The 144179-nt window shown below is 49.7% G+C and overlaps 2 protein-coding genes across 3 annotated transcripts; one reads left to right on the top strand and one right to left on the bottom strand.

The window, feature by feature from the left end:
- Nucleotides 1–44868: 44868 nt before the first annotated feature.
- Nucleotides 44869–111742, bottom strand: LOC142250445 (sphingolipid delta(4)-desaturase/C4-monooxygenase DES2-like). 2 transcript variants are annotated; one of them, XM_075322625.1, is made up of 4 exons: nucleotides 111722–111742; nucleotides 81173–81270; nucleotides 57654–58396; nucleotides 44869–45571 (listed from the first exon to the last, which is right to left on the bottom strand). In XM_075322625.1, exons 2-4 carry the CDS (start codon nucleotides 81252–81254, stop codon nucleotides 45428–45430), a joined length of 969 nt encoding a protein of 322 aa, XP_075178740.1. In that variant the 5' UTR covers nucleotides 81255–81270; nucleotides 111722–111742; the 3' UTR covers nucleotides 44869–45427. The 2 variants fall into 2 exon arrangements, with proteins under 2 accessions (XP_075178740.1, XP_075178738.1); XM_075322623.1 differs by lacking the exon at nucleotides 111722–111742 and adding an exon at nucleotides 81778–81886.
- Nucleotides 111743–112108: 366 nt separating this feature from the next.
- On the top strand, nucleotides 112109–132214 carry TBCB (tubulin folding cofactor B). The gene is made up of 6 exons (XM_075322622.1): nucleotides 112109–112288; nucleotides 120713–120856; nucleotides 120944–121040; nucleotides 122821–123012; nucleotides 130804–130876; nucleotides 131184–132214. The coding sequence occupies exons 1-6, from the start codon at nucleotides 112172–112174 to the stop codon at nucleotides 131299–131301; spliced, it is 741 nt and encodes a 246-aa protein (XP_075178737.1). The 5' UTR covers nucleotides 112109–112171; the 3' UTR covers nucleotides 131302–132214.
- Nucleotides 132215–144179: the final 11965 nt, after the last annotated feature.

Below are 144179 nucleotides of genomic sequence, written 5' to 3'. Positions count from 1 at the left end.
ACTTTTATGGGGGGTGGGCTCCTGCTCCCAGGTTTCTTTTGCCAGGTCCAACAATCCCCGGGGATGTCGCCCGTATAACAATTCAAAAGGCGAAAACCCCGTGGATGCCTGTGGCACCTCTCGTATGGCAAACATCAAATAGGGAAGCATCATATCCCAGTCTTTCCCGTCTTTGGAAATCACCCTTTTGAGCATGGTTTTCAGGGTTTTATTGAATCGTTCCACTAAACCATCCGTCTGAGGATGATACACAGACGTACGCAACTGCTTGATCTGGAGTAGCCGGCATAGCTCTTTGGTCACTTTAGACATGAATGGGGTCCCCTGATCCGTAAGGATCTCCTTGGGCAACCCCACCCGGCAGAACACAGCAAACAACTCCCGAGCTATAAGCTTGGCTGCAGTATGTCTGAGAGGTATCGCCTCTGGATACCGGGTGGCATAGTCAACGATCACTAGGATATGCTGGTGCCCTCGAGCAGACTTTACGAGGGGCCCCACCAGATCCATCCCTATCCGTTCAAAAGGGACTTCTATAATGGGTAACGGTACCAACGGACTGCGAAAGTGGGTCAGGGGTGCGGTAAGCTGACACTCCGGGCAGGTTTCGCAGAACCGTTTTACCTCCCCAAAGACCCCGGGCCAATAGAACCTTTGCAATATTCGCTCCTGCGTTTTCTTGACCCCTAGGTGACCACTCATCAGGTGTTTATGAGCCAAGTCGAGGACCCGCCGGCGATACGGCTGGGGCACCACCAACTGCTCTACCCCTACGCCCCGTATTTCATCTACCCGGTAGAGTAAATCCTGCTTAAGAGCGAAATGGGGGTATCTTACCTGGGCACCAGGCAGCTGTGCCACCCCGTCAACTACTGTCACCCGACTCCGGGCATGTATTAATGTAGGGTCCTGGAGTTGGGCTGTCCCAAACGTATCCGGGGACGCCTCCAACTCCGGGATGGGCTCGACCGTCTCAGCCTCTCCTGCCAATACCTCTAGGGGCGACCTATCAGGTTCACATCCTGTCCCTATCATGGGGACCCCTATGGCAGGCGTCCCGGATTCAGGATTGTAGGGCTCAGGTCCCGGACTGACCAATATCTGAGGGGACTTAGGAGGTCCCTTCCATAAAGTCCAAAAATAGGGCAGATCCCTTCCTAGGATCACATCATAGGGAAGAGTATTAATAAGTCCCACCTCATGTTGCACCTGACCGCAAGGTGCTGTGATGGTGACTATCCCCGTGGGATAGTCTCGGCGGTCCCCATGTATGCAAACCACCCCCACGGTACGTCCTGTGGCCTTTACTTTAGCCCTTAGGGTTGATCGCACAAGGGTCACTAAGCTTCCGGAATCCAACAAGCCTGTAACCGGACATCCATTCACCTGAATTTGGCACAAGTGGGGCTCAGTCTCTGGGTAGACCAGGTCAGCGGTACACACCACCTGAGCATACATTGAACCCCGCCGGGTAACCCCACAATCCATGGGCTCCGTGGTGAGTGGACACTGGGCTTCCATATGTCCCACCCGCTGGCACCGCCAACATCTAATAGGGAAGGACACCCCCTTGATGAGTTGTCGTTTAGGGTACATAGTTTTCCGGACCTCAGGGACGGAGGGTGCGGCTTCAGACGGGACGGTAGCGGACTCCCGCACCGGTGTCAGCGGTGGGTCCTTGGCCCTAGGCTTGGAGGGGCCGGACCGACGGGCGGTACGCAAAGTCTCAGTGTCCCGTATCAAGTCCTGCGTAGCCACATGCCGCTCTACCAGGGACACTAATTGGTCCAGGGTACTCGGGTCACCCTGTCCGACCCACCGTTGAATGGTGACGGGTAAAGTGCGCACAAAACGATCCACTACTACCCTTTCCACCATTTGCGCCGGGCTCAGAGTGTCAGGCTGCAACCACTTTTTTACAAGATGTAACAAGTCATAGGCCTGGGAGCGTACGGGTTTGGCTTCCTCAAAGAACCACTGATTTACCCGCTGAGCCCGTACATAGTTATTCACCCCCAACCGAGCCAGTATTTCGGCTTTCAGGGTCACATAGTCAATGGCGTCCTCGGTACAGAGGTCCAGGTATGCTTTTTGGGGTTCCCCCGTCAGATAGGGTGACAATACCTCAGCCCACTGCGGGGTCGGCAGCTTTTCCCGTTCGGCCACCCGTTCAAACACCGCCAGGAACGCTTCCACATCATCACCCGGGGTCATCTTTTGCAACGCTTGTCTCACCGCTTTCCGGACGCTGCCGTCGTCACCCGGTCCCGGGGTTGTTGCTGCCGGTCCGGCACGGATCGACTTGGCCAGGAGAACCATCTGTTCTTGGTGCCTTTTTTCCTGCAATTGCAAGGCTTGCTGCTGACGTGCATTGGCCTGCTCCATCTGTTCTTGGAATTTTTTTTCCTGCACTTGCAAGGATTGGAGCAGGTGTGCATTGGTCTGTTGCTGCTGTGCATTAGCCTGTTGCTGCTGTGCATTAGCCTGTTGCTGCTGTGCATTAGCCTGAGCCAAATGCTTTATTATGTCCTCCATGGCGTCGCCGGGTTTGGGCTGTAGTATAGCCGCTCGAATCCAGGACATGCGCAGCTGGGTCACCAGGGATGAATGCTACACCTCACCGGCTGTCATGCCCGCCGATTCTCCACCATATGTGAGGTAGCGTCGTCGGCTGCGCTGCAGAAGACACGGGATCCAGGCACCAAGGTTCACAGCACACGGTTTATTCCAAAGAAAAAGTCCACAATAGTACATATGTGCCTTTCCGGCAGAGAACTCAGGGAGATGTGATCACTCCCTCACACCCGGCACACCTGCCCTCCTTCCTGTTTCCATTTAACCCTTCCTTAAGCCTGTAGGGAAACAGCATTAACCCTGTAGTGGATTTACTTCCTATCATGGAGTGAGCACAACCGGGGCGAGACATACCGGCCGTCATAGATAACCCCGGTCACAGTCTCACAGTATGATGATAATGTTTTTTAATAATGTGCTTTTTTTACAGGCCCTGGCCCCGAACTGGACCCAAACTGTAATATGAGCTTCTCAGGAAAGCTCGTGTTCGGGATCCTGTTCACGATCACTATGTGGTCGGTACAAACCCCGAACCTTACAGTTCGGGATTGCCCATCACTATTCGTCTGTCTCTCACAGCCGGATCCTCGCTCCTGCTGATAATTGATCATGTGTGGCTATGCTATAATGCAGTGACTTTCTGTAATGTTATTGCAGAATAGGGGCCGGACCTCCGCAACGATCAAAGTCTAAAGCAGGCTTTACACACAGCGATATCGCTAGCGATGTCGCTGGTGAAAACACCCGCCTCCGTTAGTTGTGCGTCACAGGCAAATTGCTGTACGTGGCGCACAACATCGCTAACACCCGTCACACGGACTTACCTGCCTAGCGACGTCGCTGTGGCCGGTGAACCGCCTCCTTTCTAAGGGGGCGGTTCGTTCGGCATCACAGCGGCGTCACTAAGCGGCCGCCCAATAGAAGCGGAGGTGCGGAGATGAGCGGGTGGAATATCCCGCCCACCTCCTTCCTTCCTCATTGCGGGCGGCTGCAGGTGCGGTGATGTTTCTTGTTCCTGCGGTGTCACACGTAGCGATGTGTGCTGCCGCAGGAACGACAAACAACCTGCGTACTGCAACAGCAGCGATAATCGGGATTAGAACGACGTGTCAACGATCAATGATTAGGTGAGTAATTTTGATCGTTAACAGTCGTTCGTGCGTTTCACACGCAACGACGTCACTAACGAGGCCGGATGTGTGTCACGAATTCCGTGACCCCCAACGACATCTCGTTAGCGATATCGTTGTTTTGTGTAAAGCCCGCTTAACCCCTTAACGACCGCGGGCAGTAAAATTACGTCCTAAATGACATAATGTTACTGCCCGCGGTCCTCCGGCGGCAGCATGCTGCGATCGGCGCACATCTCAGCTGATTTTCACAGCTGAGATGTGTGCCTGCTAGGCACGAGCAGAATCGTTATCTGCTCGTGCCGATTAACCCCTTATATGGCGCTGTCAATACATGACAGCGCCATTATAAGCGCGATTGCGGTAAGCATTTACTTACCACCCGAAACCGGAAGTCACGTGACGCGATCACGTGACTCCCGATAGTTGTCATGGTAGCACAGGGTCATGTGATGACTCCTGTACTACACATGACTTGGTTTCACTTTCGCTGTGCCCGGGACACAGCAAAAGAGAAAGACAGCGTATCTGCTGTTTACAGCCTTGTGGCTGTGATCAGCAGATACTGCAGAGCGATCGGAATGCTGATCGCAATAGCCCCCTAGGGGGACTAGTAAAATAAAAAAAAAAAGTTAAAAAATAAGTTTTAAAAAATTAAAAAAAAACAAAAAAACCTAAAAGTTCAAATCACCCCCCATTCGCCCCATTGAAAATTAAAGGGTTAAAAAAATAAAAAATATACACACATTTGGTATCGCCGCGTTCAGAAACGCCCGATCTATCAAAATATAAAATCAATTAATCTGATCAGTAAACGGCGTAGCGGCAAAAAAATTCCAAACGCCAAAACGACGTTTTTTTGTCGCCACAACTTTTGCGCAAAATGCAATAAGAGGCGATCAAAACGTAGCATCTGCGCAAAAATGGTACCGTTAAAAACGTCAGCTCGAGACGCAAAAAATAAGCCGTCATTGAGCCTAAGATCCCGAAAAATGAGAACGCTACGGGTCACGGAATATGGCGTAAAACGTGCGCCACTTTTTTCGGACAAACTTCCGATTTTTTTTTAACCCCTTATATAAAAGTAAACCTATACATGTTTGGTGTCTACGAACTCGCACTGACCTGAGGCATCACACCCACACATCAGTTTTACCATATAGTGAACACAGTGAATAAAATATCTCAAAAACCATAGTGCTATCGCACTTTTTTTGCAATTTTTCAGCATTTGGAATTTTTTTGCCATTTTCTAGTACACAATATGGTAAAACTGATGGTTTCATTTAAAAGTACAGCTCGTTCCGCAAAAAATGAGCCCTCACATGACCATATTGACTGAAAAATAAAAAAGTTACGTCTCTCAGAAAAAGAATGGCGAAAAAAAAAAACGGAAAGCGAAAAATCGGCCGGTCGTGAAAGGGTTAAAGGCGGCCCTGAAGCTGCTAAAGGTGATAATCTTCAGATTTATGGCACTGATACTGGGTATTGAACAGAAAGTGGAGAAACCATGATCTTCAATAATAGTCACCATACAGGAGAACAAGAACCTAATGCCTGTAGGTTTTCAAAAAATCAGTATTTTACGCATAATGCAATTCCACCATTGTTTTTTTTCATATTTATATTTTTCCAGCATTCATGATTCAATGCAATTATGGCTATACCATGCTTCTAGAGTTATTTTTATATTTTAGTGGCTGAAAAATTAAATACTTTGTAAAAAAAAATGTTTTTTGAGGGGGGGTTTGTACCTCTATTTTTCTGAGAACTGTAAAGTTTTTTTATTTTTCCACTAATGGACCCATATGATGGCTTTTTTTTTTTTCATTGTGAGCTGATGTTTTTATTGATACCATTTTGAGGTTCCTATAATATTTTGCCCACTTTTTATTGCATTTTTGGCGGGCTGGGAAGGTCCAGTGATCAACGTCTTTGCCATGAGGGTTGATTAATTTTATATTTTCATTTTTTATTCCTTTTTCTTTGTTTTTTTTACTTGGAAAAGGAGATAATATTTTTTAAATTAATACTTATACCAGTTTTATTACTATTGAGGACTAGAACTTGTGATCATTATTTCTTCATACTGCAATACTACATATATACTGATCTACAGTGTGTCCACCCATATCCTGTCCACCGCCATTAGCTTGAGAACGGCGGCAGCTATAGGCATAGAAGTGGTGTCTAGGTATAGTAAAGTAGCCATGCGCTATGCAATGAAACCACCTATAGCGCCACCTGGTGGAAAACAACGGAGTTAGCATTTTTATCTCGAAAACGGAACGAGATAGAGAAAAAAAGTGAATTACAAAGTTGTAGGGCATCATCAATTCAATACGAATCGACACCTTGCATTCAGAAATGCTATGATATGAAATTAATGACCCCCAAAAAACATTGAATACTGGTCACGCATATGGCGCTCATTTAACTTTGATGCTCATAGTGGCTATCGTCAGCTGCAATGCACATCTGGCCTCTGCACAGCATACTGTATCTTGCTGCACGTTGTGCAATATGGTAGGTGACACGTTTGCACAAGCATCTGTGATACGTCGTCGTAGGTCCTGCAATGTTGGTGGAGGGGTCGCATACACCTGCTGTTTGATGTGACCTCACAGAAAGAAGTCCAATGGGGTCTGGTCAGGTGAGCGTGGAGGCCACTCCATGCAGCCACCATACCCAATGACTTGTAGGAAGGTCTCCATGAGGTATCGCTTCACGTCTGCAGCCTTGTGAGTTTTACACGTTCTAATCATAGCATTTCTGTATGCAAGGTGTCGATTCATATTGAATTGATGATGCCCTACAACTTTGTAATTCACTTTTTTCTCTATCTCGTTCCATTTTCGAGATAAAAATGCTAACTCCATTGTTTTCCACCAGGTGGCGCTATAGGGGGTTTCATTGCATATCGATGGCTGTTTTACTATACCTAGACACCACTTCTATGCCTATAGCTGCCGCTGTTCTCAAGTTAATGGCGGTGGACAGGATATGGGTGGACACACTGTATATTGTGAAATTGCTAATCTCCTATGACTCCCTCTCATGGATGCTGAAACGGCTGCTCCACAAAACAGTGCCGTTTAGGCTATGTGCACAGCGCATCTATTGGACACCTGCTAAGCTGATTAATTTTCCCAGGCGCAGCTACGGTCGTTTCATGAAGAGGCATCATCAGTCGTTTTGCCGACATTCTTGTGGTGGCTTTGTCACCAACGTCTCCTACTGTATACAATGAAGTATAGAGCGGGCAGCCTCTGAGTGGTAGGCATCCAAAGAATTCACGTTTTCCGAAGCCTTAAACAGAATTTGTCTGCTGGTTTTTGCTACCTCATATAATAGCACCATGTAGGCAAAGAGACCCTGAATCCAATGGTGTATCATTTAGTTTAGTGGGTGCAGTGGTTCTCACACAATCAGAGTTTTTAGATTTAGCAATGCAGCAGAGCTGAGAAAGCTTCACACTCCCACACTAGGCTCTGTATGTACAATGTCTAGACAGTGAGCTGCTAATCACAGCAAGGGCGTGGCAGACTAGGTGACCTAGTCCATAAATAATAATCAACTAAAGCTAAAACAAACATTACAAGTAAACAATAACACAGTGGGATAAGAGACACGTCACTGAAATCTGTGTGTTACCCCCTACAACATGCTGTTTTCAGATTACATAGCAAAAACCTGCTGACAGATTCCGTTTAAGGCTAAGTTCACATTTCCGCTAAAATGTATCAGTCACAATCCGCTGCTCTTGTAAACAACGGAATCCGTTTAGCGGATTCCGTTGCTCCCATAGACTTGTATGAGCAGCGGATTGTAACTAATGATGCTGCATTGCACCCTCCGCCCGACTGATCAGTCGTGGAACGACTGACAGCCGGGCGGGAGGAACGCAGCATGTAACGTTTTTTGAGCAGCGAGATCCGTCGGATTTCGCTGCGCATGCTCTCTGGCTCCCTGCACACGTCACCAGCTTTGATTGGTTACCCCATATTTACCCTGGTTACAGTGCAAGGAGCCAGCGCTAAGCGGAGTAGGCCCGTAACCAAGGTAAATATCGGGTAACCAAGGTAAACATCGGGTGCTTTGCTACCCGATATTTAGTCTGGTTACGTGTGCAGGGAGGCCGACACTTCCCCGCTCGGCCCCGCCCCCTCCCGCACATGTGTGTACACACACTCACTCACACACACATACACTCACCTGTCCCCAGCCATGCAGACCGCAGCACTGCCACTGACATCCTCAGCGCCTGGCCCCGCCCCCTGCTTGGCTCCGCCCCCTCCCGCACTTTGCATGTGCACACACATACATACATACATACATACATACATACATACATACATGCGCACACACACACACACATACACTCACCTGTCCCCAGCCATGCAGACCGCAGCACTGCCACTGACATCCTCAGCGCCTGGCCCCGCCCCCCGCTCGGCTCCGCCCCCTCCCGCATTCAGCATGTGTATACACACACACACACACACACACACACACAGAGACACACACACACACTCACCTGTCCTGCAGTCCCTGCGGCACTGACGTCCTCAGTGCCACGGCCCCGCTCAGCTCCCCCCCCCTGAACTCCGCCCCACGCACACAACGGAATCCGACAAAGAATTCTGTTCTTTGTCATCCGTTGTACAGCGTTGAACAGCGCATCAGTCACATGCGTCAAGCGACGCATGTGACTGATACAAAACAACGGAAATGTGAACTTAGCCTAAGCAGTTAAAATAAGTGATATAAGATGGAAAATGTGTAGTGCAGTGTCATTTTTATATTGATATGCATTATGTTCATTTTATGTGGTGCTTTTTCAGGCAAATTCTACGCTGAAACTGCGTGAAAAAGATATATTTGCACTTACCCTTAAATGTCCCTATAGATTGACAGTGGCATTTTTTTGGTTAAAGAGAAGTAAGAAGCCGACTTCGGCCCCTGCTGTGAGAGGCAGGTGCCCTCTGTATTCCACAGTTGGCACCTGCTATATATAGAGTAGGCTCAGCTCCTGAGCCCGTACCACACACACAGCTGATATAGGACATACCAATATATTCTTTGTCATGTAGGGGTTAATACTTTTGCAATAAATCCCTTATATAACACCTGCATTTGGGTGAGTCACTCATGGTAATAGAAATATTCAGACTAAGGTTTGTTATCACTGCTATTACTAAGGGCACAACAACAAGTACTTGTCAAACATGGAGAATACAAGCTGCTTGTGAGGACTTCATTACACTTCCTGGGCTGCGAGCCAAAGCTATTGCATAGTGAAAAGGTTTCACCCAGGGAGGACAGGTATTTCTTATTCTGTGGGTGTATGGCTTATACATTATCAACCTTTAAAGGGATTGTTCTCAAGATTAATCTTCAGGAGCACATCGCTCCCCTGCCTCACGGTTTTCTGCTTGTCAAGGGGTAGCGCAATCCTAAAAATTGACTGTTTGCGCTGATGGCATAGTTGCGCTCTGGCCCGTTGTGTGCTCTTCTCCATGCTACAAATAGTGGTAGCTTCACCTCTGTAGCATCGGAGAACTGGAGTTTCCCAGATCCATATTCAACACAATATTCACTGTTCATTGGGGCATTTTTAGATTTATACTTTCTATTCTTTCAGGAAGAGTTTACAGCAGTTTCATTATCATCAGAGGCAGGATTACAAAGACGGGTAACATCTCGAAACACAGCTGATAACACAGGATCCGGTAATCCCTATAGGCGATGTCATAGCTCCCTCTGCTCTTCCTTCCTTCACAATGACTGTTGCACATGCTCATTAGATGCTTCAATACAAAAGATAGGGTCAGAGTCAGTCTATTGCTGCTAATGTACGTGTGAATTTCCTGAAACAGCAGAAAGTTAGATTAGCCAGTGTGAAAATTGCAACATTTCTATTTTATATTTGTAATAAAGATTGCAATATGTGAAAAAAAACCACTGCCAAAAATTATACATTGAGCACAAAAACTTGATTGAAAGGGAACTTGTCACGTAAAAAAATGCTAACCTGCAGATATGGCGTTAATGTGCAGGTTAATATCATTCTGAACCTGCCCGGGGCCTGCACATTAAACCTTGCTGCCTGGAGGAAATTAACTTTATTCCTCCAGGCAGCGTTCCAGCTTCAGTCACAGGGGTGGCACCATCACAGGTTCAGCCACCGCTCTGTGTATGGAGAGCAGCAGCTGTAATCGCCGCCTGCACTGATTGACAGCCACTCAGCATTAGAGGAAGCTGTCGTTAAGTGCAGAGTTGTTACAGCCGCCGCTATCCATACACAGAGCGGGGACTGAACCCACGCCGGTGCCGCCCCCATGACTGAAACCGGAATGCTGCAGGGAGGACTAAAGTTAATTTATTCCTGGCAGCGGGGTTTAATGTGCAGGCACCGGGCAAGTTCAGAATGATACTAACCTGCAGATTAACCCCATATCTGCAGTTTAATAGCATTTTTCCTTCAGTTTTCCCTTATTTGATGCATATTCTATTGCTAGAAACTAATAATGTCAGAGAAATAGTCTTCATGTTAATCTTCATCTAGGAGGTGGTTGTGTTGCCCCCACTCCTACTGAGTTTAGGCTGTTTTATGTGTATTATGCAAAGTGTGTTTTATGTGGACTGTGCTACTGCGGAAGGATGCGGTTCCCCGATGTAGCAGAGCCAACACTGTGCAGCAGCCGGCACTGCCTAGCGCTGAGGCCTGGTAAAGTCAATTGTAAGTATATTATGCTGTAGCTGTAATAACTGTGTATATGGTAATATGAAGTGGGACCTGTTATGTGCTATTAATATGTTAACAGTGTAATGTAGGGTATAAGAATGATACGTAGATAGACTTTGATAGTGAGTAGATGTAGCAGTGAAGCAAGGTTCCCAAGGAACAAATGTGGGAGGAGTGACAGGTGGCGAGTTGGATAAAAAGATGGGTCTCTAGGGAGTCAGTTCTGCATTGGGGTTTTCGGAGTAAAAACATGACCTTGTAACTTGGGTCCGTTGGGGAACCCGAAAGTATCCTCTAAGGGTGTGGAGCTTACGGCTCACCTTGGGACGGGCTTAGAAGACTCCAGGGACTAGACAGATGTCCAGAATAAGAGTACCTTGGGATGGGCCTAAGGAAGTCGAGAGGCTAAAAGCTGTCCGAGACAGTGAGAGGACTACAGATAGCCATGGAGAGAAGAACAAGGGAGAAGCAGAGGCATAGGCCCAGCAGCTGGAGGACTAGGTCCCAGTCTGCGGGATAGCCCAGACAGAGTACCTGGTGAAACAGCGGCAGCAGAACCGTATAAGAGTGGCCATCTCTGTCGTGAAGGTGGAAGAAGTAATAAGCCATTTGACGTGCCCGCACCGGGCCTGGGGGTTACTCATTACCGGTCCGCGGTTCTGTTTCTGGGACGCTGCGGTGGCGGAGGCCCGGCTCCGTGACCCCGGCCGTGTCACTCAAATAAAAATGGCTTATGTTGATGGTGGGTATTATTTACTGGAGAGATGTCGTCAACTCCACCTGTGGTATGCGGCAAGATAGGTGCCGCTGCTGCCATTCGGTCCTCCCTGGGGTCGGTGGTGATGCAGCAGAGATGGAATAGCACTCCACAGGTAGAGCTGGGCCCCAGGGCTGTTGGGAGTAGTAGTTTATGATGGCGAGGTGCAGGGTCGGCAGTGCAGGGAATAACCGAACGACACAGGGATGCAGTCACAAAGTTTTTACTCACAGTCAGAGTTCCAGGTTAGCACGTCCAGACAAATGCTGCTTTTGGAGTGCCGGGACCCGCTGTGATGGGCTCCAGCCAATCCCGGATAGTTCGGAGGCACAACCCGTTACACCCTTCTGTGTCCCTTTCCTGGTCGTCTTCCTGCGCTGACCTCTCCCGCCTGTCCCGCGCCTGCACACACTGAGCCTCAAGCCGGTGTCCACGGACCCTGTAGGGTGGCTTGAAGCTCTATCCCTTTTGCCTTATGTGGTCACCTTTTCACTGGTTGTGTGTGGATTTGGCTTCAGCACTTGAAGTAACATCAGCCTCCGGTTAGCTAGCTGAGTCTTGAAGTTCTCCACCAGTTGAGAGGCTGGTCCCCTTCTGTGGCCAAGTCCCTCCATTCCGGTATGTCGTATGTGGAACAAGGCCACGGTAGTAAGTCGCTTCCCGTGGGCCCTGGGATCCTTTCTGTTGTGTGCCTGGGCCGCAGCAGCTCCAGAGCACAGGTCTTGTCTCCTTCTTGACTCTCCGACTTTCTACAGGCTGCTCCCACTAACTAGACTCCACCCTCTAGCCTGACCTCGGACTGATACTAGGCCCTTACCATGGTTAGATGGTGTGTTGCTGAGTGAGAGTCTCTGTGTTTTGTGTATACCGGTTTGTGACCCCCTCCTTACCCGGGAATGAGATACTACACCTCTGGCTGAGATGCAATAACTCTGTAGCGACTGAAGCCTCAGGGGCGCCACACATTTATGTCGTGGGCGGGGAGGACGCCGTCGCTGCTGCACTCTCGCTAACGCTTGGGTCCGGCGCCGCTGCGGCTGCTGCTGCTCGGTGGCTCGAGCGGTGGGCCGGATCCGGGGACTCGAGCGGCGCTCCTCACCCGTGAGTGAAAGGGGTGGTTGGGTTGGGGGATTTAGTCCGTGACGCCACCCACGGGTCATGGTGAAGATAGGCACCACCGCTGCTGATGACAGGGATCCCGGGAGCGATGGTAAGGAGCAGCTGGGATGTTGTTTTCCCCCTCCGTGGGTAGGGGTCGGTGGTCCCGGGGCATGGTGATGTGACGGGGAGGCAGGGTTGGCGAGGTGCAGGGTTGCAGGGACAGCGCGGCGTGGAATAATCACACAGATAATCAGATGAAGGTCACGGTTCATTAAAGTCATTCAATCAAACTGCTGAGGGTCCCAACGGGGGACAACTGCTTGCAACGGCCGACCGCTGCCATTGCTGCTCACTTTCGTACTCCTCACCCGGCTCCAGGTGCAGAAGCACGGGTTCCAGCCCCTCCAGCGCACGGCAGGCGCGACGAGGAAGAGCTGTCCGGTATCCATTATTTCCGCTCCGAGGGATGTAAGTGGCCTCCATGTCATACAGGCCGAAGACTCCCTCCTCCTCCGAGACAGGCTCCATGTCAGCCCCCGAGCCGCTGTTCTCTGACTCCAGGGAACCACTGGTGGGACTTGGCAGGCCGGTAACGGTTTCCAGCTGAGCCCAGACTCGTGGCTCTTCAGTGGCAAGTAACCCGTCATCGGCTGGGGTGGGGAGGTCTGCTACCGGTTCGTCTATGTTACCCGCTCCAGCGGTTGATGGGATGGCTTTCTCTCGGGCCTCCGGGCCCTGGCGGGGCAACACGGACTCTGCCACCTCCATCGGGGACGGTGATCTGGGTGGGATCGTATGGGCGGTCAGCACAGGCGATGGGTCGGGCCCTGCTGGGGTCAGGGGTAGACCGGATCTTTCAGCCGCAGCGGCCGGTCCTCTAGGGACGCAAGGGTGTGGGTCTCTCACCAGCTCCTCTAGCATGGTCTCTATTTCATGCGCCCGCACGACCGCGGCCAGCTCCTCCATCTCAGCGGTCCAGCGATCGAGCAGGTCCCGTACTTGGACCCGGTTACGGCAGCACAACAGCATCACTTGGGTGTTCAGCCAAGCCGCCGTCCCGGGGGCAGGCTCCGGAGATTCAGGCCTCTCTGATGGTGCGGACATGTTGCAAGCTGCTTCCAGGAACCGGTTATGTTTGCAGAGTCCTGGCGTCCCCGCTTTTATAGCCTCGACTACATCAGGCAGACACACTCTCGCGCCCCCTTGGTACTCTTGAGCACTTCCGTTTGTTGGGGGCGGGGCTTCGCTTTCGCGCCTTCCGTGCTTGGAGAAGATGCTCGAGCGGGAGATTTTCGCGCCAAGATGGCGGCGCTTCAAAATTTTCAGCCGGACACCGCCGGCGGAGATTACAAGGCGCACTTCTACTGGTAAGTAGAGGGGTTCAATCCTGTTCGTGACGCCAAGTTGTCGCGGGCGGGGAGGACGCCGTCGCTGCTGAGCTCTCGCTAATGCTCGGGTCCGGCGCTGCTGCGGCTGCTGCTGCTGCTCGGTGGCTCGAGCGGTGGCCGGATCCAGGGACTCGAGCGGCGCTCCTCGCCCGTGAGTGAAAGGGGTGGTTGGTTTGGGGGATTTAGTCCGTGACGCCACCCACGGGTTGTGGTGAAGATAGGCACCACCGCTGCTGATGACGGGGATCCCGGGAGCGATGGTAAGGAGCAGCTGGGATGTTGTTTTCCCCCTCCGTGGGTAGGGGTCGGTGGTCCCGGAGCCCGGTGATGTTGTGACGGGGAGGCAGGGTTGGCGAGATGCAGGTTTTCAGGGACAGCGCGGCGCGGTGCCGGATGACACGGGTGTACTCACTCAGCAAGAAAGGTACAAAGTCCTCGGTAAACCAAACGGCTGGATGGACGGGTCCCGCAGCCGGCTGCAGTGTTTCTCCCCGGACAGGTGATGGCGGCTGTCTTTCCCTGCACCTTGATGTTCTTCTTCTGACTACTATGGATTCCCTTGGGTCTCTAGCCTTAGGCGGTAGCTGTATACCCTCACGGTGTGGGCTGTTGCCTTCAATCGGGACTTTTGCTGTTGTGAAACCCCTGGGGTTCCAGTCACATTTGGATCTGACTATTGACGGCGGCTCCTAGCCTGGTCGGGGTCCGATGGCCCTGCCTGTGTGTGTTGGCTTCACTTCGCTCCCCGGTCGGTACCGGCGGGCCGTCACCCGACCCCGGTCCTACGGTTCCGCGTTGCTCCACCACTCCTGCAGACGGCCACCACCGTCTGCCAACCTTGATGTCAGTGCCTGGGCCACAAACCCAGACACCCAAGTGCTTACTCCTCACTCCTCAAACTCCAACACTAAAACTGTCACTTTTCGCACCTCCAGGCCTGTGAACTCCTTGGTGGGTGGGGCCAACCGCTTGGCTCCGCCCCACCTGGTGTGGACATCAGACACTGGAGGGAGGCAACAAGGATTTTTGTTTGGCTGGTGTCCCTGTGTAATGGGGGTGGGGGGTGTTTGTATGTTATTTGTGGCGACCTGACTAGGCCAGGGCGCCACATTTACAGTTATTTTGCCAAGAGTTCTCCAGTGTACTGTGTCTATCTACTACTTCTACGATGGTGACCGGCTTTGGGGTGAATGACACTGTCCTGAAGAGTACAGTAAATGTCGCATACACTCCCTGAAGTGGTCTACAAGCACTGGCTGTCTTGGGCAAAGAAGAGCAGAGCCCTTATGGCCTGGCTTCCACACCTTCCTTCAGTGACATACAAACTGCTTGGTAAGGGTACTTTCACACCTCCGGTTTTTCTTCTGCGGCACAATCCGGCACTTTGCATGAAAATCGCAACCGTTTTTTTTTGCTGCCGGTTGCGATTTTCCTGCATAGACTTTAATTAGTGCCGCATTGTGCTGCATGGCCTTGCGTTCCATCCGGTTTTTGCCGCATGCGGCAGATTTAGCCGATGCGGCGGCCGGATGGAACGTTGCCTGGCACGTTTTTTCGTGCGGCAAAAAAAACCGCATCGCGCCGCATTCGGCCGATGCGGCGCATCTCTCAATGCATGCCTATGGCGGCCGGATGCGGCGCGATGCGGCAAATACCGCATCCGGCCGCCGCATGCGGTTTTTGCCACTGCGCATGCTCAGTAGCATGCCGCAGGCGGCAAAAACCGGGCGGGCCGCATGGGAAAAACTTATGCAAAGGATGCGGTGTTTTCACCGCATCCGTTGCATAGCTTGCACAGCCGGATTGAGCCGCAGGGCTCAAGCCGGATGTGTGAAAGTAGCCTAATTACCCACAATTTTAGATGAGGGTGTATATACTTGTTTTAGACAATAAACAGACCTTCTATTGTAGCTGAGAAAACAGGAGTTGGAATTTCTCCTGCTTTCTTCCTATTTGATGCATTATCGTTATTTGCCATGGGTTTTCTTTTTTTGTGTGTAAATAACGCTGGTTCCAGGTTGGCTGCGTTCCTTATTTTTATAGGTAGTGTAGATATGGGCAGGGATCTCCGGCTGCTAGGAAACATACGCGGAAAAATGAGCATCGAGTCCTATCTCAGCTGGTTACCGGTATGGGTTAGTTAAATGGAAAGATGGTGACATTATTTTAATCTCTGCTGTGGGTTTCCCCAAGTGGTATAAATCAGGGTAGAGGTACACAGGCCACTGCCCAAGGTGTCATATTCTATGCAGTAGCCAAATTGTATGTTCTTTCCTTATACCATTATCAAATAATGAGTTTGTCATCATCTGCTGCACTCTGCATAGGCAGGAACGTGAATGACAAAACAGTATTGAATCGTCCACTGTATGTGACGCCCTGGGCAAGCCAGGGGTCACAGGTCACAACAACACACACACCCCACATTCCCTGCAGGTACACCAGCTAAGGCCTCTGCCACACTCACGTGTAAAAAACGTACGTTTGGTGTAGTCCGTTTTTTGTGTCCGTGTTCCGTATTTGCAGTCCGTTTTTCCCCTCCGTGTGGTGTCCGTATGCATATCGTGTGTCATACGTGTGTACGTGTGTGCGTTTTCCTGTGCGTGAAATACGTCAGTGTGTGTTCCGTGTGCAGTCCGTTTTTTGTGCGTGTTTCACATGTTTCACACATTGAGATAATGGTGATTACTTGGAATTAAATGACACATAGGTGTATGTGATTAGGACATAAATATAAGTTAACTATAAACTGTTTCCTGCTTGTATTATGCCTTGGAGCACCTATGTGTTGAGACAAAATAGTGGCAATGCCATTATCCACGGAGGCCTTAGTGTTTTTATGTTGGATTATATCTCGTCGTTTTGGCGTTAGACGGCACATGTTGCATTATGATAATGTAAGAAGAACCAGATTGTGGGTGCATCCACTAATGATGATGCGGCCTATGCATGGTCATTTCCATACTTTATTTTTTGAGTTAAGGAATTTCCCAGATAAGTTTTTTTCATACTGCCGGTTGTCAGTTGAGAGTTTTGATTACTTACTAAATATTTTACGACCTCATTTGCAACATCAGGACACTTGGATGCGGCTTTCCATTTCCCCAGAGGAGAGATTTATGGTGACTCTGAGGTAATATATTTGTTATTTTTGTAATTTGTGTAAATGTGTTATTTTTCACAGTGAAATGTGTAATTGATCTTTATTGATGTAATCTCATTTTTGATTCAATGTTTGTGTTTTCTTATGATTGTTTTAATTTAAAAAAACATAGTGTTAATTGTAAATCATTGTTTGTCTTGTTTTCATAGATTCTTGGCGACTGGTCAATCTTTTAGTGCTTTACATTTTGATTTTTTGTTGGGGCGATCAACCATTGCCGTTATAGTACGTCACACATGCGACATGATATGGCAACATTTAAAAGAACAAATGATGCCTCAGCCAAACAGAGAAGATTGGTTGAAAATCTCTAAGGGCTTCAAGGACTCTGTTGACTTTCCTAACTGCATAGGAGCTTTGGATGGCAAGCATTTCAGAGTAAAAAAGCCACCAAACTCTGGGTCACGTTATTTCAATTTTCATAAGTTTTTTTCCGTTGTTATTTTGGCATTGGTTGACACAGAATACCGATTTATTTATGCAGACATTGGGGCCTATGGTAGTGCCTCAGATGCCCGTATTTTCCGTTCATCAAGATTAGCCCAACGCCTGCAAGAAAATTCATTATTGATCCCCCCTCCAGTTGCCCTACCTGGTACATCTGGACCGTTGGCACCATATGTGATGGTAGCAGATGCAGGATTTGCATTATCCAAACATGTTATGCGACCATATCCAAGGAGATCCATTGATGACAGGAAACAGTACTTTAATAATCGGCTAACTAAAGCAAGACGTTATGTGGAGTGTGCATTTGGTATTTTAGCTAACAAATGGCGCATTTATCAGACAACGATTCAGTTGCAGCCAACCTTTGTCACATCTGTACTCAAGGCTACCATAGTGCTTCACAATTACTGTCGGATACATGAAGGAGGAACTTATGTGGATGATGAATTTCAGATAAACCATGTTGTTAATCCCACAGGTGAACCTATGTCTCATAATTCCGTGACATCTGGTTTACAAATTAGAAATTTATTTACTGATTACTTTAATTGTTTTGATGATACTAATAATAGTGATGATTGTTAAGATTGTGATGGTTTTGTGTTGATAAAAATATAATTTTTTTTTAATTATAGGAACTTGGTTAAATTTTCTCAACATCTAAGAGCTTAAATCAAACTAGTATTAAAGGGCAAATGCGTTAATCATAAACTGACATTTCTGTTAGCAACATGGTTTTCTGAATGTTGTATGTATGTGTATGTACATTTCTGTGTTACTATCATGTGTTAGGAAACTTATTTTAAACTTACAACATTAATAATGTTAATCGTCTATTGAAAAAATGCTATATTATTAATAAATATCAATAATAAACATGTTTCTTTTCTTCAAAAACATAATTTTTTATTAAGAATAAGCATATTAATCCATAAAGTAAGGATGTTAGTTTTTCACATCCACATTAAAAATGTACATATTGTTCATCTTGTGTTAAATTTTTCTAAATGTAAATTTTTATGGTCTTCTTCATAACATACAAAATATACTTTACATACAAGAGTAATTGTAAAGAAAATGTGTGCATTGCTTACAATGTTGAAAAATGTCGGCCAATAAAGTTGCTATCATGTTGGACATTCTCATAGACCAAAAAATTGTAAACTGTGTTTTCAGAATATTAGAAATAATGTAACCATCAAATTGGTTGGGTAAAAATGTGATAATAAATTTCCAAAAATAAAGGCCATAAAACATATATGTGATCCGTCACTAAGTATAATCACACATGTTTTTAAAATCTTTTCAACTTTGAGTTAGCACATTTTTGGAAATCCCTCTTTTTTAACATTTTGACACATTCATCAGATTTGTGGTTTGATTGTTAAGATTAACAAAAATGTGCATCACAAGTCAACAAGATCTTCTAGTGAAGTAACCTGAGTGTTGCTGAGTATGTTGTTTTGTGTGGCCTCAGAAATGGTATTTTCAGGAATGGAAACAGTTGTTTGCTGAACAACATTCCTATTACTAGCTACAGTAGTGTGTGGAACAGTCTGTTGCATGCTGGTTTGTCCCAACACATTGCCTGTGGTTGAGTACACCTGTGGATCTACATGGGTAATTGGGTATTGTGTGTGTGTATGTTGTTGACCTTGAGGATAGTTGACTGATGTTTGTAAGTGTGGTGTAGGTAACATAGTTGAGATTGGATAATGAGGCATCATGAATGATTGTGGGTATGTTGAACCTGGAAACAAATTAGGTAAACCACCAATATTTGTGGGTTGAGTAAAGTAACTAGTAGTTTGAGTTGGTTGTAAATTCATATAGTTCATGGGTTGCTGAGAGGTAGCACTTTGTACTGTGCTTAAGGCACCAGTATTGGTTGCAACATACCCTTGTCTAATTGGTGTTGGGAATAACGTACTTGAAGCAATTGAAGGTTGTCCAGATTGTTGTAATAGTGGATTATTTACTATTACAGTTGCCATTGTTGTTTGTGTTGAAATTGTATTTTGATTGTCTGTTGTGTTTGGGACTGTATGTTGTTGCATAATGGTACGCCAATTTTCTATGGCCTCATACACTCTCACTGGTTCCTGTTCTGCCTGACTAGCTGCCAGTAGGGTCAGCATAGCAGCTCTTACACGTTCCTGCCTATCTGAAGGTATTTTGGTTAAGCTAGTTGATAAAGAGCGACAAAAACGCTCGGCATCTGTTTCTGGAATTAAAGTGTTCATTATGTGAATAATGCGTGTGTCAATTATTTCCGGTAAGGATCTCATTTCCTCAGGTCTGCGGATTCTTCTTGCACGTAGAGGTTGTGGTGCAAAACGTGGAAGTACATTTGTTTGTGTTGCTTGTGTAGCTGGTGTGGTTGTTTGTTGCGTTGAAGAGCCTTGGGTGTTGGTTTGTGCACTCTCTGTCCCACCCTCATGTGATTCAGTTGCTGCATCTTGTTGAGTCTCAGGAATTTCAATGTCTTCTCTGCCAGGTTCTTGTTCTGATGCTGAGGTGGCTGTAGCAGAGGGACCTGCTGTTGGTTCATCATCTGATTCGTCAAGATTATCCTCCGTTCTATAAGAAATTAAAAAACATATTACAATCTTAACATTTATCTTTGTCCAATTATCTTCAGGGTTTTTTTTTTTTTCTGAAAAAAAAAAACTTACTGTGTAACTTCTAAGATGGGTGCTAGGAAGCTTATTTGTTCATAGTAGACATATCTGCGTTTGCGGCCTTGGCTGGATGAGGATGGCATAGGGTTGTACTCCCTTCGGTACTGATCACGGGCTGAACGCCAACGCCTTTTTACCAAGTCAACTGTGGAAAATTTACAAATATGTCACTTGCAACATTCTCCATAATTCTGCACACATTAATTTAAATAATGTTTGCGAAATTTAATATACAATTTAACACAATTATGTTGGTCAAATACTTAGGATGAAATATAATTTATTTAGATATTCATCATTCAAAAACATGTTTAGACATTCACACATAACCAAATAATATTTCTGAATAATTATATTTTAAGTAATTGTCATCTATATTTAAATTATAATTTGGTGTTTTTGCAATGACATTTGGCTATAAATTACTCGAAATATTATTTGATACATGTAGGTAATGATATTGACATGTCATTTTAAACAATTTTATTTTAAAAAAAAAACAAAAAAAACATTTTCAAGTGTGATACTAAATTTAGACTAATACAACAGGGAATTTTAAAAAACATGACAGTTTAATCAGTTAATTAAGTAAATTCATGAAGAATTCCAAGTCAGATTACAAATTTAAGTATACTTCGATTTTTGACAATGATGAAAGTTTGGTGATACTATGAAAAAAGTGTACAGGAACTCAATATATTGAGTAGTACATAGACCAATTCTTCTCATAGGAATTTACACTAAAAGACAACATAACTATGCCAAAACAATCACAGTTTGAAAGTATGAACAAATCCAAATATAGATATTAAATAAATAACTATAAAAAAATACAACAACTTACCATATTTAGCACGCTTTGCAGGAGAACATCTAGACCATGCATTATTGGGGTACACTTCCTCAGCTACTTGATTCCAATGGCGATCAACTGTCAGTCGGTCATGGTAACCATCTACACGTGTATCCCATAATGGTGGGTGAGTCTCGACAGCTGTTATAAGTTTCTCCGTGTCCACCCGTGGTGCCATTATTATATTTCGAAGACGAAAGTTTGCTCAAAATAGATCTTGCAATACACAGAACTACAACTTCTTGCTTGCTCACTCCTTCTGCAAATGCACAGTTAGTTTTGTGCAAAAAAATATGTTAGCTACGCCACCTGAAAGTATTTCAGAGTGTAACAAACTTTCTAATTAAAACACGGACACGGACCACACGGATAGCATACGGAGGCCATCCGTATCACGTACGTGTAAACACGGACCCATAGGATTTAATGGATCCGTGAGGACGTGATGCCGGTGGAAAACGGACATGTCAGCGCTTTTTCGACACGCACAAACGTACGCACGGAACGGACACACGCTCCGTGCGCAAACACTGACGTGAGGCTTTTTAGATTAAAAATAGTATGTCAACATCAGCACGTGTCTCCGGTACGTGCAAAAAATGCCAAAAACGTACCGGAGGCACGGATGTGTGGCGCAGGCCTCAGGCGGCTTTCACACTACGTTTTTTTAACATGCGTCAGGAACGTTTTTTTGCTGCAAAAGCGGATCCTGCTTTTACAGCAAAAAACGCATGCAAACGCATCTGTTATTTTGCAGGATCCTGTCACTGGATGTTTAGGGGCGGGCATTGGAGTCATGTGATCGGGAGTGAGGGGAACTAAACGTGCCAGACTGGGAGCCGGCTTCTGACAGCTGCAGACGCTCGTAACCAAGGTAAACATCGGGCTTGGATACCCGATATTTATCTTGGTTACGAGTGTCTGCAGCTGCTAGGAGCAGGGCTGTCTGCACACGTAACCAACGTAAACATCGGGTAACTAAGAGAAGTGGTTACCCGATATTCACCTTGGTTACGAGTGTCCGCAGCTCTCAGGTGGGGGAGAGGGAGGGGGAGAGGAAAGGGGAAAGACAGAGATAGAGAGAGAGAGGGAGGGGGAGAGAGGAGGAGAGAGAGACAGATCACACGAGACTGGTTCTGGGCATGCTCAGTAGAGCAAGCAGGATCCTGTCTATCAGCATGCCAGCGTTCACCTGCGTTTGCGTGCTGTTTAGTCAGGATCCAGCAATTTGCAGTATTTGGACGCAGCTCAAAAACGCTACAAGTAGCGTTTTTGAAAGATGTTAAAAAACTGCAAGTCGCTGGATCCTCACTATAACGCACGCAAAGGCAGGTGAACGCATGTTAACGCGAGTCCATTGCAAATGCATTGAAATGAAAACGCATTTGCACTGGATCCGTTTTTCCGCTAAAAAAACGTTATGGACGGATGTTAAATAAACGTAGTGTGAAACCAGCCTTACCAGAAATCCTTGTTGCCTTCCTCCAGGGGCTAGTGTCCACACCAGGGGGTGGAGCCAGGCGGTTGGTGTCCACCCACCAAGGAGTTCACAGCCCTGGAGGCAGGAAGAAGCAGGCAGATAGAGTGTGGAGTTTGAAGAGAATGGAAGTCTAGCTGAGGGCTAGAGAGGAGTTCAGCCAGGGTGGAGGAAGTGGAAGGAAGTGAAGTGTAGTGGAGCTGAAGAAGAAAGCTGAAGTGACAGAGAAGTGAAAGTAGAGAAAGTGCAAAGTGGCAGTTTAGTACAGCCTGAAGTGGTCTGAGGCTGTGTGCCTGGACAGAGACAGCAAGGTCAGCAGACGGCGGAGATTGTCTGGAGTGGGACTGTTTGGAGGTTCCTGGAAGGACCGCGGACGGGTGGTGACCCGGCGGTCTGGAGCAGCGTGCAAAGGACAGTCAGCACCAGGGCAGGGGCCTCTCGGACCCCGGCAAGGCTAGGAGTCGCCAAATTTGCCGAATCCGTCAGTGAAGGGGACGTAGATCCCCCAACAACCAAGTCCCGATTGAAGGCAACAGCTCAACCATTACAGGGGAGACACCGCCACCGCCAAGGCACCAGTTTCCCCAGGGCCAGCGCCTGCGGGCAAAGTGTGGAGCTCCTCCGGCCCAGATTGTAGTCGGGGAGCGGGTAACCGGTGGGAATCCATCGCTACCAATAGACGTAACATAGGTGCAGGGAAGAGAGTGACCATCACCGCCAACTGCCGGGAACCGCAGCACCGTGAACCGTCCGAGGGACCCGTCCAACCAGCCGTTTGTTTACCGAGAACTGTGTCGTGGTTACTGGCTGAGTGAGTACCTCCGTGCCGCAAGGCACAGCGCTGCCCCCGCGTCCCTGCGCCCACCAGGCTCTGCATCTCCCATCTCATCACCGGGCCCCGGGATCACCAACCCCTACCCACGGAGGGGCAACACAACAACTAGCTGCTCCCCCACTATCACTCCCGGGATCCCCACATCGAGCAGCGGTGGTGAAATCACCACAACCGTGGGTGGCGTCACGGACAATAAACAATCCCCACACCCAAACACCCCCTTTCACTCACGAGCGAGGAGGGCCGCTCGAGAACCCCCCGGGATCCGGCCCACAGCTCGAGCCACCACTGAGCAGCGGCGGCCGCCGGACCCGAGCAGAAGGGGTGTGCTGACACCCTCCTCCCCGCCCGCAACATGTACATGTGCTGCACTGCGCTCTAATCTCTCCTGCAGCTCTCTGACGCTCTTCTTTCACATGTAATTTTGTAAGAGATGAGACAGGGACCTGCTGCGAGAGCTATCCCAAATTCAAAAAAGTGTCCCCTGTAAAAAATCATTAAAAAAAACAAAAACACTTTCGTTATAAATTTTACTTTTTTATACATTTTCTTCAAGTGTTAGGGCTAGGTTGGATGGGTGAGGGTTGAGTTAATAAATCAAACAGAACACCATCAGGGGGCAGAGGTTTCGGTCACTCCAGCAGCCTCTGCCCCCTCCCTGAAGTAAAACGTCATTGATGATGTGATTTTTGGGCTGGGCTAGTCCCTGCTCTACTGAACATGTGTTGGTTGGCATATGCACAATGACAGTGCACTTGTTCGACAAGCGCTGATCAGAAGTAACAAGCCAGTAAAAGAGAGAGAGCACTGTCAGTGTGCACTGTAAGTAGAATAGCCAGCGTGTAGCAAAATCAGAGACCAGTGCTGCCCCCACAAGGGGCGATTCCTTAAGATAGATAATATTTATTCCAGGCTTAAGTCCCAGTCACACTAAACAACTTACCAGCGATCCCAACAACGATACAACCTGATAGGGATCGCTGGTAAGTTGCTAGGAAGTCGCTGGTGAGATGTCACACTTAGGCGGGCTTTGCACGTTGCGACATCGCAAGCCGATGCTGCGATGTCGCACGCGATAGTCCCCGCCCCCGTCGCAGGTACGATATCGTGTGATAGCTGGCGTAGCGAAAATTATCGCTACGCCAGCTTCATATGCACTCACCTGCCCTGCGACCGTCGCTCTGGCTGGCGACCCGCCTCCTTCCTAAGGGGGCGGGTCGTGCGGCGTCATAGCGACGTCACACGGCAGGCGGCCAATAGCGGCGGAGGGGCGGAGATGAGCAGGATGTAAACATCCCGCCCACCTCCTTCCTTCCGCATAGCCGCCGGCGGCAGATAAGGAGATGTTCCTCGCTCCTGCGACTTCATACACAGCGATGTGTGCTGCCGCAGGAACGAGGAACAACATCGTACCTGTCGCGGCACCGGCATTATGGAAATGTCGGTGAATGCAACGATGATACGATAACGACGTTTTTGCGCTCGTTAATCGTATCATCTAGCATTTACACAGTACGATGTCGCAAGTGACGCCGGATGTGCGTCACTTTCGATTTGACCCCACCGACATCGCACGTGCGATGTCGCAACGTGCAAAGCCGCCCTCGCTGTGTATGAAGCCGCAGGAGCGAGGAACATCTCCTTACCTGCCGCCGGCGGCTATGCGGAAGGACGGAGGTGGGCGGGATGTTTACATCCTGCTCATCTCCGCCCCTCCGCCGCTATTGGCCGCCTGCCGTGTGACGTCGCTATGACACCGCACGACCCGCCCCCCTAGGAAGGAGGCGGGTCGCCGGCCAGAGCAACAGTCGCAGGGCAGGTGAGTGCATGTGAAGCTGGCGTAGCGATAATTTTCGCTACGCCAGCTATCACACGATATCGTACCTGCGACGGGGCGGGGACTATCGCGTGCGACATCGCAGCAAAGCCCGCCTAAGCGATTCTCCTGCGATCCCACCAGCAACCTGACCTGGCAGGGATCTCTGGAGCGTCGTGGAAGCATGCTGCGCTTGGTAACTAAGGTAAATATCGGGTAACCAACCCGATATTTACCTTGGTTACCAGCGCACACCGCTTAGCGCTGGCTCCCTGCACACCTAGCCACAGTACACATTGGATTAATTACCCGATGTGTACTCCAGCTACATGTGCAGAGAGCAGGGAGCCGTGCACACTGCTTAGCGCTGGCTCCCTGCTCTCCTAGCTACAGAACACATAGGCTTAATTACCTGATGTGTACTGCAGCTACATGTGCACAGAGCAGGAGCCGGCACTGACAGCTGAGAGCGGCGGACGCTGGTAACGAAGGTAAATATCGGGTAACCAAGGTAAGGACTTCTTGGTTACCCGATGTTTACCGTGGTTACCAGCGTCCGCAGAAGCCGGCTCCTGCGGCCTGCACATTCAGTTGTTGCTCTGTCGCTGTCACACACAGCGATGTGTGCTTCACAGCAGGGGAGCAACAGCTAAATAATGGCCCAGGACATTCAGCAACAACCAACGACCTCACAGCAGGGGCCGAGTTGTTGCTGGATGTCATGTCGCGGGCGGAAGAGGGGACGCTGCGCTCTCCCACTGCTCGGGTCCGGCTGCTGCTGCTGCTCGGCGGTGGCTCGAGCGGTGGGCCGGATCCCGGGGACTCGAGCGCGTTCCTCGCCCGTGAGTGAAAGGGGGGATGGTTTTGGGGGAATTATTGTCCGTGACGCCACCCACGGTTGTGGTGAGATTGGTGACACCACCGCTGCTCTGGACGGGGATCCCGGGAGCGATGACAGGCAGCAGCCTGGATGTTAGTTCTCCCCTCCGTGGGTAGGGGGTTGGTTGTCCCGGGGCCTGGTGATGGGGTAGGGATGGATGGCAGGCGGGTTACGGGGCCTGGCGAGGTGCAGGGTCGCGGGGGCAGCGCTGTGCCGCACGGCACGGTGGTACTCACTCAGCCCAATGATGTACACAGAGTCTCTGATGAAACAAACGGCTGGATGGACGGGTCCCACAGACGGCTGCGGTGTTGTGTTTCCCGGCAGGTTGGTGGTGACTGCCTTTCCCTCCACCGGTGTAGTGTAACGGTTCCAATGGGTTCCCACCGGTAACCTGCTCCCCAGCTTTGAAGATTGCCGAAGGAGCCCCTTTTGCCTGCAGGCTCTGGCCCTGGGAACTGTATCCTTGGCGGTGACTGTGTTTCCCTCTCTCGATTGGACTGTTGCCTTCTGTTGGGACTTGGCTGCTGGGAAACCCAGGAGGTTCCCTTCGCTAACGGATTTGGCAAATTCACGGCGACTCCTAGCCTTGGCGGGGTCCGTAAGCCCCTGCCGGATGGTGCTGGCTTCTCTTTGCGTACCGGTCCGGTACCGCTGGGCCACCGCCCGTCCACGGTCCTTACGGTTGGCTCCGATAGGCCTCTCCTGCAGACGGTCACCACCGTCTGCCAACCTTGCTGTTCCGTCTGGGCCACACACCCGGACCAACTTCAGTCTGCTCTACTGCCACTTTCCTTGCTTCCACTCTCACTTCCCAAACTAATCTCTCAACTACTCCTTTTCCCGCCTCCAGGACTGTGAACTCCTCGGTGGGCGTGACCAACCGCCTGGCCCACCCCCTAGTGTGAACATCAGCCCCTGGAGGGAGACAACAAGGATTTTTGTCTGACTTCAGTGTGCCTGACCGGGAGTGTGGGTTGTGTTGGTGTAGTACCTGTGACGACCTGGCTTGTCCAGGGCGCCACATTCCCCCTTAGTAAAATGCAGACCGTCCGCGGGCTGCCCGTCCATCACCGGTTTTATTTTCACGAACTGGAAAAATATGAAAACGGTAAAACAGGTTACATTTATAATAACATCTTCCCACATCGGGAGGTACTCTTACTTAAACGTTAATAACGGTTACAGCTTCCACTCTCTCCCACCCAAGCAACCTGGCCCTGATGCTGCCCCTAAGCAAACGGGCAGCACCCCTTGACCCCAGTCCAGCAAAAGTTGCCCGAGCGGGTTCTGTCCTTTTCAGGGGACCCACGTCCATGGGGATCCCCTGAAACCCCCAGAGGATTGCCACCGGTTCCGGTGGTGGCTGGGCCCCAGCCTGCTCCACTGCGGGCCCTTCCTCCAATCTGCCTCTCCGGAGGCGGTAACGGTGAAAGCCACAAACATAATTATTTACAAGCCACAAGTTTGTGGTTGCCCTGCAAGTTCTCGGGCTTGTCCGTAAGGAGTCCCTTACGCAAAACTTGTAAACCAGTCCCCACGGGGACAACGGTGGCGGCAACGACCGGTTTCAATCACGGTTGAATCAGGTGAACTTCTCGGTAATCATTCTTATCATTCAAACTTTCAAAACTTTTAAAACGGTACTTTTAACACACGATGCCCCCCTTTACAGAGGAGTCTCCCGGTACCTAAGTGGGGGTCTACCTAGGTTGGGACGGGTGGACCTTCGGGGTCCGGTATCAGTGGTGACAGGCAATGGGGCAGGGGGAACAACTAGTTCCTCCTCCCCTCTATCATGTGGGGCAGGCGGAGGCATAGGAGAGCTGGGTACAGGTTCATCCCTGGGCACTGGTTCGTGGTCGATCACTTCTATTACTCTCTCATCCACGGGTTGTGGGAACAGTATCACTGGAAGAATCACCGCGCCGTTCTGCGTAGGCCAGTCTGCCGGAAAATCACCCATCGTGGTATGGATTACCTCTTTTTCTCTCTCCACCGGTCTGGGAACTGGAGCTTCAGCTGCTACCCTCAATGCTGGTGGGCATTTCTTTAGATGATCTCGGGAAACCGTGGCTAAGGTTCCTCCTTGGTCACGGCTGATCTGGTAAGCCTTCCCGTCTCCCCATTCTGTGGGCTGTATTACATATGGGGCTCGTTCTCATTGATCATCCAGCTTGTGGGTCCTCCTTTTTCGTTTCAGTACTACATCTCCAGGCTGGAAGGGACCACCAGACGCCTTCTTGTTTAAACACTGCTGTCCCCGACTCCGACACAAGTTCCTTTCAACATATTCCTGAACCTGGCGGTACTGCGCCCTCCGCTGCGTGTCCCAGTCAGCTGTTGAGGGGAGTGCTTCCGGGGCTTCCAACCCCATTTCTAGATCCACTGGTAGCCGGCCGGGGCGAGCCCTCATTAGGTATGCTGGAGTGCATTTCGTCGAGCTGGAAGGGATGTTGTTATACATCGACCAAGTCGGGTAGCTTCTCCGGCCACAGGTTCCGCTCTTCCAGCGGCAACGTCTTAAGGAGGTTCAGGACCAGGTGGTTCATCTTTTCGCACATGCCGTTGGTTTGGGCATGGTAAGGTGTGGTCCGGATTTTCTTACAGCCGTACAACTGGCAGAACTCTTGGAAAACCTCTGCTTTGAAGGCCAGGCCTTGGTCAGTAAGCACCTTCTCAGGGTACCCATGTGGTCGGCAGAAATAAGCCTGGAACACTCTAGCGGCAGTACGGCCAGTCAGGTCTTTAACTGGGACAACCACCATGAACCTCGAATAGTGGTCTACAATGGTTAGAGCGTAGGTGTATCCACTTCGGCTGGGGGTGAGCTTTATATGGTCAAGGGCAACCAGCTCCAGCAGTTGATGCGTAATAATCGGGTGTAGGGGTGCCTTCTGGCTGGCCTCATCCTTCCTTCTCAACATGCAAGGGCCACATTCTCGGCACCAGGCCTCCACAGATTCCCGCATTCCACTCCAGTAGAACCGCTCTCTCAACAACATCTCCAACTTCTTCCACCCGAAGTGCCCATGGTATGCTTGCAGGACTGTGGGCACATTAGCCTGGGGAATCACCAGCTGGCGGATCTTCTCGTGCATTTTTGGATTAATCAGCTCACGATACAACTTCCCCTGGTGGAGATACAGCCGGGTCCGTTCTCGCCACAGACGTTGGGCTTCGGCAGGGTACGGCAGGGTCTATCCCAGCAGAGCCCTGTTCTACCAGGGTCTTAACCAGGCGGACGGCCGGTGCCTGATCCTGAGCTTCCTGCCACTCCTGGCTGGGCAGCGGGTCCAAATTCAGCCGCTGTTGGTGGACATACACCTTCTCAGTTAACGGCCGGTGAAATGCAGGCAACTCGATCTCCTCGAGGTCATCGTCCTCTGGCCCCTCTTCCGACAGGTGGGGCATCCGGGAGAGCGCATCGGCATTGACGTTGGTACGGCCGGCCCGGTACTTGATGGTGAAGTCATAGTTGGCTAACCTGGCCACCCACCGCTGCTCCAACGCACCCAGCTTGGCCGTGTCTAGATGGGTCAGCGGATTATTGTCCGTATACGCGGTGAACTTGGCTGCTGCCAGGTAATGACGGAACCGCTCGGTGATAGCCCACACCAGGGCCAAGAGCTCAAGCTTGAAGGAGTCGTAGTTCTGGGGGTTTCTCTCAGTCGGTCGGAGTTTTCGACTAGCATAAGCTATCACCTTCTCCTTTCCGTCCTGGACCTGGGATAGAACAGCCCCCAAGCCCACATTACTGGCGTCAGTGTAATGGACAAATGGGCGGCTGTAATCAGGGTACGCTAGGATTTTCTCCCCGGTCAGGGCCGTCTTCAGCTGACGGAAGGACTCCTCATGCTTCTCTTCCCACACCAATGGGGCTCCTAGGGGCCTACCACCCTTGGTCTGTCCCACGAGGAGGTCTTGCATGGGGGCAGCCATCTTCGTGTACCCTTTAATGAAGCGAACGTAATATCCCACTAGGCCCAGAAACTGCCTCACCTCCCTCACCGTGGTCGGTCTTGGCCAGTCCTGGATGGCGGTGATCTTCTCGGGGTCAGGGGTGACACCTTCTGCACCAACCACATGCCCTAGGAACTGCACTCTGGGTTTCAGCAGGTGACACTTCGAGGGCTTCAGCTTCATCCCATATTTAGCAAGGGATGTGAACACCTCGGCTAGGTGCTCCAGGTGGGCCTCATACGTCACGGTCACTTGCCAGTACCCACTGGTGAGATCCAGGGTGGAAAAATAATTAGCGGTTCTCAGCGCAGCCAGGGACTCTTCAATGCGGGACAGAGGGTAAGCGTCTTTGTGTGTTATCTGGTTAATTTTTCGGTAATCCACACACATCCGCATGGTGCCATCCTTTTTCTTAACCAGTACCAACGGGGCGGCCCAGGGACTACAGCTGTCCCTAATAACCCCTGCCTCAACATGTCCTTAGCACATTGGTAGTGTGCAGGGGGAATAGGCCTGCACCTCTCTTTAATAGGGGGATACTCACCGGTGGGGATGTGATGTTGGATCCCTTTAATCTGCCCAAAATCTAGGGGATGCTTGCTAAAGACTCGCTCGTACTCCCGTACCACCCGGTATACCCCTTCTTTGTGATGTGTAGGGGTATCATCAGTGCCTACGTGTAGCTCTCGATACCACTCGTCTAACTCCCCTTGGGAGGGGTGAGTGCTGGCAGTAGGTGGTGAGGTTGGGGGAACGGCCTCATGGATGGTGTGGGGATCCAGAGTGAACAACTTGGCAAGGGTAGCGTACCGGGGAAGCCTGACTTCTTCTTCCCCACAGTTCAGCACCCTCACGGGCACTCTCCCCTTCTTTACGTCTACCACCTTTCAGGCGGCCATTACTGTGGGCCAGTGTTCAGAGGGCATGGGTTCTATCATAGCGGGGTAGTCACGCCCCTGGGGCCCTACTGCTGCTCTACACCAAATCATCATCTCGCTCCTGGGAGGCACAATCAAAGGGGCAACATCCATCACTCTCACTCCACCAATCTCTCCTCCTGTCGAGTTCACATGTTGGCGGTACATCAGGGCCCGGATCTCACGCTGCACAGCTCTCTGTCGGCTTCCCGCCGCCGTGGCGGCCAGCTGCTGCAGTAGGGTCAGCACGTCACTCATACAGTGCTCCATCACGTTAGTCCCTAACACTACCTTCGGGTTATGATCACTGGGCTCATTCATTATCACAATCATACCCTGGTGTTGCAGTTCAGCTCGCCCCACAGTCATCGCCACTTGTTTGTATCCCACTTGGGTCAATGGGAGTCCATCAGCAGCAATCAGTGTCATACTGGCGTCTGGGGGAGCCAGTTCGTCTTTTCCCGAGTAACGTTAATACAGTGTGTATGGTATGGTGGTTACCTGTGATCCAGTGTCCAGGAGAGCCATCAGCGGGATACCGTCCACTGCCACGGGGATGATGGGTCCGGCTCCGATGTACCGGTCCCGCCAGTCTGGGGGGCCATGGGGTTCTACTCCTGAGGATTGGCCCGTGGCCCCAGGGGTTTGCTCGTTTAACGGGCACCGTCGAGAGTAGTGGCCGGGCTTGCTGCACCTGTAACAAATACCGTGGATCATTGGCCCTTCTCCGCTGCATCCAGGGAACGTCCTCGGGGCTGTCAGCAAGCTGCATCTTCACTGGGGGCTGGGACCTGGTCGGAGGCTGGAGTGCGGCAAGAATTTTGGCGAGGTCCCCATCCATGCGGCGGACTTGGGCAGCCATCTTGCTCTTGTTCTTCCATCATGCCACTTGGGGTTGCTGGTCCTGGAGGTGTTGGGAGGACAGGGGCCACCACGACGGGGGCCGTCTCAGCTGGCCATGGGGCTGTCTTAGGGACTTCTGCTGCTGGGGGCTGCAGGGCTTTAATGGCCCGTTCCTTTAACACGGCAAAGCAGACATCAGGGTGTTCCAAGGCCCAGAGCCGAAGTTGCTTACGGTCCTCCGAGGACCTCATCCCTTGGACGAACTGTTCCACCAGCATTTTGTTGCTGTCCGCATCGTTGATGGGGTCTACCCGCTTCAGTGTGCGAAGGGCGGTTTGTAGACGCAAGGCGTAGTCCCGAATGCTATCTGCAGGCCGTTGCCGGCATTGGTAAAATTGCATCCGCAGTTCGGCTTCGGTACGGGTCTCAAAGGCAGTCTGTAACTTCTCAAAGATGGTGGCTACAGAGAACCGGTCCCCCTCGGCCCAGGTCTCCGCCTCCTGCTCAGCCGCGCCGGTTAGCTGCCCCAGCACTACCGCTGCACGTTGCTTATCGGTTAGGGGGTACAACTCTAGCAGCGGGCTAATCTTCTTCCGGAAGACCTGCAACGCATCAGGTTTCCCATCGTACTGCGGCAGCCAGGTAGCTCCGGGCACATAGGGCAAGGAGAACGGCATCACCTGGGCGAGCGCTGGGGCCACAGCACCTCCCGCCAGCGCGGCCGGGACCTGGGCAGGCCCATTCCCATCTACGGGTGCCACCGCGGCTGCGTCCGCCGCTCCTCCAGCAGCTCCGTCGGGCGCAGACATCTTGGTTCCGTCCCCCTTAGTCTTTTTCCGGCTCCTCCTCTACAGGGGCGGGGTTTTGGCCTTCGCGCCTCCACTACTCGAGGAGATGCTCGAGCGGGAATCCTTCGCGCCAAAGATGGCGGGTTCTCAAATTTTCCGGCCGGACGCCTCCGGCGGTAACAAGGCGCACCTCTACCAAACGGCAGAGCGGTAGGATCCTGTTCGTGACGCCAAGTTGTCGCGGGCAGAGGAGGGGACGCTGCGCTCTCCCACTGCTCGGGTCCGGCTGCTGCTCGGCGGTGGCTCGAGCGGTGGGCCGGATCCCGGGGACTCGAGCGGCGTTCCTCGCCCGTGAGTGAAAGGGGGGATGGTTTTGGGGGAATTATTGTCCGTGACGCCACCCACGGTTGTGGTGAGATTGGTGACACCACCGCTGCTCTGGACGGGGATCCCGGGAATGATGACAGGGAGCAGCTAGGATGTTGTTTTCTCCCCTCCGTGGGTAGGGGGGTTGGTTGTCCCGGGGCCCGGTGATGGGGTAGGGATAGATGGCAGGCGGGTTATGGGGCCTGGCGAGGTGCAGGGTCGCGGGGGCAGCGCTGTGCCGCACGGCACGGTGGTACTCACTCAGCCCAATGATGTACACAGACTCTCTGATGAAACAAACGGCTGGATGGACGGGTCCCACAGACGGCTGCGGTGTTGTGTCTCCCGGCAGGTTGGTGGTGACTGCCTTTCCCTGCACCGGTGTAGTGTAACGGTTCCAATGGGTTCCCACCGGTAACCCGCTCCCCAGCTTTGAAGATTGCCGAAGGAGCCCCTTTTGCCCGCAGGCTCTGGCCCTGGGAACTTTAGCCTTGGCGGTGACTGTGTTTCCCTCTGTCGGTTGGACTGTTGCCTTCTGTCGGGACTTGGCTGCTGGGAAACCCAGGAGGTTCCCTTCGCTAACGGATTTGGCAAATTCACGGCGACTCCTAACCTTGCCGGGGTCCGTAAGCCCCTGCCGGATGGTGCTGGCTTCTCTTTGTGTGACGCCCTGGGCAAGCCATGGGTCACAGGTCACAACACCACACACACCCCACATTCCCTGCAGGAACACCAAGGTCAGAACACAAATCCTTGTTGCCTTCCTCCAGGGGCTGATGTCCACACCAGGGGGTGGGCCAGGCGGTTGGCTCCACCCACCGAGGAGTACACAGCCCTGGAGGCGGGAAAACCAGGCAGTTAGCTCAGAGAAGAGATGAGATGAGTTTGAGAGTTTGAAGTGTGAGGAGTAAACAGTGGAGTTGTAGTGAGAGAAGGAAGAAGTGAAAAGAGAAAAGTGACAGCAAGAAGCCTGAAGTTGGTCCGGGTGTGTGCCCCGGACTGAGACAGCAAGGTTGGCAGACGGCGGTGACCGTCTGCAGGAGAGATTGCTCGGAGGTTGCCGAAAGGACCGTGGACGGGTGGTGACCCGGCGGTACCGGAGCGGTATACAAAGAACAGTCAGCACCAGGGCAGGGGCCTTTCGGATCCCGGCAAGGCTAGGAGTCGCCATAATTTGCCAAATCCGTCAGTGAAGGGGACCACTGGGTCTCCCAACAACCAAGTCCCGATTGAAGGCAACAGTCCGACCGTTAAGGGGAGACACCGCCACCGCCAAGGCACCAGTTTCCCAGGGCCAGCGCCTGCGGGCAAGAGAGGGGCTCCTCCGGCTCATATCCAGGTCGGGGAGCGGGTTACCGGTGGGAATCCATCGCTACCAAAGGACTATACATAGGTGCAGGGAAGAGACCGTCACCGCTAACTGCAGGGAACATCAGCACCGTAGCCGTCCGAGGGACCCGTCCAACCAGCCGTTTGTTTACCGAGAACTTTGTCATCATCCTTTGGCTGAGTGAGTACCTCCGTGCCGTGCGGCACAGCGCTGCCCCTGCGCCTCTGCACCTCCACAGGCCCCATAACCCGCCTGTCCACCATCCCAACCCCATCACTGGGCTCCGGGACCACCAAACCCCCTACCCACGGAGGGGCAAATCAACAACTGGCTGCTCCATACCACCACTCCCGGGCTCCCCAGACAGAGCAGCGGTGGTGTCCACACAATCACCACAACCGTGGGTGGCGTCACGGACAATAAACTATCTCAACCACCAAACCCCTTTCACTCACGGGCGAGGAGTGCCGCTCGAGTCCCCGGGATCCGGCCCATCGCTCGAGCCACCGAGCAGCAGCAGGCCGCAGCAGCCGCGGCAACCGGACCCGAGCAGTGGGAGAGCGCAGCGTCCCCTCCTCTGCCCGCGACAACTTGGCGTCACGAACAGGATCTTACCGCTCTGCCGTTGGGTAGAGGTGCGCCTTGTGACCGCCGGAGGTGTCCGGCCGGAAAATTTCAGAAGCCGCCATCTTTGGTGCGAAGAGTTCCCGCTCGAGCGTCTTCTCGAGTAGCAGAGGTGCAAAGGCCAAAACCCCGCCCCGATAGAGGGGGGGCCAGAAAGAGGCTAAGGGGGACGAAATGGCGACTGGACGCATGTAGCCGCGGCTATAAAAGCAGAGACGCCAGGACTCTGCAGCCATCTTGTTCCTGGAAGAAGCCGCCAGCAGCATGTGGATGCCGTCCCGAAGCACCGTAGCCCCCGCGCCGGGAACCGCGGCGTGGGTGGCGATCCGGACCGCGCAGCTCTACCAAAGGCTGCAGGTTAAGATGCAGCTCCTCATGGAGGAGTGGGAGACCGACATGGCGGATGTCATAGCGACCGTGCGGAGACGCGAGGAGGAAGCTGAGGAAGGGAGGGTGAGTGACCCACGCCCCGATGCCCTTGAAGGGCCGGTCATCGCGGCTGCGAGACCCGGTCTAAACCCTCTCGCCCTGTTACCTCCCTCGCCACCCGTCTCGGAAGCCGTGACCCCGCCACTAGGCCCGCTGCCACCGCAACCGGTAGCGATACCCAGCATGCCCGCCCCGGCGGGCCGACCTGTAGCCGGAGCCTGTAGCAAACCGGAGGTGCTGCCCTGGAAGGCCCCGAAGTCTGAACCGGAGGCATCCCCTGAGAAGTCCCCCGAGCCGGAGCTGATCACCCGTTCCGTGCCGAAGGCCCAACCGCAGAAAGCCCCTGTGCCCATCCCCCACACCTCGGCTGAGGTTGCGCCGGGTTGCCGCTGCAAGGCGGCGTCCAAGGCCAAGAAGTCGCGGGACCTGCCGCCCAGATCCCTAACAGTGGGCAGCGTCCAAAATGTCCCGCGGGGCCCGACCCGTGCGCCGGAGCTCGCAGCAGCGCCGTACTGGGACAGGGAGCCGGTACCATTGGGCCTGGAGATTGAAGAGAGGGAAAGGAAGAAGGCGGAGTTGGTGGCCCGTGCAATCCGGGAAAAAGAGAACCTCCGTCAGGCAACTTTCCGTGTCCGGGGCCCGTTGTATGAAGGGCAGGTGAGGCGGTTTGATGTCCGCCGGGGCTATGGATTCATTTATGAACCGGCCCTGGAGGCCGAAGTGTTTATAGCTCGGCGGGATGTGAATGATCACCTGCCAGAGGAGCACCCTGGTCGGAACTTGATGCCGGGCGACTTGGTCCAGTACACTCGGCACTGTGGGGAGAGGGGGTGGTTCGCACTGGATGCCAAGTTAAGGGGCAGCCAAGAGTCCCGTGTGAGCGCCGAGCCCCCTCCCTCAAGTGATGCTGAGGACTCCGAGTGATGGCAGCGGAGTACCGTTGCACCGTCCCCGTTGGGACCAGAAAGTCTGTGTGTTTAAAAGTTTAAAAGTTTGCAAATGAAAATGATAAGAAAATGGAACCGAACAGTTACCTGATTGTCCTACCGTGATTTGGAAAACCGGCCGTTGCCGGCACCGTTGTTCCCGTGGGGACCGTTTGCAAATTGTTTGGCATAAGGAACTCCTTATGGACAAGCCCGTGAACTTGCAGGGCAACCACAGACGTTAGTGGCTTGTAAATAAGTTGTGTTACCGTTTCCGCAATTGCCGCCTCCGGAGAGGCAGGTTGGAGGGAGGGCCCGCAGTAGAGCAGGCTGGGGCCCAGCCACCACAGGAACCGGTGGCTACCCTCTGGAGGGGAAGGACAAATCCCGCTCGGGTAACTTGGTGCAGGACTGGGGTCAAGGGGTGCTGCCTGTTTCTTAGGGGCAGCATCAGGGCCAGGTTGCTTGGGTGGGTGAGAGCGGAGACCATAACCGTTAACCGTTTAAAACCGTAACGTTTAAGCAATGTGCCTCCCGCTGTGGGATGATGTTAGTATACCTGTATATATGTTACCGTTTTTACCTTTCAAAAAAAAAAGGAAAATAAAACCGGTGTTGGACGGGCAGCCCGAGGACGGTCTGCGTTTTGCTAAGGGGGAATGTGACGCCCTGGGCAAGCCAGGGGTCACAGGTCACAACACCACACACACCCCACATTCCCTGCAGGAACACCAAGGTCAGAACACAAATCCTTGTTGCCTTCCTCCAGGGGCTGATGTCCACACCAGGGGGTGGGCCAGGCGGTTGGCTCCACCCACCGAGGAGTACACAGCCCTGGAGGCGGGAAAACCAGGCAGTTAGCTCAGAGAAGAGATGAGATGAGTTTGAGAGTTTGAAGTGTGAGGAGTAAACAGTGGAGTTGTAGTGAGAGAAGGAAGAAGTGAAAAGAGAAAAGTGGCAGCAAGAAGCCTGAAGTTGGTCCGGGTGTGTGCCCCGGACTGAGACAGCAAGGTTGGCAGACGGCGGTGACCGTCTGCAGGAGAGATTGCTCGGAGGTTGCCGAAAGGACCGTGGACGGGTGGTGACCCGGCGGTACCGGAGCGGTATACAAAGAACAGTCAGCACCAGGGCAAGGGCCTTTCGGATCCCGGCAAGGCTAGGAGTCGCCATAATTTGCCAAATCCGTCAGTGAAGGGGACCACTGGGTCTCCCAACAACCAAGTCCCGATTGAAGGCAACAGTCCGACCGTTAAGGGGAGACACCGCCACCGCCAAGGCACCAGTTTCCCAGGGCCAGCGCCTGCGGGCAAGAGAGGGGCTCCTCCGGCTCATATCCAGGTCGGGGAGCGGGTTACCGGTGGGAATCCATCTCTACCAAAGGACTATACATAGGTGCAGGGAAGAGACCGTCACCGCTAAATGCAGGGAACATCAGCACCGTAGCCGTCCGAGGGACCCGTCCAACCAGCCGCTTGTTTACTGAGAACTTTGTCATCCTCCTTTGGCTGAGTGAGTACCTCCGTGCCGTGCGGCACAGCGCTGCCCCTGCGCCTCTGCACCTCCACAGGCCCCGTAACCCGCCTGTCCACCATCCCAACCCCATCACTGGGCCCCGGGACCACCAAACCCCCTACCCACGGAGGGGCAAATCAACAACTGGCTGCTCCATACCACCACTCCCGGGCTCCCCAGACAGAGCAGCGGTGGTGTCCACACAATCACCACAACCGTGGGTGGCGTCACGGACAATAAACTATCCCAACCACCAAACCCCTTTCACTCACGGGCGAGGAGCGCCGCTCGAGTCCCCGGGCTCCGGCCCATCGCTCGAGCCACCGAGCAGCAGCAGGCCGCAGCAGCGGCAGCCAGACCCGAGCAGTGGGAGAGCGCAGCGTCCCCTCCTCCGCCCGCAACATTTGCATACCGGTCCGGTACCGCCGGGCCACCGCCCGTCCACGGTCCTTACGGTTGGCTCCGATAGGCCTCTCCTGCAGACGGTCACCACCGTCTGCCAACCTTGCTGTTCTGTCCGGGCCACACACCCGGACCAACTTCAGTCTGCTCTACTGCCACTTTCCTTCCTTCCACTCTCACTTCCCAAACTAATCTCTCAACTACTCCTTCTTTTCCCGCCTGGACTGTGAACTCCTCGGTGGGCGGGACCAACCGCCTGGCCCACCCCCTGGTGTGAACATCAGGCCCTGGAGGGAGGCAACAAGGGTTTTTGTCTGACTTCGGTGTGCCTGACCGGGAGTGTGGGGTGTGTTGGTGTAGTACCTGTGACGACCTGTCTTGTCCAGGGCGCCACATGTCACACACAGCAACATCGCTAGCAAGTCGTGCCTCAGCAGCTATGTTGCTAGCGATGTTGCTTAGTGTGACGGTACCTTTAGTGAAGAGTCTGCTTGTATAACTTTTAAGAGGTGTGTGACCACGGCCCCACCCCATTAGGCTGCGTGCCCATAATCAGGGTTCACAGAGTTTTGGACGTAGTGTGTTTCACTGCGTCCAAAATGCAGCGTTGTACAGTACAAGCACAGTGGATAGGATTTCTAGAAATCCCATGCCCACTGTGCTTATTTTTCCCGCAACGAAAACTGACCTGCAGTGCATCTTCCCAAGCCGCAGCATGTCAATTCTTGGCTGCAGAGATGCAGGGAGAACACAGCGAGAGACCGCAACTACCCGAGCCCAGGTCATGAGCACAAGCAGCTGCGGTCTCCTGTGGAGGAGGCTCGTGGCCCCGCAGGTAAGGACCCGCCGTGTCCAGGATGCAGCGGGCCCTGATTGAGTACACATAACCTTAAGCTTTGCTAAGTTTTTGAAAAAGTTGCCCAGGCTTGCTTAAAAATCCAGAAGTAAAAAAAAGTTTTGAGCATCTTCAGTTTTCCAAAAATTTTGTCAGTCAGTGAATACAAATCTCCTTGTTTACATGGAAAAATTGAAAACTAAGTATCTCACAGCTCAGGGTTTACAGTAAGATTTCTCCATCCAGAGTTCTGGATGTTTAGTTCAAGCTAGATATATGGGAGCTCATAAGTCTAAGGGGAACTTTGCACGCTGCGACATCGCTAGCCGATTGTAGCGATGCCGAGCGCGATAGTCCCCGCCCCCGTCGCAGATGCGATATCTTGTGATAGCTGCCGTAGCGAACATTATCGCTTCAGCAGCTTCACACAGACTTACCTGCCCTGCGATGTCGCTCTGGCCGGCGACCCGCCTCCTTCCTAAGGGGGTGGGTCGTGCGGCGTCACAGCGACGTCACACGGCAGGAGGCCAATAGAAGTGGAGGGGCGGAGATGAGCGGGATGTAACATCCCGCCCACCTCTTTCCTTCCTCATTGCAGGCGGGACGCAGGTAAGGAGATGTTCCTCGCTCCTGCGGCTTCATACACAGCGATATGTGCTGCCGCAGGAACGAGGAACAACATCGTACCTGTCGCTGCAGCGAAATTATGGAAATGACCGACACTACACAAATCACCGATTTTCGACGCTTTTGCGATCGTTTATCGGTGCTTCTAGGCTTTACACGTTGCGACGTCGTTACCGGCGCCGGATGTGCGTCATTTTTTATTTGACCCCGACGAGATTGCAGTAGCGATGTCGCAACGTGAAAAGTATCCCTAAGGCCCTGATTCATAAATTGCTTACATAAAGAAACTGGAGTGAAAAGCTTTGAAAAGTTGCAAAATTTTGGCACAATGCGAGGCTGTAAAAAATTTGCCAGCTTCTGGCGCCTTCACATCATTTTTGCCCAGCTTCGACAAAATGGGTGACGGTAGGGTGGGACGGTACGTGGTGACCCCCGATCGTCATAAATTTGACCCAACTTGAGTAAGATTTGTGGAGAACAAGGAGGTGAACACGCTTCACACCTTGAATCAGGCGGAGTGAATCAAAGCCTTCGTCTATAGAGGTTTTCGGTCTAATTAAAGGGAACCTGTCACCAGTTTTTTACCGTATAAGCTGCGGCCACCACCAGTGGGCTCTTATATACAGCATTCTAACATGCTGTATATAAGAGCCCAGACCGCTGTGTAGAAAATAAAAAACACTTTATAATACTCACCTAAACCGGTCGCTGCGGTGGATGTGCCTCAGATGGGCGTCTTCGTCCTCCGGTGCCAGTGCCACCTCTTTCGGCCATCTTCATCCTCCTTCTGAAGCCGCAGTGCATGACCCGTTACGTCATACACACTCGCCGGTCCCGCGCATGCGCACTACAATACTTTGATCTGCCCTGCTCAGGACCTGAATGCCGGCGAGTGTGTAAGACGACGGATGCGTCATGCACCACGTCTTCAGAAGGACGACAGAGGCGGCGACAAAGATGGCCCAAAGACGTGGTGTCGGTACCGGAGGACGAAGATGCACATCTGAGCCACATCCACCGCAGAGACCGGTTTAGGTGAGTATTATAAAGTGTTTTTTATGTTCTACGCAGCGACCTGGGCTTTTACAGTATGTTTGAATGCTGTATATAAGAGCCCACTGGTGGTGGCCGCAGCTTATAAGCCCCAAATCTGGTGACAGTTTTCCTTTAAGAGCTTGGAATATGAGTTTCCACTCAGCTTGGATATTCTAAAAAGTTTTAATAAAAGTCTTCGGCAAATAATGATATAATTACTACCGATCTGTCAGAGGGTGAGCACAATATGGTTCATGTTCGTAAACTCTTATGACGTGCCGTTTCCTAGTGATAGGCGTGTAATGACAAATCAGACTTTTGTAGTCAGAAGCCGCCCGGCACCTACCTATGTTTATCAACCTCTTTAATAGAGGTTTTTCAGGATACAAGAACTATCTATTAAAATTTTATAGGTCAGGCAATAAGGATGATGCAATTAAACCTATTTTATGGCCAAAAAAAAGTGATAAATGAAATATTTAAATAAAAAAAGTTTAAACCCTGTCCATGTGTTGCCAACAGAATGACATAATTTGCACCAAACCTTTAGTTTTCTCAGTTCAACTCTGCCAATGTAAAGTGATATAATTAGAAATGTGATGCAAATTACAATTACTCATGTTATTACACTTTTTGATGTTAGGAACATGAGATCATTGTAGGAAATGATGCTCTTTATTGTTGAAATTCTGTGCAAATTCCGACTTGTTTTATATGGTAATTAGGACACATCCCAATGTCATTAAACAGCAGGGGACCGATGTGTCAAATGTTGTCGACATTGGTGTAAAATTCTGCACCAATTACTGCTTTTTAGGCATATTAAAAATGGTTGCATCATAAATATTTCATTTATTAAGACGGCTAATATCGGTCGTGGATAAGCGACACATTAAAGGGATTTTCCGTTTTCAGAAAACCTCTTTTTCCCGGTTGCAGTTTTAAAAAAAAAGAAAGAAAAAGAAGCAAACTGTGCTTTGCTCACAGTCCCCAGGTCCAGTGCGGAGTCTCTGCTGCTGCTCCAAATGTTTGCAGCGCTACGTCATGTGGACAGAGCTGCAGCCAAGCGGTAAGCTCAGCAGCTCATCTAGTCAATGTGGGCAGAGCCACTAAGTTCACCGATAGATCAACAGCGCTGCAGCCAAACATCAGAGCTGCAGTCAGTAACAGATACAGAGACTTATGCGGGTGTCACACGGTACGATATATCGGGCGATATGTCGACGGGGTCACGTCGTTAGTAACGCACATTCGGCAACATTTGATATATCGTAGCGTGTGACAGCTACGAGCGACGATGAACATGCAGAAATACTCACCTTATTGTTGCTCGTTGACACGTCGCACATTTTCAAAAAGTCGTTTCTTCTTCTGTGCGCCGGAACGATGAACACAGCTTACCTGCGTCCCGCTGGCAATGAGGAAGGAAGGAGGTGGGCGGGATGTTTACGTCCCACTCATCTCCGCCCTTCCTCTGTTATTGGCCGGCCGCTGTGTGACGTCACTGTGATGCTGAACGTCCCTCCCCCTTCAGGAAGAGGATGTTCGCCGCCCACAGAGAGGTCGTCCGTGAGGTAAGTGCGTGTGACAGGGGGTTAACGACTTTGTGCGCCACGGGCAACAAAATGCCCGTGACGCACAAACGACGGGGGTGGGTGCTATCGCTCATGCGATCGCCCGATATATCGTACCGTGTGACGCCCGCATAAAGGGTGCTTTACACGCTGCGATATCGCTAACGATATATCGTCGCGGTCACATCGTTAGTGACGCACATTCGGCGTCGTTAGCGACATCGCAGCGTTTGACAGCTAGGAGCGACGATCAACGATCGCAAAAACGTCAAAAAACGTTGATCGTTGACACGTCGCTCCTTTTCATAATATCGTTGGTGGTGCATGCCGCTGGTTGTTCGTCATTCCTGCGGCATCACACATCACTATGTGTGACACCGCAGGAACGACGAACATCTCTTTACCTGCGTCCACCAGCAATGAGGAAGGAAGGAGGTGGGTGGGATATTCCGCCCGCTCATCTCTGCCCCTCCGCTTCCATTGGACGGCTGCCGTGTGACGTCACTGTGACGCCGCATAAACCGCCCCCTTAGAAAGGAGGCGGTTCGCTGGCCACAGCGATGTCGCAGGGATGGTAAGTCCGTGTGACGCGTGTAAGCGATGTTGTGCACCACGGGCAGTGATTTGCCCGTAACACACAACTGACTGGGGCGGGTACATATGTGTGACACCGCAGAAATGATGAACTTCTCCTTACCGGCCGCTCATCTCCGCCCCTCCTCTGCTATTGGGCGGCCGCTTAGTGACGCCGCTGTGACGCCGGATGCACCTCCCCCTTGAAGGAGGGATTGTTCGGCGGTCACAGCGACATCGCTGAACAGGTGAGTGCGTGTGACGCTGCTGTAGCGATAATGTTCGCTACGGCAGCGATCACCAAATGTCGCATGAACGACGGGGGTGGGTGCTGTCGCGCACGACATCGCTAGCTATCGCTAGTGATGTCCCAGCGTGTAAAGTAAAGTAACCCTTTAGTAATGGTCCTAAGGAGGTTGGATATATTTGTTTATTTTTTTGTTTTGTTTTTTTCTTTGTTTAAAACTAATTGTATTGGAAAAGAGGTGTTTTCCGAGACCAGAAAACCCCTCTAAAACCACATAACAGTGCCAGTTAGTAGTGCTCACACAGTAAATGTCACAAGGAGGTTTTTACAAACATTGCATGTCAGCATCAGGATCTGAAGAGCCTACAGATTCTGGAACTCTGCCTGCTAACTTTTCTGATGTCTCTGATCAGCACAGGCAGACTCGGGTGTCAAGCCACAGACTTGTAGTTCATAGGCAGGCTAGCAAGAGTTAAGGGTGCTTTACACGCTGCGACATCGCTAGCGATTGCTAGCGATGTCGCAAGCGATAGCACCCGCCCCCGTCGTTCGTGCGACATGTGGTGATCGCTGCCGTAGTGAACAATATCGCTATGGCAGCATCACACGCACATACCTGTTCAGCGATGTTGCTGTGACGGCCGAACAATCCCTCCTTCAAGGGGGAGGTGCGTTCGGCGTCACAGCGACGTCACGGCGGCGTCACAAAATTGCCGCCCAATAGAAGAGGAGGGGAGATGAGCGGCCGGAACATGCCGCCCACCTCCTTCCTTCCTTCCTCCTTTACAGTGGACGCCGGTAGGATGATGTTCGTCATTCCTGCGGTGTCACACACAGCGATGTGTGGTGCCGCAGGAACGACGAACAACCTGAGGAATGACACACCAACGTCATTATGATTTGGAGCAACGTGTCAACGATCAACGATTTTTACCGTTTTTGCGATCGTTGATCGTCGCTCCTAGCTGTCACACGCTGCGATGTCGCTAACGACGCCGGATGTGCGTCACAAACACTGTGACCCCGACGATATATTGTTAGCGATGTCGCAGCGTGTAAAGCACCCTTTAATCTCTGCTGGGCTGCTTGTTAGTCTCCTTTAGTCACATGCTATAGGGGAGCCAGTCACACTCCCCTCCTATATAAGCTGACTGGACACTTTCATTAGTGCCAGCTATAGCTTCTCTATACTGGTCTGGTGAGGTGTTATGATCCAGGCTTACTGGTCATTGTAGTACTTCATTACTATGAGCGGTTGTGGTGTTAACCCTTGTTCTCCTTTAGCTCCTGCCTTACTTCTCTTGCTTTTCTCCTTAGTTTCTTACTATTTTTTCCTGTGAGTCTACAGTGTGTCTGAGTTTTATTTTTTCCCTGTCTGTCTTAATCTGTGTTGCCATCATACTCCTGCTCCTTCCTTCCCTGGGTGAGGGGAAACAGACTGGCTCTGGTAAGGAAAATAGCCACAGGACTCAGCCATCTCCACCATTAGGGGTAATCCGGAGGATAGGGATAGCCTAAGGTCCTCTAGCGTGAGAGAACGTATAAGAGCACCTTGTCCCTCGCAATCCTATAGTCACATGATGACAGTAAAGCCACACAATATGTAATGCATTCAGTATTGGCAATACTGTACTTTCTTCAATAGTAGTGTCTCACAAAGTAATCATAGTCCGAGATCCCAACATAAGGCTTTTCTAATGGACCCTCACGAGTCAGAACATTGTATACCTCACACTTACCAACCGTGGTTAAAATCCATGCTACCATTACAAATTAAGATATGCACAAAAAAGAATCAATTATGCAGAACCAGAGATTACTGCAGCCTCAGGAAAGCTTGGACATAGTAGAGCAATATAGTCATGTGCTGCAGGAGTGCAATATTGTGATACATAGCAGTGCCCATGGTGGCGTTACCTTGCACAATATTCAGCATGCAGCAGTAACGTCTTCCCAACCATTAGCTCCAGCTTCCCTAGTGATCAGCCCACACAAGTAGAAATTCATTGCGGTCAGATTCATGGTCTTTCTTGATATTAGTAGCAAATTTTAATTTCACATTAAAAAAATATCAACTTATCAGTAACCAAATGCCAACACTACACCACATTCAGTGCATCATCACATCATGATACGGGGTAGTCACAACTTTCTCCCTTACGTCAGTGCTAGAACTTACTGCACCAGTTGGCCACAAGAAAATCAAGGCAGACATATTCTGGAGTGATGGTTGTCCTAAACGATCCGGCCACAGTGGACGTCCATAATCTTCAGACTCGGTTTACAAAAATTCTGCCTGTCCTATAATCCTAGAAGAAGTTATCAGGGGCACAGTAAACACGTTGAATACTAATTTATTATCTTTCGGGAGATTCCTTCATGGCCTCCTCAATTAGATGGGAAATTATAAAAAGTGGTGACATTTGTAGTGAGGGAAGGAGGCTCAGAAAGGGGAAAACACCAAGTCCTACGTCCTCAGGTTGGTTTGTTTCACTGGAACACTTTACATTTATAAAAAATAATTGAATACACACACATATTTGCATTGACAAAGAAATAAATTAATGAATCATCTTTTGAGTTTCAGTCCTTTTTGGCCAGCTCACATTCTCTCTTCACCCGGGAGAAAGGTCCAAGTTCCTTGCAGAAAATGAAATCCCAAAGGACTCGTCCCCATGATGTATGGTAAGGCAGGTTGTCGTAGTATTCAGCGGCAATCCTACGGACCTGTCATGGTGAAGAAAATAAAAACATGCATTTATATACAAAAAGATGATGGCAAAAGGACAAAAATGAAGAACTAATTTATCTAGAATATATAAAAAAACATTTGGAAAAATGTATGATGCCTACAGTGAAACATGGTGGAGGCAGTTTCCTTATGTAGGGCTGCATAAGAGCTGCTGGTGTCAGGGAGCTACATTTCCGTGATGGTATTGTCACGATTCTCTGTGGAGAGCATGTCACAGACATGGAGATGCTCTGCAGCGCTTACAGATCTGACAGTGTGTCTATTCCCTGTGCAGAGCATCTTGCCTTTGGATATGCTCTGCAGTCCTTACAGATCTGACAGTGTGACCATTCCTTGTGCAGAGCATCTTGCCTTTGGAGATGCTCTGCGGCACCTACAGATCTGACAGTGCGTCCATTCCTTGTGCAGAGCATCTTGCCCTTGGAGATGCTCTTCGGCGCCATCCTTGATAATGAACTAACAGTTTGGTCACTATACTGGAGTCCAGGTTGGTTCTGGGAGGTGCTGGTTACTCAGCTGTTCCATCTTCCGGGTAATTACTCAGGCTTCTTTACTGAGCATGCTCCCCCAGAACTCTGCCAGTTGTGTTCTCTGGCTCTGCTGTATTGCTGTAGTTTGTGTGTCTGCTAGTATTCTGATCTTGGTATTCTGACCCCGGACTGTTATTGGACTTCCTTCTGGACCGTTATCTGACTATGTCTTTGCTTGCTCCCTTTTACTACTACGTGCTCTTCTGGTATTGTGACCCTTGGATTGTGTCCTGACTAGGTCTCGGTTTACCCCTTATGATTACACATGACCTCCTGTTACCAGACCCCAGCTCTCCTGACTACCTTTCCGTTCATGCGACCCTGTAAGGTAGTGACAAGTGTTACAGGTATCATTCACAGATACTGAAAGAGAAGATACTACTATTACTCCATGCTCATGGTAGACGTGCACTTTACCAAGATGACAATGATCCAAAACACACATCTGTTGCATTTCTAAAGAAGAACAGGATGAAAGTGATTCAGTGGCCAAGTGTCTCCTGATCTGTACCCAACCGAGCACCTATAGGGAAGTCTGAAGAGACGAATACTTGGAGCTGTCCTTAAAAATCATGGTGATCATACAAAATACTAGATGTGGTAATTTTTGATGTGGGGACTGTATTCATTTTTGCATCAACTAATTTGAGTAAAACTGAAAATTTTGGAATGAAAGTTATATTATTAATCTTAGTTTCATGTTATGGGTTAAAAAAATGTTGGAAATTGTTCTCGTGAATAAAATCTTACTTTTCAAAGGGGGTGTACTCATTTACGCTGAGCACTAATTATATATATATATATATATATTATATATATATATACACACACATATATATATATATATATATATATATATATATATCCATCCACTGTATGTGAGAGCTATAATCTCGTCAAGGTAATCTCATTGTATTGGGAACCTAACCTCAAATGCCACTCTGCGATTATAAATCGGCGTGTCTGAGCAGATAGGTTCCTGGCTAAATAAGATGGGGGACACACCTTGACTATAGGGTGGGGTGCTTGGTCTGAATAATGCATTACAACTAGATCAGAGATCACCTTATCGAGGTATCAGGGTCACATAGATTTGCCAATACATAAACTAAAGCGGGCTTTACACACTGCGATATCGGTCCCGATATTGCTAGTGTGGGTACCCGCCCCCATCTGTTGCGCGACACGGGCAAATCGCTGCCCGTGCCGCACAACATCGCCCAGACCCGTCACACATACTTACCTGCCCGGCGACGTTGCAGTGACCGGCGAACCGCCTCCTTTCTAAGACTGAGACTGAGCAGCCGCCCAATAGCAGCGGAGGGGCGGAGCTAAGCGGGACGTAACATCCCGCCCACCTCCTTCCTTCCGCATAGCGGCCGGGAGGCAGGTAAGGAGAGCTTCCTCGTTCCTGCGGTGTCACACTGAGCGATGTGTGCTGCCGCAGGAACAAGGAACAACCTCGTTACTGCTGCAGTAACGATTTTTGAGAATGGACCCCCATGTCACCGATGAGCGATTTTGCACGTTTTTGCAACGATGCAAAATCGCTCATCGGTGTCACATGCAACGGCATCGCTAATGCGGCCGGATGTGCGTCACCAATGCCGTGACCCCAACGAGTTCGCATTAGCGATGTCGTAGCGTGTAAAGCCCCCTTAAGAGTCTCTCTTTACAAATATTTGTAGAGCAGTAATGCAATGCCCATGTCCTTTGACTCATATTCACATTAGGTATGTATTTATTCCCTTTTTTCTCGTATTCTTACAGCAGTAATGCAATGTCAACGTATCCTTATATTACTGAGTGACACTGGATATGCTTTTATAGTTATGTTGGTTTTTTCGGTTGGCACCTGTTCAAACTTATTGAAGTTGCTGGTCAGTTTTCTGATATAATTAAAATGATTACAGCCATAGAGTGAGATATCTCATGAGTCTACTTGTATTCAGTCTCCACTTGCTCCGCTCTGTCTGGCAGCTACAAGTGGATAAATGTAAAATTTCTGAAAAGATTCACAGACCTAAGATCTATGGAATAAACCGCCCCTCTCCATAAACTCTCCCACCCTGCCTCTCTGTATAATATCCTCCCGATAGACAAACTGCCCTCTGCATAATACACCCTCTCACTGCCTCTTTGTACAATATCTTCCCCACACACTGTCCCTCTTTGTAAAACACCACCACAATGCCTCTCTGTACAATATCCCCTAATACACTGACGCTCTGCATAATACAGCTAGACACTGCTCCTCCGTATAATACACCCCCACACTTCCCCTCTGTATAATATACCACCACACACACTGCCCTTCTGTACAATATCCTCCCACACACACTGTCCCTCTGCATAATATACCCGACACTGCCCCTCTATATAATACACCCCAACACTGCCCCTCCGTTTAATACACCCCCACAGTGCCCCTCTGTATAATACACCCACACGCACTTCCTCTCTGTACAATATCCCCTCACACATGGTCCCTCTGCATAATACACCCCCACACTGTTTCTCTGTACAATACCCCACACACACTGTCCCTCTGCATAATACACCCTGACACTTCCCCTCTGTATAATATTCACCACACACTGCCTCTCTGTATAATATCCCCCTACACACTGACCCTCTATATAATATCCCCCACACTGACTGCCCCTCTTTATAATACACCCCCACACTGCCTCTCTTTACAATATACCTCCCAAAACATTGTTCCTATACATAATACACCCTGATACTGCCCCTCTGTATGATACACCCCCACAATGCCCCTATGTATAAAACAATCCCACACTGCTCCTCTGTATACTATCCCCCACACACACTACTCCTAGCAATATGTACCGCCGTGCCCAATTTCCCCTATTGCCCTATAATGTGCCCTTTTAGTAACATTTTGCCCTCTTCCCTTCCGTCTCCTCACCTCTCCTCCAGAGTAAATTTTGGGACATATAATATTCAGCTCCTCCATGGAGCGCATCCCATTCCTCGCCACTTCTGCATGGCCTGCAGCAGTGTGATGAGGTCGCAATGTGATGACCTCATCACACCGCTGCACATTGGGTGAGGATGACGAGCACTGCTCTGCCCTGGGCACCACCACATGGCTTATTTGCATGTGATATGCCTGAAGCTCATTGTATGCAAATTATCCATGTGATGGTGAGTACCCACCCAGCATAAAGTGGCCGAAGCTGTCAGCTTCTGACGTCACTGATGATGTCAGACACAGCTGGCCCCCTCTGCTATGGACACTTTATGCTAGGTCAGCTTAGTAATTACACTGGGCTGGGGCCGAAGTCCCTCTCTTCACCAGGTCCCATAGAACATTAAGGGCAGTAATGCCCTGATGGCGGCCCTGCTATGTACTGTGTAAAGGCCGTGTCTAGTTGCTCTTTTTATGAGGTAAAACATTTCCCTAACTGTTTTTGAAAAAAAAAATACTCAAAGAAGGAATTATTTGCATTTCTGTGCTGTCTGTATACTCTTTTGCGTCCTACCCGGCTCAGGAGATGTGGTATGATCAGACCATGTTCCTGTACGGTCAGACACAGCCATTACACAGTACACAGCAGGGACACATATATAAGATTATCTCAGCACAGAAACATTTTTATAAAAAACATCCAATTGTGGAAATTATTATTATTTCAAGATCTATTGGTTAAAATGAACTTTGTTCATGGGAAAACCCCTTTAAGCATGAAGACAGTAGGGGTAAGAATTTGCAGAATGAGGATAGTTTAGTAGCAGAAGAAGATTGCATCATGCCTTAACTCAAGGTGACTGCGTTTATGATGCACTTAGGTAATGTGTTACCAAAACGATCAATTACTTGCTGACAGCAGAGTCCGATCGACCGGTCCTACCTGAAAGCTTAGCTGAACTTTGGATCTCCGAGCGGCGGCGGCTGTCCCTGTCACGGTGAGAGTGGAGAGGCCATCATTGATTTGACGCCACCATCTGGTCTCCACGGTCTCCCTGACTGTCTGCCCTCCCTCAGCTCCAGGCGCACACCTCCATCATGACATAGCGTACATGTTTTATTATGAGCACGGTAATATTTATCAGGTTCTGGCGCTGTAATTTACATGATAACCATAGCCAGGTTTGGGCTAAAATAGGCAGAGTATTAATTATATTTTGCAGTACATGTGTTATTCACCCCGATCCTCTAGACCAGGGATGGCGAACCTATGGCACGCGTGCCAGACTGGGCACGCAGAGCCCTTTGTGTTGGCACGCGCGCTGTCGCCACACTGAGCCACTTTGAACTGCCGATGTGATTGCGCCGCCAGTTCAAAGTGGTGTTTAGCAGAGGAGACATTTCTCCTCCCTCTGACACGCCTCCTCTCCTGGGCCGCAGGCCTGTTGCCTAGGAGATGGAGGAGCATCAGTAGGCGGCGCCGGCACCTTGTGGCGGGTGCTAGAAGGTGAGGTTTTTTTTTTTTTTTTTTTTAAGCTGTGTGCGGCTGTGGCAAGGTGTGGGGGGACAGAGCCAGCACGGGGCAAACATGGGAGCACGGGGCAAACATAGCACGGGGCATACAGAGCACGGGGCATATAAACAGAGCACGGGCAAACATGGAGAGCACGGTGCATACAGACAGAGCACGGGACAGACAGAGCACGGGGCATACAGAGCATGGGACAAACATGGAGAGCACGAGGCAAACAGAGCACGGGACATACAGAGCACGGGGCATACAAACAGAGCAAGGGGAAAAAAAAAAGGCAAACAAACAGCACGGGGCAAACAAACAGAGCACGGGGCAAACAAACAGAGCACGGGGCAAACATGGAGAGCATGGGGCAAACATGGCTGCAAGGATGGGGAAAACGTGCAAAGATGGAGAGAAACGTGCAAATATGGGGGAAACGTGCAAAGAGGGAGAGAAACATGCAAAGATGGGGGAAACATGGCTGCAAGGATGGGGGAAACATGGCTGCAAGGATGGGGGAAACATGACTGCAAGGCTGGGGGGAAACATGACTGTAAGGATGGGGGGAAACATGACTGCAAGGATGGGGGGAAACATGACTGCAAGGATGGGGGGAAACATGACTGCAAGGATGGGGGGAAACATGCAAGGATGGGGGAAAACATGCCAAGATGGGGGAAAACATGCCAGGATGGGGTACATTTAGAAGGAAGGGGAACATGCCAGGAAGGGGTACATTTACCAGTATGGGGGATACATTTACCAGAAATGGGGGGAAACATAAAAGGATGGGGGGAAACATGCCAGGATAGGGGGAACATGAACATGCCAGGATGAGGAAAAATGCCAGGATGGGGAACATTTAACAGGAAAGGGGACATTTACCAGGATAAGGGAACATGACTGGATGAGGTACATTTACCAGGATGGGGTCATTTAAATGCATGGGGGGGAACATGCCAGGATGGGATACATTTACCAGGAATGGGGTACATTTACCAGGATAGGGAATATGCTGGGATGGGGTACATTTACCAGGATGGGGTCATGATGTGGACAAATATACCAGAATGTAGGAAATATATATCAGGATGGAGGACATGTTTACCAGGAAGTGGCCCAGGAAGGGGGACAGAACTACAGAATGAAAGGGGAGGGGAGCAACTCCTACATCTTTATGGGATTTCAAGATGTTCAGACTTTGAAATGTAGATGTGGATTACAGGGTGACATCTGATTGCATTCCATGCTACAATCTCTGTCTAATATGCTGCAATTTATTCCAGAAAGATCAACTGCTGTGTCTGGAAAGGGCAGGGGCTCAGCTTCAATGTGTGGTAAGCATGCATGAGCATGATGCCCCCTGCTGAAGAGAAGACGGCAAAAGTAAGGTTAAAATCAATTATTTACATAATAGGATTGGCTGGCACTTCGGGAAAAAAAATGGATTTAGGGCTACAGTTTGGGCACTCGGCCTGTAAAAGGTTCACCATGACTGCTCTAGACTGACTAGTCTCTAATGTGTATATGTAACGCCCGTGGCTGATGTAGGGGCAGAGAGCTGGATTAGTGGACGCACTGGACCACAGGGGGGGCCCAAGTTTACCTTTTAGTGGGAGAAGCTTAAGTAAGCGCCTACCGCGAGGCGGACACCAGGTACCACCCCCAGGGCAGTGACCGGGACTGTGGCAGCTAACCCCAGGACAGGCGATGGACTTTTTATGGACACAGATGCAGGCACATATAAGTGGGATGACCAAAGTAGACATGTTGCGGGCGGGGAGGGAGCCGTCGCTGCTGCGCTCTCGCTGGCGCTCGGGTCCGGCGCTGCTGCTGCTCGGTGGCTCGAGCGGTGGGCCGGATCCGGGGACTCGAGCGGCGCTCCTCGCCCGTGAGTGAAAGGGGTGGTTTGGTTTGGGGATTTGGTCCGTGACGCCACCCACGGTTTGTGGTGAAGGTGGGCACCACCGCTGCTGGTGACGGGGATCCCGGGAGCGTTGTTAGGGAGCAGCTGAGATGTTTTCCCCCTCCGTGGGCAGGGGGTTGGTGGTCCCGAGGCCCGGTTGAGGTGACGGGGAAGCAGGGCTGGAAAGGTGCAGGGTCGCTTGGACTGCGCAGCGCGGTGCCAGTCGGCACGGTAGTACTCACTCAGCCACAAATGGATGCACAGTCTCTGGTAAAACAAACGGCTGGATGGACGGGTCCCGCAGCCGGCTGCTGTGGCTTCTCCCGGACTGTTGGTGGTGGCTGCCTTTCCCTGCTTCTTTTGTGTATGCTCGGTCCCGATGGCTTCCCACCGGTAACCCGCTCCCCAGCGTGGATATGTGCCGGAGGAGCCCTTTTGCCCGCAGGCTCTGGCCCTGGGAACTCTAGCTGTGGCGGTAGCTGTATTTCTCTTGTGTTGTTTGGACGGTTGTCTTCAATCGGGTCTTGGCTGTTTGGAAACCTCTGGGGTTCCGGTCACTAACGGATTTGACCTGTTTAACGGCGACTCCAAGCCTGGTCGGGGTCCGCAGGCCCTGCCGGTTTGTGCTGGCTTCACTTCGCTCCCCGGTTCGGTACCGGCGGGCCACCGCCCGTTCCCGGTCCTACGGTTCCGCGTTGATCTGCCTCTCCTGCAGACGGCCACCACCGTCTGCCAACCTTGCTCTCGGTACCCGGGCCACGTACCCGGACACAGTCAGTTTGCTCCTCCACTACTACTTCACTCCTCTCCTGACTCCTACTCACTTCTGACTGACTTCCTTTTCCCGCCTCCAGGACTGTGAACTCCTCAGTGGGTGGGGCCAACCGCCTGGCTCCACCCCACCTGGTGTGGACATCAGCCCCTGGAGGGAGGCAACAAGGATTTGTGTCAGACTGATGTGCCTATCTCGGGGTGGGGGTGTTGTGCTGTAGTACCTGTGACGACCTGGCTAGTCCAGGGCGCCACACACAGACAGGCGGATACGGACAGGCATGGTGGGCACAGCAGGGACAGATAGGTTTGGGAAGGCAGGTACAGGGTGACGGACACAGGGAGAACAGGACAAGAGCAAAGGAACCTGACAACTAGCTAGTAGACTGGTAGCCAAACTAACTAAGGATGTTGCACAGGCACCTCACCTAATGGGAGTGTGCCTTAAATACACAGTGCCTCTCAGCTATAGGCTGAGGGGCATTTCCTGGAAATAGCACACTGCCTCTTTAAGAGGAGGGTGCACATGCCCTAATCACTCTCCCAGGAGACCTGAGCTGCGTGCACAGGCCCCAAGAGGGGAAGGAGGCAGCAGCAGCAGACATGGATGGCTGGAAGTGTGCGGGGACACGCGACCAGGCTGAGGGCGGTAAGTCGAAGTCCCTGCAAGGACACCAGCGTTACAGTACTCCCTTTATATGCCCCCTCTGCTCCAGGCCTGAAGGAGATTTCTTCTCCAGCAACTGGGATCCCCTGTGGGAGAGAAGGGAACCAGCCACCTCCAACGTCCTGGACTTTCTTGAAGCCTTAGATGAACCGGGTTGTGTTACCACAGCTGCGTCTTCCTTCCTGCATTTACGTCAAGGTGCACAGACTGTCGGACAATATGCGGGTGAACGGGGAAGAGAAAAGCCATTGGGGTCTAGCCTCTTGGTCTACACATGTGAGACGCATAGTCTTTCTCAAGGAAGCTTTTTTCTGGTATGCCGCGGCATTTCAGAGTAAATCACACACGGCAGCAATAACGCAAGCGATGTCTTATTTATTATGCCTTTGGTTGACAGGTTACATTTAACCCTTGAAGAAAAAACAAAAAGCCAGCACTAAATGTGCACTTCAGCACTAAACATTCCAAACTGTACTTATTATAAAAATTTTGAGATTTTTGGCAAAAAATTGCAATTTCTTGAGCTGCCTCGCCACGTCACGGCAAATCTCATTTGAGGCAGTCCTACACTAAAATATTTTTATAAAATGTGCCATACGGCCTCACATATGAATAGTAGAACTGCTCTTAGCAGTTCTACTATTCATATGTGAGGCCGTATGGCACATTTTATAAAAATATTTTAGTGTAGGACTGCCTCAAATGAGATTTGCCGTGACGTGGCGAGGCAGCTCAAGAAATTGCAATTTTTTGCCAAAAATCTCAAAATTTTTATAATAAGTACAGTTTGGAATGTTTAGTGCTGAAGTGCACATTTGGTGCTAGCTTTTTGTTTTTTCTCCATTGAATTGGTCGGTGGTTGACCTCCACCTTGCTATGCACCCCAATTTGGGATGTATTCCATCTGTCTAGATTTTGGCGGTTGGTGACTGTTCACATTAAGTCATCAGGCTTTGTCCACAGGCTATTTACTTCATGCAGCATTTGCTTGGACCTGTCCCGCCCACAGCCATGACTCAGTCATGGGTACGGGATTGAAATAGACCAGGTGAGTGCTGCTAAGAGCAGTTCTACTATTCATATGTGAGGCCGTATGGCACATTTTATAAAAATATTTTAGTGTAGGACTGCCTCAAATGAGATTTGCCGTGACGTGGCGAGGCAGCTCAAGAAATTGCAATTTTTTGCCAAAAATCTCAAAATTTTTATAATAAGTACAGTTTGGAATGTTTAGTGCTGAAGTGCACATTTGGTGCTAGCTTTTTGTTTTTTCTCCATTGAATTGGTCGGTGGTTGACCTCCACCTTGCTATGCACCCCAATTTGGGATGTATTCCATCTGTCTAGATTTTGGCGGTTGGTGACTGTTCACATTAAGTCATCAGGCTTTGTCCACAGGCTATTTACTTCATGCAGCATTTGCTTGGACCTGTCCCGCCCACAGCCATGACTCAGTCATGGGTACGGGATTGAAATAGACCAGGTGAGTGCTGCTAAGAGCAGTTCTACTATTCATATGTGAGGCCGTATGGCACATTTTATAAAAATATTTTAGTGTAGGACTGCCTCAAATGAGATTTGCCGTGACGTGGCGAGGCAGCTCAAGAAATTGCAATTTTTTGCCAAAAAATCTCAAAATTTTTATAATAAGTACAGTTTGGAATGTTTAGTGCTGTAGTGCACATTTGGTGCTGGCTTTTTGTTTTTTCTACATTTAACCCTTGTCTGGTACCATAGGGTCAATGTGACCCCATACAACTAGTGATTTTTTTTTCATGGTAACAAACAAGGGTTAATATACCTATTAATTTAAAGGGAATCTGTCACCAGGATTGGCCACCTAATCTGAGAGCAGCATAATGTAGCGACAGAGACTCTGATTCCAGCGATGTGTCACTTACTGGGCTGCTTAGTGTAGTTTTGATAAAATAACTGTTTAATCAGCAGTAGATTATCATTACAGGACTACTTGGCGTGCTGCAGGTAGTCCAGCATATTCATGAGCTCTGTATAACTGCTAGATCTGCAGTAGAGAAAACAGTGATTTTATCAAAAGGACAGCAAACAGCTCAATAAGTGACACGTCGCTGGAATCAGGGTCTCTGTCTCTACATTATGTTGCTCTCAGATGGGAGAGCAAGAACCTGGTGACAGATTCCCTTTAAAATATACATTTCTGAATAATGTATTTGGATCCATTTGTCCCAAACCCTATTTTAATGATGCCCAGCTCACGCCATTATACATCGAGGCACAGCTAGATGGAACTCTGGCTTGGCTGGAGTACTTACATACAGAAGTATTGCAGCAATCAGAAGGAGAACAGGGGTCCTGAGTACTCCGTTTGGACACAGTGGCATTAGGTCATGCATGATGGTATTAACGCCTTCACTCCCCTAGACAATGAATGAAGTACTGAAATAGCAGTAGCTGCCTTAAATACAATTCCAGCAATACCTTTACACGGCCAGTCTGTTCCTGCATAGCTGAGAAATCAGTGTTTGAACTTATATACAAATATAACTGAAGAACTATTTGTCAATCTGAAGCCTCCGTCACTCCAGCTCTATTCCCCGCCCAGTGCCGCCTCCTCCTCCTTCTTGACTGACTGCTCCTTTACCTAAAGTCACACAGTATCGAGGCTGTCAGTCAAGCAGGAGGAGGCAGCACTGGGTAGGGAATAGAGCTGGAGTGACAGAGGCTTCAGCTCTACCATATCCATTTACATATCAATTCAAACGCTGCTTTCTCAGTAATGGAGGAGCGGACAGGCCATGTAAAGGTATTGCTGGACTTGTCTTTGAAAGAGCTACATTCTCATATATATTATTTGGGGTGTGAAATCTTACAGACAGAAAGTGGAGAGTGGAATAAGTCTCGCAAGAAGAAAGGATTGAGCATGCCGGATTTCAGCACTACAAATCCTTCTTTATTCTGATATCAGGGAAAACGTCGTTGTAGTCTCTACACATAAGGACTCTTTCACACGTCCCTGTCTCCGGTACGTGTTTGGTCCGTTTCCTCACATACCGGAGACACGTAGACCCATTTAAATCAATGGGTGTGTGCTCACGTGCGTATTCTGCTATGGACCGTGTGTACGTGTGGAGCATATGTGTGCCCGTGTGCTCCACACGTGAACATGTCCGTTTTTCTTTTTTTCTCCGGCTTCACGGGTGTCACACGGAACGCAAACGGACCACACGGATGTGTTCCGTGTGACATGCGCCGGAGAAAACACACATGTCTGAGAAAATAATAAAAAAAAACTTTACTCATCTTCTCCAGCTCTCCTGTCTCTGCCGCTGCTGTCACTTGCTTCCGACCGCTGCTCATTATGCTCATTGCATATTCACTTCACTGCGGCCGGAAGCAGCAGTAGCGGGGAGTCTACAGGACCGGAGACCGAAGATCAGCACCACGGACAGCGAAGCCAGGGACAGGTGAGTAGAAAGTTCCCGTTCTCCATGTGTTATCACGGATAACACACGGAGAACATACGTGTGCCGTAAACACCACTCACGGAGGGCAAAACGAACCTTTGACACGTCCGTGAAAAACGTGCGTGGTTTTTCACGGACGTGTGAAAGAGGCCTTAGGTGGAGAGCTGGTTCTGTCGATATTTGATGGTTTGGGCCACCTTGCTCCAATGTGTATTGACACCTCTAGTATAAGAAGACAATATGAAGCTCTACAGCTCTACAGCTACTGTACGTGATGGTTGTGTTCTTACCTCTGGAAGCTTGCTGCCCGGTATACTCGGAAAGTCATGATGTTCCATGTGGTAGCCAACATTGAAGGTTAGCAGGTTAAGTGGTCCGTAGTAAGAATAGGTTTCATAACCCTTTAAAAACATGTAGTGTTCAGCAATAAAATGTCCAGATATTGGATGAAAACCCATGGACAGAATGGATCCACCTAGTAAGTACACAACTGGCTTCAGACCCCACAAGGAATATATCGCCAAGTCAAAGGAGAACTGAACAATTGCATTAATAACTTCCATGTGTGTGATAGGTTTCGGATTGATGTATAGTGGGCGCAGGACATAGAGGAGAGGTTGTAAGATGATCCAAATTATCTTGCGTGTAGGGGTACAGAAAAAGTTCCCCTCAAAATCTGTTGGGATGTCCACGTCCAGGCCATCTCCCCCGAGATACCGGTGGTGGTCAATGTGATATTTCTTGAAAGATGTTGAGTAAGGCATTGCGATTGGGAGGTTGGCAAACATTCCGAAAAATCGATTCCATCGTGCTGACTTGTTACCAAAAGCAACATTGTGAGAAATGTCATGGATGGCGAGAGTCAATGAGTGATTGATAACCCCTCCGAATGCATAAGACCAGAAGAAGAGCCACTTCCAAGAGAGATCACGGACGAGATAACAGCAGACAATCTGAACAAGTACCATGCAGGAGACAGTCCATTTAAGCTGTGGGTCTGGTCCCATCAAATTCTTGATCTGTGGGTATTTAGCTGAATAAAAAAAAAATATTTTGTTAGAAGTGATACTGAATTGGGAATTCAGAGGGTAAACCTAGAGCCAAATACTAACGATCTTACACAAAACCAGACATCAGCCAATACTTAGGTCTATATCATAATGGAGAGAATCGAGTAACCAAACACTTCCACCATCTTTATCAGGCCTCATGCATCAGTGTTTTTCACAGATAGAACCCGTTACTGGAGATGAGAGGACCCGTGGAAGTTCGGTTCAACTGGTTCAGGCAGACTTTAGATAGAGTTCGGTTTGGGATCTGGACTTGACCTGAACTCCAATGGGAATCACCAAATTGGGCAGTTCGGGCGTCGGCCCACATGCAACCAGCAATAAATAGAAGACTTCTGTGGGGAAGGTCACGCTGTTACCCCCAGTGCGAGACGTCCAAACACTGCAAGCGGCTCGCACTGGGTTGAGCACCAAGCGTACCCGAGCACAGCCATGCTCGCTCAAGTGGTCAGCATACGTAAAGTACCCGAAAACCCAAAATCTGTTTTTCTGGGTGTGTGTTTGGAATGAACACTGAACTTCAGGTTCCCTCATCTCTACCCGTAACCCTTTTTTATGGGGCTGTTCACATGTCTGTGGTTTTTTTTTTGTTTTATTTCAAAATCAGGTGACATATTTATTGGTTTAAACCAATGAATCTGTAACAAAACTTTCAGAATATGGATGCCATGATGATTGCTGTCCGTTTTTACTACGTTTGTGTAGAAACGCCTTTTTTTGGATATGTGAAAAATGGATGAAATGCTGATGATGTGTTATCGCGTATTTGATGTCTGTATTGTGCATTTGATGTCTATATTATTTATTTGGAACAAATTAGGCCAGACTTGTCACTCGAAGCAAATATCAAAAAAAAAAAAAAAAGCGAAAAGAAGACCAGCAACCCTTTGGCCTGACACTATCAAGATAATGGTGGAGAAGACCCGGGTAGACCTATCTAGGCCATACAACATTGATCTTTCTACAGAGTGTTAATCCATCAAGTCACTATGGCTCAAGAATGAGCTGAAGGCCTTTTAATTTTTAATAATTGAGTACTTGATGTCTGTATTGTGTATTTGTTGTCTGTATTGGGTATTTGATGTCTATATTGTGTATTGGATGTCCGTATTGTGTATTTGTCTGTATATTGAACTTGCTGCGTGTATTATGTATAGTGTTTTTGTTGTCTGTATTGTGTATTTTATGTCAGTAGTGAGTGTCATGGGGTCCTTCTCCGATATCACACAATCAACAGAGCGGGAGATGGGTGAACAATCCAGAGATCCTTTATTCCATGCAAATCAGAAGATATATAAAATAATCCACCATACAGAGGGTAAAATAGTCCAGGAAGATGGATACAATCCAGTAAGCGATAAATGTCAAGGTCTCACTGGGGAGCTGCACCATCTCCAACAGAGGATGAATCTTCCTGCTCCTCTCTTGAAGTTCTCAGACAGACTGAATAATCTCCCAGGTAAACAGAGAGTTTGGTGGATCCCAGGGCCCCCCTCCCCCTGATTTAGGGACAAAAGCCCGGCAGGGGGTGATTAGCCTGCAAACAGAACAATGTACACAGAATGGACAGAGCACCATGCCTAAAATATGAACCTACACAAAATTATACATAACCCCCCACATTCCACCATCACAGTGAGTATTTAATGTCTGAATTGTGTGTTTGTTGTGTATCTGGGGTATGTATTGTGTATTTGTTGTGTGTATTTGTGTAGATCAGTGATGTTGAAAGCTATGCCATCTGCAATGTATTTTGCCATCAGGGACACCTGGCAATACTGCACAGTGCCACTGTTGGCAGCAGGACGTTGTGTGATGAAGCAGTTTGTATTGACAACATACAACTCTGATTCAGTGTGGCTCCTTCACAGAAGCCACATTACTGAACGGGAAAAAGGCCTGGCAATCTACTTCTGTATTTTGCCAAGAGAACCTGATAGAGAGTGCAACGAAAGGATTTTGATACAGTGCTGGAACACGCACCCGTAGGTCAGAAGGCACTAACAAGCTGCGGGAGAAGAACTGATGGTTGACCTGAGTATGATCAAGTCTCATGATCATGACGTGCCAGGATCAAAGCTGCAAGGACGTCTTGGTGCAGATATCGCTTGGTCGAAAGAGAAGGTCAAAAGTTGCAGAGATATCATAAAGTTCAGAACTTGGAATGTATGAACTATGAACCAAGGGAAAGTCAACAACATCATCAAAGCCAAAATAGACAAAATAGGACTCGACTTACTCAGAATTAGTCAACTAAGATGGACTCAACCTGGACATTTCCAGTCAAACAAATATTGGGTCTACTATTCTGGCAATGATAACTGAAGGAGAAACGGTGTCGCTTTAATTCTCAACCAAAAATTGCCCTAAAGTACAATACAGTCAGTGATAGAGTCATCTTGATACGACTACAAGAAGTGCAAATCCATGTCACAGTTATACAAGTCTACTCACCAACAACAGATGCCGAGGAGGATGATGTTGAACTATTCTACTATCACGTTCAAGAAGAAATCGACAAGATGCAAAAGGGTGCTTTACACGCTGCGACATCGCTAATGATATATAGTCGGGGTCACGTCGTTAATGACGCACATCCAGCGCCGTTAGCGACATCGCAGCGTGTGAAACCAAGGAGCAACGATCAACGAGCGCAAAAACGTGAAAAATCATTGCTCGTTGACACGTCGCTCCTTTTCCAAATATCGTTGCTGCTGCAGGTACGATGTTGTTCGTCGTTCCTGCGGCACCACACATCGCTGGAACATCGCTGACACTGCAGGAATGACGAACATCTCTTTACCTGCATCCACCGGCAATGCGGAAGGAAGGAGGTGGGCAGAATGTTCCGGCCACTCATCTCCGCCCCTCCTCTGCTATTGGACGGCTGCCATGTAACATCGCTGTGACGCTACACGAACCTCCCCCTTAGAAAGGAGGCGGATCGCCGGCCAGAGTGACGTTGCAGGGAAAGTAAGTCCGTGTAACGGGTGTTAGCGATGTTATGCCCCACGGGCAGTGATTTGCCCGTGATGCACAACCGACGGGGGCAGGTCCGCTCGCTAGCGATATCGCTACCGATATCGAAGCGTGTAAAGTACCCTTCAAACCAGATTTACTCATTATTAGGGAAGACTTGAATGCCACATATGCATTTGCCAAAGATGGAGGTCATCGATTATTACCGTGAAAACAAAGCCAGGAGATGACTGTGGAACTGATCATGAAGTTTTGACAGCAAAGATTAGAGTCAAGCTGTGTAAACAGTCTAGACAACAGGTCATTTCCAACTTCAGTTTGACCAATATACCTAAAGTTTTCTTAACGCAAACATAGGGATATCCAACGTTCCTTGATGAGATATATACTTTGCGGAGCCTAGTATGAGAAGCTCTTTGGGAAATATAGCGACCCCCGACCACCTGTCCTGTCACTATCTCACACTACCTATAAAACACACAAATGCTCTTTTTACTCTACTTACTTTTCATTTCATCAAGAATTTTTCCAGCCATAAAACTATTTGCGGTTAATAAGTGACTTAGATTGAGATGCCAATCAATAGTGATGACTGCACCCTGCACTGTAATATCATGGAGCTTGCTAATTATTATCAGGATATAGTAATGGCGCCCATAAAGCCTGGAACAAAGAATGTGTAATGAAATCCTATATTTATGGTCCTATAAGGTGTCCAGCTACATCGCCGCCCTACACATTGCTGTTGCAGAGTAGGTCACGTCATCTCTCCTGACATTTACCAATGATTTCATCGGTACGATGTGTGGAACAATAGCCAAATAACGTGATGTGTCAGGTGCGGGCGGCGATGTCCCAATGTGGAAGAGAATCTATATTTACACAATTATTCCGGCAGGTACTTTGACCAGTGATAGAGATAACAACTCCCTTCCTCCTACATCAGCTTTATTATGTCATTAGTTCCCCCATCGCCACTAGTCACTCTCCTTATGTACATGGCCGCATTCATTCTACAATATCAGGAATGCTCAATCAGAAGCCATATAACTGAGGAATTCTTGCCTACCGGCAATAGGCCCCATTCACAATTCTGGTTTTCCTACCCTTTTCCCTAGTTGCATTTCATTATAAAAACAATAACTGTGCTTTACTCACCCTCCACTGGTCCAGTGCTGGGTCTCCAATGTCTCCAATGGACTCCAGTGTCTCTTGTCCTCTGCATCGCAGACAACATGTAGACAAAGCTGCAGTAAGCACACCAGCTCAGAGTATAGCAAGAGATGCTGAGCTCAGTGATTGGCTGCAGTGCTGTAGACATTACGTCAATGCTGCATACAATAAGAAACATTGGGGGCTGCGGCGGAGACATAGAACTTGACCCGTGGAGGGAGAGCGAGGCACAAACTGCAGATGGTGGTCATGGTTTTTTCAGTAGAAAAAAGTTGTGAGAATTAAAGGTCAGGATTTTTCAGCCGGAAAAGCTCTTAGGCTATGTGCCCACGCTGCGGAAAATGCGCGGATTTTGCCGCGGATTTCTCGCGGAAAAGCCACGGATTTCCCGAAAATCTGCAGCTCAGGCACTTCCCAGTCATTTCTATGGCATTTTGGAAATGCTGTGCCCACGCTGCGGATTTTTCCGCAACGGATTTCGTGCGGATTTTTATCCGGAAAAATCTGCAACATGTCAATTATTGTTGCGGATTTTCATCCGGATTTTGTCTTTAAAATTGGGGGGAAAAAAAAAAAATCCGCACCAAAATCCGCATCAAATCCGCGGCAAATCCGCGGTAAATCCGCGGCAAATCCGCACCTTTGAAAAGGTGCGGATTTTGCGGGAAAGCTGCGGATTTTGATGCAGAAAAATCCGCAGCTACATTCTCCCGTGGACACATAGCCTTAAAGGTCTAAATCCTCAAGTCTGCAGTCACTCTTATGTGACTGGAGACTTGTGAATACTCACATTGTAAGCACTGTGCAGTGTGAGGATATCACGGGTAAGAAATGACAGAACAGGGGCTCCTAGACTGACCCTCAAACTAGAGACCATGCGCTGTCCCTTATTTCAGAGGTAGGCTTGTTAGCAGCGAGGTTTGAGCTCCCAGCGTTACCCTAACTCCTGTCCGAGCCCTGATCTTACTCCCAATCTCCCTCACCCTTAGGGGGGTGGCAACACAGTAGCAAAACCCCCCACAGAAACAACACGGACAAAGGAGAACGAAAACTCGTACAAACTGCACTCAAAAACTAGAGACAATACGTGTACAGGTGAATAAAGAAAACGGAAGGAAGTTAACACACTACCGGGAATCTTCCTCACCACTGAAAATAGCAATACAGGTCACCAAAAACTAGATTACCACAAAGACTGGAATTGCTGGAGCTATGCTAAAGCTATTATCGGCTCAGAACTACAGGCCGAAGGCACACTGAAACGCACGTAGGGTTTGGGAGTTGGTGCCGACACAGCTGCTATTGTTATGGCTACAGGTAACTACCTTTTTATGATCCATTGATTCCAGTTTTATTTTTTATACATCAACAGTGATTTCCTTTGTCATGATGGTTCTCATACAATTATTGTATCTGGAATTATAAAGTTGTTGGGCATTATTTATTATCATTAGATATTGGCTGCTACTTATTCATATTATTTATGAATCGCTAACTTATGGTGTTTATATATTAATTTTTCAGCTAATTATTTATTTAAATTTCACTGTTGCGCCTTATTGTTTGCGTTTTTTGCACATACAGTATGTGCATATTTTTTTAAGCTGCTATAATAATACACTAATATCCTGTGTGGATATACTCCATTGCACATTGCTGCTATTATAATTATTTATTATATTGTTTTTGCACTTTATATTGTAATATTTATATGTAGCCGTCAATGAGCCCAATTAATTATATACGGTACTATTTTATCTGATATTTCCATTTTATAGGCCTATATTTTTGCACCTTATATAAATTATTTCATGACATGTATTGATACGTTATGATTGTATGGTGTTGAATTGCTGTGTTTGACCCACTCTCCATTTCTGTTGTCATTTTCCTTGCTGTATCTTTTTAATAATGGATTAATAAAATTATGTACTTTTTTTATTGTTGTGGTTATTATTTATGTGAATCGGGTTTTTTGGATTAATTATAATAGCCTACTTTTATGTATATGGGGTTGATTATATATTAATAGTGATAGTCTATATACACAATATATATACCCCTGATTGGCGTAAATCGGTTTAAAATACCAACAGGGCAGGCAGAGTCCAGGTACGGGCAGGACGGGACTGGGACCAGGTGCCAACAGGCAGGACGAGCTGGTAGTCAGGTACTTGCAGGGACAGGACTGGAACCAGGTGCCAACAAGTAGGACGGGCTGGCGGATAGGGACAGGGACAAGACAGGATAGGTCGGGTGACCTGACAACTGACTAGACAGAGCAAACCGACTAACAGGAGCTATGGTGTTGAACAGGTGACTCTCCTAGTGGGGGATTGGCCTAAATACCCAGTGCCTCCCAGTGATAGGCTGAGAGACACTTCCTGGGAGTGGTGTGCTGGCCCTTTAAGGCTATGTGCGCACTTTCAGTTTTCACCTGCGTTTAAGGTGCGTTTAGGATCAGTTTTGGACTGCAGCGTTTTTGTGCCCAAATGCATGCGTTTTGGTTTTCCATTAAAGACAATGAGAATTCATGATTTCTTGTCCGCACTTTGCGTTTCCAAACGCATCTCAAAATTTGCATAAGTTTGGTCAAAAACCATGCGTTCAGAAAAGGACCCTGTCAATTGTTTTTGCCATTTGTGGTGCGTTTTGTTAACATTGAAGTCAATGAGAAGTAGCAAAAAGCAAGAAATATCAAAATTCCTGCATTTTACCTGCTTTTTCATTGCAGAAAACATGCGTTTTGGACATCAAAATAATGATTTGATATGTCCCTTTACACACACACATAATCCGACAATTAAATTTAAGAATAATATGCATTTATTGCTATTTTACCGATAAAATGTATATTAACGCTATAATTTTATTAAATATATCTTTTTCCATTATTTTTCCCATTAATATAGATTTGTCCCTTTTTTTCTCTTTTTTCATTCTGTTTGACTATTTAATCTTTATTTAGCAGTGTTTTGATGTTCAAAACGCATCTGTGAAAACGCATGTGGAAACGCATGGAAAAAGCGCTAAAAACGCATCTAAAACGCGGTAAATACGCATGCGTTTTCTGCGCTAAATTTCTGAAAAAGGCAACTTTGGCAAAATCAATTAAGGCTAAAACGTGTGTTTACAACTGCATGTAGGACGATGGAAAGTGCGCACATAGCCTAAGAGAGGGGCAGCGGAGCGCGCGCACTCCTTAGGAAACAGACCACTGCTGCTAAAGAAAAACGTGGGCAGTGCTTACAAGCTGTTTTCTATTGACGTTGTAAGCCCTGTTGTGCAGCTGGCCAGGATCACTGAAGGGCTCTGTTACGTCCTAATCCCGACCAGCTTTTGCGCTCTGCTTACAAGCTATACAGCAGCGTTGGTCGGTTTCCTAGGTAATGAGCTATAAACAAAAGAAATGTGTTAACATTTCAAGAACGGCTGCAATTTTTATAATTACAAAATTGCTTGTTATTTTACAAGCACTCGCCAACAATATCCATCTATGAAGATGGAAAACACCTTCTAATTTCTACTACCAGGTCCCAGACATAGGCACCGTACAGGAGAAGCTGCCTGACGGTTGCTATGAGGCAGCGCAGTATATCACTAGGTGATTGTGTATCAGCCCTTGGTTTATTATGTGATCACTATGAGATTTGCATTGTGTTTGCTTCATAAAAGATTCACTAAGTGACAATACCAAGGTTAAATACAATGTCAATCTTGTGCACAAAGACGTTGCATTCATCCATAAGTGCCGGCTGTATCAGATGTCGGCCATGACACCTGTGAAGTGTAAACCAACACTCGGCTCCCACTATGACAACAAGTGATCAGCTTTAGTTTGAGGTTTGGTACCACCATGACGACAACTGACACCTGACGCAGTATCGTGACCAGTGAGACAGATAATTCCCAGTGTGTCCGGTGCCAAGGAATCTCCCCGGTACAGTCCGTGCACCGTTCTCTACAACGGCACCAGTGCAACAAAAGACAAGGCGGCAACTAGATTGTACCGGAGAGCAGCATGACGAATTTCATGTTGGCCTAATGTTGTAATATACAATGCAAAACTACCTACAGTATGGAAAATTCTTCACCCATAAATGCTCGTAATCAGATTCAGACTTCTCTTAGGCCAGTGTTCCCCAACCCCTCTTTCTTCTGAGCCACATTCAGCTCTTACAGATGGTCGTGAGCCACATCTAGAACCTCCAGAATAGTGACATCAAGGCCCCTCATTAATGAAAAGCCAAAACTTCACTATAAAAATCACATTGAGATCTTGGGCACCCTTCCTTATAGGTAGTTTACTAACATTTCAGGGCTCCCTCCTTAACGCTAGAACGTGCAACCATAGAAATCAACCATATAAATCAAGTAACCTAGCAGTCCTGCGAGGCCCCAGGTATGCGTTCTAGGGTTAAACCATTCAGGATTCATGAATTAAAGGGATTGTCCACTACTGGGACAACCCCTTATGATTCCACGTTTCCCCCAGGTAAAATAATAAAGACTATACTCACCTCCCGTATCGGCACTGTTCCAGCAGTGTCCGGGATTGCAATGCGGAGGGCACACGAGAGGTTGTTATGCCACGCGATCCCACATCCAGTCAGCGACGCTTCTTTCTCCCCGCCTTCAGACCAAATGAGTTAATAAACAGGAAGTGAAGGCTGTGGCTAAACTCACTTCCTGTTGATTCTTCATTTTGTCCGAAGGTGGGGAAAAGGAAGCTGACGCTGATTGGACGAGAAGTTATGTGACATAATAACCCCACATAAGCCCCGGCACCACGATCCTGAACACCGATGGAATGGCGCCAGTACTTGAGTGGAGTATAGTCTTTTTTATTTTATCTGGTGGAAACAAGTGGAATCAGAAGTGGTTGTCCTAGTAGTGGACAAATCCTTTAAGCACTCCCACCCCACCATGTATCTAGCGTCATGTAACCGTGGCAGCTTCTCCTTTCTCCAGCTTACCATATCTATGTGTCCACCACCACAGCCAGTAGATCTGCTCATCTGTGTGGGGGCTACTTACAAAAGTCACCATTTGAAGACCTTCTCTTCATAGCTGTTTGCTATATCTGGTGCTAATGCACCAAGCTGTCAGACAAAAGTGAAACATCATGGGGGCATATACTGCATCTGGCCCCCAAGCCATAGGTTGGGGACTCCTGTATTAGGGTATTCTGGTGAAGTTTTGGAATGGAAACTGAGCGTAAACTCTCCAAATCCTAAGCAGAAATGCAAACCTTCTCGAAAACTTGGGAGTTTCTGCTCAGTTTATGCTTCGAAAACTCAGCAAAAGGACTCTATGTGCACACTGCATTTTTAGAAGAGGGGTTTTTTTAGCGGATCTGCTCCAGAATCCTTCTTATAAACCACTTAAATGTTTGGAAATCTCTTCCAATTCATTTCAATTAAAAATTTACTTGGGTTGGGATGGTGGCTCAGTGGTTATCACTGCAGCGCTGGAGTCCTGGGTTCAAATTCCACCAAGGACAACATCTGCAAGGAGTTTGTATGGTCTCCTCATGTCTGCATGGGAATTCTCTGGGTTCTCCTGTTCCTCCCACTCTCCAAAGACATACAGATAGGGAATTTAAATTGTGAGCCCCAATGGGGACAGTGATGCTGATGTATGTAAAGCGCTGTGGAAGCAATAGCGCTATATAAGTGAATAAATATTATTGTTTGCCAATTATATGAGGAGATTTTGGTGGAAAAAAAAAGTGCGGTCACCTTCACTTGTCTAGATACCGTCCAATCAAAAGGCTACATAAAAAACTGCAAAGTAAAAACAAAATCCAAAACCTTTTCAAATTCAATTCAGGAAACTAAAAACTTACCCAAACAATCCCCAAAGAAGAAGCGAGCATCTCAGGAATTGGTTTCCACTAGAAAACTCATTGTTTTTGAATGCTGCAAAAAAACCTCTGTGTGTATGTAGACTTAAGGCCACTTTACACACAGCGACATCGCTAGCGAGTGTACCCGCCCCCGTCGGTGGTGCGTCACGGGCAAATCGCTGCCCGTAGCGCACAACATCACTAGGACCCATCACACATACTTACCTGCCTAGCGACGTCGCTGTGGCCGGCGAACTGCCTCCTTTCTAAGGGGTCGGTTTGTTCGGCGTCACAGCGACGTCACTAAGCGGCCGACCAATAGAAGCGGAGGGGCGGAGATGAGCGGCCGGAATACCCCGCCCACCTCCATCCTTCCTCATTGCTGGCGGCTGCAGGTACAATGTTATTCCTCGTTCCCGGGGTGTCACACGTAGCGATGTGTGCTGCCGCAGGAACGACGAATAACCTACCTCCTTCAGCAGCAACGATAATTGAGATTAGAACGACGTATCAACGATGAACGATATGGTGAGTATTTTTGATCGTTAGCGGTCGTTCGTACGTTTCACACGCAACAACGTCACTAACGAGGCCAGATGTGCGTCACGAATTCCGTCATCTCGTTAGCGACGTCGTTGCGTGTAAAGCCCCCTTTGGGGTATGGGCACACAACGTCTCTTTCTGGTAGATTCCACCCAAAAGAATGCACAGATGCACAGCAATGTAAAAACGGCTTGCTGTGCACATGTTCCATCTCTCTGAATTTCTTTTAACTGAGTCCAAAGTGGCTAAAATACGTGATCTGATCATTCTTCTGGTGGCTTCTGTTCTGCAAGTATTTCCTAAATGCAGACAATTCCGGAGAACCAACAGTTCTTCTGTACGCCAGGTGCGACGACTGGGCTGGGAATCAACTATTCAGAGAATGATGGTGCCCACGCTGGTGGATCTGCAGGATGCCACACTATGGGTATCAGATATCTCATTGTGTGTAACAAGTTTAACAGGTTTCCTTCTGTTTCCAACCCTCTAAATCTCCAAATATTAACTCTTCTTTCAATATGATGTTGATATTGGAAGGCTCTTACGCTGGATAGAAACTTTCCACAGCTCAACAATCACTGTCGGCCCAACTGGGTGTTTAAGGTTAATTTAAAAGATAATTCTTATGCTCTGTAATGGTTAAAATTGTAAAGTGCTTGTAAAAACAATCAACTTTGCAAACTCCTTTGTCTTATAAATTCTTAAGAACAGAGGAATATTTCATTTTATTGCCTAGGTTACCGGCCACCTCTGCAGTCCAGCAATGGTGGCTGAGCTGAGCAGTGGACGATTTCTAATAAAGCTTGTAATCAGTATCGGATGCTGGCTGGATCGCTGGCGGCCACTCTTAGGGGTACTTTGCACGTTGCGACATCGCTAGCATCGGCTAGCGATACCGAGCGGGATAGCACCCGCCCCGTCGCACATGCGATATGTGGTGATTGCTGCCGTAACGAACATTATCGCTACGGCAGCTTCAGACGCACATACCTGCTCGGCGACGTCTCTGTGACTGCCGAAATATCCCTCCTTCAAGGGGGAGGTGCGTTCGGCGTCACAGCGACATCACTAATCGGCCGGCCAATAGAAGCGGAGGGGCGTAGATGAGCGGGACATAACATCCCGCCCACCTTCTCCCTTCCGCATTGCCGGCGGGACGCAGGTAAGGAGATGTTTGTTGCTCCTGCGGGTTTACACACAGCGATGTGTGGAGCTGCAGGAACGAGGAACAACATCGGACCTGCGGTCGACCCGACATTATGAAAATGAACGACGCTACACAGATCACCGATTTTCGACGCTTTTGCGATCGTTTATCGGCGCGTCTAGGATTTACACGTTGCGATGTCATTACCGGCGCCGGATGTGCGTCACTAACAACGTGACCCCGACGATATTCCGGATGCGATGTTGCAACGTGTAATGCACCCCTTAGCTTCAACTCTCAGGCAGTGTCAGTGAAACTGTGTACTGTAAGGTCATAGTTGCCTCATGGAGACCATGCAATTTGGGCAAGCGGTGCAGTGATGCTGCTGGTCCAAACTGTTAATCAAGCAGAAGCGCAACGCTGTCCACTTTTGTCAAAGTGGCCAAGTCTGCGTATTTTGGCAGGACCAGCGGAAAAGTTAATGTGTATGGGGCTCTTGATGTTGGGGGACAGAAAGACTGGACATGAAGTATTCACACGTCTGATCCTTTTATAGTACTGTGTCACGCTAGGTAAGGGGAAGAACCAAGTGAACGGCAAAGGGGAAGGGAAAACCTGTGTCTAAGAAAGGGGGAGATGGTGACTTCTGACCAAGCCCACCACTGGGTCCTGGGTTCCCTCACCACCCTAGATAGGTTCTGCACCTATGCGCTGAGCCGGATACCTGACCCTAGGTATCTCTAGTGCTGGAGGATAAATAGGGAACGGGTGGGATGAGCGCTTTGTCAACCCTACTAAACACTAAAGGAAGACACAAGCAGGTCACATTGGGGAAAAAAACATGAACTACTTATCCACAGATGACACAGGCAGGAGTTCAGCAATGATACCACAGAGAGGTACAAGCCACCTGCTTGCAACCAGAGCTAGAATGTACTGAATAATATCACCAGCACCAGTCCAGGGAAGAAGGGAGTATTTAAGCACCAAGAGAATACTAATGATCAGCAGCTGGGTGAAAGTTGAGCTCCTGCTGGGTCCAGAAGGGGGAGAGATGAAAATCAAGCAGGAAAGCTACCTACAACAATGAATACTAACAGCAGTAACAATAGAAAGTCAGGGAGCATTTTGCACAGCTGATCGCTGTGATCTTCTATTGCCAGAAACCACATGACTGTCTGTCACCAGTGACACACCCGTGACAATATCCCAGCGTCCTACTACACCAGATCTATATCACTATAGGAAACTATGCCCATCTAAGGCTATGTTCACACGTGCAGTAATCATCCGTTAGAACGGATCCAGCAGCAATCTGTTGGCAAAAAAGTTGTGCAAACACAACTTTTCTGTCCGTTGTGAAAAAATAGATTTTTGCAGGATCCATTTTTTTAACATGGGAGTCTATGGGAAACGGATCCAATAACTGATTTGTATTTAGCCATCCGTTTTGTTTGCATTTGTAATGAATCCGGTTTTTCTTACAGGATCCGTTTCAAACGGAAGATAAATAGCGATCCTGTAACAGATCCGCCCTTCATAGACTCCTGTTAAAAAAAACCCCAAGATCTGGCAGAAATCAGGTTTTTAACGGTGGACAAAAAAATTGTGTTTGCACAACTTTTTTGACAACGGATCCCTTTTAGCGGATGATTACAGGAAATGTGAACCGCGTCACAGTCTGAGATTTATCACAAACAACAGGCTAATTGGGTGTTGAAGTTAATAGGACCTATTTTTCCTTTTCTTTGAATCCTTCTAATTAGAACTTTCACACGGCAAGTCTGGACCTGGAGAATACAGGTATAACACTTGCTCCAAACCACAGGGGACGTTGCCTTCCACCTTCCAAGACACTCTTCTTTCATTCATTTCTCAGCTTTCCTAGAATCCTGAGCAGTAAGGATGCAAATCACAAAGACTGGAGTTTTGTACACCAGTCTAGATACAGATGTGCTGGCTGTAGTAAGATGTGACAAATTCAGCAAGAGCACCACCATGAGAAGTGAATAGGTCAGAGACTGGAATACATTTTCCGTGGTAATTTTTGCCACTTTTTATTAGCAGAAATAATAATGGATTTGTCAGCTAGGCTTGGCCATGTATGCTATGGCTAGGCTTGGCTATGTCTGCTATGGATAGGCTTGGCCTTGACTGCTATGGCTAGGCTTGGCCATGTCTGCTATGGATAGGCTTGGCCTTGACTGCTATGGCTAGGCTAGGCCATGTCTGCTATGGATAGGCTTGGCCATGTCTGCTATGGCTAGGCTTGGCCATGTCTGCTATGTCTATACTTGGCCTTGACTGCTATGGCTAGGCTAGGCCATGTCTGCTATGGCTAGGTTTGGCCATGTCTGCTATGGCTAGGCTTGGCCATAACTGCTATGGCTAGGCTTGGCCATGACTGCTATGGCTAGGCTTGGCCATGACTGCTATGGCTTGGCTTGGCCATGTCTGCTATGGCAAGGCTTGGCGATGTCTGCTATGACTAGGCTTGGCCATGTCTGCTATGGCTAGGCTTGGCCATGTCTGCTATGGATAGGCTTGGCCATGTCTGCTATGGCTAGGCTTGGCCATGTCTGCTATGGCTAGGCTTGGCCATGACTTCTACGGCTAAGCTTCATGTACTTTTCAAAAAGTTGGCAGAGCTACAGTAAAAACTCCAAAAGTTAGAAATCTGTGTTTGTGCAATGGAGCATTTCAAGCAATTTTACTCCAGAATGGGCCAAAGTGCGAAGAATTACACATAATGAGTAGAGATGAGCGAACCTGTGGAAGTCCGGTTCGGAAGCTGAAGCCGAACCGTATCTCCACTGTTTCGAACTTGGCCCGAACCCCAATGGAAGTCAGTGATTGGCAGTTCAAGTTCCATACAGCCAACTATAAGCGGAATACTTCTGTGGAAGGGTGGGCAGGATGTTTCCATTTTTGTTTTGTTTTTTTTTGGGTTGCACATGTGGCGTCCCTGCGGCTTCAGGTGCCACAGGGTACTGCACCTCACCCGAGGTGCGGTATTCATCTCGGATACGAATGAGGTCATCGCTGGTAAACTACCACCACACATCCAACACACAACTCGAGAGCTCTGTCACTGGGACTGGGCTAGGGTAGGTGCCAGGGGTGGCAATCATGAGGTATGGGACCCACTAGTTCAGGTACCCGGGAGATGGGGCACCTGAGGGGAAGTGAGGACCCATCTCACAGAGCAGTCAGTTAGCTCCAAGCGCAGCAAGCGCCATGTCAGACTCAGGAGGAGACGGAGCAAGACACTGAACAGAAAGGGGACCGTGGTCCGGAGCTGGAGGCTCGACCCGGGTTCTTAAGAAGAAGGGGGATCCCATGATTTCACACACACTAAATCCAATCACACTGTTGCTACCCCCAGTGTGCCCTGTTCAAACACTGCAACCGGCTTGCACCGGGCTGAGTACTGAGCGTACCCGTGCACAGCGTTGCTCGCACCAGTGGTTAGCATACATAAAGCTTCCGACCTCTGAACCCGAATTCTAATTTTTCTTTAAAAATCAGTGATCGGCCGGAAAACCAAACACCGCTCATCTCTAGTAGTGAGTAGTGACATGAAATCAGGGGGTATCACTTCATAATCATTCAGGACTCTAGACAAGCTATGCACCTCAGTGCCACGTCTGATCGGATTATTATACTAATAGAAAATAACAAAAATGATCATCTATATGTTCCGTCACTTGTTCATTGTATGAAGTCCTCTCTAAAACAGTGCTTTATTGTACTAATAATTCCCAGTGCATCTGAAGATGATGATGATCACAATAGTCACTCTCATTCCCAGGAGATTGTTCAGTGGTTAATTAAAATCTATTCCTTTTAACCCTTTGTTAAAGAGTTACACGTACTGTATATAGAGCCCTTTTAGGAATTATTATCTACATCTGTTGGATGTGGTGCATTTATTTTACATGACTAGTTAAAAGTTAATCTTGAAGTTAATTTAATCAATAGATCTTGGAATAATAATAAGTTCCACAATTGGATGTGATTTAAAAAATTGTTCCTGTGCTGAGATAATCCTATATATGTGTCCCTGCTGTGTACTGTGTAATGGCCGTGTCTGACCGTACAGGGACATGGTGTGATCATACCACAGCTCTTGGGCCAGGGAGGATGCAAAAGAGTATACAGGCGTTACAGCACGGGGATTGCAAAATATCATTTCTTTCAGGTAAAACATTTTTTTAAAAAGAATCAGCTGTGATCCCGTGCTGTAATGTCTGTGTCGCGGGCGGAGGGGGGGACGCTGCGCTCTCCCACTGCTCGGGTCCGGCTGCTGCTGCTGCTGCTCGGCGGTGGCTCGAGCGGTGGGCCGGATCCCGGGGACTCGAGCGGCGTTCCTCGCCCGTGAGTGAAAGGGGGGATGGTTTTGGGGGAATGTATTGTCCGTGACGCCACCCACGGTTGTGGTGAAGTTGGTGACACCACCACTGCTCTGGACGGGGATCCCGGGAGTGATGACAGGGAGCAGCCTGGATGTTAGTTCTCCCCTCCGTGGGTAGGGGGTTGGTTGTCCCGGGGCCCGGTGATGGGGTAGGGATGGATGGCAGGCGGGTTACGGGGCCTGGCGAGGTGGAGGGTCGCGGGGGCAGCGCTGTGCTGCTCACTCAGCCAATGATGAGGACACAGTTCTCGGTAAAACAAACGGCTGGATGGACGGGTCCCACAGGCGGCTGCGGTGTTGTTTCTCCCGGCAGGTTGATGGTGACTGCCTTTCCCTGCACCTATGTAGTGTAGTGGTTCCAATGGGTTCCCACCGGTAACCCGCTCCCCAGCTTGGATATGGGCTGAAGGAGCCCCTTTTGCCCGCAGGCTCTGGCCCTGGGAACTTTAGCCTTGGCGGTGACTGTGTTTCCCTCTCTCGGTTGGACGGTTGCCTTCTGTCGGGACTTGGCTGCTGGGAAAGCCAGGAGGTTCCCTTCGCTAACGGATTTGGCAAATTCACGGCGACTCCTAGCCTTGCCGGGGTCCGTAAGCCCCTGCCGGATGGTGCTGGCTTCTATTTGCGTACCGGTCCGGTACCGCCGGGCCACCGCCCGTCCACGGTCCTTACGGCTAGCTCCAATAGGCCACTCCTGCAGACGGTCACCACCGTCTGCCAACCTTGCTGTTCCGTCCGGGCCACACACCCGGACCACTTTCAGTCTGCTCCTTTGCTACTTCACCTCTCTCCACTTTCACTCTCAAAACTCAACTGAACTCTTTTCCCGCCTCCAGGACTGTGAACTCCTCGGTGGGTGGGACCAACCGCCTGGTGTGAACATCAGCCCCTGGAGGGAGGCAACAAGGGTTTTGTGTCTGACTTTGGTGTGCCTGACCGGGAGTGTGGGGTGTGTTGGTGTTGTTCTCTGTGGCCCCTGGCTTGTCCAGGGAGCCACATCTGTATACGCTCATTTTCTTCCTCCCCCTGCCCAGGAGATGTGGTATGATCAGACCTTGTCCTTGTACGGTCAGACACAGCCATTACACAGTACACAGCAGGGACACATATATAAGATTATCTCAGCAAAGGAACATTTTTTTTAATCACATCCAATTATCAAAATTATTATTATTCCAAGATCTATTGATTAAAATCAACTTTAAAATGAACTTTGATCTTGGGAAAACACCTTTAAATAGGGAAATGGGAATTCTGTCATGTGATATTTTTTCTCGTGCAGGTAAGGCCTCATTCAAACATCTGTTTTGTTTGGGGTTTTTTTGCTTACGAGAAATACGCATTAGTATTTTTTATAAGAATTTTGGTGCCGTAACCGGATCAGGAAAACATGTTGTGATAATGTGTACATTTCCCCTAGCTTCCAGCCAAGCATGTGTACTTTTCCCTCTCCATTGCGCCACTCCAGAAGTTTGGGATGACGTTGACTGTTCACCTGAAATGGGCGGTTATGGTCCACAAGATGAGGGCACTGTCCGTGATCCTGGGAAACTGCTTTGAGTAAATCAATTGTTTGGTTGGGAGCTGTGCGTGAGGCCCAACTCTGGGAAGTCAGGTCCAGCCTGTTTAGATAGGTGCCAGCCAGCCTAAGATATATTTTGCATCTTGTATTTTGCTTTACTGATGGACGAAACCAATAAAACTGGTTGTGGCCAGTTGTATGAAACCTGTTTGGTGTGAACTGTGTCTTGGAGTGCCTGAAGCACTAGCCTAGCCCATGTGAAGGCGATCTCGTCATCTAATCCCTTAATCCTATCATATATGGTGAAGGCTACGCTGGCACAAAAATCCAGCAAGTTGTATGTTCTGCTGTTTTTGAAAAACCAAACAGGGCGGACATGAAGGATCTAAACCAATGCAAATTACCAACAGAACAATCTGAATCAACAAGAGATGAACCGTTTGCTCATGGAGTCCAATAGACGTTTGCTCTGCTCAGAGTACAGTGCAAGCATCATTGCAGAAAATGACGCCGAGGATGATGTGAACGTGTTCCTTACGATTTTTGAGAGATCTGCAGAAAAAGAAAGCTACCAGTGGGTGGATGTTCTGTCTGTTTCTCAGTGAGGAGCTCTTAAAGGCTTGAGATGCCTGATAGTACCCCAAGCTTGTGGGTGAAGTGCTTGCTGGGTTGAGGGATACACCTGCTGTCAGAGCCCAGGATTTCTCAAGGAACTAGAAGATCTCTGAACCGGGTAAGACCATTCCCAAGGCCTGTAAAGTGGGGGAAGATATAGACATTGTAGCCAGGGCATTAAAGCTAGTTGACCCCAAAAGGCCTTTGTATATCAAAGACATTGCTTGGAGATTCCAGATAGTACCCTAAGCTGATGGGTGAAGTGCTTGCTGGGTTGGGGGTTACACTTGATGTCATAGACCAGGAGTCTCCAAGGAACCAGAAGACCTCTAAACCGGTTAAGACCATTCCCAAGGCCCGTAAAGTGGGGGAGGATATAGCCATTCTACCCAGCCTATTAAAGCCAATTGGCCCCAAAAAGGCCTTTGTATGGCAAGGACATTGCTTGGAGATGCCAGATAGTGCCCTAAGTGCTTGCTGGGTTGGGGGTTACACTTGATGTCCTAGACCAGGAGTCTCAAAGGAACCAGAAGACCTCTGAACCGAGTAAGACCATTCCTAAAGCCTGTAAAGTGGGGGAGGATATAGACATTGTAGCCAGGCCATTCAAGCCAGTTGACCTCAAAAGGCCTTTGTGTGGCAAGGACATAGCTTTCTAGCGCTGCCGAGGACTAGGTCATGTGGCTTCCAATTGTCCACAGGTGGAGGAGCCCAGTGAGTGTGACAATGAGTATGAGTGTGACAATGGATGAAGAAAGTAAATTTTTTTCTAGGCCTGCCTTCTTTGCCTTGTCCTCTCATAATACCGAGAGACAAATTTGCAGTATGGTTGTAGAGGGACACTCAGTTAATGCTGTTTTGGATTTGGCTAGCCTGGTGACACATGTCCACGCTAGCTTGGTGGACAGCAGAAAGTTACAGAGCAAATTATTGGGAGTCATGTGCGTACATGGGGACATTAGGGGTCTGTTTGCCTAGAACGGTATGACCACTGCAAACTTTTACTGATCGGTGGTTGTTTAAGATCATACAGGCAGACCAAAGTAAAGGATGCGCACTGAGTCATCTTATCTTGATCGATCATTTTGTATAGGCTGCCATAGTTCTCGGCAGCCCAAGTTCTGTTTACATCACGGACAGCGATGATTTTTTTTATGCTGCAAAAAAGATCATTTCAACCAATGAATGAGCGTTTTGCAGCCAGATTATATGGCAAGATAATCGTGAAACAAGCCCTTTGGGGATTATGTCACTGCTGTTCTGTCTGTTGAAATGCCATGTGGAAACGTGAAACATAAAGTGGAAGAGCAAAAGACTTAAATGAATGATGTGATTATAGGTTGTGACTTTCCTTTTGTTTTGGCAACTGCAAAAAATGCTACAAATGTGTTTAGCCAATGCAAATGTATTTGTTATTGAATCTGTATCCTTGGGTATACTTGAATATGTACAAGTTGTAGGACTGAGTTTGGGTGAAAATGAGAACTCTGCTTTGAGGTTTTTGCAGGAGATTGGTGTAGACCCATCTGAAATTGATCTCCCTGAATTGCCAGCCTACAAAGAAAAACTTGGAACAGCCCAACTCAAGCTCTCCATGTTAACCCAAGCACGAAAAAGCTTAAAAGTAGTGATGAGCGGGCACTACCATGATCGTTTGCTCAGTACTCGTAACTAGTGATGAGCGGGCACTACCATGCTCGGGTGCTCAGTACTCGTAACTAGTGATGAGTGAGCACTACCATGCTCGGATGCTCTGTACTTGTAACTAATGATGAGTGGGCACTACCATGCTCGGGTGATCAGGTGCTCGTGACTAGTGATGAGCGGGCACTATCATGCTTGGGTGGTCAGTACTTGTAGCTAGTGATAAGTGGGCACTACCATGCTCGGGTGCTCGGTACTCATAACTAATAATGAGAGGGCACTACCATGCTCGGGTGCTCGGTACTCGTAACTAGTGATGAGCGAGCACTACCATGCTCGGGTGCTCGGTACTCGTAACTAGTGATGAGCGAGCACTACCATGCTCGGGTGCTTGGTACTAATAACTAGTGATGAGCGGGCACTACCATGCTCAGGTGCTCGGTACCTATAACTAGTTATGAGCGGGCACTACCATGCTCGACTGCTCAGTACACAGAACTAGTGATGAGCGAGCACTACCATGCTCGGTACCTGTAATTAGTGATGAGCAAGTACTACCATGCTCGTTTACTCGAAACAAGTAGTTGGACACTCGACTTGAGTGCTGAGCATAATGGAAGTCAATGGGAAACTGAAGCATTTTTCCGAAAGATCTATTGGAAAAATGCTCACGTTCCCCATTGACTTCCATTATACTCGGTACTTGAGTTGCACCCATCCAACTGCTCGATACGAGACCCGACCATGGAAGTGCACGCTCATCACTATTTAACTGGATTAGGGGATACACATTTTGCTAGGGTTGCTGTTCTAAATCGGATCAAAAACGGACATCTGTTTTGATTTTTTTTTATTTCCTTAATCAAGATAATGACAAAAGATGCATTAAAAGAAACAAAAAAAGTATGCTTAAAACGATTGACCACTATTTTAATATTGATGACTTATCCTTAGGATAGTACATGAACATCAGATCAGTGGGGTTTGACACTGATCTGTCATTAAAGAGGTTGTTTTACATGTTATCATTAATAATAATAATAATAATATTTATTAACTTAATAAAGGTTAATTTTTAATGGGATACATTTCTTTGCTTCTCTTGATACGGTGTCCTCCTCTTTATTAGCGTTGGTTTTTCTCCTAGTGGACAACCCCTTTAAAGCCCCCGTCACATTTAACGACTTACCAGCGATCCCGAAAACTATGTGACCTGATAAGGATCGCTGGTAAGTCGCTGGGAGGTCGCTGGTGAGATGTCACACAGTCAGACCTTACTAACGACACAGTAATGATCATCTACCTGTATAACGATCTCGGCGGGCGTTGGGACTGTGTTAGGAGGTCGATGGTAGGTGTCAAATACAGCGATGCGTCCTACCCAGCAGGACATCGCCTTTGAAGACAATGGTCCCAACCATTCAGCAACGACTAGCGATCTCACAGCAGGGGCCTGATCGCTGGTAGGTGTCACACATAACGAGATCGCTGCTGCGTCACGGAAACGCAGCAACGATCTCGTTAGCGATCTCGTTGTGTGTGACGGGGCCTTAAGCATTGTATTAACTAAACCAGCTTCTATATATAGTACATTAGTCTTGTGTACACAGTGTTAGTTGTGCAGCAAAGATTAAGAACTTGTGAGAAATAAAAAAACAACTTCTTAACTTGTTCCATCTGAAATACCCCATTATCTCCCATCCATGGGATAGATTGGTGGGGGTCTGGCTGCAGGGACCCCACTAATCGCCATAGTGGGGCAGTCTTAGGGGTACTTTGCACACTACAACATCGCAAGCCGATGGTAGCGATGCCGAGCGCGATAGTCCCCACCCCCGTCGCAGCTGCGATATCTTGTGATAGCTGCTGTAGCGAACATTATCGCTACGGCAGCTTCACATGCACTTACCTGCCCTGCGACGTCGCTCTGGCTGGCGACCCGCCTCCTTCCTAAGGGGGCGGGTCGTGCGGCATTACAGCGACGTCACACGGCAGGCGGCCAATAGAAGCGGAGGGGCGGAGATGAGCGGGACGTAAACATCCCGCCCACCTCCTTCCTTCCTCATTGCAGCCGGGACGCAGGTAGGAGATGTTCCTCGCTCCTGTGGCTTCACACACAGCGATGTGTGCTGCCGCAGGAACGAGGAACAACATCGTAACATCGGTTCTTCCGAAATTATGGAAATGACCGACGCTACACCGATGATACGATTTAGACGCTTTTGAGCTCGTTAATCGTATAAAAAACGATTTACACACTCCGATATCGACAGCGACACCGGATGTGCGTCACTTTTGATTTGACCCCACCGACATCGCACCTGCAATGTCGTAGTGTGCAAAGTACCTCTTATCCTCATTAGATTGGAGCAGATTCATTCATTCATTTTGGAAAAGCTAAAAAAAAAAAGCCACTTCTGCAGCCCCAGAAAATGAATGGGAATGAGACCCTCCATTCTAAGGGTATGTGCGCACACTGCAGTTTTGTTTCTCCAGCGAAAAACGCACCTCTGACCGAAAAAAACGCATCAAAAAACGCATGCATTTTTGTAGCGTTTTGGTGCGTTTGTCAATGGCAAAACGCAGGGAAAAATACAGAAAAGAAGTGACATGCCGCTTCTTTTTTCTGCAAACAAAACTGCAGGCAAAAAAGAAGCAATGTGCGCACAGTCTTTCGGATTTCAACTTTGCTGGGGAAGGTCATGCAGTTTAGGACTACAAATTGAACCCAAAAATGCACCAAAAACGCAGCAAAAAAAAAAAAAAAAAAAAATCACACAATAAACATCAAAAACTAAAAATATAGTTAAGAATAAATCCGTTCTGTTTTCTTTCATTGACTCATTACTGTACTCACCCAAAATCTCTTTCCTTCTGTCGGAGTGCGGTTGGTCTGTGTACACCCACTCAAAGTTATCCCTTACTACTGTATTGCCCATGGTGGAAAATCAGTTCCTAGAAGAATAAAAAAAAATGTTATGACGACGTACTAATTTCATTGACGCAACATTCTCATTGTTAGGATTCTGCAGTTGTGATATTTTAATATGTACTGTATATCAAAACATCACAAGTATATATAAAATACTATATATATTGTGTATATACTATGTGTATATATATATATATATATATATATATATATATAATATATATATATAAATATATATATATATATTATTGTAAATACTAATATATATATGTATATATATACATATAAAATATATATATATATATAAAAATATATATATTATAAATATATATATGTATATATATATATATATATATATATATATATATATATATATATATATATATTTTAGTATTTACAAAGGCTAGTTTCTCAACTATGTTACCAAAAAATATATATCTAGGTAAAACCATATTCCAACATGATAGTACCAGCAAAGTAGAGAGGGTGTACATACGTATAGGACTATCAGTATATATATATTACATTACCTGTGATGTGTCCTATAGTCAGCACTGCAGAATGGAATGAGGGACACAGAGAAGGAGGAAAAGAGAGAGTGACAAGGTGTGCGACGGTGTCATTAGTAAGGGGAGGATCGGTCTCACCCCGTACTCCGCACTCTTGTAGGATACGCCCGCTATTTCAATAGAAAAAAAACCTCTATTACAGATAAGATACCCATGTGACTAGTCTACAAGTCCAACCTGTTAGTCTTTTAAAGCGCTGAATACTCCGCAATACAATGTCACACCCTGCAAACTGTCACCAGCTCACCTGTCCAACCTGTTCAGCCACATCCTGCCGAGAAATAAAATAAACTTTTTTTTTTCTCAATGGAGTAGCTTTTTTGCTTTGCTTAGGGATTATAATGAAGGGTGATGGGCACCCATATCATTAGCCCAACCTGAGATGAATTCTTAGGCTATGTGCGCACGTTGCGTCGGAGTACCTGCAGTTTATTCTGCACGTTTTCCTTCCCTTGGTTTTTGACCAAATGGCTTTTGACCATTTTTTAGCGCTAAAAACGCATGCGTTTTTACCGCGTTTTTAGTGCGTTTTTAGCGCTTTTTACCTGCGTTTTCACCTGCGTTTCTGCAGATGCGTTTTTGAGATCAAGACACTGAGAAATAAAGTTGAATTAGTCAAAAAGAATGAAAAAAGAGAAAAAAAGTATAAAATTAACTTTTAATAAAATTATATGGGAAATTATCAATTTTAATGTAATAATAGTGGTTATGCACATTTTAACAGAAAAATAGCTAAAGTTTATTATTTTTTTACATTTACATTTTCGGTTATTGTGTGTGTGTAAAGGAACATTAGAACCCATTTATTTTTGCCCAGAAAAGCATGCGTTTTTGGAGCCAAAAACGCAGTTGAAAAGCAGGTAAAAAGCATGAAAAACGCAGGAATTGTGATTTTGGTTGCTTTTTGCCATTTCTCATTGACTCCAATGTTAAGGAAACGCTGCAGAAATGGCAAAAACAACTGACATGCTGCTTCTTTTTCTGCATGGTTTTTGACCACAAATATGCAAATTAAACGCTGCAGAAAAAAAAGCAAAGTGCAGACAGGATTTCTGCTTTTCCCATAGACTTTGCTGGAAATCAAAAATGCATGCGTTTTTGCCCAAAAACGCTGCTGCCAAAAACGCTGCAGAAACGCGGTAAAAAACGCAACGTGCGAACATAGCCTTACGGTAATTTATAGCATAGAGCAGGGGTCTCAATCTCAGCTGGGTGTATGGGCCGCATATAGAAAAAAATATTGAGACTGGCTGTATTCTTTGCATGACAAAGTAACATTTTTAATGAATTCATGGTTTTTTTCTTTACATCTTTGGATCACTTTTTTGAACATGTTTTGCCTGTTTATTATAACAAACCTGCACTTTTTTGTTTAGTTAAGTTTTATATATAAAACAGTATTTTTAATGGCAAAAAAATAAAATTCATGCTTTATTTTAAATTTTATCACCTTTTTGAAATATTGTTTTAAAATTAGCAGCATCATATAGTATTTTTAGCAAACATCTTATAGTAATGTCCCATCTGTGTGCCCTGTAGTATTGTGCCCATCCTTGTATTGTGCCCATCCCAGTAGTATTGTGCCCTGTAGTATTGTGCCCTGTAGTATTGTGCCCATCCCAGTAGTATTGTACCCATCCTGGGAGTATTGTGCTCATCCTTGTAGTATTTTGCCCATCCTTGTAGCATTGTGACCTGTACTATTGTGCCCATCCCAGTAGTATTGTACCCATCCTTGGAGTATTGTGCTCATCCTTGTAGTATTGTGCCCATCCTTGTAGTATTGTGCCCTGTAGTATTGTGCCCATCCCAGTAGTATTGTACCCATCCTTGGAGTATTGTACCCATCCTTGTAGTATTGTGCCCATCCTTGTAGTATTGTGCCCTGTAGTATTGTGCCCATCCCAGTAGTATTATACCCATCCTTGGAGTATTGTGCTCATCCTTGTAGTATTGTGCCGATCCTTGTAGTATTGTGACCATCCTTGTAGTATTGTGCTCTGTAGTATTGTTCCCATCCTTGTAGTATTTTAGTATTGTGCTCATTCTTGTGCCCATCCTTGTAGTATTGTGTCCTGCAGTATTGTGTCCATCCTAGTAGTATTGTGCCCATCCTTGTAGTATTGTGCTCATCCTTGTAGTATTGTGCCCATCCTTGTAGTATTGTGCCCATCCTTGTAGTATTGTGCTCATCCTAGTATTGTGCCCATCCTTGTAGTATTGTGCTCATCCTTGTAGTATTTTAGTATTGTGCTCATTCTTGTGCCCATCCTTGTAGTATTGTGTCCTGCAGTATTGTGCCCATCCTAGTAGTATTGTGCCCATCCTAGTAGTATTGTGCCCATCCTTGTAGTATTGTGCCCATCCTTGTAGTATTATGCCCATCCTAGTAGTATTGTGCCCATCCTTGTAGTATTGTGCTCATCCTTGTAGTATTTTAGTATTGTGCTCATTCTTGTGCCCATCCTTGTAGTATTGTGTCCTGCAGTATTGTGCCCATCCTAGTAGTATTGTGCTCATCCTTGTAGTATTGTGCTCATCCTTGTAGTATTGTGCCCATCCTTGTAGTATTGTGCTGTGTAGTATTGTGCCCATCCTTGTAGTATTGTGCCCATCCTTGTAGTATTGTGCTGTGTAGTATTATGCCCATCCTTGTAGTATTGTGCCCATCCTTGTAGTATTGTGCCCATCCTTCTAGTATTGTGCCCTGTAGTATTGTGCCCATCCTTGTAACATTTTAGTATTGTGCTCATTCTTGTGTCCATCCTTGTAGTATTGTGTCCTGCAGTATTGTCGATCCTTGTAGTATTATGCCCTGTAGCATTGTGCCCATCCTTTAGTAAGAAGCAAAAAAAAATAATTCTCCTCACCTTTCCTCCGTTCCCTGTCTGCCCACAATCAATGTTTGCAGTGTTTTGAATTCAGCAAGCTTCAGCTGCGTCCAAAACGCTGCGGTGCAGTACAAGCAGAGTGAACGGGATTTCTAAAAATCCCATGCCCACTGTGATTGTGTGACCAGCAGTGAAAACTGATCTTGCAGAGGCCTCAGCATGTGAATTTATGCTGCGGAGTCGCATGCCCTTCCTAGAAAGAACACCGCAAGGAAACCGCAGCACCCCGAACCCTGATTGTGGGCATGGGCCGCTGCGGTGTCCTGCGGAGGAGACTTGGGTCTCGCAGGTCAGGACCCGCCATGTCCAGGACGCAGTGGGTCCTGATCGTGAGCACATACCTGCTTGTTGCGGCCTGTGACATTCGCAGCTCTATGCCCAGGGCCGGCGCTGGAAGGAATTTACTACAATTGAATCATTTGCGGTGTCGCACAGAGGAGCTGTCTGCGTTATACCAATGGCTACTGCCGGTCAATCAGATGCAAGGAGATGACATCATACAGCGACATTGATATTACACAGACAGCAATTCTGCGTGGCACCACAAATTATTCAGTTGTAGTAAAGTCCTGCCGATGCCGACTCCCGACATTGGGCAGCGATTGTCAGGGGGTCTGCGGGCCACAACAAGCAGCCTCGGGGGCCGCGTGTTTGAGACCTCTGGCATTGAGGAATTGAAAAGTTATAATGAAATATATATACAGTATATACAGTTGAAACCAGAAGTTTCCATCCACTCTCTATACAGACACATCTGCAGGTTTTTCTCACTATATGACATGAAATCAGAATAAACCTTTCCCGTTTTAGGTCAAGTATGAACCAAAATTATTTATATTTGCTAAATGCCAGAATAATGAGAGAGAGAAAATGTTTTCAGGCATTTTTATTACTTTCTGCAAAGTCAAAAGTTTTCCTCCATGTTATTAGTATTTGGTAGCATTGCCCTAAACTGTATGACTTGGGTCAAACATTTTGGATCTTTCCACAAGCTTCTCACAATAGTTGGTAGGAATTTCGGGCCATTCCTCCTGACAGAACGTGTGTAACTGAGCCATGTTTGTAGGTCGCCGCTCACAACGGCCTTTTTAGCTTTGCCCATAAATTTTCACAGGATTTATTCGGTTTGTGTTTTTTTCTTTTCACTTACAGATTAGTAATGGGGGGTGTCTTATAGACACCTTCCCATACTAATCTAAGACTTAGTGGCAGCTGTCATTAACCTCTTATTACCTCGATTTTCCACTGCACCAGGGTAATCCAGATGAGCCGGGTAAAGTTCCCGGACTGTCGCATCTAATGTATGCGACAATCCTGGGTGGCTGCAGGCTGATATTTTTAGGCTGAGGGAACCCAATAACCATGGGTCTCCCCAGCCTGAGAATACCAGCCCCCAGCTGTCGGCTTTATCATGGCTGGCTATCCAAATTGGGGAAGACCGCACATCAGTTTTTAAAAATTATTTATTTAAATAATGAAGAAAAGAAAAAAAAGCTGCATGCGGTTCCTCTTATTTCGATACACAGCCAAGATAAGCGCACAGCTGGGGGCTGCAGCCTGTAGCCGTATGCTTTGTCTGTGCTGGGTATCATAATATGGGGGGACCTTTTGCTAATTTTTTTATTTATTGATTTTACACCAATAGACGCACTCACAGCCCTTCTGATTGAAAGCAGTCAGATATGCTGTAACACAGTGTGGGGGCTCATCTTACTGCAACCAATTAGCGATGCGGGGACTGCAGGTGGGCGGGGGAAGCAGAGTACATGCATGAAGGAGAATGAGTAGAGTTGAGCGAGTACCTAACTATTCATACTCGCTATACTCATAACGAGTACTGTCTAATACTTGCGTATTCATTCCGAATAGCGTGTGCAGTGCAAGTCAATGGGGGAAAACTCACAATGTAACGAGTAACCCAAATGCCGTACAATTCGTGAGAGTAAAGGCCGCTTTACACACAACGATATCGCTAGCGATCTCGTTAGCCATGTGACGCGCCCAGATCATTGCTACGATTTGCCGGGATCGCTCATAGGTCGTTTTGTACCGTCACACGTACCCATCTCACAAACGACGCTACATCGTTCAGCGACATATTGTTTGACCAAGGCGGTCGTGTGGACACCGTCACACAGCATTCCTCCTAACGATTCCGGAAACGATAGAGGCGTATAATTATCAACCATGGCTGCCAAATCAGAACGCAGTTGGGACCACCAATCAGAGCGGTGAACACGTGGAGCATTGCTCGTAACGACACGCCCATGACGCTGATGACGGATGCACTAACGATGCTGTTCGTCGTTGGCAGGGTGTCAAACGTAGCAATATGTCTGCTGCGTTCGAAACGACGAACAATATTTTCAAAATGAACGACGTGTCAACGATCAACGATTTTCGATATTTTTAGGATCGTTCGGAGTTGCTCGTAGGTGTCACACGCAACAACGTCGCTAAGGACGACAGAAGTGCGTCACGAAAACCGTGACCCCGACGACATATCGTCAGATAAATCGTAGCGTGTAACGGGGCCTTAACAAATAGTGCGGAATTCGGGTTACTCGTTACAGTGCGAGTTTTCCCCATTGACTTGCATTGCACACACTATTCGGAAAGAATACTCGAGTATTAGACAGTACTCGTTGAACTCTAATCATGAGCGGCCCGAAAGTAGTATGAGCGGCCCGAAAGCCGTGTACAGCCTCGCGAAACACTCAGGAAGTATAACATGCCTGTTTTCTCCTTTTTCTTTTCCTTAATTTTTTTTTTTTTAATTATAAGAGTTGCCGGACCCGGATTGTTACCCGGAGTTCTCTGAGAACTTCGGGGTGGGTGCTTGGGTACTTATTAACCTGTGCAGATCTGGACTTTTAGGCTATGTGCCCACGCTGCGGATTTCGCGCGGATTTTGCGCGGATTTTGCCGCGGATTTGCCGCGGATTTCTTGAAAATCTGCAGCAGCGGCACTTCCAAGCCATTTTAATGGCATTTTGGAAATGCTGTGTCCATGCTGCGGATTTTTCCGCTGCGGATTTGCCGCGGATTTTGATCCGGAAAAATCTGCAGCATGTCAATTGTTTGGTGCAGATTTGGTGCGGATTTTTCGTTTTGAATGGGGAAAAAAAAAAAAAAATCCGCATCAAAATCCGCAGCAAATCCGCGGCAAATCCGCGGGTGCGGATTTGCCGCGAAAGTCGCGGATTTTCAGGCAGAAAAATCCGCAGGTACCTTCTACCGTGGACACATAGCCTTATAGTCCAGATCCGCCCATCAGTAGCCATAACCTCTTCTGCCAAGCTCTGCACACTTTTCAAAAAAAGTTGGTGGAGTTGGCAAAAAAATGACAAAAAAATCACAAAAAAAGCTTGCTGGACCAGTCACTTTGTGTGAAGTAACATTTTGTAACAGTGGAAAGGAGTACATTGGAGGTCTATTGAATGCTGAAAGAAACGCAATTCAAAAATACAAATCCAAAAGGCCACAGGGAAAAAAAATGCATAAATTGAGCTTAATATTTCCCTATTGACTAGTAGAAAACATCGTGTCACAGCACTTTTTTTTTTTTTTTGCACCAACAATCAATTTTCCTACTGTATTTCTAGAACGGTAAATTGGAGCATATATATCATTGCCAGTTTACAACTATAGCAATAAAAGCAGAGAGGAGCAATATAAGGTAAGGCATGCAGACAGCATGTTCGCTTCTATGCTTTCCACCCTAAATAGCTGACCTAGCAAATGCGGTTTTATTTTTATGTAGCGCCCCCGAAGCCATCAGGGAGTTACAAGGTACTGCATCCCCACCGGGATACAGGGCCTAGCCCCTTCAGGACTCGGAAAGCCAGTGCCAGAACCACACAAACACTACACAATCCCAGTTTTCCCCAACATTCCCCCATACAATGGTACCCAGCTAGGGTCGGACCAATGGATGGCCACCTAGAGGTGGAGCCAGTCCAGTCCACTAGTTGACATGGTGGGAGGGGCGGACTGTGGACAGAAGACAGTGGAGGTGAAGGAGTGAAGGTGAACGGGAAGTGACTGTCCTGTAGTGAGCAGTGACCTGGTGCTCAGGAGGGTAGTTGCCGGTGGAGTACTCCCGGAACTACGCACCGACGGGGTACAGGACCCTAGGACAAGCAGAAGCTCCAGGCAGGCTTGTTAACACCTGCACAGCAAGGGGAACATAAAGGACCTTGCTGACCCTAAGAATCCGAAGACTCAGTAGCAAAGGGAGAATCGGGGACAGGACCAGAGACTCCAACCCCACAGATTTCACACTAGCATCAGGCGGACAGCAGTGGACAAACCACCGGACAGGGACCCCCAGTTGAGCTACGCCACGGGGACCCACTAACCAGAGATAGGTGCAGGGGAAGAAGGCACCAGATAACTAAACTGGCACTAGGAGCAAGGGACCCTGGATGTGAAACCAGCCGGCCTCAGGTAACCAGTTACCATCACCGGACAGTGAGTAAAACCAGTTGCACTGAACTTTGGTGTGGTCTACCTTCTTCCAATATCTGTCACATCACCTACCTTCTGGGGCCCGGCCCTGCTTGCGGAGGGCCTATCATCAAGGCTGCCATTAACACCAGCCCCAGCAGTGGACATTGTGCAGCGGCGGCTCTATCTTCATAGCCGCAACACCGCAAGCAGCGTCACAAGTGAACATTACTCTAATCCCCTGTAAATATCCCCCTTTACAAAAAGGGACCATGGCACAGAACCGGGCAACGGCCACCAAGTGATATCCCCAGATATACAGTACAGACCAAAAGTTTGGACACACCTTCTCATTCAATGAGTTTTCTTTATCTTCATGACTGAAAATTGTAGATTCACATTGAAGGCATCAAAACTATGAATTAACACATGTGGAATTAAATACTTAACAAAAAAGTGTGAAACAGCTGAAAATATGTCTTATATTCTAGGTTCTTCAAAGTAGCCACCTTTTGCTTTGATTACTGCTTTGCACACTCTTGGCATTCTCTTGATGAGCTTCAAGAGGTAGTCACCGGAAATGGTTTTCCAACAGTCTTGAAGGAGTTCCCAGAGATGCTTAGCACTTGTTGGCCCTTTTGCCTTCACTCTGCGGTCCAGCTCACCCCAAACCATCTCGATTGGGTGCAGGTCTGGTGACTGTGGAGACCAGGTCATCTGGCGTAGCACCCCATCACTCTCCTTCTTAGTCAAATAGCACTTACACAGCCTGGAGGTGTGTTTGGGGTCATTGTCCTGTTGAAAAATAAATGATGGTCCAACTAAACGCAAACCGGATGGAATAGCATGCCGCTGCAAGATGCTGTGGTAGCCATGCTGGTTCTCTATGCCTTCAATTTTGAATAAATCCCCAATAGTGTCACCAGCAAAGCCCCCCCACACCATCACACCCCCTCCTCCATGCTTCACGGTGGGAACCAGCCATGTAGAGTCCATCCGTTCACCTTTTCTACAATGACACGGTGGTTGGATCCAAAGATCTCAAATTTGGACTCATCAGACCAAAGCACAGATTTCCACTGGTCTAATGTCCATTCCTTGTGTTCTTTAGCCCAAACAAGTCTTTTCTGCTTGTTGCCTGTCCTTAACAGTGGTTTCCTAGCAGCTATTTTACCATGAAGGCCTGCTGCACAAAGTCTCCTCTTAACAGTTGTTCTAGAGATGAGAAGGTGTGTCCAAACTTTTGGTCTGTACTGTACACTGCCCGGGACTGAGTACCCCATATCCCAGGGTGACACATTTAGCTTTATATAATGACATAACTCAAGTATTCCATGTAAGAATTGTTTTATACATTGTGTGAAGTAATCGGATTGTTAGTTGTGTCGCCCTGGGCAAGCCAGGGGTCCCAGGTCACAACACCACCACACCCCACACTCCAGGTAGGCACATCACAGCTAACCAGAAATCCTTGTTGCCTTCCTCCAGAGGCTGATGATTCACACCAGGGGGTGGGCCAGGCGGTTGGCTCCGCCCACCAAGGAGATCACAGCTCTGGAGGCGGGAAGTACCAGGCAGAGTAGCCCGGGGAGGGCAAGAGTGAACAGGAGTCCAGTGAGGGACGAGCTTGAGGCAAGAACAGAGAAGTGAAAGTGAAGGAAAGAAGAGTGGTAAAGGAGGAGAGCAAGAAGTGGTGACAGAGCAGAGAGTGTCTAAAGCCTGAAGGGTCCAGCTTTGTGTAGGGCCAGAACAGCAAGGTCAGCGACGGCGGTGACTGTCTGGAGGGGGACCGTTTGGAAGTTCCTGGAAGGACCCCGTTGGCTGTGTGCCCGGTGGTCTGGAGCAGTGTTCCGAAGGACAGTCAGCACCAGGGCAGGGGCCTCTCGGACCCTGGCAAGGCTAGGAGTCGCCAAATTTGCCGAATCCGTCAGTGAAGGGGACGTAGATCCCCCAACAACCAAGTCCCGATTGAAGGCAACAGCCCAACCTGAAGCAGAGAGACACCGCCACCGCCAAGGCACCAGTTTCTCAGGGCCAGCGCCTGCGGGCAAAGTGTAGAGCTCCTCCGGCCCAGATTGCAGTTGGGGAGCGGGTAACCGGAGGGAATCCACCGCTACCATCAGTCAAACATAGGTGCAAGGAAGAGGGACATCACCGTCAACTACCGGGAGTGCAGGTGCAGCCGTCTGTGGGACCGTCCTACCAGCCGTTTGGTTTACCGTACAAACTGTGTCCAAGTCTCAGGCTGAGTGAGTACCACAGTGCCGCAAGGCACAGCGCTGCGCACCCGCGTCCCTGCGTCCACCAGGCCCCGCACCTCACAACCCATCACCGGGCCCCGGGATCACCAACCCCTACCCACGGAGGGGCAACACAACACCTGGCTGCTCCCCTTCACCATCCCCGGGATCCCCGTCCAGAGCAGCGGTGGTGCAATCACCACAACCGTGGGTGGCGTCACGAACTATAACAATCCCCCACACCCAACCAACAATCCCCTTTCACTCACGGGCGAGGAGTGTCGCTCGAGAAACCCTGGGATCCGGCCCACAGCTCGAGCCACCACTGAGCAGCTGCCGGACCCGAGCAGAAGGGGTGAGCGCGGTGTGCTGACACCCTCCTCCCCGCCCGCGACAACTTGGCGTCACGAACAGGATCTTACCACTCTGCCGTCTGGTAGAGGTGCGCCTTGTTACCGCCGGAGATATCCGGCAGAAAAATTGCAGAAGCCGCCATCTTTGGCGCGAAAAGTTCCCGCTCGAGCGTCTTCTCGAGCAGTAGAGGCGCGAAGGCCAAGACCCCGCCCCGAGAGAGGAGGGGCCGGAAAGAGCTAAGGGGGACGAAAACAAGATGTCTGCGCCCGACGGAGCCGCTGGAGGAGAGGTGGTCGCAGCCGCAGCGGCACCCGCAGCGGCACCCGCGGATGGGAATGGGCCTGCCCAAGTCCCGGTTGTACCGGCGGGAGGTGCCACGGCCCCCGCGCTCGCTCAGGTCATGCCGTTTTCCTTGCCCTATGCGCCCGGAGCTGCCTGGCTACCGCAGTATGATGGGAAACCGGATGCCCTACAGGCCTTCCGGAAAAAGCTTAACCCGTTGCTGGAGCTGTACCCCCTGACTGATAAGCAACGAGCGGCGATAGTGCTAGGCCAGCTAACCGGTGCGGCGGAGCAGGAAGCGGAGACCTGGGCCGAGGGGGACCGGCTCTCTGTAGCCACCATCTTTGAGAAGCTACAGACTGCCTTCGAGACCCGGACTGAAGCCGAGCTGAGGATGCAGTTTTACCAGTGCCAACAACGAGCCGGGGATAGTATTCGGGACTATGCTCTACGTCTGCAGACCGCCCTCCGCACGCTGAAGCGGGTGAACTCTATTACTGAGGCGGATAGCAACAAGATGCTGGTGGAGCAATTTGCGCAGGGGATGAGGTCCCCTGAGGATCGTAAACAACTCCGACTGTGGGCCCTGGAACATCCTGATGTGGACTTTGCCGTGTTAAAAGAGCGGGCTATCAAAGCACTACAGCCCCCAGCTGCTGAAGTTCTGGAACCCGTCCCGTGGCCCGTCGAGACAGCTCCTGTTGTGGCGGCCTCAGCCAAGCCAACCTCTGTAATGCCTGCAGCCCCGAGCAGCACAGTCGAAGAGTTGGCAGCCCAGGTCCGTCGCATGGACGGAGACCTTGCCAAAATCCTTGCTGCACTGCAACCTTTGACCAGATCTCAGCCTCCAGCGCAGATACAGCTTGCCGACAGTCCCGAGGATGTTCCCTGGATGCAGCAGAGAAGTGCTAACAACCCGCGGAGCAGACCTCCAATCTGCTACAAGTGCCGTAAGCCGGGCCATTACTACCGACAGTGCCCGTTAAACGAGCAACCCCTGGGGCCCCGGGCCAATCCTCAGGAGTAGAACATCGTGGCCCCCCGGACTGGCGAGACCGATATATCGGGGCCCGCCCTATCATCCCCGTGGCTGTGGACGGCATACCAGTGATGGCTCTCTTGGACACTGGATCACAGGTAACTACTATACCATACAAGTTGTACCAGCGGTATTGGGCCGTAGACGAGCTGGCGCCCCCAGACAATAGCATAACGTTGATAGCCGCTAATTGACTTCCATTGACCCAGGTGGGGTATAAACAAGTGGCTATGACAGTGGGGCAAGCTGAACTACAACACCAGGGTATGATTGTGATCATGAATGAACCTAGTGATCATAACCCGAAGATAGTGCTGGGAACCAATGTGATGGAACACTGCATAGCTGATGTGTTGACCCTATTGCAACAGCTGGCCGCCACAGCGGCGGGGAGCCGGCAAAGGGCTGTGCAGCGTGAAATCCGTGCCCTGATGTACCGCCAGCATGTAAGCTCAACAGGAGGGGAGATTGGTGGAGTGAGAGTGTTGGATGTTGCTCCATTGACTGTGCCCCCTAGGAGTGAGATGATGATCTGGTGTAGGGCAGCAGTAGGGCCTCAGGGGCGTGACTACCCCGCAATGATGGAGCCCATGCCTTCCGAGCACTGGCCCACTGTAATGGCCGCCCGAGGGGTGGTGGATGTGAAGAAAGGGAGAGTGCCTGTGAGAGTGTTGAACTGTGGGGAGGAAGAAGTCAGGCTTCCCCGGTATGCCACCATTGCCAAGCTGCTTACCCTGGACCCTCACACTATCCATGAAGCCAGTCCATCCACACTCCAACCTGCCACCAACACTCCCCCACCCCAGGGGGACATAAGCGAGTGGCACCAACAGCTACATGTAGGCACTGATGATACCCCTACACATCACAGGGCAGGGGTACACAGGGTGGTGCAGGAGTACGAACAGGTTTTCAGTAAGCACCCCCTAGACTTCGGGCAGATCAAGGGGGTCCAACACCACATTCCCACAGGTGAACATCCCCCTGTCAAAGAGAGGTACAGACCTATTCCCCCTGCACATTACCAGTGTGCCAAGGACATGTTGAGGAATATGAAGGAGGCGGGGGTTATTCGGGACAGTTGTAGTCCCTGGGCCGCTCCGTTGGTACTGGTCAAGAAGAAGGATGGTACCATGCGGATGTGTGTGGACTAACGGAAGATCAACCAGATAACCCATAAAGATGCCTATCCATTACCGCGTATTGAAGAGTCTTTGGCCGCACTGAGGACTGCAAACTACTTCTCGACCCTTGACCTCACCAGCGGGTACTGGCAAGTGGCCGTGGCTCCAGAGGACCGGGAGAAGACCGCCTTCACCACCCCGATGGGACTCTGCGAATTCAATAGCATGCCGTTTGGGCTGTGCAATGCCCCTGGGACCTTTCAACGGTTGATGGAATGCTGTTTGGGACATTTAAACTTCGAGACCGTCCTGCTGTATTTGGATGATGTGATTGTTTATTCCCAGACGTATGAGGCCCATCTGGAGCACCTGGCCGAGGTGTTCGCGTCCCCTGCCAAGTACGGGATGAAGTTGAAGCCCTCAAAATGCCACCTGCTGAAACCCAGGGTGCAGTACCTAGGGCATGTGGTGAGTGTGGATGGTGTCGCCCCCGACCCTGAGAAGATCACTGCCATCCAAAGCTGGCCGAGACCAACTACAGTGAGGGAGGTAAGGCAGTTTCTGGGTCTGGTGGGGTACTATCGGCGCTTTATAAAGGGGTACACGAAGATGGCTGCCCCCATGCAAGATCTCCTCGTGGGACAGACCAAAGGTGGTAGACCCATCGGAGCTCCACTGTTGTGGGAGGACAAGCATGAGGAGTCCTTTTGCCAGTTGAAGGCGGCCCTGACCGGAGAAGAAGTCCTGGCGTACCCTGACTATGGGCGTCCATTCATCCTCCACACGGACGCCAGTAACGTGGGGCTAGGAGCGGTCCTATCCCAGGTCCAGGAGGGAAAGGAGAAGGTGATTGCCTACGCCAGCCGAAAACTCCGGCCGACCGAAAGGAACCCTGAGAACTATAGCTCCTTCAAGCTCGAGCTACTGGCGTTGGTGTGGGCTATCACGGAGCGGTTCCGTCACTATTTGGCGGCAGCAAAATTCACCGCATTCACGGACAACAATCCGCTGACTCACCTGAACACGGCCAAGTTGGGCGCGCTGGAGCAGCGGTGGGTAGCCCGGTTAGCCAACTATGATTTCACCATAAAGTACCGAGCTGGTCGTGTCAACATCAATGCAGATGCACTCTCCCGGATGCCCCATTTGTCAGAAGAGGGGTGCGAGGATGACGACCTCGAGGAGATTGAGTTGCCTGCGTTTCACCAGCCGCCTACTGAGAGGGTACAAGCATGTCAGCAAAAGGTGGATCTGGACCCGCGACCCAGTCAAGAGTGGCAAGACGCCCAGGACCAAGCGCCGGCTGTCCGCCTTGTCAAGACCCTGGTGGAACAAGGTGCTATGGGGATAGACCCTGCCGCTCCAGCCGAAGCCCAACGCCTGTGGAAAGAACGGAAACGGCTCTACCTACACCAAGGGAGGCTGTACCGTGAGCTGATCAACCCGAAGACCCATGAGAAAATATGCCAGTTAATCGTTCCTCAAGCTGATGTCGCTACTGTCCTACAGGCATACCATGATGGTGCTGGCCACTTCGGGTGGAAGAAGCTGGAGATGCTGTTGAGGGAGCGGTTCTATTGGAGTGGGATGCGTGAATCGGTGGAAGCCTGGTGCCGAGAGTGCGGTCCTTGTACGCTGAGGAGAAAGGACGAGAATAGCCAGAGGGCACCGTTACACCCTATAGTCACCCATCAGCCACTGGAGCTGGTCGCCCTAGACCATGTCAAACTCACCCCTAGCCGAAGTGGGTACACCTACGCATTGACCATGGTAGATCACTACTCAAGATTTATGGTGGTAGTCCCTGTTAAGGACCTGACTGGTCGAACCGCTGCCCGAGCGTTCCAGGCCTATTTTTGCCGACCCCATGGGTACCCCGAGAAGGTGCTGACTGACCAAGGCCCGGCTTTTGAAGCAGAAGTGTTTCACGAATTCTGCCAGTTGTACGGCTGCAAGAAGATCCGGACCACTCCGTACCACGCCCAAACCAACGGCATGTGCGAGAAGATGAACCACTTGGTCCTGGGGCTCCTCAAGACACTACCGCTGGAAGAACGGAACATGTGGCCAGAAAAGTTACCCGACTTGGTCGACATGTACAATAATATCCCGTCCAGCTCGACGAAGTGCACCCCAGCGTATCTGATGAGGGCTCGTCCTGGCCGCCTGCCGGTGGACCTGGAAATGGGGTTGGAGGCCCCGGAAGCACTCCCTTCAACGGCAGAGTGGGAAAGTCGGAGGAGGGCCCAGTATCGACAAATCCAGGAGTATGTGGAGAAAAACCTCAGTCGGAGTCGAGAACAGCAAGAGCACCGGTTCAATCAGAAGGCGTCCGCAGGTCCTTTCCAGCCAGGAGATGTGGTGCTGAAACGGAAGAGAAAAGCCCACAAACTGGATGACCAGTGGGAGCAAGTCCCTTACGTCGTACAACCCACAGAGTGGGACAATGGGAAGACCTACCAGATCAGTCGTGACCAAGGGGGCACCCTAGCCACCGTTTCTCGGGACCATCTAAAAAAATGCCCCCCAGCGTTGAAAGCAGAGGCTGAAGTACCGGTTCTTCCACCAGTGGAAAAGGCGGCAGAGGTAATCCACACTGTGATGGGTGACTTCCCAGCAAACTGGCCTACACAGAACGGCGCGGTGATACTTCCAGTGATACTGTTCCCACAACCCGTGGATGAAGAAGTAGTGGAAGCGGTTAACCGTGAGCCAGAACCAGTGCCAGTGCCCAGGGATGAACCTGTACCCAGTCCCCCTACACCTCCGCCTGCCCCACACCATAGCAGGGAGGAGGAACCGAATGTTCCCTCTACCCCACTGTCTAGCAACACTGACACTGGGCCCCGAAGGTCCACCCGGTCCAACCTAGGTAGACCCCCACTTAGGTACAGGGAGACCGTTCTATGAGTAGAAGGGGTCCGCAAAGTGCAGGAGTGGTTGTAGTTGTTGTTCGTTTAAAAGTTTTGCAAGAATGATAAGGAAAATGAAAATTACCGAGTACTTAACCTGATTTTGTGTGATTTGCAACCGGCCGGAGCCGGCACCGTTATCCCCGTGGGGACCGTTTAAAAATGCATGGGAACTATCCATGGACAAGCCCGTGAACTTGCAGGGCAACCACAGACGTTAGTGGCTTGTAAATATGTTGGTTACCGTTACCATTTCCGCAATGCCGCCTCCGGAGAGGCAGGTTGGAGGGAGGGCCCTGAGCAGAGCAGGCCAGGGCCCAGCCGCCAACGGAACCGGTGGCTACCCTCTGGAGGGAAGGACAAATCCCGCTCGGGTACCGTGTGCTGGACTGTGGGTCAAGGGGTGCTGCCTGGGTTTTAGGGGCAGCATCAGGGCCAGGTTACTTGGGTGGGAGAGAGCGGAAACCGTAACCGTAAACCGTTGCAACGTTAAAAGTAAATGTGCCTCCCGTCTTGGGAAGAAGTTATTAAAAATGTTATTCATGTTTGCTTAACCTTGTTACCCCTTTTTCAGAAAAATAAAACCGGTGTAGGACGGCAGCCCGCGGACGGTCTGCATTTTGCTAAGGGGGAATGTGTCGCCCTGGGCAAGCCAGGGGTCACAGGTCACAACACCACCACACCCCACACTCCAGGTAGGCACATCACAGCTAACCAGAAATCCTTGTTGCCTTCCTCCAGAGGCTGATGATTCACACCAGGGGGTGGGCCAGGCGGTTGGCTCCGCCCACCAAGGAGATCACAGCTCTGGAGGCGGGAAGTACCAGGCAGAGTAGCCCGGGGAGGGCAAGAGTGAACAGGAGTCCAGTGAGGGACGAGCTTGAGGCAACAACAGAGAAGTGAAAGTGAAGGAAAGAAGAGTGGTAAAGGAGGAGAGCAAGAAGTGGTGACAGAGCAGAGAGTGTGCAAAGCCTGAAGGGTCCAGCTTTGTGTAGGGCCAGAACAGCAAGGTCAGCGACGGCGGTGACTGTCTGGAGGGGGACCGTTTGGAAGTTCCTGGAAGGACCCCGTTGGCTGTGTGCCCAGTGGTCTGGAGCAGTGTTCCGAAGGACAGTCAGCACCAGGGCAGGGGCCTCTCGTACCCTGGCAAGGCTAGGAGTCGCCAAATTTGCCGAATCCGTCAGTGAAGGGGACGTAGATCCCCCAACAACCAAGTCCCGATTGAAGGCAACAGCCCAACCTGAAGCAGAGAGACACCGCCACCGCCAAGGCACCAGTTTCTCAGGGCCAGCGCCTGCGGGCAAAGTGTAGAGCTCCTCCGGCCCAGATTGCAGTCGGGGAGCGGGTAACCGGAGGGAATCCACCGCTACCATCAGTCAAACATAGGTGCAAGGCAGAGGGACATCACCGTCAACTACCGGGAGTGCAGGTGCAGCCGTCTGTGGGACCGTCCTACCAGCCGTTTGGTTTACCGTACAAACTGTGTCCAAGTCTCAGGCTGAGTGAGTACCACAGTGCCGCAAGGCACAGCGCTGCGCACCCGCGTCCCTGCGCCCACCAGGCCCCGCACCTCACAACCCATCACCGGGCCCCGGGATCACCAACCCCTACCCACGGAGGGGCAACACAACACCTGGCTGCTCCCCTTCACCATCCCCGGGATCCCCGTCCAGAGCAGCGGTGGTGCAATCACCACAACCGTGGGTGGCGTCACGAACTATAACAATCCCCCACACCCAACCAACAATCCCCTTTCACTCACGGGCGAGGAGTGTCGCTCGAGAAACCCTGGGATCCGGCCCACAGCTCGAGCCACCACTGAGCAGCTGCCGGACCCGAGCAGAAGGGGTGAGCGCGGTGTGCTGACACCCTCCTCCCCGCCCGCGACATAGTCATACTAAAGAAATTCTCAAAATGACAGAACATTCTCTTTCTTTTTAGGTGCATGTGCAGTTGTTGGCAAACGTTTTGAGACTGACATACATTATGGTTTTCTCAGAGCAAATAATTTTTAAAGGACATACAGGAATTGGACTGGAGTAAAGTTATTTTCTCTGATGAAGCCCCCTTTAGACAGTTTAGGCCGACGCTGCGCAAGGTCTCTCTCTGCTGGGGCGGATGGTAACGCAGCTCGGATGTTACAGCACTCTACAGGCAGAGCTAGGCCCCGAGGAGAATGTTGAGAGTAGTTGTCCACCCCAGGGTGGGAAGCGTGGGGCGCGGGAAGGATCAGACGACACAGCTGTTGCAGTTTAAGGTGTTTACTCACTGAGTTGCTTCAGCCGTTGGACTGCCAGACTCCGCTGTGATGGGCTCCAGACGATCCTGGATAGTTTGGGGGCCGGTACCGGAGGCATACTTCGTGAGTCCTTCCTCCCTGCGCTGTGTTGTGCGAGTCCCTGCAGCGTGGAGCTACACAGGGACCCGAGTCCTTGGGGTGGTTATGTTCCCCGTATCGTATAGCGGGCAACGCAAGTCCATTGATGGGCTCCTGGCTCTATATGCTGCTTTGCCCTGGGCGCTGTTGTGGGCCAGAAGACTTGAAATCCTCTGCACGACGGATTCTGCTGGCGGGACCTGAAGTGCCCACCAGCCTAGGGCTCCGCACCCTGAAATGTGCGCCGGTCCTGAGGGAGCTATCAACTCTCCCCCCAGAGACCGTATTCCTGCGTCTCACTTTGTTCCCGGTGGTGACTAGACTCTATAAGTGTGTGTGTGGCTCCTGCTCCCCAGATCAGTCACCCCACCCACTCGAACCCCAGAGTTAGTGGTTGGGAGGCCCCAGACGATATGGTGACCATCCTAAATGATCCTACCCTAACCCCATCCCGGTGAGTGAGCAACTGGCTTATGTGTGGTTGTGGATGTGTGACACCCTGGACTATCAGGTCGTCACAGGGTAATCTGCAATCTGCCCTTCTGTGCAATATCCACCTCCTCCTTGGTTATGGGTCCCCAACTACATGGAGGTCAGGAGTGTCAGGAGTAGGTGAGTGTCGAGAGAGAGAGAGAGTGAAGGAGAGAGGAGGTCAGGAGCCGGGCTCCTTGGAAGTAACTAGGTGGCAGACGGTGGTCTGGGCCTTGTAAGAGCTGGACCCCTGGTCGCAGGGGATCGTGACAAGGGGTACAGAACTGTTGAGGAGGACAGCCGGCGGCCTTGTACCATCACCGGGCTGGGACCAGGGCACAACGGGGTACGTAGACCCTGGGTCAGGGAGTAGCTTCAGGCAACCTAACAACTGACCCGACGAGAACGGAGCCTTCAAGATCCACTCTCTACCCGCTCCAAAATCGGGGTACTAGCGCAACGAGGGGGATAGGACTTTCCACTAAAACGGTCCAGAAAATCCCAAGTGTGAACCCTGAGAGCAAGCTCCCACAGTTAGCCATACTGGGGATCGGGACCCGACTAGTTTTATGCTACCGGGGCCAACCAAGAAGTGAACTAAGTGCCAGGAAGAAGGTCACAGATCACCAGGCAACACCAAGCAGGGACGGGACCCAAACTAGCTCCCCTCAGCGGCATCGGTGTCCAGAACTTTGGTTTATCCAGTTGTCGGTGTTAGCTTTATGGACTGTGTGAGTACGAAGGTGTCCCTCTTGGCTCCCCACCTGATGAAGATATTGTGTATATCGAAACGTGTTGTGGCTGATAGAAAACAATAAATTCTACAAAAATTAACCTAATAGTGTGGCCTCCTTAGCGCTCTATCAGACCGTGCTTCTATACTTTACTCTTGGCTCCCCACGGCACTGCCCAACAACCATCACCGAGTCCCGGGGCTTTTCCCCTACCCGTGGAGGTTTCTAACACCTGGCTGCCCCAGTCCATCCCCCCTGGGTACTCCCAACTGCAGCGGTGGTACTCCTGATTACCACATACCACAGGTGGCATCACGAACTCTAAATATACCATCCCCTGTAAATACCCCCTTCATTTGAGTGGCCGCACGACCCCCGGGTCTGGACGCCCCTCGAGCCACTGCGGATCCAGATCCGAGCAGCCCGACTGCTGACAGGGGGTGGCACAGATGCAGTTAACCGACTCCGACCTCCTCCTTACCCAGGATGAGTACCGCACCTCTGGTGAGATGCAGTACCCTGTGGTGACTGAAGCCTCAGGGGCGCCACATCTTCAGTACATGTTTAAAAAAAGTTAGTTTCATTCTCCAAAAAAGCAGAAAAAAATACAATTGCATTTTTTCACTCTCATTGCTTTCAATGGTAAAATAAAAGCAGCAAAAACGCAGAAAAAATTGACATGCTGCTTCTTTCAAAAATAGAGCAGTTTTCCATTTCAGGCAGGAAAAAAAAGGAACCGTGTGCATGAGATTTTTGGAATTTCCTAGGTTTTGCTGGTATTGTAAAATCAGTGGGTTTTTTGTGTAAAACCAATACGAAAAACAGCAAAAACGCCCTGTGTGAACACAGCCTAACACTAAATATTTTGTATTTACATAAACTTGATGTATTTGTCAATAAAAGTTTAAACTCTTGTGAAATGCTGATAATTGTACTCCAGTAACCGTAGAAACATCCAACTAATGGGTAGTTTACACACAACGATATCGCTAACGATATATCGTCGGGGTCACGGTGCACATCCGGTGCCGTTAGCGATATCGTTGTGTGTGACTAAAAGGAGCGACGATCAACGATGGCAAAAACGTCAAAAATTGTTGATCGTTGACACGTCGCTCCTTATCATAATATCGTTGGTGGTGCATGCCGCTGGTTGTTCGTCGTTCCTGCGGCATCACACATCGCTATGTGTGACACCACAGGAGCGACAAACATCTCCTTACCTGCGTCCACCGGCAATGAGGAAGGAAGGAGGTGGGCGGCATGTTCCGGCCGCTCATCTCTGCCCCTCCTCTTCTATTGGGCGGCTGTTTTGTGACGTCGCTATGACGCCGAACGCACCTCCCCCTTGAAGGAGGGATTGTTCGTCAGCAACAGCGACGTCGCTGAACAGGTATGTGCGTGTGACGCTGCCGTAGCGATATTGTTCGCTACGGCAGCGATCACCACATATCGCACGTACGACGATATGTGATGTCGCAGCGTGTAAAGCACTCTTTAACACTAGAAGTCCCAGGAATTTCGAGCTCCATAGGGTTCCAATGGTAGAAATGTCAAATGACCCCTCTCTGGGACTTCTAGTGGTAAAGATCAAAAAACACTGAAACAGCAAATTATGTAAAAAGCAAAATTTGTGTCTGTCTCAAAACTATTGGAAATTACTGTTCATTTATATTTGCTGTAAAATAATGTAAAACATTGGTTTAAGGGGGCACATAGGGGCATTAATATTGTTAGAGGACACAACACTTGCCCCAACCCGGGCACCTGTAACCCATAAGCTATACCACTGCCATTGCCTTTGTGTATTTTGGTATATAATATGTAGGTTCTGAATAGTTCCTCATCCTATATATTATATATATTTTTTGTTCCGCAATTTGCAATGCAGGAGAGAAAAGGCAAAAAAAAAAATCGCTATTGACGTTTTTAGTTGTGAGGGGGAATGTGAGTTTAGAGAGTAATCTTTTGAGCCTCTCACAACTCACCTTAACCCTGTGCCGTGTGTGTTTAGTACGTGGTGTGTTTACTATGTAATTATTTACATGGGCAAAGCTGTGGCCAACCTGTGCATACAGAACAGGTTACAGCGGGATGCAGGATGGCACCTCCTTCATCCCCTGTGTGGCCAACAGATACCAGAGAGACTGACATAGAGAAAGAAAATTATTCAATAAATCTTGTGTCCGACAAACTGGAGAAAATACTGGTTCTCCTTAAAGGGAGTGTAAAGGGTGCATTACACGCTGCGACATCGGTAACAATATATCGTCGGGGTCACGTCGTTAGTGACGCACATCCGGCGCCGTTACCGGCATCGCAGCGAGTGACACAAATGAGCGACGATCAACGAGCACAAACAACGTGAAAAATCGTTGCTCGTTGACACGTCGCTCATTTCCTTAATATCGCTGCTGCAACACGTACGATGTTGTTCGTCATTCCTGCGGCAGCACACATCGCTATATATGACACCTCGGGAGCGACGAACATCTCCTTACCTGCCTCCACCGGCAATGAGGAAGGAAGGAAGGAAGTGGGCGGGATGTTACGTCCCGCTCATCTCCACCCCTCCGCTTCTATTGGCCGGCCACTCAGTGACGCTGCAGTGACGTCGCTATGACGCCGAACGCACCTTCCCCTTGAAGGAGGGATTGTTCGCCGGTCACAGCAACGTCGCTGCACAGGTATGTGTGTGTGACGCTGCTGTAGCAATAATGTTCGCTATGGCAGCGATCACCACATATCGTGCAACCGACGGGGGCGGGTGCTGTCGGTCGTGACATCGCTAGCGATGTCGCAACGTGTAAAGCACCCTTTAGGCTGAGGCCACAAAGGGATTAGTGCTGTAGCGCCCCTGAGCCACTCAGAGCACTACTAGGTACTGAATCCTCAGCAGGATGCAGGGACTACCGCCAAGGACCTGGAACACCAGTGCCAGCAACACCTAGACACACCAAAATCCCAGTTTCCACTCCACACAAGGGGTAATTGGCTAGTCGGACACTCGAGTACCACTGGGACCAGAGTACAGACGGGGCACAGGGACCTAGGTCAGTCACCAGCTTCACGTGGCTTTGCAATTACCTGCACAGTGATGGAACCTTCACGGACCTCACTGACCCACAGATCTGGGGGCATCAGCAGTAAAGCAAGGATCAGGGTTCGGGAAACAGACCAGTCCTACAGGGTCCACACTGCTCGCTGTACGGACAAGGAGACTGACACAAACCGCTTCAAGCTACGGGGACCCAACCACACTGAGGCTGCCGGTGACAGAGCAACCGAGTCATCAAACTGGCAATGGAACTACAGGGACCTGAACCAGCCATCCGAGGGTCAAGAGTGAGTAGACTGTTAACTACAACCCACGGTGTGGCCTCCCTTATTGACGGCGAAAGTCTCCATCATACATTCCCCTGGGCTCAGCCCTACCTGCAGAGGGCCTACCATCACAGCTGCTATTACCACCAGCCCTAGGGGTAACCAACTCAGCAGCGTCGGTTCCACTATCTTAACCGCAACCCGCAGGTGGCGTCACACCAATGACTTTAATCTCCCATGTCAATACTCCCCTTTAAAAAGCGTCCCCAGGGTCACGGAACCGGGCAACGGCCAGCAATCACCCGTGACACAGCATCCCCGTAAATATACAGCCCGGGTCCGATTACCCCATAGCACTGGGCGACACAGTGTGAGTCCTCGCATGACACTCGGCACACGCTCGCAGAACAGCAGGAGCCAAGTGTCATGCGATTGTGGGCCGATCATTCAATCAGACCATAGTTGCATAGGGGGGGGCTGGCGCTGCGGAGGAGAGGGACTTATCTCCCTATCTCCTCCGTTGTCGGCTGATGCGAGAATTGCATTGCTCTTGCGTTACACCGGTGTAATGCGAGTGCAGTGCGATGTTTCTCTCACCCCATACACTTGTATGGGTGCGAGTGGAACAGGATCGCATTCTACCTGCAGCTGCGACTGTTTTCTTGGTCCGATTAGGGCTGAAAAAATATGCCGCATACAGTAATATTGGTCCGAGTAGAATGCGATTTTTTATCGCATTCCACTCGCACCACTTTTCTCGCCGTGTGTCCTAGGCCTTACCCCAAATATAGCTTTTAGACTAAGTATTTAGAGGACTTTACCCCTATACAAATCACACTAGCGTTATACCTGTTATTACTACAGTGCTTGTTAAAATAACTATAGGCAAATGAGGGGGCTTCGTTCTCTCTAGGAGTGAGCGCTATCCATGACTTGGTAGGGCATTCCTCAAGACGCGAACTGAGAGTTCGCTGTCAAAAAAAACCCTGAGAGAACACACCCAGCAACTGTGTGTGCTTGGGGTAAGGTCGGCACAGGCAGCATCAGTGCGCATGTGCACACACGTGGGCGGCACATACACGCAGGTAAGTCCCTAAGACGCAAATCGAGGGGGCTAAATGGTGCACCAAGCTCCCGGTCATGACATGGATACACCATTATACCCCACCTCAATTTGTGTCTTAGGCTAGTTTCACACTTGCGTTGAACGGTAACCGTTGCATTGCGTTGTGTAACGGATGCAACGGATGTGTTGCATATAGTGGCACGACGGATGCAACGGATGCTGCAAAACAACGCAATTCGTTTTGATTTTTTTTTTTACAGTTTTACCAGCGGCAGACTATTGTAAACGATCAGCTGATCGCTCCCAGTAGCCAGCAGCCGGGTGATCAGCTGATCGCTCCCTGCAGCCGACCGCCGGGTGATCAGCTGAGCGCTGTCACTTGCCGGCGCCCGGGCATGCCGGCGGGCGGGCGCTCAGCTGAGCGCTGTCACTTGCCGGCGCCCGGGCATGCCGGCGGGCGGGCGCTATGCTGAGCGCTGTGACTTGCCGGCAGCCGGGCATGCCGGCGGCCGGTCGCTCAGCTGAGCGCTGTCGATTGCCGACGGCCGGGCGCTCAGCTGAACGTTCGGCCACCGCGAGCCAAAATAAAGTTTGATTTAAAAAAAAAAGAGCATGCGCAGTGGAATCCAGAGGATTCCGCTGCTCAAAATAACGTTACATCCTGCGTTCCTCCCGCTGGGCGGAAGCAATGGAGCGTCGCCCAGCGGAAGCAATGCAGGTCCTTTTGGTACAATCCGTCACCCATACAAGTCTATGGGAAACAGCGGAATCCGTTAACGGATTCCGCTATTTTCCAAAAGGGCAGATTGTAACGGAAGGAAATAAAGGCAAGTGTGAAAGTACGCTTAGGGACTTTACCGCGTGTATGTGCTGCCCCACGTATTTGAGCATGTGCCTGTGCCGGCTTCAGCGCATACGCACACAGTTGCTGTGTGTATTCCCTGAGGGATTGTTTTCTACAGGACGATATGAGCTTTTCAATGACACCATTCATTTTCCCTGACAGTGTTAGGCCCCTTTCACACATCAGTTTTTTGCCATCAGTCACAATCTGTCGAATTTTGAAAAAAGCCAATCCAGCGACTGATGCCGCTAAGTCCGTTTTTTTTCTCATTGACTTGTATTAGCGACAGATTGCGACGGATGGCCTCACGTTTCATCCGTTGTTCAACGGATCCAAAGAGAAATGTTTGTTTGTCGGACGGAGACGACGTCCACAGTAACGTTTTTTGCGTACGCTGAAAAAACGGAGAGCGACGGATCTGTCGCCGTCCGTAGTTTGGTAGAATGGAAGCCTATGGGGGCAGGATCCGTATAGATACATGATATATACAGGATATATATATATATATATATATATATATACACATGATATATACAGGATATATATATATACACACACACACCATATATAATTTAAATACAAGATTATATAAAATGTTAACTAAACACCTTGTTTTTTATCATGTGGCCCAGTAGCGGATTATATATTTCTGATCTATCCTGTACATAAAGCAATACTCAGCGCTCATTGATGGCAGTGTAGTGCACCGGATACGGATAATGTTACATCTTTTATAGCTTTATGACTAAACTGGGCAACCACTTTAATCTCATTTGTACAATGAATTCCTGTGTGCCTGAAAAGCAGAAGAAAAGGCACAATAGATCCATCAACAGCAAGACCAGGAGATAGGTCCGTATTACTGCTGTGGCCATCACTGCAGTATGCGCTCCCTGTTGCTGCCACCTGGCTGTCACCAGCAGAAACTGCAGTTTTCCAGATGAGTGAAAAAAAGATGGTCAGATTATTTTGGGTTTTTTTTATATAGCGTCCAACGTATTCTAGAGCGCTGTACAGAGATGGTCATCATTTATATTAGATGGACTAGGAAGAAGTTCTCTAGTTTTGGAAAATCCCTGTACAGTCCGCAGCTCCCAGTACATACATCACCAGTGATAGACAGAGGGAAAAGGGACCATGTGCAAGAACAATATGTGGACCCTCTGCAGCCCAAGAGCTCCTCAAAAATGCATAATTCCACTAATTTGGAGGTAGACATGGGCCCCTTTCTTCTCAGGCCCCTGGTTGCACCCATGATATGTCCACCTCTGCACGTTACGTTGACAGCGATGCAGCTTGTGCCATCAAAATGGGTAGAGCCGCTGAGATCACTGATTGTCTGCAGACAACCAGGAACAGTGGCAGAGACTCCGTACTGGACCCAGGGTTGGTGAGTAAAGCACTGTTTAAAACAAACTGTAGGGATTTTGGGAAACCCCTTTACATAATTTCACTATACTGCAGTTAAGGGGGCTTTACACACTACGACATCGCTAATGCGGAGTCGTTGGGGTCACGGAATTTGTGACGCACATCCGGTCGCATTAGCGATGCCGTTGCGTGTGACACCGATAAGCGATTTTGCATCGTTGCAAAAACGTGCAAAATCGCTAATCAGCGACATGGGGGTCCATTCTTAAAAATCGTTACTGCAGCAGTAACGAAGTTGTTCCTCGTTCCTGCGGCAGCACACATCGCTTCCGAAGACGGAAGGAGGTGGGCGGGATGTTACGTCCCGCTCATCTCCGCCCCTCCGCTGCTATTGGGCGGCGGTTCAGTGACGCTTCAGTGACGTCGCTGTGACGCCGCACGGACCACCCCCTTAGAAAGGAGGCGGTTTGCCGGTCACAGCGACGTCGCTGGACAGGTAAGTATGTGTGACGGCTCTGGGCGATGTTGTGCGGCACGGGCAGCGATATGCCCGTGTCGCGCAACAGATGGGGGCGGGTACCCACACTAGCGATATCGGGACCGATTTCGCAGTGTGTAAAGTAGTCTTTAGGCTCAGGCCACACAGGGATTACTGCGAGTCCTTGCATGACACTAGGCTTACACTCACAGGACAGCAGGAGCCGAGTGTCATGCGACTGTGGTCTGATTGTGCAATCAGACCAAAGTTGCGGAGTGGAGGGCTGGCGCTGCGGATAGGATGACCGGCGCTGCGAAGGGGAGGGTCGGCACTGCGGAGGGGAGAGCCGCCACTGCGAAGGGGAGGGCCGGCACTGCGGAGGGGAGGGCCGGCGCTGCGGAGGGGAGGGCCGGCGCTGCGGAGGAGAGGGCCAGCGCTGCGGAGGAGAGGGCCAGCGCTGCGGAGGAGAGGGCCAGCGCTGCGGAGTGGAGGGAGAGATTTATCTCCCTCTCTCCTCCGTTGCCAGCTGATGTGATAATTGCACTGCTCTCGCGTAACACCAGTGTAACACGAGAGCAATGCGATGTTTCTTTCGCCCCATAGACTTGTATGGGTGCGAGTGGAACAGGATCGCATTCTACCCGCAGCATGCTGCGGTTGTTTTCTCGGTCCTATTAGGGCTGAGAAAATAATCGCTCATGGGAGCGGCCCCATAGAGTAATATTGGTCCGAGTGGAATGTGATTTTTTATCGCAGTCCACTCGCCCAGTTTTTCTCGCCGTGTGTCCTAGGCTTAGTAGTAAAAGTGATCAATCAATAGTTGGTTCAAATACCCCAGAGGGATTAAGTAAAAAGGAATTTAAGTATTTTTAAAAAATTAATACATTTTAATATAAAAAAAAATTGACTCTCCCTCACCCCCATATTCTGTAATGCAGAAATAATTAAACATATTCAATATATTGTCCGATTTGTCAAAATATAAAATATTTAGTCCATCTGGAAAACGTAAACAAAAAAAAAAAAGAGGTAACACCAGAATTTCTGGCTGCAGAAATTTCCCCATCAAAATATTGTACCCCAAAAAGATACTAATGAAAAGGACAGCTTGGCCCATCGATCAGGTGCAAAATGTGTGGCACCTCTGAATACATCAGGGTGCCACAGGGAACTGCATCCTTACCCAGGGTGCAGGGCCTACCTCCCCATGGTTCCAGGTGCCCAAGAAACCGGTGTCACTCCCATCTGCACCACAAAACCCAATCACCTCATATCAGTCACTTTCAGACATACCAGGGGGGTTGGTCTAACTGGAAAAAGGGCCAGCCACTTGGGAAACTGGGCAGACTGTGAGAGGGAGACAGGGAGAGAGGAAGTGGGCTCCAGTGAGTGAGGAGCTGGGAGAGTGAGCTCCTGGGGAGCTAGGGGAACTGATTGGGTCGCAAGCAGTGATTCGGGTCCAGAGGAGTCAGGGACCGGTTGCAGGGACGTTGGACAGCGGTGTGACGGACGTAGTCTTGGAGGGACTGTCGGCACCAGAAGGGACCAACAGAACTGACCGGTACCGAGCACGACGGGGTACAGGACCCTAGGTCAACGTCCTGACAATTCACCTGAAAGGGAGAGGATCTTCAAGGACTTCCCTAGACGCCCAGAGATTGAGGGCATCAGCACAACGAGGGGGACCGGGTTTTTCCAGATACAGCGACCCACTGAAGACCCAAGTGCCAGCCCTTAAAAGGGAACCTGTCACCAGAATTTTCGCTATTAAACTAAAAGAATCCCCTTCTGCAGCTCCTGGGCTGCGTTCTAGAAAGGTTCACCTTGTTACTGGCCCCCCTTTCAGACCTAAATAACAACTTTATAAAATATTACCTTTTGCTATGGTAATGAGGTTTGTTGGCCCTGTGGTCGGGCTGTATTTCGTCCATTATTCCCCCTCCTGCTGCTGTTCGCCGTCCCCCAGTGTTCTTTTACATAGATAAGGCCACCGCCCACATCTTCCACAGTGCTCCTGAAGTCTTGCGCATGCGCAGTGGCACTATAGCGGACTGAGCGCTGTTTTCAAATCGCGAGCGCCGGTGATGTTATTGCGCAGGCACGAGATTATGGGAGGTGCTGTGAATGTCATCACCAGCGTCATCCAAGTACCCGCCCATAATCTCGTGCCCGCGCTTTTACCTCTGCCTCTACCGTTATGCGCTTAATGGTAGAGGCACCCTGTCCTCCCAAATCTACCAACCTCCTAAGGCTGGGGCCTTCCCTACCTGTGGAGGGACTGACACCTTGCTGCTTCACACCATCTGCCCCGGTCCTCCCTCCAGCAGCAGCGGTACTCCCATTATTGCAGCCTGCAGGTGCCGTCACAAACTTTTCCCCTGTAAATAATCCCCGTTTACGGATCAAAGTGTCCGCCAAGCCGGGTCCGGACCCCTCGAGCCACGATCTATCCCAGATCCGAGCAGCCCGACTAACACCGGGGTGGTACACCTTGAATCTCACCTGGCGCCACGAACAGCATAAGGACTGGACCCATTAATCCGGGTGACGTATGCCTTACAGAATTGTTCAAAACTGTGCTGTGACTGTTTCTTTGAATTGCCGCCATTTTTGCCCGCCAATTTGGCACCACAAATGCACCCAGAACTACAAGCAGTTTTGTGTGCATATTGCTAATCCCTGCCTAACTGTCCCTGTATACACTAGCATAGATAAAGAGATCTTTAGAAAAAGTATTTCTAAAGATATTTTATCCTATCCTAATGAGCACGGGGACTAGTCGTGAGGGAGTGATTTCCCCTGGCTAGTCGGCCCCATTAGCTTGTTAGTACGTCCCAGTGGGCCTCTGTGGGTGTGCTATCATGCTAATGAATGCGCAGCGTCAGAGGAAGATCTCACTCACCTCTCCGCTGCCATCGCATCCGAGTCCTGGATTTCGGCTCAGTGCCTGAAGTTTCGGTCATGCGCACTACATGGGTGTGAAGCTGGGATGCGTACACCGGACTTCATAGTGCGCATGATCGTCAGGTGTACAAGTCCTGGGTTCAAACCCATGTAGTACGCATGACCGAAACTCCGGGGTCATGCGTACTGAGCCGAAATCCAGGACTCGGACGCGATGGTAGCGGAGAGGTGAGTGATTCATTCATTTATTAGGATGCGTACTAACATGCTAAAGGGCTGACTAGCCAAGGGAAGTAACGCCCTCATGACTAGTCCCTGCGCTCATTAGCATATTAGCATATCATAAAGGATCTTTAGAAATACTTTTTCTATAGATCTCTTTATCTATGCTAGTGTATACAAGGACGGTTAGGCAGGGATTAGCAATATCCACCCAGAACTGCTCGTGGTACTGAGTGTATATTGGACCTGACAGGTTCCCTTTAATTCCTCTCTGAGCTCCTTCAATAGAAAAATAATAAAAGTTACGGAACTCAGAAAGTTTTTTTTCTTTTACTACTAAAATAAAAATAAAATAATAAAAAAAAAGGGAAAAACTATAGACTTTTGGCCTCATCGTCATCGTGCTGACCTGGAGATTCACATTTCCACATAATTTTTACTATACAACGAAAGCTGTAAAGACCGAAACTCCCAAAACAATGTTTTTTTCACCATTTTACTGCACTGGGCATTTTTTTTCAGTGTTTTTCAGTGCATTATATGGTAAAGTGAATGATGTTGTTTAAAACAACTCGTACCACAAAAAAAAGACAAACAAGTCCTTACACATCTATGTGAACTGAAAAATTAGTAAAAAAAAACCCCAAAAAACATGGGAGAAAAAATGGCAGGGAAAAAAAAGGGTTAAAATGTCAGCTTGCTGGGGCGTGCGTCATTTTCATGTTTCCCCCGGCCACTGGACGTGCAGCGTGCTAATAGAGGATATGGAAAGCAAACGGCACTTTTTTTGGTTGCTATGGGTTGCTAAGGAAAAAAGTCCCACCTAGTTACACAAAACGTAGCGCCATATTTGTTTGCGCCTCACACCTTGCGTTCCAGGAGACACCATTGGCAAAAAAGAAAGTATCCGCCTTCGTCTTCCGATTGGTTGCACTTAGGGCGGCATTGACATTGCTATTGGTCCAGATACGAGCTGTTACTCCGCCTTACGTCTTGGTGAAAACAGCGCGTATTGTCATTGGTTCTTCTAGTAGGAGAAGGCGGGACCACTTCTAAACAAGCTCAGACGTGATTGGAGACTTTCACAAGAACCAGCTAGCGATTGGCTGGGGTAAAGACGCCATTTTTCGTTACGTATTAGCTGTGGCCAGTCTATAACGACTGTTGTGATTTGCTGGTCGGGCAACAATCTGTTCTCTGATTGGCTGGTTTCATTGTCTTGTTCCTAACCGGCGATTTTGGAGGCGCAGCAGCAGCACCAGTCGTCTCCGCCATGAGCTCCGTTATCGTCAGGTCGGCCCCGGTCGTGACCGTCAATGTCAGCAGCAGTCTTAACACGTTCATAGCAGAGAAGAGGCTGGACCGAGGCCTCACATTGGCAGAGCTAAAGGTTGGGAGGGAAAAAAAAAATGGTGGCCTGGGGAGAAACACGTGACAGGTGTGGGAGTGGTGCTGCTGGGAGTGTGGTTGGAACTTCTGCAGGATTGTATGTGAGGACGCAGCAGAGTCATGTTTTGGGGGGTGATGAAATGTTCTGTGTTGATGGGAGAGAAACCCCTGTGTTATATAAATCAATGGCTTTGTATAGTGACTGGCTCATTGGAACAGAATGTGTGGGAAACCAAAACATTGCATTACTGTGTAACCCCCCCTTATGTGTGTGTGCATAAGACTTCTGGAATCTCATAGGCTTTGCTGAGACTGTAAAAGCAGCATTATTTCTTTGTCGCTCCATTGGGAGACCCAGACAATTGGTGTATAGCTATTGCCTCTGGAGGCCACACAAAGTATTACACTTAAAAGTGTAAGGCCCCTCCCCTTCTGGCTATACACCCCCAGTGGGATCACTGGCTCACCAGTTTTGTGCTTTGTGCGAAGGAGGCAACACATCCACGCATAGCTCCACTTTTTAGTCAGCAGCAGCTGCTGACTATGTCGGATGGAAGAAAAGAGGACACATATAGTGTCCCCAGCATGCTCCCTTCTCACCCCACTGTATGTCGGAGGTGTTTGTAAGGTTGAGGTACCCATTGCGGGTACGGCGGCAGGAGCCCACATGCTGATTCCTTCCCCATCCCTTTTTACAGGGCTCTGGGTGAAGTGGGATTTACCGGTCTCCAGGCACTGAGACCGTGCTCCATCTACAGCCCCTGGAGAAGATGCTGGATGGAGCGGAGTACATCAGGGACATGGCCCTGCTTCCTCAAGGTACTCTGTGTCCCCGTGCAGGCGCTCACACCGCAGCATGCTGGGTGTTGTAGTGCGCCGGGGGACATCAGCGCTGCGGCGCCTGTGCCATGGCCTCATTCAGCTTTGCTGAAGCAGGCTCACTTATGGGAATTGGTCGCGCCGGCCGCTGGGACTGCGGCGCGGCTGGCACTTGTAGTGCGCCGGGGACTTCAGCGCGGCCTGCGCTTTTACGGCGGCCGCGCTGATAACTAGAGTCCCCGGCTTTTGCGGCCTGCTTCCGTTCGTTCCCGCCCCCAGACCTGCCAGTCAGGAGAGGGGCGGGACGCTGGCCACTTCCAGGAATCGGTCGCGCCGGCGCTGGCAGCGGCGCGGCTGGCACTTGTGGTGCGCCGGGGACTTCAGCGCGGCCCGCGCTTTTACGGCGGCCGCGCTGATAACTAGAGTCCCCGGCTTCTGGGCCTAGTCTCCCTTCGTTACTGCCCACAGCCCTGACAGTCAGGGTAGGGGCGTGACGCTGCATAGAGCAGAGCTGAGAGCTGGAGTATGTTTTGCATACTCCACCCCTCTCACTGTGTGCACTGTGAATCCGGATTCCCGCACTTTCTCAGGCACGCCCACGGCTTCCTTCTCTACAAGGACACCGGCAGCCATTAGTGTCAGTTTCTGTACGATACAGAGACAAGTGTGGAAGACCCTGGCATTCTGATAGTCACACAATCGCTGTAACAGGCGTTAAGCAGCACCTGTGGTGCTAACCCCACTAGTGCAGAAGTGCACTTATAGATATGCTTGTACTATATACATTGCACTGTTTGGTCGCACGTTGTATATACCCTCCTGGATTATGCGGAGGAGTTATCAGCATATTCTCTGTGTAAAACAAAGGTGCAGAACCACATGTTTTTCTATACAGCTGGTACAGCATGTACGGCTATACGGCCGGCAGGTACATAGACTCCCATTGTATGCATTAATGGCCAGGGGATGAGGACGGTGTCTGCAGTATTTACTGACAGTTTTTCTGAGACTATGGCTATGATACTAGAAGCCTAGCAGTCCGGACATGTCTCTCACAATATGGGCACTGTTGAATCATTGATCCATGGCCCCCCTCAGTGTGAATAACTAACAGCTCCGGGAATGTCACACGCATCCCAGAGTCACGGCTCTGCACGGACGTCAGTCTCAGACAGCCTAAGTGGGCTCGCTATGAGCGGCCTCGGTTTCATCAGGGTCCTAACAGAAGGACTCGCTGTGTAATGAGGCGGAAGTAGCGGCTCAGGATTCTGATCCTGAGACCGCTCTCAATCTGGATACACCTGATTGTGACGCCATAGTAAATAATCTTATAGCGTCCATCTATAGAATGTGGGTTATTTCTCACAGCTCCTCCAGTGGAGGAGTCAGCTTCACGTATTTTTCTGGACCACTCTGCCTTCAGAGAGGCAGTCCAGGAACACCACGCTTCTCCAGATATGCGCTTCTCCAAAGGCTTAGGATACACGTTATCCCTGTCCCCTGACTTGGTCAAGGACTGGACCCAATGTCCCGAGCGGCATCCTCCAATCTCCAGGCTTGTAGCTAGATCCATAGTTGCAGTGGGAGATGGAACTGCAAACTCAAAGATGCCACTAACAGACAGATGGATCTCTGGTCGAAAGCCATCTATGAGGCTGTCGGCGCACCGTTGGCTCCGGCATTCTCTCCCTTGGGGCACTCCAAGCTATTTCAGCTTGTCTTACACAGATTGACACGGTTACACGTACATCTGTGCCGCAGGTGGCATCCTTAACCTCTCAAATGTCTGCATTTGTTTCTTACGCGATTCAGGTTGTCCTGGACTCTGCGAACCGTGCGGCGGTAGCCTCCGCTACTCCGTGTTTTTAAGCAGAGCCTGGTCTGCTCGTTAAGTGAATGGAAGGCAGATTCTGCTTCCAAAAAAGGTTGCCTAACCAGTTGCCTTTTTCTGCTGACCGACTGTTTGGTGAGCGTTGGATGTAACCATCAAACAGTCCAGGGGTAAGGATTCATCCTTTCCTCAGCCCGGACACAACAAACCCCAACAGAGCAAGAGGCAGTCGGGGTTTTCGGCCTTTTCGAGGCTCGGGCAGGTCCCATTTTTCCTCGTCCAATGTGGACTCAAAAGGATCAGAGGAGCTAAGATTCTTAGCGGGCTCAGTCTCGCCCAAAAAAGCGACAGTCTGAAAACCCGCTTCCAAGGCGGCTTCCTCATGACTTGCGGCCTCGGTCGGTAGCAGGCTCTCCCGCCTTGGCGATATTTAGCTGCCATAGGTCAATGACCATTGAGTGTGAGACATTCTGTCTCACGGGTACAGGATAGAGCTCACTTCTCGTCCTCCAACTCGATTCTTCAGAATTTCTCCACCTCCCGGCCGGGCCGCTGCTCTTCTGCAAACAGGGTGCACTCTATAGGCAGAAAGAGTGATGACCCCCGTTCCTCTTCAGGAACAAGGTCACGGTTTTTACCCCAAATTCTTTGCGGTACCTATAACAACGGGCCGTTCCGTCCCGTTCTGGATCTAAAAATGCTCAGCAAGCTCGTGGACACCAGGCGGTTCCGGATGGAATCCCTCCGCCATGGCATCGCCTCAAGGTCCCAAGGATATTTCCTAGCATCATTAGGCATCATGGATGCTTATCCACACGTGCCGATTGATCCAGAGCACTAGCGTTTCTACGCTTCGTTATAGGAGACGAACACCCTCTGTTCGTAGCTCTACCTTCCGGCTAGCGACAGTCCAACTGGTCTTCGCCAAGGTCAGGGCAGCAGTAGTCACAGTCCTGCACTCTCAGGGTCACTCTGTGGTCCCGTATTTAGACGATCTACTTGTCAAGGCACTCTCTTAGGAAACATGCCAACACTGCCCGAACGTTGCGCTGGAGACTCTCTAGAGTTTTGGGTGGATCATCAACTTTTTAAAGTCAGATCCGACCCCGACCCTATCGATAACATATCTAGGCATAGAGTTTCTTACTCTCTCAGCGATAGTGAAGCTGCCGCTAGACAAACAGCATTCACTACGGGCTGCAAGCTCTTCTTTAAGAACCAGTCGCACACATTGAGACGCCTCATGCACTTCCTACGTAAGATGGTAGCAATGGAGGCAGTTCCTTTCGCGCAGTTTTACTGCGTCCACTACAATGGGACATTCTCCGCCAATGGGACGAGGAGTCGACGTCCCTCAACAGAGTCGTCGTTCTTTCTCAGGCGGCCAAGGAATCTCTACGGTGGTGGCTTCTTCTCACCTCTTGGTCAAAAAGAAGGTCCTTCCTATCCCCGTCCTGGGCGATAGTTACGACAGACGCGAGTCTATCAGGGTGGGGAGCAGTTTTTCTCCACTACAGCGCTCAGGGTACGTGGACTCAGCAAGAGTCCACTCTTCAGATCAATGTTCTTGAACACAGAGCAGTGTATCTTGCCCTACAATCCTTCCAACAGCGGCTGGAAAGCAAGCATATCCGACTTCAGTCGGACAGCTCCACAGCGGTGGCATACATCAACCACCAAGGCAGAACGCGCAACCGGCAAGCCTTCCAGGAAGTCCGGCAGGTTCTGATGTGGGTGGAAGACACGGCATCCACCATATCCACAATTCACATCCCAAGTGTGGAAACTAGGAAGCTGACTTCCTAAGTCGCTGAGGTGTGGCCGAAAGAGTATGGTCTCCTCACCCGGACGGGTTTCAGGAGATCTGGCGCCGCTGACAGAGGCCGGACGTCGATCTAATGGCGTCACGGCACAACAACAATGTGCCAGCTTCATGGCACGGTTTCACAATCATCGAGCTCTGGCGGCAAACGCCTTAGTTCAGCATTGGTCGCAGTTCCAGCTACCTTAGGTGCCACCTCTGGCATTGTTGCCCAGAGTACTGCGCTAGATCAAGACCGACTGCGGCCGCGCCATCCTCGTCGCTACAAATTGGCCGAGGATGTTGTGGTACTCGGTTCTGTGGTGCCTCACGGTAGGCTAACCGGGGGCACTACCAGACCAATCAGACTGGCTGTCTCAAGGGCCATTCTTCCATTTGAATTCTACGGCCCTCAACCGGATGGTGTGGCATTGAGTCCTGGAACCTAGTGTCGTCAGGATTACCTCAGGACGTGGTTGCCACCATGAGACAGGCTAGCATACCAACGTCCGCCAAGATTGACCACAGGACGTGGAAGATGTTCTTGTCTCGGTGCTCGGCGCAGGGTGTTTCTCCCTGGCCGGTTGCATCGTCTATGTTTCCTTCCTTCCTGCAATCTAGGTAGGAAAATGGGTTGTCGCTCAGTTCCCTTTAGGGACAAGTCTCAGCGCTATCTGTATTTTTTCAGAAACGACGACTTCCTCAGGTACGCACGTTCCTACGGGGAGTTTGTCTTCTCAGCACTCCGTACAAGCGGCCGTTAGAGCCCTGAGATCTGAACAAGGTTCTAATTGCTCTCCAGATGCCGCCTTTCGAGCCTTTGAAGGATGTCTCCCTTCCCGTTTTTCACGGGAAGTGGCCTTCTAGTAACGGTCTCGTCTCTTAGGAGAGTTTCCGAGCTAGCAACGCTCTCATACAAACTCCCTTCCTGGTCCTTCACCAGGACAGGGTAGTTCTGCGTCCGGTTCCGGAATTTCTCCCTAAGGTGGTATCCCATTTTCATATCAATCAGGATATCACCTCACCTTCTTTGTGTCCTCGTCCAGTCCATCAATTTCAGAAAGATTTGCATCTGTTGGTTCTGGTGAGAGCACTCAGGTTCTACTTCCCGCATGGCGCTCCTGCGCCACCCGGATGCACTCTTTGTCCTTGTCGCTGGTCGGCGTAAACAGTCGCAAGCTTCCAGATCCACCCTTGCTCGGGGGCTCGAGGAACCAATTCTTGAAACCTACAGTTCTACTGGGCTTCTGGTTCTCTCAAGGCCGAAGGCCCATTCTACCAGAGCCGTGGGTGCATCCTGGGCATTACGGCACCAGGCTACGGCTCAGCAGGTGTGTCAGGCACCCACCTGGTCGAGTCTACTTACTTTTACCAAGCATTATCAGATGCATACCTACGCTTCGGCAGACGCCAGCCTAGGTAGATAAGTCATTCAGGCGGCGGTTGGCCACCTGTAGGAGAGGGCCGTTTGACGGCCCTATCATGAGGTATTCTTTTACCCACCCAGGGATTGCTTTTGGACATCCCAATTGTCTGGGTCTCCCAATGGAGCGACAAAGAAGAAGGGAATTTTGTTTACTTACCGTAAATTCCTTTTCTTCTAGCTCCAATTGGGAGACCCAGCACCCGCCCTGTTTTCTCGGGGTTTTTCTGTTTTTTCGGGTACACATGTTGTTCATGTGGTATGGTTCAGTTCTCCGATGTTTCCTCGGATTGAATTGGTCTTTAAACCAGTTATTGGCTTTCCTCCTTCTTGCTTTGGCACTAAAACTGGTGAGCCAGTGATCCCACTGGGGGTGTATAGCCAGAAGGGGAGGGGCCTTACACTTTTAAGTGTAATACTTTGTGTGGCCTCCAGAGGCAATAGCTATACACCAATTGTCTGGGTCTCCCAATTGGAGCTAGAAGAAAAGGAATTTACGGTAAGTAAACAAAATTCCCTTCTTTTTTTTTTTACCATGGATTTCCAAAAAAACAATGAAAAAAACGCCCTTTGTGAACATAGCTTAATTCTTTTGAGCAAGTGACAGACCCTCTTTAAAATCAGGGCCTACATCAGATCTATCATCGGGTCAGAAGGGGTCAGTTTTTGTTTATTTTCGCTGCCTTCCTGAGTATTACAATTTTTGTTTTTTAAGGGAACCCGGTCATCAGAAATTTTGCACTAAACCTAAAAGATTCCCCCTCTGCCGCTCCTGGGCTGCATTCCAGAAAGGTCCCTGTTATTATTGTGCCCCATGTGAGACCAAAATAAAGACTTTATAAAAAGTGGTACCTTTTTTGTATTCAGATCTTGATAATGGTACACGGGGGCGGGCTCTCTGGTGGCCGTTATCCTGCCGCTTTAGGCCGTCCCCAGCAATTTCATATCTCAGGAGGCCGCCCAGTGCGTCCGAGGTCTCGCGCATGCGCTGTGCCACTCTTGCAGGACTGTGCAGTGTGACCGCTGGTGACGTGTTGCGCAGGCGTGAGATTATGTGCAGCGCTGTGGTTTCAATCAGCAAGTACCCGCCCATAATCTCGTGCTCGCGCTTTCACCGCCGCCTCCACCGTTCTGCGCAAGCGCTGGCCAGCTTACCTCACGTCACCTCTTTGAAATTGCGCGATGGGGGACGGCCTAAAGCGACAGGAGGCAGACTAACGGACACCAGAGAGCCCGCCCCCGTGTACCATTATCAAAATCTGAATACAAAAAGGTACCACTTTATAAAGTCTTTCTTTTGGTCAGAAAGGGGGCACAAGAACAACAGGAACATTGCTAGAATGCAGCCCAGGAGCTGCAGAGGGGGAATCTTTTAGGTTTAGTGCAAGATTTGATGACCGGTTCCCTTTAAATCTGCCATACAGTTCTAGAGATGGGCACTTTTTTTTTTTATCTAGTGCTAGTGTTTTTGTTTGGTTTTATTTCCAAGGAGAGCAGCCAAAAGACACACCCCAGAGGATCCCAAGAACCACATCCCCTTGTAAAGACCTTAAAAAATTAGCATTTAATAAAAAGGCCCCATACCGCTGAAACCATATGGAGGATTGGGTTATGTGCGCACATTGAGTATTTGGTTGCAGAAATTTCTCCACATCTTGGCAGAAAAAGGACGTGCGTCTTTGACACTTTTTTTTTTTTATTTTATTTTTTTTTTTATGCATTCTGGGTTGGAAAACACTGAAAGAATTGACATTCTACAGATTTATTTCTGCAAGGGGAAAAAAAAAGCAACATGCGCACAAAACTTCAGGATTCTCATTGACTTTACTGGCATAAGGCTTGTCATGCAGTCTTGTGTCATAACTGCACTAAAATCGGGAGAAAATACAGCGGAAAGCAGAGGGAATAAAGTAAGGCTATGTTCACACAGGGCATCTTTACTGTGCTTTTGGTGCATTTTTGAGGTCATAAAGCTGCACCTAAATCCATGCATTTCCTACCCCCAGCAAAGTCTGAGATTTCTATTTTGCTGTTCCCATTGGGCATCTTTTGTTGGCTCCGTTTTTGAAGATGCAGCATGTCAATTCTTTTTGTGTTTTTGAGCCTGTCCAGTCAATAGATTTAATAATATTTATTCATTTATATAGCGCTGTTAATTCCACAGCGCTTTACATACAATGGCAACACTGTCCCCATTAGGGCTCACAATCTAGGTTCCCTATGAGTATATTTTTAGATTTGACTTAAACACATTGGGCAAAATGCAATAAAAACGTGTCAAAAACAAATGTGTTTTTAATGCGTTTTTGCCGCGGGTGCGTTTTTTTTTTTTGGGGCCAAAAACGCTGCATCTTTGTGGTTAGAAAAGCTGCACTGTGTGAACATAGCCTTAGCACTTTCTTCCCACTTTTTTCTTGAGGATAACAGATGTCTGGCAGATTCCCATCTGCTCATGGAGGACACCTATATGTTTGGATTGGCCTCATACAGCGCTGTCAGCAAGGGATAACTGACCGACCGTGACTTACACGCTTTTTTTTTATCTTTTTAGTGTAAGCTGGAGCTGGTGGTGGGCTCTCCTGCGTCATGTATGGACCTGCAGTTATTCAGCACCGATAACACATTTATCCAGAACCTGGATCAGGATGATGCGCTGCTGGGCTCCTACCCTGTGGACAACGGCAGCAGGATACACGTTAGTTACCTTTTATTTCTCCTCTCGGGTGTATGATAATGTGGGCGGATAAGAGAATATTCCAATGAAACTAACATTTACCTCCAGGTGATCGATAAGAGCGGTACCAGGGCCGGAGAGTACGAGGACTTGTCCAGAGTGGAAAAATATGAGATCTCACAGGAAGCCTATGAAAAAAGATCAGGTCTGTATTCGTTCAACCACAGTCACTGTTATGTTTCTTTTTGCTTCATGTAACATAACAATGTTTGTAAAATTTGGAATAAGGGTACGTACCTGCTGCGTCCTGGACGCAGCGGGTCCTAGAGTCTCCTCCGCAGGAGACTGCAGATGCCTGTGCCCACGGTCCAGGCTTGGGCAGTTTCGGTCTCTCTTCTGTTCTCCCTGTAGAGAACATGTGCGACTCCACAGCAAACAATTAACATGCTGCGGCTTGGAAAGGTCGGTTTTCGCTGTGGGCCGTACACGCATAGTGGGTATAAGATTTCTAAAAATTCCAGCCACTGTGCTTGTACTGTACAACGCAGCGCTTTGGACGCAGCTGAAACATGTTGCATCCAAAACGCTGCAAACACTGATTGTTGGCACTTACCCTAAAGGGTGCTTTACACGCGGCGACATTGCTAGCGATGCCATGCGCGATAGCACCCGCCCACGTCGCTGTTTCGTCATGGGGGTGATTGCTGCCGAAGCGAACAATATCGCTATGGCAGAGTCACACGCACATACCTGCTTAACGACGTCGCTGGAGACACCGAACAATCTCTCCTTTTAAGGGGGAGGTGTGTTTGGCGTCACAGCGGTGTCACTAAGCGGCCGCCCAATAGCAGAGGAGGGGCGGAGATGAGCAGCCAGAACATGCCGCCCACCTCCTTCCTTCCTCATTGCTGGTGGACGCAGGTAAGGAGATGTTCGCCGTTCCTGCTGTGTCACACACAGCGATGAGGAACAATCAGCGGCATGCACCACCAACGATATTATTATAAGGAGCGACGTATCAACGATTTTTGACGTTTTTGCGATCGTTGATCGTCGCTCCTTTTAGTCACACACAACGATATCGCTAACGGCTCCGTCACGAACACCGGGACCCCCGACGATATATCGTTAGCGATATCGTTGTGTGTAAAGTACCCTTAAGTCTTGCTCTCTGCTGTGTTAACAGGGGCATCGCTGCCGATGTCATGTTGCTGCCTAACTGCGTGAATCTGGCTGTCAATCAGCATGACGTCTGTAGTGACGCCCCGACAGCAAAGAGGAAAAGGTAGAGCTGTTCTGTGGACGGGAGGTGAAGTTAAGAAAGGGAATCACCAGCAGAGATTGGCGCCAGACGGAGCAGGAAGATGGTGAACAGTTACCTGCCTTTTAATTCTTAGCCCCATACACACAAATGATAAAAATCCTGAATTGCCTCTTCTAAAAAAAAGACAAGTAAAAAAATCTCCCTTTGCAATGTGAAAAATAAACCATTTGGTATGGCTGTGTCCTTTTTACAAGTCCGATCTGTCAAAATATATCATTAATCTGTTCAGTAAATAGCTTAATGAAAAGAAATCAAAATGCCCAAACTGCATTTTTCTATTTGTCATTTCACAACCCTAAAAAAAAACAAACAAAAAACAAAAAAAAACGCCCAATCAGTAATTTTTACGTACTGTAAATAGGTTATCAATAAAAATGTTGGCTCACATGCAAAAACAAAAAACAAGCCCCCACACACAGCTCCAGCACAGGAAAATAGAAATCGTTACTAGTCTCAGAACAGTAACACAAAGCAATTTTATTTATTTTCAAATCACTTAAATTAAAAAGAAAAAAATGCAAGCTTGTTGTTTCTACTGAATGTAAAAAAAAAACAACCCAAAACACTGAAAACTCAGGGAGAAAAGCAGGAATAAAATAAAAACAGCTGGCGACTTTTGACCAGGTGATGGATCCTTTAATGTTTCGTCCTCTTCCTTCAGACTCTGTACGTTCCTTCTTGAAGAAGAACAGGTTGGGGAAATTCAATGAAGAAGAAGCTGCTCAAAAGTCTGCAGAACAGCATCGCAAACTGGAGGAGGAGAAGCAGGCAGCGCAGGCCGTCACCCCGGGGTCCCGGTGTGAGGTGCGGGTGCTTGGACAGCCCAGTAAACGAGGCATGGTTATGTATGTGGGTGAGTTGCGCTGCTGGCTGATCGCTTTCTCTACACTGTTGTCTTTGTCACTTGATTGCTGCGTACACACAGTTTACTACCCTGCATGTGCAGTGCCTTATTAATCCAGCTGAAAAATCTTCCTCATATGGTTGCATTATAAAGGGTTTATTTATTGTCCAGATTAATTATTCTGAGTTAATAGAGGAGGGGTGTCCTATGGAGTATAGTCACAAAGAGCATCTCACCCTGGAAGACCTGTCCTATCCTGTATTACTTGATGAAGCTGCTGGGAAAATGACCACTAACTATTTCTATGCAGAGTCACAAGCTGTTGGATAGTTATTTTTTATATTTTTTGCCTAAGTAGCATAAGCCAAAAAAAAAAAAAAATGGCAGACAAAAATACACTTTAATATTTGAGTGGTCCCACCAAACTCTGAGGCTTCGGCCAACATTAGCTGAATGTTTCTAGAAAAACACCAAGAAAGCAGGGCACTCAATGAGCAATAGCCTAAAAAAAATACCTTTCTTCAACGTTCCTATGGGAGACCCAGACCATGGGTGTTTAGCTTCTGCCTCCGGAGGACACACAAAGTACTACACTAAAAAGTGTAGCCCCTCCCTCCGAGCATATACACCCCCTGGATAACCAAATATAGCCAGTTCAATGCTTTGTGTTCAGGAGGCACACATCCACACATGCATTCTCATCTGATTTTGATTTTTGGAAAGAGTTTGAAGAAAAGCGGGTCCAAGCCTGGACTCCCGGCATGTCCCTTCTCACCCCACTGTGTCGGCGTTGTTGTTAAGGTTGAATTCAGGGCTGGAGCCTTACATGCCGCGCTCCTTCACCATCCCTCGGGCTCTGGCTTGAAGTGGGAGCCAGCACGGTTCTCCCTGCCTTGCAGGAGACCGGTCTCCATCCGCAGCCCTTTCAGGATCCTGCCGGACGGAGCACTCACCCCTCAGGCACCTGGCCCTGCGTCTCACAAGCTAAGTATCTGAGACGTTATTATCGGGGGTCCCTTGTACTTTATTGTTGGGGAGAGTGTGCTGTGTATCTATTGTGACATTTCCGGCCGGTTCTCTGGTTTTCACCTGAGAACCGCGCCGATGGTGCCTGCTCGCCGGCCGCATCGTTAAATTTAGTCCCCGGCTTCGCCTGAGGCCTAGTTTCGTTTTCACTGCCCCTGCATGCTAATCATGCAGAGGGACAGTGCGGCTCCGCCCAGCGGCCGTTCGACACAGGGGAGGGACACTCCTCTCTGAGGTAATATTCCCTCCCCTGTATATCTCCTTGGCCCTCCGGATCCCGCTCTTAGAGTAGGCCCCGCCCCCTCTCCTCGCTCCGGCGCCATTTTATCAGCGTTCTTATGCATGTCTGCATAAACCACATTGTGACAGCGATCGGCACTGGTCATCTCTCTGGGGGTCCGGGCTGTGGGATCTGGAGGGCACAGAGATGTCCCAATGTCAAACGGTCTGGCAAGCCACAACCTCCGGTTGTGGACCTGCTTATATACTCTGCGTATATACTCTGCTGGGGGTCATTCTGGCTCAGAGCCCCCACTTCTGCAGCATGACTCACACGAGGAGCAAGGCTGCAAGGCTGTACTTAATATGCACTGCTGTAGGCTCGTACTGCCTGTACCGAGCACATAACCACATTGTGATGCCTGCTCTAACATGGTGGTGCCTCAGCCTGGAGGCTCATCCCCAGTGGTCCCTCCGGCTGCTCCGGCTCCGATGGCTGAACCCCCGGCTTGGGTAGAATCCCTCTCTCCAGGGGACAGATGTCCCGGACACTGCTGAGCATGCATCAGCCCCCTTCTCAGGGCGCTTCTGCTGCTACGGCTCGCTCAGCAAAGCTCACAGAGGATTCTTCATCTGGCTCAGACCCTGTCCTCCTAAAATGGAGACGCAGGGTCCCCTCTCCTTCCTCGTCCCGCGGCTCTGATTCACGAGCTGACTCGCAGGACAAGGATGCCTTTACTGGGGGCTCGGACGCTACCTCCATGTACCCCATTGATCTGTCCGAAAGTGACGCAGATGCTAGTGATTTGATTGCGTCCATTAATTTTGTACTGGACCTCAATCCGCCTGTATCAGGGGAGCAACCCTCTCTGGCAGAACAGCATCAGTATACCTTGCCTAAGAGAACAAGGAGTGTGTTCCTTATCCACTCCAGTTTTCAGGCCACTGTGACCAAGCCCAGAGCCTGTCCTGACAAACGCTTCCCAAAGCGTGGTTCTGATGACCGTTTTCCGTTTCCACCAGAGGTGGTCAAGGAGTGGGCTCATTTACCAAGGGTAGACCCTCCGGTGTGTAGACTCTCAGCCCGGAAAGTTGTATCAGTGGCTGATGCCAACTCTCTTAAGGATTCCACTGACCGCCATCTGTATGAGGCGGCAGGGGCCTCGTTCTCCCCATCTTTTGCAGCAGTGTGGGCTTTCAAAGCCATCTCTGCTTCTCTAGAGGAGATGCATTCCCTCACCAGGGACTCTATGCCCGAGATGGTTGCCTTAACTTCCAGGCTTCAGCCTTTTCATCCTATGCCATGGATGCCATGCTGGAGGCTCCGCACTGCGGTGGCTTCGGCCAATTCTCTCGCTATCCACAGGTTCTTGTGGCTTCGAGAGTGGAAGGCAGACGCTTCTTCAAAGAAGTACCTTGCTGGGCTCCCATTTGCTGGGCATAGGCTGTTCGGTGAACAACTGGATGAAATTATTCAGGAAGCTACTGGCGGGAAGAGTACTTCCATGCCACAAACCTGTCCAGGGCAGGAACCAGTCGAGTTTTCGTTCGATTCGTTCCTCCAGCTGGTCGTTCTCTAAGCCCTCTGCCTCGTCCACTAACTCAGCCAAGGACCAAAAACCCAACTGGCGCACGAAGCCGCGTCCTCAGAAGACCGCAGGAGCTGCTGCCACTAAGGCAGCCTCCTCTTGACTATCTGGCCGCGCCAGCAACGTCCTTGGTCAGTGGGAGGCTCTCCCGCTTGGCTACATGTGGTTTCAACACGTCTCCGATCAGTGGGTGCGGGATATCATCTCCCACGGCTACAGGATAGAATTCTATCCAGCCCGCCAAACAGATTTTTTCTGTCAACTCCCCCCTGCTTCAAGGCCGCCGCCTTCTCTCAGGTCGGGGCATCCTTGCAGGCCAACGGAGTAATTGTACCGGTTCCCGCTTGGGAACGGTTCAGAGGTTTCTACTCAAATCTCTTCCTAGATCCCAAAAAGGACGGTTCCTTCCGGCCCATCCTGGATCTCAGGCTTCTCAACAAGCATGTTCAGGTGCGGCATTTTCACATGGAGTCTCTGCGATCAGTCATTGCCTCAATGACCCAAGGAGATTCCTTGCATCCTCGACATCAGAGATGTCTATCTGCATGTGCCAATTGCAGTTTCACACCAGCATTGGCTACGTTTTGCAATCAGAGAGGAACATTTCCGATTCGTGGCTCTTCCCTTCGGGTTAGCCACGGCCCCTCGAGTATTCATCAGGGTCATGGCAGCTGTGGTTGCGGTTCTGCACCTCCAAGGGTTGGCATCCCTTTTCCTGGACGGCCTTCTAGTCAAGGCTTCATCCAGTGCAGACCGTCAGCGGAGTGCTTCGCTCACTCTCGCCACTCTAGTCCAATTCGGGTGGCTTGTCTTTTTCCCAAAGTCCACTCTGACTCCGACCCAAAAGCTCACGTACCTAGGGATGCAGTTCGAGACTCTGCCGGCACTTGTGAAGCTGCCCTTAGTCAAACAGCAGTCCCTTCATTAGCGGTGCGCTCTTTGCTGAGGCCCCGCCGTCATTCCATCAGGCACCTAATGCAGGTGCTGGGTCAGATGGTGGCGTCAATGGAAGCGGTTCCCTTGCCCAGTTCCATCTGCGTCCTCTGCAGCTGGACATTCTCCGACATCAACCACCAGGGCGGGACACTCACCGCCTGGCAATGTTGGAGGTTCAACGCATCCTTCAGTGGACGGAGGACTCCAAGTCCACCATATCCGCAGTCCACAGCCCAGGCGTGGAAAGCTGGGAGGCAGATTATCTCAGCCGTCATACCGTGGACAGAGGCAAGTGGACTCTGCATTCGGCAGTGTTTCGGTCACTCTGCCGCAAGTGGGGCTCCCCGGAAGTGGATCTTCGCTCCCACGATCCTCAGGCCTTGCAGCGGACGCGCTGGTTCAAGATTGGTCCCAGTTTCGTCTGTCTTACGTGTTTCCCCCTCTAGTTCTTGCCCAGAGTCCTGCGCAAGATCAGAATGGGGGGCCGTCGGGTCATTCTCATTGCTCCAGACTGGCCCAGGCGAGCTAGGTACCCAGACCTGCTCCATCTGTCCGTAGAGGCGCCGTGGCATCTCCCGGACCGTCCAGACCTTCTCTCACAAGGTCCGCTTTTCCGCCAGAATTCTGCGGCTCTCAGATTGACGACGTGGTTCTTGAGTCCCGGATCTTGACGACTTCTGGTATCCCTCCTGAAGTCGTCTCCTCTATGACTCGGGCTCGGAAGTATTCCTTGGCCTTTTCCTTGCCGACCCTCCTGTCCTTTCTACAGTCCGGTCTACAGCTAGGACTATCCCTCAAGGGACAGGTCTCGGCTCTGTCAGTGTTGTTCCAGCGGCGTATCGCCCGGCTGGCTCAGGTGCGCTCCTTCATGCAGGACGCATCCCACATCATTCCGCCTTACTGGCGGCCTTTGGATCCCTGGGACCTTGATCTGGTCCTCACGGCCTTCCAGAAACCCCCCTTTGAGCCTCTTAGGGAGGTTTCTTTGTCTCGTCTTTCACAGAAAGTGGTCTTTCTAGTGGCCATAGAGACGCAGGGCCAGGTCCCTGAGGGGTGAGTGCTCCGTCCGGCAGGATCCTGAAAGGGCTGCGGATGGAGACCGGTCTCCTGCAAGGCAGGGAGAACCGTGCTGGCTCCCACTTCAAGCCAGAGCCCGAGGGATGGTAAAGGAGCGCGGCATGTAAGGCTCCAGCCCTGAATTCAACCTTAACAACACCGTTATAGAAAAAAAAAACGGATGCACAGCTCAATGCAGTAAAAAGCTGGGTGCTGCAGCCTGCATGAAACAGGAATTGAGGAAACAGAGGAAAGCTCATGCAAAACCGGCGCACAACCCAAGCATCTGCGTCACTTTCGGACAGTTCAATGGGGTACATGGAGGTAGCGTCCGAGCCCCCAGTAAAGGCATCCTTGTCCTGCGAGTCAGCTCGTGAATCAGAGCCGCGGGACGAGGAAGGTGAGGGGACCCTGCGTCTCCATTTTAGGAGGACAGGGTCTGAGCCAGATGAAGAATCCTCTGTGAGCTTTGCTGAGCGAGCCGTAGCAGCAGAAGCGCCCTGAGAAGGGGGCTGATGCATGCTCAGCAGTGTCCGGGACATCTGTCCCCTGGAGAGAGGGATTCTACCCAAGCCGGGGGTTCAGCCATCGGAGCCGGAGCAGCCGGAGGGACCACTGGGGATGAGCCTCCAGGCTGGGGCACCACCATGTTAGAGCAGGCATCACAATGTGGTTATGTGCTCGGTACAGGCAGTACGAGCCTACAGCAGTGCATATTAAGTACAGCCTTGCAGCCTTGCTCCTCGTGTGAGTCATGCTGCAGAAGTGGGGGCTCTGAGCCAGAATGACCCCCAGCAGAGTATATACGCAGAGTATATAAGCAGGTCCACAACCGGAGGTTGTGGCTTGCCAGACCGTTTGACATTGGGACATCTCTGTGCCCTCCAGATCCCACAGCCCGGACCCCCAGAGAGATGACCAGTGCCGATCGCTGTCACAATGTGGTTTATGCAGACATGCATAAGAACGCTGATAAAATGGCGCCGGAGCGAGGAGAGGGGGCGGGGCCTACTCTAAGAGCGGGATCCGGAGGGCCAAGGAGATATACAGGGGAGGGAATATTACCTCAGAGAGGAGTGTCCCTCCCCTGTGTCGAACGGCCGCTGGGCGGAGCCGCACTGTCCCTCTGCATGATTGGCATGCAGGGGCAGTGAAAACGAAACTAGGCCTCAGGCGAAGCCGGGGACTAAATTTAACGATGCGGCCGGCGAGCAGGCACCATCGGCGCGGTTCTCAGGTGAAAACCAGAGAACCGGCCGGAAATGTCACAATAGATACACAGCACACTCTCCCCAACAATAAAGTACAAGGGACCCCCGATAATAACGTCTCAGATACTTAGCTTGTGAGACGCAGGGCCAGGTGCCTGAGGGGTGAGTGCTCCGTCCGGCAGGATCCTGAAAGGGCTGCGGATGGAGACCGGTCTCCTGCAAGGCAGGGAGAACCGTGCTGGCTCCCACTTCAAGCCAGAGCCCGAGGGATGGTGAAGGAGCGCGGCATGTAAGGCTCCAGCCCTGAATTCAACCTTAACAACAACGCCGACACAGTGGGGTGAGAAGGGACATGCCGGGAGTCCAGGCTTGGACCCGCTTTTCTTCAAACTCTTTCCAAAAATCAAAATCAGATGAGAATGCATGTGTGGATGTGTGCCTCCTGAACACAAAGCATTGAACTGGCTATATTTGGTTATCCAGGGGGTGTATATGCTCGGAGGGAGGGGCTACACTTTTTAGTGTAGTACTTTGTGTGTCCTCCAGAGGCAGAAGCTATACACCCATGGTCTGGGTCTCCCAATACGGAACTATAAGAAAAAGAATTTACGGTAAGTAACAAAATTCTCTTTTTTATTGCAGCAACAGGTTACATTAAATTCGTGTGGTGGGGGGGGGACCAGACGTCCGACACAGCAGATGACGGCTGTTTCGTGCTCAGCAAGCACTCCAACAGATCTGTTGAAGTGCTTGCTGAGCACGAAACGGCCGTCATCTGCTGTGCCGAACGTCTGGTTCACCCCCCCTTCACCCCCCCCCCCCATCACGAATTTGATGTAACCTGTTGGTGCAATAAAGGTATTTTTTTTTTTTTTTTTGGCTATTGCTCATTGAGTGCTTTGCTTTCTTGGTGTTTTTCCGTGGACTATACTATTCAGGAGCACCGCTTGTTGAGCATTAGCCACTGTTATGCATAAGTGGCCCCTTAAACACAGCGCCACAGCCTGATTTTTGGAGCGATTAGTGCCCAGTGTTCACGGCTTCTTTATTGCTTAGCTGAATGTTTATGGCAACCTTTTGCTGCCAGATTTCCCCACACTGCAGCTGGATGCTGGGGTCCCAAGAATGGCAATACTTTCCGACGAGTTTGTCTTTGGGCCCCAAATGGGGATTGTTAAAGTGGAGTGTGACTGGGTCCTCTCCCATATCAACAGAGCGAGCGATGGATGACAATCCAAAGAACATTTTATTCCAGGCAAATCAAACTGTCCATAACATAATCCACCATACAGAGGATAAAAATAGTCCAGAAACATGAATATAGTCCAGTAAGTGATAACTGTCCAGGTCTCTCTGGGGAGCCACACCTTCAGCCCAGAGGATGACTCGTCCTGCTTCTCTTGAAGTTCTCAAACAGACTCCCTAATTATTCAGGTAAGCAGCGAGCTTAGGTGGATCCCAGCCCCCCCCTCCCACCCCCAGGCCAGGCAGACCTAGGGACAGGCACACTACAGGGAGTGATTACCTACAGACAATACAATGTACACACAAGCAATACAGAGAATGGACAGTGAACCACGCCTAAAATACGAACCTACACAACATGATACACAACAAATGAGCATATCGCCAGAGAAGTGTAATGGTCCACCCCCCCCATATGTGATGAGCCATTTAGGCTGTCAGTATAACACACAATGGATTGTGATGGGAGAATCTTGTGGGGTTTTTTTACGTCCAACATTTGTATTTGTGTCTTTTAGGTTTAACAGACTTTAAACCTGGAGTCTGGGTTGGTGTGAAGTATGACGAGCCTCTAGGAAAACATGATGGAAGGTGAGTGTGCGACTAATAAGCCGGGGAGGGCTGAACAGTCACTGTTCTGTTAAGCGATGCTAAATATTTTGGGACCCAGTTAGCACAGCTAGAGCAAGGTTTATGGGCAGAACTTTAGGAATTTTGTTTAAAAACAGAAAAAAACAAACTTTTCTTATTTCAGGCTTCGGCCTATTTTGACAAGTCAATTTGCTTCCAGATTATCAGCATTTTTCACTACATCTGATGTTACTTGATATTGGTAGCTTTTTTTTTTATAGTAATATTTTATGTTAATAATATATATATTTTTATTACTTTTGTCCAGTGTTGAGGGGAAGCGGTACTTCACCTGTTCTCCAAAGTACGGTGCATTCGTCAAGCCCCAGTTTGTGGTCGTTGGCGACTTCCCGGAAGAAGATTACGGTCTGGATGACGAGATGTAACCGCCCAGCGCCCCTTTAACTTCTCGGTGCCTCCTCAACGTTCAAACTCCAAGTTTCACCACCATGTTCCATTTAGTGTAATAACCTCGTGACTCTCGTAGATTTTTATTTTTCTTAGCATTTAGCAGATGTTTTGAACTTTCTTCTGTTCTTTTTTTCAAAAAGTTGGCGCTATGGCTCTGGAAACCCCTAATAATGCCGATTGTATTGATCTAGGGGCAAGAAGGGAATCGACATGTAAGAAGCTGATAGCTGCCTACGAATTGACTGTACATGGTATATGAAGGGGAAATATCTGTGGGTGACTAGAGCCCCCCCCTGGTCTTCATAGACCCTCTGCCAAACAGGACGTTTTGTAGCCTGGAATTCAAGATGCCATGGGCTCGTTGCTGCCTATTTACCGGAGCTTTGCCGGTGAAGTATTCCTATGGAATCTCAAATTCTTAATATAAAGTAGCCCAGGAAACTAATGACTGCCGATCTAATCCCGAAGCTCGGACGCTTTACAGACTTTACTGTATATAACTCTACTTCCACGTGACGTCTCTAATGTCGTTCGGACCGTCATGTTGTCTCTATGACCAAGTGTATAGTATGTGTTTCGAATAATTTATTTTTTTTTTTTTGTCATTGCAAGTTATTGGGGATTTCTCACCCGCACGTTCCTGCTCTCCGCCATCCTTTACAGATCACTCTTCTTTCTGACCTCATTTTACGCCTTTATGTAATTTTTATTTTTTTCTTTCTCCCCCCCCCCCCCCCCCTTTTTTTTTTTTTTTTTTTTTTTTTTTTATATGTACGCACCAGCAGTGTTTTTTGTTTTATCATTGCACTAAGATACAAAGCAAAACTGCTTTCTTCATACAGTTTGTGTAAATCCCGAGGCAGTTAAATAAAGCAAGCTGATTTTTCATTCCAGGATATGATTGGGGTTATATTGAGGAGGAACCAGGAAGGGGGCAAATATCGAATATTGCCGAACAGCGCTGGAGTTTATATTTGCTCCCCACTGGAGGTTATATGGGTGCTAAATTGTTAAATGGCTACGTGCCCATGATCAGGGTTCGCAGTGTTTTGGTTGCAGAGTGTTTTTGCTGTGATCAAAACGGTATGTTGTACAGTACAAGCACAGTGGATGGGATTTCTAGAAGGCTCCTGCCCACTGTGCTTGTTTTTCCCCGCAACAAAGGGACCTGCAGTTCGGCTTTCTGAGCCTCAGCATGTTAATTGGTGGGGAGATGCGAGTGTTCTCCATAGGGAGAACACGGCGAGAGACCGCAACTGCCCGAGCCCGGATTGTGGGCACGGGCAGCTGCGGTCTCCTTCGAAGGAGACTCGTGGCCTTGCAGGTCAGGACCCACTGCGTTTAGGATGCAGCGGGTTCTGATCGTGTGCACATATCCTTTAAAAAGACAAATCAGAGAGAGAACTCTACGACACCAGAATGTAGGGAGGAGGGGAGTAACATATTCCAATCTCAGAGCTGCTCACATCAGACACAGTGCAACATCGAGTCTCCGGAATGGCTGCTGTACTGCCCGCCGTCGCCACGTGCCAGAAACTGGAGCCGTAGTAAAGGCAGAAGTTGAGAGGAAAAAAGGTGGCCACCCACCAGGACACTGCGAGTCAGGAGACCAGCCAAATGAAAAGGATGACAATTGACTAATACTACACGTTTCAGTGACAGGCCGTCCCCTTCATCAGGGTGTACTCGTTTTCACAGAAATCTGAAAATAACCTTGGCGCTCTTTCAGGCAGCCATATTTTCGGTCTGTGCGCTGTACTTTTACTCACCCGATCGCACACTGCCGAATAGTAAATGTCCTGTCTATGCACACCAACAATCTTTTACACGGCCCTATGGTCTGTGCATTTAAAGCGAACCTATCACTTGCTCACCTGCGTTGTGGTCCGATTGGTGTCGCTGCTCTCGGGGCCCAGCACCTCCTCCATCTTGTGCGATCACCGACCGCCTTGCTTTATGTGGATGAGGCATCCTACGTCATCCACACAGTGCCCTCCATTGTGCTCCTGTGCATGCACACTTAGCCCTGTGCGATCCAACATGCTAAGGGGTCTGACTAGCCAAGGGAACTAATGCCCTAGCGACTAGTCCCTGAGCTCATTAGCATATCATAAAGGATCTTTTAGAAATCCTTTTTCTAAAGATCTTTTTATCTATGCTAGTGTATACAGGGACAATTAGGCAGGAATTAGCAATATACACCCAGAACTGCTCGTGGGTCTGCGTGCATATTGCACCTGACAGGGTCACTTTAACGTGCCCATATAACTATAATCATACCGTACAAAAGAGTTAATAAATAACATTTACCATATGTTTACTTTACGTCGGCATATTTATTATAAACATTCTTTTAGTTTTTTTAGGATATTGGAACGGTTATAAGTTTAAGGAATAAAGCAAGCAGGTACTACCCGTCTATGATGGAGTGATACGCAAAATACATGTAAAACACAATTTAAAAAGGAAGAATAGACACCGACAAAAGATTGTTTGCACTTGCTAAAATTTAAAGGGAACCTGTCACCACTTTTTCGGCCTAGAAGCTGCGGCCACCACCACTAGGCTCTTATATACAGCATGTTAGAATACTGTATATATAAGAGCCCAGGCCGCTGTGTAGAACCATAAAAAACACTTTATAATACTCACCTAGAAGGTTGCTCCGGTGCCCAACAGTCGGATGGGTGGCGTCATTCTCGGGCAGCGGCGCCTCCCCTTTTGGCCATCTTGGTCTTCCTTATTCTGAAGCCTGTGTGCATGACGCATCCTACGTCATACACACGTGCCGGTCCCATGCAGGCGCACAACAATCCTTTGATCTGTCCTGCTCAGGGCAGATCAAAGTGAGCCTGCTCAGGACCTCAATGCCGGCGCGTGTGTATGACGTAGACGTGTCATGCACCGCGGCTTCAGAATAAGGAACACCAAGATGGCCGAAAGGGGAGGCGCCGATGCCCGAGAATGACGCCACCCATCCGACTGTTGTGCACCGGAGCGACCTTCTAGGTGAGTATTATAAAGTGATTTTCTTTGTCGCTCCATTGGGAGACCCAGACAATTGTTTTTTTTTTGACAATTGGGTGTATAGGCTATGCCTCCGGAGGCCGCACAAAGTATTACACTTAAAAGTGTTAAGCCCCTCCCCTTCTGCCTATACACCCCCCCGTGCTCCCACGGGCTCCTCAGTTTTTTGCTTTGTGCGAAGGAGGTCAGACACGCACGCACAGCTCCACAGATTGGTCAGCAGCAGCTGCTGACTATATCGGATGGAAGAAAAGTGGGCCCATATAGGGCCCCCAGCATGCTCCCTTCTCACCCCACTCTTGTCGGCGGTGCAGTTAAGGTTGAGGTATCCATTGCGGGTACGGAGGCTGGAGCCCACATGCTGCTTTCCTTCCCCATTCCCCTCAGGGCTCTGGTGAAGTGGGATCCTATCGGTCTCCAGGCACTGAGACCGTGCTTCATCCACAACTCCTGGGAGACTGCTGGATAGGAGCCCGGGTATCGTTCAGGGACATGGCCCTGCTATTTGGAGGTACTCTGTGTCCCCGTGGGGACCGCGCACAGCAACACTCCAGCATTGCTGGGTGTGCTAGTGCACCGGGGACCGCGGCGCTGACCGGGTTAATATGTGCCATTACACACTCAGCGCTGCTGAGTGTGTTTATGTATAGGGACTGCCGCACTAACCGCCGCTGCCAGGTTCACTCAAAGATGCCACTGACAGGCAGATGGAGCTCTGGTTGAAATCTATCTATGAAGCTATCGGCGCTTCTTTTGCCCCAGCATTCGCAGCCGTATGGGCGCTGCAAGCTATCTCAGCAGGTCAAGCGCAAATCGACGCAGCCACACGCACGTCCGCGCCACAGGTGGCGTCCATAACCACACAGACTTCGGCATTTGCGTCTTACGCTATTAATGCTGTTCTGGACTCTGCGAGCCGTACGGCGGTTGCAGCCGCCAATTCGGTGGTACTCCGCAGGGCCTTGTGGCTACGGGAATGGAAGGCAGATTCTGTTTCCAAAAAGCGCTTAACCAGTTTGCCAATTTCTGCCAACCGATTGTTTGGCGAGCGTTTGGATGACTTTCGGCCTCCCCACTCCGCATCTTCGGTCGGTGGCAGGCTCTCCCGCTTTTGCGACACCTGGCTGCCACGGGTAAGATAGAGTTCACCTCTCGTCTCCCGACTCGATTCTTCAGGTCATCCCCGCCTCCCGAGCGAGCCGAGGCTCTTCTGCAGGCGCTGGGCACTCTGAAGGCAGAAGGAGTGGTAGTCCCTGTTCCTATTCAGCAACAGGGTCACGGTTTTTACTCCAACTTGTTTGTGGTCCCAAAGAAGGACGGGTCTTTCCGTCCTGTCCTGGACCTGAAACTTCTCAACAAACACGTAAGGACCAGGCGGTTCCGGATGGAATCCCTCCGCTCCGTCATCGCCTCAATGTCCCAAGGAGATTTCCTTGCATCGATCGATATCAAGGATGCATATCTCCACGTACCGATTGCTCCAGAGCACCAGCGCTTCTTGCGCTTCGCCATAGAAAACGAACACCTGCAGTTCGTGGCACTGCCGTTCGGCCTGGCAACAGCCCCACGGGTTTTCACCAAGGTGATGGCTACTGTAGTAGCGGTCCTCCACTCTCAGGGTCACTCGGTGATCCCGTACTTGGACGATCTGTTGATCAAGGCACCCTCTCTAGAGGCATGCCAACACAGCCTCGACGCTACCCTGGAGACTCTCCAGAGTTTCGGGTGGATCATCAATTTTCCAAAGTCAAATCTGACACCGGCCCAATCGCTGACATATCTTGGCATGGAGTTTCATACCCTCTCAGCGATAGTGAAGCTTCCACTGATCAAGCTCACTACAGACAGGGGTACAATCTCTCCTTCAAGGCCAGTCACACCCCTTGAGGCGCCTCATGCACTTCCTGGGGAAGATGGTGGCAGCAATGGAGGCAGTTCCGTTCGTGCAGTTTCACCTGCGTCCACTTCAATGGGACATCCTACGCAAATGGGACAGGAAGCCGACGTCCCTCGACAGGAACGTCTCCCTCTCTCAGGCGACCAAAGCTTCCCTTCGGTGGTGGCTTCTTCCCACTTCATTATCGAAGGGGAAATCCTTCCTACCCCCATCCTGGGAGGTGGTCACGACGGACGCGAGTCTGTCAGGGTGGGGAGCGGTTTTTCTCCACCACAGGGCTCAGGGTACGTGGACCCAGCAAGAGTCCTCGCTTCAGATCAATGTTCTGGAAATACGGGCAGTGTATCTTGCCCTGAAGGCGTTCCAGCAGTGGCTGGAAGGCAAGCAGATCAGAATTCAGTCGGACAATTCCACAGCGGTGGCATACATCAATCACCAAGGCGGCACACGCAGTCGGCAAGCCTTCCAGGAAGTCCGGCGGATTTTGATGTGGGTGGAAGCCACGGCCTCCACCATCTCTGCAGTTCACATTCCAGGCGTAGAAAACTGGGAAGCAGACTTTCTCAGTCGCCAGGGCATGGACGCAGGGGAATGGTCCCTTCACCCGGACGTGTTTCAGGAGATCTGTTGCCGCTGGGGGGTGCCGGACGTCGACCTCATGGCGTCCCGGCACAACAACAAGGTACCGGTGTTCATGGCACGGTCTCAAGATCCCAGAGCTCTGGCGGCAGACGCCTTAGTTCAGGATTGGTCGCAGTTTCAGCTCCCTTATGTGTTTCCTCCGCTGGCACTGTTGCCCAGAGTGTTACGCAAGATCAGGGCCGACTGCCGCCGCGTCATCCTCGTCGCTCCAGACTGGCCGAGGCGGTCGTGGTACCCGGATCTGTGGCATCTCACGGTCGGCCAACCGTGGGCACTACCAGACCGACCAGACTTGCTATCTGAAGGGCCGTTTTTCCATCTGAATTCTGCGGCCCTCAACCTGACTGTGTGGCCATTGAGTCCTGGATCCTAGCGTCTTCAGGGTTATCTCAAGACGTCATTGCCACTATGAGACAGGCTAGGAAACCAATGTCCGCCAAGATCTACCACAGGACGTGGAAAATTTTCCTGTCGTGGTGCTCTGCTCAGGGTTTTTCTCCCTGGCCTTTTGCCTTGCCCACTTTTCTGTCCTTCCTTCAATCTGGACTGGAAAAGGGTTTGTCGCTCGGCTCCCTTAAGGGACAAGTCTCAGCGCTCTCTGTGTTTTTCCAGAAGCGCCTAGCCAGACTTCCACAGGTACGCACGTTCCTGCAGGGGGTTTGTCACATCGTTCCTCCTTACAAGCGGCCGTTAGAACCCTGGGATCTGAACAGGGTGCTGCTGGTTCTTCAGAAACCACCATTCGAGCCAATGAGAGATATTTCTCTCTCACGCCTTTCGCAGAAAGTGGTTTTTCTAGTAGCAGTCACTTCACTTCGGAGAGTGTCTGAGCTAGCAGCGCTGTCATGCAAAGCCCCTTTCCTGGTTTTTCATCAGGACAAGGTGGTTCTGCGTCCGGTTCCGGAATTTCTCCCTAAGGTGGTATCCCCCTTTCATCTCAATCAGGATATCTCCTTACCTTCTTTTTGTCCTCATCCAGTTCACCAATGTGAAAAGGATTTGCACTTGTTAGATCTGGTGAGAGCACTCAGACTCTACATTTCTCGTACGGCGCCCCTGCGCCGCTCGGATGCACTCTTTGTCCTTGTCGCTGGCCAGCGTAAAGGGTCACAGGCTTCCAAATCAACCTTGGCTCGGTGGATCAAGGAGCCAATTCTCGAAGCCTACCGTTCGGCTGGGCTTCCGGTTCCCTCAGGGCTGAAGGCCCATTCTACCAGAGCCGTGGGCGCGTCCTGGGCTTTGAGGCACCAGGCTACGGCTCAGCAGGTGTGTCAGGCGGCTACCTGGTCGAGCCTGCACACTTTCACGAAACACTATCAGGTGCATACCTATGCTTCGGCGGATGCCAGCCTAGGTAGACGAGTCCTTCAGGCGGCGGTTGCCCACCTGTAGGGAGAGGCCGTTTTACGGCTCTCTTACAAGGTATTATTTTACCCACCCAGGGACTGCTTTTGGACGTCCCAATTGTCTGGGTCTCCCAATGGAGCGACAAAGAAGAAGGGAATTTTGTTTACTTACCGTAAATTCCTTTTCTTCTAGCTCCAATTGGGAGACCCAGCACCCGCCCCTGTTTTTTTGTGTACACATGTTGTTCATGTTGAATGGTTTCAGTTCTCCGATATTCCTTCGGATTGAAGTTACTTTAAACCAGTTTTTAATTCTTTTCCTCCTCCTTGCTTTTGCACCAAAACTGAGGAGCCCGTGGGAGCACGGGGGGTGTATAGGCAGAAGGGGAGGGGCTTAACACTTTTAAGTGTAATACTTTGTGCGGCCTCCGGAGGCGTAGCCTATACACCCCAATTGTAAAAAAAAAACAATTGTCTGGGTCTCCCAATTGGAGCTAGAAGAAAAGGAATTTACGGTAAGTAAACAAAATTCCCTTCTTTATGTTCTACACAGCGGACTGAGCTCTTTTATATACAGCATGTTAGAATGCTGTATATAAGAGCCCACTGGTGGTGGCCGCAGCTTATAGGCCGAAAAAGTGTTGACAGGTTCCCTTTAATAATTTAAATATATAGCAAACACAAAATCCTAGAAAAAACAAAATCAGAAAAATGCCCAACATGGTACCAGAACCTGTTTCCTATGCCAAAATCTAGCACAGGTACAAAGTCCATATAACCAGCATGATAAACCAATGGAGACATGTACTGTAAATCCGCTCCTCAGCATTGAAACTGCAGCACCAAGAACGCAAAGTGCTGGAATTCTGGAAATCACAGGATGGAGAGACGTTAGTGATACGGAAATTGTGAAAACATGGAAACAGAATTTTGAAAATTTCTCGATTTATTCTGTATTGCGTATGAGCGCCTGTGCAAAAAAAAACAAAACAAACAAAAAACCTGCGCTTACAACCTTGGCTGCTGTCAAAGGTTATTAATGGTTCTCTGAGGAATATTCTGCTGCACGGAATGCTCTTGAGCAAATCATCAAGATCCGCTTCTGGCAGCTCCTGGGCACTTGTCAACCAATGTCATCCAGATGTGCCCATTAGAAGAGAAGGCATGTTCCTGCTACTATGAGTAGCCTAAATGTGCTACCATGGCCATCAGTGTCTCCGGACTTATCTCCTGTCTCACACATCTGGGATGTCATTAGTAATTGCAAAGTATGCTGCCAGCAGTGGATCTTGATGAGATGAGTGCATTCAGCATGGCAGAAATACCATTGATGCAACCTGTCACAAGTACCGAGCCCCTGAGCATGGTACTGCCCGCTCATCACTAGTTCCGAGTACTGAGCACCCGGGCATGGTAGTGCCCGCTCATCACTAGTTACAAGTACCGAGCCCCTGAGCATGGTAGTGCCCGCTCATCACTAGTTCCGAGTACTGAGCACCCGGGCATGGTAGTGCCCGCTCATCACTAGTTACGAGTACTGAGCACCTGAGCATGGTAGTGCCCGCTCATCACTAGTTACGAGTACTGAGCACCCGAGCATGGTAGTGCTCACTCATCACTAGTTACGAGTACTGAGCACCCGAGCATGGTAGCGCCCGCTCATCACTAGTTCCGAGTACTGAGCACCCGAGCATGGTAGTGCCCGCTCATCACTAGTTCCGAGTACTGAGCACCCGAGCATGGTAGTGCCCGCTCATCACTAGTTACGAGTACTGAGCACCCGAGCATGGTAGTGCCCACTCATCACTAGTTACGAGTACCGAGCATGGTAGTGCCCGCTCATCATTAGTTACGAGTACTGAGCACCCGAGCATGGTAGTGATCACTCATTACTAGTTACGATTACCGAGCACCCGAGCATGGTAGTGCCCGCTCATCACTAGTTACCAGTACTGAGCACCCGAGCATGGTAGTGCCCGCTCATCACTAGTTACCAGTACAGAGCACCCGAGCATGGTAGTGCCCGCTCATCACTAGTAGGCATACCAATCTCATCAGGTCCTAAAGTTTTATAATGAATGTAGTTTGTATTTCTTTGTCGCTCCATTGGGAGACCCAGACAATTGGGGTGTATAGCTTCTGCCTCCGGAGGCCACACAAAGTATTACACTTAAAAGTGTAAAGCCCCTCCCCTTCTGCCTATACACCCCCCCGTGCATCACGGGCTCCTCAGTTTTTATGCTTTGTGCGAAGGAGGCACACATGCACGCATAGCTCCACAATTTAGTCAGCAGCAGCTGCTGACTATATCGGATGGAAGAAAAGAGGGCCCATAACAGGGCCCCCGGCATGCTCCCTTCTCACCCCACTCTGGTCGGCGGTGCTGTTAAGGTTGAGGTACCCATTGCGGGTACATAGGCAGGAGCCACATGCTGTTTTCCTTCCCCATCCCTTAAGGGCTCTGGGTGAAGTTGGATCCTAATCGGTCTCCAGGCACTGGGACCGTGCTCCCTCCGCAGCCCCTGGGGAATCTGCTGGACAGGAGCCGGGTATCGTCAGGGACAAGGCCCTGCTACTGTGAGGTACTCTGTGTCCCCTTGGGGACGGCGCATGGAGCGCTTGTGTCATACACGCTGCAGCACTGCTGGGTGTGTTAGTGCCCCGGGACTACCGCGCTGACCGCGCTTGTTTGCCGGCCGCGCTTATAACTTTAGTCCCCGGCTTCTGCGGCCTAGTACCGCATACTCCCGCCCCCGGGCCTGCCAGTCAGGGGAAGGGTGGGACGCTGCACTGGACGTCAGCGCTGAGGGCTGGAGCATACTTTGTATCCTCCTCCCCCCTCACTGAGCACCGTGGGGCACCAGATTCCCGCACTTTCTAGGGCACGCCCACGGCCCCCTCCTCACAGAACGCCGGCAGCCATTCCTGTCAGCACTTCTGAAGCTGGAGAGGAGAGACAACACGGCTCTGGGAGGCCCAGGCAGAGAATCTGGTGGTCACACAACCGCTTTGGGCGGTCGGTAAGCCGCACCTGTTTCTAGGTGCTGGCCCCCCTGGGTGCCGAAGTGTATATATATATATATATATATGCTTATATGCTATACATTTACTCTGTACGGCGCACTGTTGGTTTTTGGCTATATACCCTCCCGGATTGTACTCAGAGGAGACAACAGCATGTCGTCCGCAAAAAGCAAGGGTGCCAAAGCACAGGCTTACTTTGCAACCTGTACCTCATGTGCGGCTATGCTACCGGCAGGTTCCACCTACCCTCATTGTGTGCAATGCTCGGCCCCTGGGGCACTTACTCAGCCGGAGCCTCTGCCACTGGTGGCCCAAGTGGAACCACCTGCTACCACTGTCCAGGTGACAGGGACGGAGTTTGCAGTATTCGCTGACAAACTTTCTGAGAGTATGGATAAATGGTCTGCTAAGATATTAGAAGCCTTGCAGTCCAGGCCGGTAACACAGGCCCCGGGCACTGTTGAATCATTGACCCCAGGCCCCCCTCTGTTGGAGCAGCAAAGTGCTCCTGGGGTGACTCATAGGTCCCAAGGTGAGGTCTCTGACACGGACCGCAGTCCCAGACCGCCTAAGCGGGCTCGCTGGGAGCTTCCCTCGACTTCATCACACTGCTCAGGGTCTCAGCAGGAGGACTCTCTAGAGGATGAAGCGGAGGTGGCAGATCAGGATTCTGATCCTGAGGCCGCTCTCAACCTAGATACACCTGAAGGAGACGCCATAGTGAATGACCTTATAGCGTCCATCAATCAGGTGTTGGATCTTTCTCCCCCAGCTCCTCCAATTGAGGAGTCAGCTTCTCAGCAGGAGAAATTCCGTTTTAGGTTTCCCAAGCGTACAATGAGTACGTTTCTGGATCACTCCGACTTCAGAGAGGCAGTCCAGAAACACCGAGCTTGTCCAGATAAGCGCTTTTCTAAGCGCCTTAAGGACACACGTTATCCCTTCCCACCTGACGTTGTCAAGGGTTGGGCTCAGTGTCCCAAGGTGGATCCTCCAGTCTCCAGACTGGCGGCTAGATCCATAGTTGCAGTGGAAGATGGGGCTTCACTCAAAGATGCCACTGACAGACAGATGGAGCTCTGGTTGAAATCCATCTATGAAGCTATCGGCGTGTCCTTTGCTCCGGCATTCGCAGCCGTATGGGCACTCCAAGCTATCTCAGCTTGTCACTCGCAGATTAATGCAGTCACACGTGCCTCTGTTCCGCAGGTGGTGTCCTTAACCTCTCAGGCGTCGGCGTTTGCGTCCTACGCCATTAACGCTGTCCTGGACTCTGCGAGTCGTACGGCGGTAGCATCCGCCAATTCGGTGGCAGTCCGCAGGGCCATGTGGCTACGTGAATGGAAGGCAGACTCTGCTTCCAAAAAGTTCTTAACCGGTTTGCCATTTTCTGGCGACCGCCTGTTTGGTGAGCGATTGGATGAAATCATTAAACAATCCAAGGGAAAGGACTCATCCTTACCCCAGTCCAAACCAAACAGACCTCAACAACGGAAGGTACAATCGAGGTTTCGGTCCTTTCGGCCCGCGGGCAGGTCTCAATTCTCCTCGTCCAACAGGCCACAGAAGGGTCAGACGAACTCCGATTCATGGCGGTCTAAGTCACGTCCTAAAAAGACCGCCGGAGGAACCGCTCCCAAAGCGGCCTCCTCATGACTTTCGGCCTCTTCACACCGCATCCTCGGTTGGTGGCAGGCTCTCCCGCTTTTGCGACGCCTGGCTGCCACAGGTACAAGACCATTGGGTGAGAGACATTCTGTCTCACGGTTACAGGATAGAGTTCAGCTCTCGTCCCCTGACTCGATTCTTCAGAACATCTCCGCCCCCCGAGCGAGCCGATGCTCTTCTTCAGGCGGTGTGCACTCTGAAGGCAGAAGGAGTGGTGATCCCTGTTCCTCTTCAGCAACAGGGTCACGGTTTTTACTCCAACTTGTTTGTGGTGCCAAAAAAGGACGGATCTTTCCGTCCTGTTCTGGACCTAAAACTGCTCAACAATCACGTAAAAACCAGGCGGTTCCGGATGGAATCGCTCCGCTCCGTCATCACCTCAATGTCCCAAGGAGATTTCCTAGCATCAATCGACATCAAAGATGCTTATCTCCACGTACCGATTGCACCAGAGCATCAGCGCTTCCTGCGTTTCGCCATAGGGGACGAACACCTTCAGTTCGTGGCACTGCCTTTCGGCCTGGCGACAGCCCCACGGGTCTTCACCAAGGTCATGGCAACAGTGGTAGCAGTCCTACACTCTCAGGGACACTCGGTGATCCCTTACTTAGACGATCTGCTTGTCAAGGCACCCTCTCGAGTGGCATGCCAACACAGCCTGAACATTGCTCTGGAGACACTCCAGAGATTCGGGTGGATCATCAATTTCCCAAAGTCAAATCTGACACCGGCCCAATCGCTGACATATCTCGGCATGGAGTTTCATACTCTCTCAGCGATAGTGAAGCTTCCGCTGGACAAACAGCGTTCACTACAGACAGGGGTGCAATCTCTCCTTCAAGGCCAGTCACACCCCTTGAGGCGCCTCATGCACTTCCTAGGGAAGATGGTGGCAGCAATGGAGGCAGTTCCTTTTGCGCAGTTTCATCTGCGTCCACTTCAATGGGACATTCTCCGCAAATGGGACAGGAAGTCGACGTCCCTCGACAGGAACGTCTCCCTTTCTCAGGCAGCCAAAGCCTCTCTTCAGTGGTGGCTTCTTCCCACTTCATTATCGAAGGGGAAATCCTTCCTACCCCCATCCTGGGCGGTGGTCACGACGGACGCGAGTCTGTCAGGGTGGGGAGCGGTCTTTCTCCACCACAGGGCTCAGGGTACCTGGACTCAGCCAGAGTCCTCCCTTCAGATCAATGTTCTGGAGATAAGGGCAGTGTATCTTGCCCTAAAGGCGTTCCAGCCGTGGCTGGAA

The sequence above is a fragment of the Anomaloglossus baeobatrachus genome, chromosome 9 (genome assembly GCF_048569485.1).
Source record: "Anomaloglossus baeobatrachus isolate aAnoBae1 chromosome 9, aAnoBae1.hap1, whole genome shotgun sequence".
Lineage (NCBI taxonomy): Eukaryota > Metazoa > Chordata > Amphibia > Anura > Aromobatidae > Anomaloglossus > Anomaloglossus baeobatrachus.
Note: the sequence above shows the minus strand (reverse complement) of the source record. Positions and strands in the feature narration are given on the sequence as shown.

Coding starts and splice junctions, on each gene's coding strand:
- LOC142250445 (XM_075322625.1), bottom strand. CDS start 81,254: ATGGGCAATACAGTAGTAAGGGATAACTTTGAGTGGGTGTACACAGAC. Junction 58,397..81,172: donor CAGAAGGAAAGAGATTTTGG/GTGAGTACAGTA, acceptor TTTTTTATTCAG/CTAAATACCCACAGATCAAG. Junction 45,572..57,653: donor CGGGCAGCAAGCTTCCAGAG/GTAAGAACACAA, acceptor TCACCATGACAG/GTCCGTAGGATTGCCGCTGA.
- TBCB (XM_075322622.1), top strand. CDS start 112,172: ATGAGCTCCGTTATCGTCAGGTCGGCCCCGGTCGTGACCGTCAATGTC. Junction 120,857..120,943: donor ACAACGGCAGCAGGATACAC/GTTAGTTACCTT, acceptor ATTTACCTCCAG/GTGATCGATAAGAGCGGTAC. Junction 121,041..122,820: donor AGCCTATGAAAAAAGATCAG/GTCTGTATTCGT, acceptor CTCTTCCTTCAG/ACTCTGTACGTTCCTTCTTG.